Here is a 144,179-nt window from a genome sequence, read left to right as displayed (position 1 = left end):
ATCAGCCCATGGAACCTTCTCCAAAAGAGATCACATCCTGGTACACAAAGAAAGCACCAGCAAATTCAAAACATGTAATATAATTCCTTGCATCTTTTCAGACTATAATGGAATTAAAGTAGAAATCAACAACAGGAAACTCAAAAGAAACTATGCAAATACGTGGAGACTGAATGATACAGTATTGAATGATGAATGGATAAGAGCAGAAATTAGGGAAGAAATAAAGAAATTTTTGGAAATAAATGAAAACAGAGACACAACTTACCAAAATCTCTGGGACACAATGAAGGCAGTATTAAGAGGAAAGTTTATTGCATTGAGTGCCCACATAAGAAGGACTCAGAATCACCAAGTTCAGACACTATTGGCACAACTCAAGGACCTGGAAAGACTGCAACAGTCCAACCCCAAAGCCAGCAGAAGACATGAAATTATTAAAATTTGAGCAGAAATAAATGAAATAGAGAACAAAAAAACAATTCAAAGAATCAACAAAACAAAAAGCTGGTTCTTTGAAAAGGTTAATAGAATTGATAAACCCCTGGCCAACCTAACCAAAAGAAAAAGAGAATCAATGCAAATTACTAAAATCAGAAATGAAAAAGGAGACATCACCACAGATAGTGAAGAAATTCAAAGGATTATCAGAAACTACTTTAAAAATTTATATTCCAACAGACAAGAAAACATGGAAGAAATTGATAGATTCCTAAACACAGTTAACCTACCTAAACTGAACCAAGAGGACATAGCAAGCCTAAACCAACCAATAGCAAACAATGAAATAGAAATGGCAATAAAAATTCTTCCATCAAAGAAAAGCCCAGGCCCAGATGGATTTCCAGCTGAATTCTACGAAGCCTTCAGTAAAGAACTAATACCAATACTTCATAACTTATTCCAGGAAATTGAAAGAGATGGAACTCTCCAAAATTCCTTCTATGAGGCCAGTATCACATTAATCCCCAAGCCAAATAAAGATACCTCAAGAAAGGAAAACTACAGACCAATATCTTTAATGAACATATATGCAAAAATTCTAAACAAAATACTAGCCATACGCATTCAAAACCATATCAAGAGAATAATACACCATGACCAAGTTGGTTTCATCCCGGAAAAACAAGGTTGGTTCAACATACGCAAATCAATACATGTCATCCACCACATAAATAGAATCAAGAATAAAAACCACACCATCATAGCAATAGATGCTGAAAAAGCCTTCGACAAAATCCAACGCCCATTCATGTTAAAAGCACTACAGAAAATTGGAATAAAAGGAACATACCTCAACATCATTAAGGCAATATACAACAAACCCAGCCAACATTATACTGAATGGGGAAAAACTGCAAGAATTTCCCCTAAAATCAGGAACAAGACAAGGATGTCCACTATCACCACTCCTCTTCAATATAGTTCTTGAAACTCTTGCCACAGCAATAACACAAGAGAAGGAAATCAAAGGAATTCAAATAGGAAGAGAGGAATTAAAATTATCCTTATTTGCAGATGACATGATCCTTTACCTAGAAGACCCTAAGAACTCAACCAAAAGACTTCTGAAGTTAATTAACAAATTCAGCAAAGTTGCAGGATACAAAATCAACCTAAAGAAATCAGAGGCTTTTCTTTATACCAACAATGAATCCACAATGAAAGAAATAAAACAATCAATTCCATTCACTATAACTTCAAAACCATTAAAATACCTAGGAATAAACCTAACCCAAGATGTAAAAGACCTCTACAACAAAAACTATAAAACATTAAAGAAAGAAATGGAAGAAGAACTTGGAAGATGGAAAGACCTCCCGTGCTCATGGATAGGCAGAATAAATATCATCAAAATGGCCATTCTGCCAAAACTGATCTATAGATTCAATGAAATTCCCATTAAAATACCAACTACATTCTTCACAGACCTAGAAAAAGCAATCATGAACTTTATATGGAGAAAGAAAAGACCCAGAATAGCCAAAGCAATTCTCAGCAACAAGAATCACGCAGGAGGCATTACAATCCCAGACTTCAAACTATACTATAGATCAATAGTAGTAAAAACAGCATGGTACTGGCACAATAACACATACACTGACCAGTGAAACAGAATAGAAGATACAGAAACAAATTCACACACCTACAGTCAATTAATCTTTGACAAAGGGGTCAAATTCATATGCTGGAGAAAAGACAGCCTTTTCAACAAATGGTGCTGGGAGAACTGGCTATCCATTTGTAGAAAGATGGAACTAAACCCCTATATCTCACCATGCACAGGAATCGACTCAAGATGGATCAAAGACTTAGAAATTAGACCTGAGACTGTGAAATTAGTAGAGGAGAGCATAGGTTCAACACTACAACATATTGGCACAGGCAGTAACTTTCTCAACAAAACCTCCAAAGCTCAGTAAATTAAAGCAAGAATCAACAACTGGGATAGCATCAAACTAAAAAGTTTCTTCTCGTCAAAGGAAACCATCAAGAACCTAAAGAGGAAGCCTACAGAATGGGAGAAGATCTTTACTAGTCACCATTCCGATAGGGGGCTAATATCCAGAATATACAAATAGCTCAAAAGACTCTACACTAGCAAAACAAACAACCCAATCAAGAAATGGTCAACTGAAATAAATAGACACTTTACAAAAGAAGAGATACAAATGGCCAATAGATTAATGAAAAGATGTTCTTCATCACTAGCCATCAGGGAGATGCAAATCAAAACTACACTGAGATTCCCCAGTCAGATTGGCAAGCATAAAGAAATCAAACCATAATAAATGCTGGCGAGGATGTGGGGAAAGAGGAACTCTTTTACATTGTTCGTGGGAGTGCAAACTAGTTCAGCCACTATGGAGATCTGTGTGGAAATTCCTTAGAAAACTGGGAATAGATCCGCCATACGATCCAGCTTTACCACTCCTGGGTATTTTTCCAAAGGGGTTGAAAACAGAGAACTACAACAACATATGCATACCTATGTTCATAGCAGCACAATTTGTAATAGCCAAAATTTGGAAACAACCTAGGCCCCCATCAACAGATGAATGGTTTACAAAGTTATGGGAAATACACACAATGGAATTCTATTCAGCTATAAAGAAGAACAAAATCATGTCATTTGTAAGAAGATGGAAAGGGCTGGAAAGCATTATGTTAAGTGAGATCAGCCAAATACAGAAAGAGAAAGGACATATGTTTCCTCTAATATGACCAAACGAGTGAGCATTGGGGATACCAGAGGGACTCCAGATAATCGAAGGGAAATCTCAGCAAAGTTTGAATGGAAAACTAAGAGCTTGATTGACTAAGAACTTGATTGATGAGCGGCTATTTCCAAATAGGTGTAAAAGTACGAATATAGCAAGGTTAGCCTGGGTATTAAGTATCGGGAGGGGGGAAGAGAAACGAGGGGGGAAGAGAGCACCAAATACAGATTAAATGTATAACATTTACTTTCAATAAAAAATAAATTAAAAAAAATAAATGAATAATTCAGATTATTATAGGGATAGAAAACTACAATGCATTTCTTTTTTCCTTTCCAGTTCCTGTGAGGAACTATAAATGGACCACTAATAGAAACTCTGACTCAGAGATTCATACTATTTAAACAGAGAGATCCACCCAAGAAAATAAATATATATTATTGAATCTAAAGTACTATTGATTTTGAGACATTCCATTATATTATATGCCACCAAGAACAAAAATTGCTGCTAATTTAATAACATCATCAATCATAAGGCTGTAATATCAGAAATGCTTTCCACATTTTAGTGGAAAAAAGTATATTGACAATCAGAGGAATACAGTAGCTAAGAATTACCATTATCGCCATTTTGCTATTTTATTTCCACCGGAAAAACAAGTTTCTAGCTTTTCACTTATTCTTCTGTCTAAAACATTTGAGAGATGAGAAACTATTAGAAAAAAATTGTTCTATTTTCCTTGGTTATGTGCTCATATGGAGTGACCATTTTTACTGTGGACATTTAAAAATTATTGTTTCAAGAGTTCATGGACATTTATGGATAAAGTTTTCATAAGTACAGTAATTGTGTAAGGTATAGAATATACTTGCAAGATAACTAACTTGTAAGATAACATACTATCCTGGGGTGGGACAGACAATAAAAAAAAAAGGCACCTGTAGCAATAGCCATTATGATACTAGTGCATGAATAGAAAGACAGATACTGGAAAAGAAGAGAATGTACAAACAGTCTAGTTATACCTTGTGCATAATAAAAGAGGATTTCAAAGCAGTTGGGAAAGCAGTCTTTTTTAATTTTTGTTTTTGTGGCACTAGAAATTAAACCCAGAGATATTCTACCTCTAAGCTAAACCCCCCAGCCCGATTTTATTTCTTATTTGGAAACAGGGTCTCACTGAGCTGTGAGAGCCTCACTATGTAGCTGAGGCTGGCTTGGAACCCGCGATCCTCCTGTCGCAGCCTCCCGAGCGCTGAGATTACAAGCGTGCACCACCACACCTGGCTGGGAAAGGAGTCTTAATGTAGACTCTTAGCCAAGAGCAAAGAAGATGTGATTTACCTTTTATCATATGTACTTAAGGTAGACCTAAAATTATGGACATCAAAGGTCTAAGCTATCTGCTCTATGAGCTTGAATCCATGCCTTCACTATTGATAAGATCAGTTCGATTCTCCCTACTTTGCAAGTAAAAATGGAAGAAAAGAAGCGAGGAAGGGAGGGAGGGAGAGGAGAGTAAAGAAGGACAAGACTGGATGAAATGTCACTCAGGATTAATACACCCTGCTCTGTTCATATGAAAATCTTTTTTTTTTCCTTGCAGTACTCAAGATTAAACCCAGGGCCTCACATATGCCAGACAAGCACTCTCCCACTGAGCTATATCCCTAGCCACTTTTAACTTACTTATTTTTATTTATTTATTTATTCATTATTTTGAATCAGAATCTCATGTTTCAGCCTCACAAGTACTGGGATTACAGGCATGTGCCACCATGCCTGGCTCCTTTTTCAATTTTTTTTTTTTTTTTTTTTGTGGTATTGGGGTTGGAGCCCAGGGGCTTTTCTACCTCCGGGCTATCTTCCCCAGACCTATTTTCTATTTTATTTGAAAACAGGGCCTCACTAAGTTGCTGAGCCTCATTAAGTAGCTGAGGCTGGCTTTGAACCTGTACGATCCTCCTGTCTCCGTCTCCCAAGCACTGGGATTACAAGTGTGTGTCACCACGCCTGACTCAATTTTATTTTGAGATGGTCTCACTAAATTGCCCAGGCTATTCTCAAACTTACTATCCTCTGGCCTCAGTTTCCCAAGTTGTTGGGTGTTTAGGTGTGTACCACCGTGCTTGGCTATATAGTTGATTTTGAATGTCCTGTTCTTTAATTTTGACTCCCCAAAGGAAAAACGGAGAAAATGGAGAGAGGGAGAAAAAGGCATTGGCTGGCTTGTTTGCTTTCTTTCTTTCTTTCTTTCTTTCTTTCTTTCTTTCTTTCTTTCTTTCTTTCTTTCTTTCTTGGCACTGGGAATTAAACCTGGGGGCATTCTACTTCCAAGCTACACTCCCAGCCTTATTTATTTATTTATTTATTTATTTATTTATTTATTTATTTATTTATCTATCTATCTATCTATTTACTTACTTACTTACTTACTTACTTACTTACTTACTTACTTACTTATTTATTGACACTGGGGACTGAACCCATAGGCAGCTTACCTCTGAGCTACACTCTCAGCTGATTTTTTATTTCTTGTTTGGAAACAGGGCCTCATTAAGTAGCTGAGGCTGGCAGCGAATCTGCAATCCTGCTGTCTCAGCTTCCCAGTTTTGGGATTACAAGTGTGTATTACCATGCCTGGCTCCCCAGCCTTATTTTATTTTTATTTTGAAACATTGTTTTGCTAGGCTAATCAGTCTCACTATTTACTGAAGGTGTCCTTGAACCGGCAATCCTCCTGTCTCAACCTCCAAAGTACCAGGATTACAGGTATGTGCCAACATGCCCAGCTGGCACTGGCTCTTAAAATCTGGAAATTTCTTTGGTTGGAAGATTGCAGTAATGCATTGTTATACAACAATGGCTCTTTGCCTTTTTCTGTACCTCCTTGATGAGAAGCAATAATCAGAGATTAGAGAACCAATCTGCGATGTCTGAGGGACAGGGTGTTTTTTTGTTTGTTTTTATTTTTGTTTTTGGTGGTACTGGGGTTCCTGGAAACCCTTCTACCTCCAGGCTACACTCCCAGACCTATTTTTATATATATTTTTTTTTACTTGGAAAAAGGATCTCTTAAACCAGCGAGGCTGGCTTCGAACCTGCGAGATCCTCCTGTCTCCGCCTCTCAAGCATGGGGATTACAAGGGTGCACCACCACGCCCAGTCAGGGTGTTTTTTTGTTTGTTTGTTTGTTTGTTTGTTTTGCCTATTGCAGCAAGCCATTTGCAAGCTGCCCCAGAAACATCTGCACTCCTACTAGCCATGAGCCTGAGGCAGGGGATGAGTACTTACTCCTTTGCAAAGAGCTGAAATTCGCTAAAATTAACTCCAATTTACCATGAAAGTTTTCTTTTGCAATTTGCAGGCCTTCAAAAGACTACAGACTTCCAAAATAGTTACGCCTGACAGGTTCTGCCAATGTAACTGTTGTCTGGATGGGGAAATAGATCTCTGCTGCTTCCTGGCTTATCCTCTTCCAGAAACATCTTTCTTATTTTACCCTCTTCCAGATTTATTAAGGAGATAGCCACCTATACCTTTTTTGGAAGTCCATGCTATAGTTTTTGTGTACGTGTGGGTCTGGGAATAGAACCCAGGGGCATTCGCCCTCCGAGCTACACCCCTTGCCCTATATTTTATTCTTTATTTTTTGAAACAGAATCTCACTAAGTTGTAGAGGGCCTCACTAAGTAGCTGAGGCTGTCCACAAACCGCGATCCTCCGGTCTCAGCCTCCCAAATGCTGGGATTACAAGTGTGCGCCACCACGCCGGCTCAGGCTATAATATTTTTAATTAAATAATATTATTTGGTTATTTCTCATTATTCATGGGAATATGGTTTATAGTGTAAGAGTGAACACTGAATCCATGAATACTAACACACAGATTCCTGCAAGTCTCTGGTTAGTGTTTTCATCAGTCAGTCAATACATAAACTTGATTATATATATATATATATATATATGGAACTCTGTTTAGAGCAGTGGTGCACACATGTAATTCCTTGTACTCAGGAGGCTGAGGCAGGAAGATTGTGAATTCAAGACCAATGAGGGCAATGTAGGAAGAGCCTGTGTCAAAAAAAAGAAAGAACAAACCAGGTATGGTATAGCATGATTCTGATCATAGTTCTTGAGAGGCAGAGACAGGAGGATTGCAGGTTTGAGGGCAGCCTCAACAACTTAACAAGAGTCTCAGCAATTTAGTAAAACCCTGTTTCAAAGGTAAAAAGCTGGGTGTGGTGGCACATGCCTGTAATCCCGGTACTTGGGAGGCTGAGACAACAGGATCATAGGTCCAGGATAGCCTCAGCAGCACACCTAGACTCTCAGTAACCTATAAAGACGCTGTTTCAAAACCCAAAATAAAAAGGATGAGTAAAGAAATAATATAAAGAACTAATGGCATAGCTCAGAGCTAGAACAGCCCTGGGTTCAATCCCTAATACCACAAGTGGTGATATTATCAGCCTGTTTTGTCCCACTGTACATCCAAGGAACTTAGCATATGTGTAAGAGAGCAGTTTCTACAGATAACACTAGTTTGCTCTAAGTTCGTGTGTGTGTGTGTGTGTGTGTGTGTGTGAGAGAGAGAGAGAGAGAGAGAGAGAGAGAGAGAGAGAGAGAGAGAGAGAGAGAGAGAGAGAGAGAGAGAGAGAGAGAGAGAGAGAGAGAGAGAGGGAGAGAGAGATCTTCAAGATAGTAAGATAACAGTCCCCTTGACTTGACTTGTTCTTAATAATTGAAAGGAGCATTCAAGGACATCGTACTTTATTGTCCTCATTTCTGTTTTTGTTTTTACTTTCTTCATAGAAGACCCAGAGGTGGTCTACCTCCAAGCTATATTGAAACCAGAGGCATTCTACCTCCAAGCTATATGCCCAGCCCATTTAAAACTTTTTATTTTATTTCTTTATTTCTTTATTTGTTTGTTTGTTTGTTTCGGTGGTACTCGGGTTCCTGGAAGCCCTTCTACCTCTGGGCTACACTCCCAGACCTCTTTTATAGTTTTATTTGGAAACAGGGTCTCTTAAGCCAGCGAGGCTGGCTTCCAACCTGCGTGATCCTCCTGTCTCTGTCTCTCAAGCGCGGGGATTACAAGTGTGCGCCACCTCACCCGGCTTAATTTTGTTTTTTAAACAGTGTCTTGCTAGGTTGCTGAGGTTGGTCTCAAACTTGTTGTAATCACCCTGTCTCAGCCTCTCAAGAACTGGGATTAGTCGGGCGTGGTGGCCCACGCTTGTAATCCCAATACTTGGGAGGCTGAGACCGGAGGATTACGGTTTGTGGACAGCCTCAGCTACTAGTGAGGCCCTCTGCAACTCAATGAGACCCGGTTTCAAAATTCAAAATAAAGAATAAAAAATAGGGCAGGGGGTGTAGCTTGGAGGTCAAATGCCCCTGCGTTCCATTTCCAGACCCGCAAAAAAAAAAAAAAAAAAAAAAAAAAAAAGAAAAGAAAAGAAAAAAGAAAAAGAAAAAGAAAAAACCTGGGATTACAGGTGTGCACACCATTCCTGGCCATATATAAGTTTTCACAAATAATTGGCTCACCTGCTTCTGATCTTAATGTAAGCCTTCTGTACAATGCTTCTATTACTCACTTTGTTTTCCCTCAATATGATTGTGAGAATTTTCCAGTGATGCATTTTACTCTAGAAAATATGTTCTTGTTATATACTATATAATATGTGTGTGCATTATTTAGCCACTCTCCTGCTATTGAACTTTTATATTTGTTTCTGTTTTGCTCTATCTGGCAAAGATACAATTCTGCAAAAGTGTTTGTTAATGTCTCCGTGTGTAAGTGTGATTATTTTCTAGAATACATATAATAAGGAATGAAATTGCTGAATATAAGAAACATATTTTTCAACTTTACAAGATATTCTTAAATTGTTCTGCAGTATATTTACCATCATATTAATGAAATAAAAGAGTTATTATAGCCGGGCACGGTGGGGCACACCTTTATTTTCAGGACTTGGGAGGCTAAATCAGAAGGCTCAGAGGTTTAAGGCCAGTATGCAATACCTTAATGAGATTCTGTTTCAAAATTTAAAAAATAATAATAAAATAGGGGTGGTGATGTAACTTAGAGGTAGAACCCCCTTGGGTCCAATCCCCAGTACAAAAATAAATAAATATATAAAAAAAACCAAAACACAAAAAGAGTTCTTTGTGTGTATGTGTGAGTGTGGTACTGGGGATCAAACACAGAGGCATTTTACATCTGAGTTACACCCTGGACCTTATTTTATTTTTATTTTGAAACAAAGTCTTACTAAGTTGTTGAGGGCCTTGCTAAATTACTGAGACTGGCCTCAAACCTGCGATCCTCCTGTTTCAGCGTCCCGAGTACTGGGATTACAGGTGTGTGCCGCCATGCCTGGCACCAAAAAAAAAAAAAAAAAAGAGTTCTTGTTTTTCCTGTTCTCACCTCACTATAGCTTGCTATGGTTAAATAGAAATTCTGTCGCTAATCTGAAGCCTGTGCAAAAATATCTCACTGTAGTTACTGCTTTGGATTTCGGTGATTACTAGTGAGGTTGAGCATTTTTATTGTTCACTTATTGGCTGTTTGATTTTCTGCTTCTGTTGAATTGTCTTAGCAAAATCCCTTGCCTTTCCTCCTCCTCCTCCTCCTCCTCCTCCTCCTCCTCCTCCTCCTCCTCCTCCTCCTCTTCCTCCTTCTTGCGGGTCTGGGGGTGGAACCCAGGGGCATTCGACCTTCGAGCAACACCCCCTGCCCTATTTTTTTTTTTATTCCTTATTTTGAGACCGGGGCTCACTAAGTTTGAAACAGGACCTCACTATGTAGCTGAGGCTGTCCATGAATCATGATCCTCTGGTCTCAGCCTCACAAATGCTGGTATTACAAGTGTGCACCACCACGCCTGTTTGCCTTTTTTCTTCTTAGTGGATTTTTCCTTCTTCCCTTGAAGGAAATTCAAGCGAATTTGTTAGTATACTCTGGATAGTAATCCTCTGTCCACTATATAAAATGTAAATATCCGCTACATGTAGTCTTTCGGGGACTCAGGCTGGGGTTCTGTTGCTTGAATTTGTGTTTCCTATGACGAGTCTGGTGGTCACCATTACAGTGAGTCCTTAAGGAAAATGGCATGACGTATCGTGACTGAAATGCTTGTGCTCTATGTGTGTGAGCAGCACACATTACTTCCACTTATATTCCACTATAGAGAAAATTTTCTTATGCCCACACCCAACTACAAGGGAGTTTGGGAGATAGTATCTGGTTTTGTGCTTACAAAAAGGATGGAACATTTTTGCTGAATAGTTAGCAATGTAACAGCTTTTAAATTCCTTTTTTTGTGCTGGTTTTAGCATCAGATTTATATTATCTTCATAAAATACTTGTGAATTATTGCCTTGCTCTCTATCTTCTGGAACAGTTTGTTTAAGGCAGGGATTATTTGTTCTTTGATTGGTGGCACTCTCATGAATCTTTCTGTTCTCAGTGGACAGTGTTTTGGAGGAAGGAACATTTTAATCTGATGATTCAGTTTATTTCAGTAGTTATGTTCAGGTTTTTGTTTGTGTTTGGCAAACCATTTTTTCTATAAAAAGTAGATATGCCTAAATTTTAAAAATTTCTTAGGGCAGTATTGCTTAAAAAGATTCACATTTTATCTACTTTTTTCCCCCTGAATTTTCCTGTTTGTTTCTTTACTAATTTAGTAGCATTCCACATGTTTGTTAAGTAGTCTTAAAATGATAATTTTAATAAATAACCTGCTAGTTTTTATGTTATATTTACTTCTGATCCTCAGTTCATTTAGAAATTACAAGCCAGGTGTGGTGGCACATGCTTGTAATGCCAGTACTTGGGAGGCTGAGACAGAAAAATTGTAGGTTCGAGGACAGCTTCAGCAAGTACTGAGACTCTCATCAATTTAGCAAGACCCTTTTTAAAAAATAAAAATAAAATAGGGCAGGGGATATAGCTTGAAGGGAGAATTCCTCTGAGTTCAATCCCCAGGAACGAACACACACACACACACACACACACACACACACACCCCATATTATGTGTCTCAAAATGTTTAAGCTGGGTCTAAATAAGCTTAAGACCTCAACTCTGTTTGATAGAAAATATAAAGGGCAGAGGAAAGAATAAAAACAATATCAAAAGGAAAATTTGGGCGATCTAGAAGCAGAATGTTCTACAGATGTCTTCAGGATTTTAATGACATATTTTTTAAAGTGATGAAAGTACTTTATTGAAATTAAAGAGACAAAAGAATCAAAGACAATGTAATGATGTGCCTGTGGTTTTGATTAGAAACCAGTTGCAAAAGACAGGCTGGAAACAACTGGGAAAATTTTGATACTGATAGAGTATTACATATTATAAAATTGTCGTACGCAGTGACGACTCTTACACGATCTTCCTCAAGCAGTTTTATTACCCCAGGTTCTTATACAGTTCCCGTAGATCTTCTCCATCTTCTCCCCCATCACTCCACCAACCCTCTTAGCTCCCGCCCGCTAGGGCATGCGTGCTTTTTAACCTTCTCCTGGGCGGGCAGGTGGTAGCACGAGGCGCTGCGTCACTAATCATCCGTAAGGCGCCTGATAGGGCTCACTGCGCAGGCTCAGGGCACCGCCAGCCTCGTGAGCCTCGTGACTTGGCTGCAAGCCCAGGCGCCATCTTGAGTCCATGCTGGCAACAAGCCTGGGTGCCACCTCGGTCCTGCCGAGTGGGCCCCGACATATCTCCCTTTTTGTTTTATTAAAATAAGGCTCGTGATCGTGCCTGTCTTAGGTTGCCAACCCTCAAGGACCATTCTTACCCGTCATTGGGAGAACAATAGCATGATTGTTTCCCTGTCTTAGGTTGAAAGGTCCCGGGGACGATCTTACCCGTCACTGACTACCGATCCAGCATACTGAGCCGTACATGGGGAGATAAGCCAGCTTCAAGGGCTGCCAGAGCTTGCACCAATGTGCGCTGTTGTTGCAGTGTGCGTTGTCGAGTTCGCCTGATATATCCAACCATGAAACATCATGCTACCACCAGCAAGAATGCCCAGAACGCCATGCCACCCCAGTCTTTTAAAAAACCCAATGTTCCGTGTATTAAGTCCATTCATTGTTGTACTGCGGCGACTTCCACGTGGGTAGAATTAATTGCAGCGATGGACGCTCGTAGCTCAATCATGGTGTGTTCAAATTCATGGCTCCAAGTCCCCAGAAGCATCTTGCTTAATTGACAAGACAAATTGCCTGTATGGGAGAAATTTACTGCACATACGTTATATATATATAGTCCAGATAATTGAGCTTACTGAGCCATGCCAGCAGCCACATGTGAGGATAGAGCATTCATAGTGGCTGCAATAACTGCCACGGCCACAGAGGCCACAATTACAGCAATAAGAGCAGAAATTCCAAAGTCTCCAAGGGTGCATAGAAGCATAGCAGAAAGTCAGAAAACAGGTATCAATAAAACAACCTAAACTATCATTAACCAAGGTAAAGGAAGAGGGAAAGTAGAAATAGTTCCCCAAAGATCTTAAAGAAAACAACTCATCTCTACGGTACCGAGCAGCAGTTTCTTCCTTAGGAAACTTAACACAGAGCATATCTTCTAACATATATGCAAAAAACAAAAAACTTATTTTTGACCCATTGTATATTTTTACAACTCTTACGTTAGGAACTAATCTTCTGACCTATCCTTTATTACTATTTACACATTAGGCGCCTTCATTTTCTATCTTAGTTTCTTTCTTCATTTTCTAAGTTTTTTTCCAGCTAACCTCAGGTGTCTTCCATCTATGGTGGCGGATTAGGAGAGGGAGGGGGAGGAGCGGAAGGTTTAGGGCGTTTCATTTTTTCTATGAATTCTAACAGAGCTTCTTCCTTCTTAGAAATCTCTTTCGCTTTCAAATTTTCTAAAATGGCTGCTTTCACTTTAGCAACCTTAGACCTTTTCGTCGCAATACCTGCGAACCTTCACAGCGCTGTCCCTCGCTTATCCGCGAGCCTCGCTTATCCGCGAGCCTTATTTACTCCTATCTTGTCGAATCAGGACCAGCCCGATTCTCTAACTTGCTTACACTAAAAAATATCCTCCTTAATGGATCCCCCTTTGATCGGGGTAACTTGCTTACACTAAAAAATATCCTCCTTAATGGAGCCCCCTTTGATCGGGGTAACTTGCTTACACTAAAAAATATCCTCCTTAATGGAGCCCCCTTTGATCGGGGAAAATAACCCTCCGTAAACGGAGTCTCCTCCTCCTTTTTCGGAGTCAAAGGAGTACTTACCAGCCAGCTGCCCTCCTTAATGGAGCCCCCTTTGATCGGGGAAAATAACCCTCCGTAAACGGAGCCTCCTCCTCCCTTTTCGGAGTCAAAGGAGTACTTACCAGCCAGCTGCCCTGGACTGCCGAGGTTCTGATCAAAGACACGATCTTCCTCAAGCAGTTTTATTACCCCAGGTTCTTGTACAGTTACCAGCCAGCTGCCCTGGACTGCCGAGGTTCTGATCAAAGCGAAGTTCCCCGTACGGGCCACCATTTGTCGTACGCAGTGACGACTCTTACACGATCTTCCTCAAGCAGTTTTATTACCCCAGGTTCTTATACAGTTCCCGTAGATCTTCTCCATCTTCTCCCCCATCACTCCACCAACCCTCTTAGCTCCCGCCCGCTAGGGCATGCGCGCTTTTTAACCTTCTCCTGGGCGGGCAGGTGGTAGCACGAGGCGCTGCGTCACTAATCATCCGTAAGGCGCCTGATAGGGCTCACTGCGCAGGCTCAGGGCACCGCCAGCCTCGTGAGCCTCGTGACTTGGCTGCAAGCCCAGGCGCCATCTTGAGTCCATGCTGGCAACAAGCCTGGGTGCCACCTCGGTCCTGCCGAGTGGGCCCCGACATAAAATAATTGCTATTAACTAAATGTGAATAAGAATTGTATTATGTGTATGCCTGAAGAGTATCTGAAGTGAGACATTACCTTGTTGCTATATTTTTTCCTGCAAAATGCCCTTCTCTATCTTCCTCATATAACTATTAAATTCCATACCCACATGTGTGTGCACACTTGTATACATGTACTCATGCTAATAGTACTACACAGTATTAGGTATTAGTGGTGACAGGAAGTGGTCACAATAAATGCATAAAATGAAACTGGAGGGAAATATATCCGTCATGGAGTTAAGTGGTTGGTAAACTATGAAATGTTTGTTAAATGCTAAAATTGTAGCACATACTACTCAACAAAACAAAAATTTCAAAGAACTGTTTCTTCTACTTTCTTTTTTGAGCATAACCAAGGTTTCAGAATCCTTAACTCTAATTTCCCTCGACTCATTTGTTTTTCAATATTTTAATTCTCTCTAAATAAGTTTTTTTTTTTTTTCCTACTGGGGATGGAACCCAAGGGCATTCTACCTCTGAACTACACCTCCAGCCCTATTTTTTTATTCCTTATTTTGAAACAAGGTCTCACTTAGTTGCAGAGGGCCTCACTAAGTAGCTGAAGCTGTCTGAGAACAGCAATCCTCCTGTCTCAGCCTCCCTAATGCTGGGATTACAAATGTGCGCCACCACGCCCAGCCCTAGCAGTTGTTATTATTTGGCTCTAAATTCACATTTTTATTATTTTGATTTTATATTTATATGGTCAGTGTTTGCTTATATTTATCCATGAACTTATGATCATCCTGCCTCACCCTCTTGAGTCTGAGTGGCTAGGACTGCAGGCCTGCGCCATGGTGCCCAGTGTATTCTTTTTTTTTTTTTTTTTTTTTTTTTTTTTTTTGAGGGTCTGGGGATGGAACCCAGGGCCATTCGACCTCCAAGCTACACCCTCTGTACTATTCTTTATTTTATATTTTTGAAACAGGGTCACACTAAGTTGCAGAGGGCCTAACTAAGTAGCTGAGGCTGTCCGTGAACCGCGATCCTCTGGTCTCAGTCTCAGCCTCCCAAATGCTGGGATTATAAGCGTGTGCCACCACACCCGGCCCCAGTGTATTCTTATTCTTTAATAGTAGTATAGTTGTGCGCAGAATTCCTAGTGTAATTATTTTCTCTTAGTACTTTGATAGTATTATTATCTTCTGGTTTCAATCATTATTAAGAAATCTATTAATGCTTTAATTATGAGTAATTATTCTCTATAGATAATTATTTTATCTTTTCCCTCTGGTTTCATACAAGATTGTTTTTATTTTCATGTAATTATTCTTCAGGTTTTATTTCGGCATATGTTTAAATTACTCTAGCCAGGTATGGTGGTGCATGCTTGTAATCCCAATGCTTGGGAGGCTGAGACAGGAGGATCACACAGGTTCAAAGCCAGCCTCAGCTACTTAGTGAGGCTCTCAGCAACTTAGTGAGACCCTATTTCCAAATAAAGTATAAAAACAGTATAGCCCAGAGGTAGAAAGCCCCTGGGTTCTACCCCTAGTAACACAAACACACACACACACACACACACACACACACTAAATTACTCTAGATACATTTTTATTTTATTTATCCTTTTACATTCTTATTATATGTCTTGCATATAAACATTTATGTATCTTTTATTAATTCTTAAAAGTTCTGCCCAGCATGGTGATGCACACTTGTAATTCCAGCATTTGGGAGGCTTAGATAGGAGGGTCACGGTTCAAGACAGCCTCAGCTACTTAGTGAGGCTGTTTGCAACTCAGTGAGACCCTGTTTCAAAATAAAAAATAAAATATATTGCTGGGGGTGTTTCAAAATAAAGAATAAAAAATAGGGCTGGGAGTGTAGCTTGGAGGTAGTATGGCTCTGGGTTCCATCACTATAACCACACAAAAAAAGTTCTGAATATTATTATTTATTTATTTATTTTGGCATTGAGGATTGAACCCAGGAGCATTCTACTTTCAAGCTACTTCCTGAGATTTAAAAAAAAATTTTTTTTTGCAGTACTTGGGATTGAACCCAAAGGGATTCTACCTCCAAGCTATATCCCCAGCCCATTTTTTTTTTCTTCTTTTGTTTGAGACAGAGTCTCACTAAGTTACAGAGGGCCTCACTAAGCAGCTGAGGCTAGCATTGAAGCTGGGATCCTCCAGTCTCAGCCTCTCAAGTACTGGGATTACAAGTATGCGCCATCATAATGGCTGAGACCTTTTTATTTAGAAACAGGGTTTCACTAAGCTTTTGAGGTTGACCTTGAATCTGCGATCCTCCTGTGTCAGCCTCCCAGGTATTCTGATTACAGGTGTGTGTCAAAGTGCCTGGCTGCCATTATTATTTAAAAATTGTCCCTCCAAGGTCAGGTGTGCTGTCTGCAGGCTTGTAATCCCAGCATTCAGGAGGTGGAGACTTGAGGATGGTGGTTCATGGACAGCCTCAGCTTCTTAGTAAGGACCTTCACAACTCAGTGAGACCCTGTTTCGAAATAAAAAGACTAGCTGGGCGTGTTGGCGCATACTTGTAAAAACCTGTGCTTGGGAGGCTGAGACAGGAGGATTGCACAGGTTCGAAGCCAGCCTCAGCTAGCTTAAGATACCCTGTTTCCAAATAAAATATAAAACAGTTCTGGGAGTGTTGTCTGGAGGTAGAAGGCCCCTGGATTCCATCCCCAGTACCACCAAAAAAATAAATTAAATAAATAAAATAAAAAATAAAAAGACTAAAAAATAGGGCTGAGGGGTGCAGCTCAGAGGTACAATGCCCCTGGGTTCCAACCTCAGTACCGCAAAAAAAAAAAAAAAAAAAAATTGTCCCTCCATTCTCTCTCTTTGTGCTCCAGTTTATGAATGCCTACTAGCTTTATGTAGGGACTTGTTATTGTATCCCTTAAGTCTCTTATCTGTTCTTTTATTTTGCATCTATATGTCTTTGTGTTGCATTCTAATTTTCTCAGACCTATAGTCAACTTGCTTATTCTCTATTCAGTTGTGTTTAATACAGTGATTAACTCTTGAGGGCTTTAAAATTTAATCACTTAATAGAGTAATGAACCACTCACATGGTACCTGCTAGTTTGGACATTATTCCTAACTAAGAGAAGACAATACTAACAGAACCAAAACAATAATCAGACAAGTCTATTTTATTTCTATGATTAGAACAAGACAGAAAAAACAATCTGAAGCCACAAAAATATATAAACATACACTTGACCAATGGGTTTGACTATTATTTCTTCATCAATGATGGTAAAGTTTTTTTTTTTTAACCAGTGATAACTAATATCCCTGTTTCTTAGATGAGGATTATCAGGATATTCAAGCGCCAAATTTCCTCCACTTCTTGGCAAGACAGAATCCACAACTGACCAGCTGCTTTTAAACTCCCACTTATAACTGTTTCTTCAAGCCAGGCGTGGTGGCACACACTTGTAATCCCAGCATTGGGGAGCCTGAGACCAAGAGGATCATGGTTTGTGGACAGCCTCAGCTACATAGTGAGGCCCTCGGCAACTTAGTGAGACCCTGTTTCAAAATAAAGAATAAAAAATAGGGCTGAGGGTGTAGCTTGGAGGTAGAATGCCCCTGGGTTCCATCCCTAGACCTGAAAAAAAAAAAAAGACCTGTCTTGTTCAATCAGCATCCTGCAGTCAACTTGTCCCATATTTCCTCTGGTTTTTTTTTTTTTTTTTTTTTTTTTGGTGGTACTGGGGGATGGAACCCTTCTACCTCCGGGCTACACTCCCATACCTATTTTTTTATTATTATTTTTAGAAACAGGGTTTCTTAAGCCAGCAAGGCTGGTTTCAAACCTGCGTGATCCTCCTGTCTCCGATTCCCAAGCTAGGGGATTACAAGCGTGCACTGCCACTCTCGGCTGTTTTTTCTTTTACTACAGTAAACTAATGAAACTAACCTTTTTTGACTATAGGCATGTTCGTCATCTTTGGATAATACTTTTTCTTTTTTTTTTTTTTTTCGGTACTCGAGATGGAACCCAGGGGCATTCTACCTCTGAGCTATACCCTCAGCCCAACTTTTTATTCTTTATTTTTAAAACAGGCTCACTGAGTTGCAAAGGGCCTCACTAAGTAGCTGAGGCTGTCCCTGAACCCAGATCCTTCTGTCTCAGCCTTCCGAATGCTGGAATTACAAATGTGTGCCACCATGCCCAGCTCTTGTTTTGTTTTTTTAGTACTGAAGGTTGAAACCAGTGGCATTCTACTTTTGAGTCACACCCCAGCCTTATTTTTTTTTTTTTTCTGAAATAGAGTTTCTGAAGCTGGCCTAGAACCTGTGGTCCTCTTTTCTTAGCCTCACAAGTACTGGAATTACAGGCTTGAACCACTATTCCTGGCTGGAAATGGGTTTTAACACACTATTTTTAATTTCTAGATATTCTTTTAGTTTGTAATTCTATTTTGTTTTTAATTCTGTGAATTTTTCTATATTTCCTATTTTTCTTTTATAGCTCTTATTTTAAATATACTTAATATTCTCCAACCCATTGTTATCTACCACTCTTTAATTAATTACTTTGTTTATTTTTGTGATACTAGGGATTGAACCCAGGGATGTCCTAACTTTGAGTTATATCCCAGCCTTTTTCTTATTTTTTATTCTGAAACAGAGTCTTGATAAGTTAATGCACACTGGCCTGGCCCTGTGATCCTCCTGTCTCAGCCTCCCAACAACTGGTATTACAGGCATGGACCATTATGCCTGTCTTATCCAGTACTGTTATAACCTGAAGTTGTAAGTGTACCAGTATTGGGAATGGCTTGGGAAGATTTGAGAAAACTCTCATTATTAATAGATATATTTCAAAAATAATTGTGTCAAAATGGCAGACCTGGGGAAAGGAAGACTTGGTCTTGGTTTCAGTCAGGAAGCAAACAGCTATTGGAACTTAGATTGACTTAGCTAAAAGTAATTAGCAAGTCCATAGGAGAGGAGAGCTAGGACTTCCTCTTTCTAAAGACAGATCTACATAATAATCTAGCTAGGATGGAGGAGGGGTCACGGGTAGAAAAGGTCTGGTCCACATGTTGTATCTTTGGTGGGGCATTCACTCAAAACTCCCCCCCCCCCATGCCATGCCATTCAAAAATGGCATGGGGCTGTAACTATCTTCTGTATTTCTACCTTTTTTAATAAACTTCTTTAAATCTTCATCAAGAGTCTGGGCTAATGTGTATTTACCCTTAGCTCAGGACAAGAACCCACATTTTTTCTGTTTTTCTGTTTTTTAGGTTTTGTTGTGGTTTGAGGGAAATTGTGTCCGGGACCCTAACAGGGGTCCCCGGGGACAGTTTCCCCAAAACCATAACATTCCCAAACCGTAACAGTAAGGGTAATCCTGCACTTTATTGTTTGCTAACTTTTATTCAGAATTAATTCTTTCTTCATGTATTTTATAATTTTCAGTTACAATCCTATCTCTATTTTGAGACCATGTCTTTTCAGAATGAATTTTTACTTCTACCTGTGAAGTATACCAGTGACATTACCATTTAAGAACTAACAATTTTTTCATTGGCTTGTTTTTCATTATATTTTATATAGCATGCCATTCACCCTTTTAAAGTATGTTTAATGAGATTTGACAAATGTGTACTTTTTTTTTTTTTTTTTGGTGGTACTGGGGGTGGAACCAAGAGGTTTTCTACCTCTGACCTACACTCCCAGACCTATTTTATATTTTATTTGAAACAGGATCTCACTAAGTTGCTGAGAGCGTCACTCAGTGGCTGAGGCTGGCTTTGAACTTGTCTGATCCTTCTGTCTCAGCCACCCAAATGTGGGGATTACAAGTGTGCACCAACATTCCCAGATACAACTGTGTACATTTGTGCGACCAAGATGTGGCATATTTCCATCACCAAGAGAAATTTTTATCTAGGTTAGTTTTTAATACAGAATGTCATCTCAGAGATCTCTGGTCCACAAAGGTAATGTGAAGTATATATCCAATCCCCCCTAAACTCCATAGAGCTTAAGTCTAGATTATGACTTTTCCAAACAGACTTAAAAAAGTAAACTTTGAATCCGGTCTAAGACAAGAAAGCTTCTTTGTTGTCTGTTTGCAAGTGGGAAGACTTTACTCCCAAGTTCAACCTTTGCGTGTGAATGTGACTTTATAATGGTTCTGGTATTTTGTGTGTATCTTAGTTACATCTTCCTTCCTGGTTTGGCCCCAAGGACTCACGTCTGTCCTTTATGAACATTCAACTCCATATTTAATAAAACCCACAATGCTGTGGTTTCACTTGTCAAGCTTACAACTTTGGCTTTTAGTTCCTCTTCTACCCGCAAAAAAAATTTTTTTTCCTCAGTACTAAGGATTGAGCCCAAGGACATTCTACCATTGGGTTACATTCAGGCTTTTTATTTTTATTTTTTATATTTTGTTTGGAGACACGGTCTTACAAAATTGCCCAGGCTGGCCTTGACTGTGTGGTCCTCCTGTTTTAGTCTCCTCAGTCTTTCCCCATTTTATATTCTTACATATTATTGAAGTATAGCACACCAAGAAAACAGTCCATGCATCACAAGTATACCTATAACTCGATGCCATTTCCTGAATGAGCATACCAGGTAACAAGTTCCTAAATACACAGAACACTACTGGAAATCTCCTAGCATCCCTTTCAGTCATTACACTCTTCCAAGGAGAAGCATTATTCTGACTTCTCACATCATAGATGATTACATGTAAATGCAATCACAGAGCACATACTCTCTGTTGCCTGGTCCGTTGCTTATCTCATGTGTGGCCCACTGATCGCCGGCTTCACATAAATGTAGTTTGTGCATTCTGCTTGCTGCATACGATTCCATTCACTGTGTGACTCTAACAGGATTTGTGCTGTAGGTGCTCATTTGGGTTTTGCTTTCTTCTTTTGCTCATGGAGCCTTGAGTTTTCCTTTACGTTTTTTTAATTTTTAAATTAAAAAAATTTTTTTAGCTCTTCCGGTTCGTGAATAGGATTTATTATTTTTTTTTTCAAGAATTGGGGGTTTAGCTCCTATTTAGCATGGCACTGGGATTCATCCCCAGTACCACCAACAAAACTAAGTAATCAATTAAAATGCACCTATTCTACCTCTCCAAATACACAATAAAGCCCAGTCCAGAATTAAAGAGGTCCTGAGAGCCGTTGGCTGGATGGCATCCCGTATTTTGCCTTTTGAGAAGGTTCTCCCCTCTCTTTACCACCTGGCACTCTGTTCTACACCTCTTTGCTGCCCGTGGCTTTGCTACCCTGTAGCTACCACCCCTTCCTTAGTGAGCTCTGCCAGTGGGCACAGGTCATGGCCTTTGAGTCTGCAGAGCAGCCTTCTCTTTTCCCAAATTAGGGTAGCCCAGGGAAGAGCCTTAAACTCGCCCTCCCCCAAGAGCCACAGTGGGGGGGCCTCCAGAGCTCTCTGGAAGGGAGTCCCCCAAGTTTCAGGGTGGGGAGAAGAGGCGCTGACTGCAGAGCCTCCCAGAAGCTAGGTGCCCTGTTGAGTGCTGGTTTCTCTGGCCTCATTGGACTGGAGAGAGATGGAGGGGAGAGAAAGCAAACTTTGAGTGGAGAAAGATGGACAATTCAAAGGACACGCAGAAGGCAAACCTGGTGGCACACTCAGATCTCTGGGGATGCAGAAATCCTATGTACTGTGTACCTGAAGACCCTGAGAAGGTCTGGGAGGGTCGCTCTTTCCTGGGGTTCATGGTGCACCACGGCTGCCACTACTGCAGAAGACCTGTTGAATAAGGTGTGAGCTCTGCTTTCCAGACACAGCTCTGGACGGGTCAGCATCTTCAGCTACCACTGTTTTTCTCTCTTGGCAGTACATAGTCCAGGGTCAGCTTCAGTCAGCTGCCGCTCGTCAGACGCTGCTGCTAGTAGGACGCTGCCGCTCCTCAGAGCTCGCTGCTCGTCAGAGCACGATGCCACTGCCACCGCCGCCGTTCCACTCACTTCCGTTCCATCTCTATGGGTTCAGATGGGGCGCTCGAGTACTGAACTTCGGTTCTGGGGCTCTCTGTTCCGCTCACTTCACGCTCTTCCAAGGAGAAGCATTATATGACTTCTCACATCATAGAAGATTACATGTAAATGCAGTCACACAGCACATACTCTTTGTTGCCTGGTCCTTTGCTTATCACATGTGTGTGTGACCCACTGATTGCCGGCTTCACATAAACTCCTTTGTGCATTCTGCTGGCTGCATATGATTCCCTTCACTGTGTGACTCTAACAGGATTTGTGCTGTAGGTGCTCATTTGGGTTTTGCTTTCTTCTTTTGCTCATGGAGCCTTGGGGTTTCCTTTACTTTTTTTTTAATTCTTAATTTTTTTTAGCTCCTCCGGGTCGTAAATAGGATTTTTTTTTTCAAGGATTGGGGGTTTAGCTCCTATTTAGCATGGCACTGGGATTCATCCCCAGTACCACCAACAAAACTAAATAATCACTTAAAATGCACCTTTGCTACCTCTCCAAGTCCACAATAAAGCCCAGTCCGGTATTAAAGAGGTCCTGAGAGTTGTTGGCTGGATGGCATCCCATATTTTGCCGTTTGAGAAGGCTCTCCCCTCTCTTTACCAGCTGGCACTCTGTTCTACAACCTCTTTGCTGCCCGTGGCTTTGCTGTCCCTGTAGCTACCACCCCTTCCTTAGTGAGCTCTGCCAGTGGGCACAGGTCATGGCCTTTGAGTCTGCAGAGCAGCCTTCTCTTTTGCCACATTAGGGTAGCCCAGGGAAGAGTCTTAAAATCCCCCCCCCCGAGAGCCACAGTCGGGGGCCTCCAGAGCTCTCAGGAAAGGAGTCCCCCGAGTTTCACGGTGGGGAGAAGAAGCGCTGACTGCAGAGCCTCCCAGAAGCTAGGTGCCCTGTTGAGTGCTGGTTTCTCTGGCCTCACTGGACTGGAGAGAGATAAAGGGGAGAGAAAGCAAACTTTGAGTGGAGAAAGATGGACAATTCACAGGACATGCAAAAGGTAAACCTGATGGCACACTATGATCTCTGTGTACTCTGTACCTGGAAGAGCTTGAGAAGGTCTGGGAGGGTTGCTATGTCCTGGGGCTCATGGTGCAACAGAGCTGCCACTACTGCAGAAGACCTGTTGAATAAGGTGCTAGCTCTGCTTTCTAGACACAGCTCTGGACAGGTCAGCATCCTCAGCTACCACTGCCTGGCCTCTCTCAGTTGTATGTAGTCCAGGGTCAGCTTCAGTCAGCTGCCTCTCGTCAGACGTGGCCGCTGGTAGGACGCTGCAGTTCTTCAGAGCTTGCTGCTCGTCACAGCAGGGCAATGCTACTGCTGCCGCCGCCATTCCACTCACTTTTGTTCCTTCCCTATGGGTTCTGATGGGGCGCTCGAGTACTGAACTTTGGTTCCAGGGATTCTGTTCCCCTCACTTAGGTTCCTTCTCTGTGGGTTCCAATGGGGCGCTTGAGTACTGAGCTTTGGTTCCAGAGCTTTTGTTCCACTCACTTCTGTTCCTTCTCTATGGGTTCCAATGGGGCACTAGATAACTGAACTTTGGTTCCGGAGCTTTTGTTCTGCTCAGTTCTGTTCCTTCTCTATGGGTTCCGATGGGGCCCTCGAGTACTGAACTTTGGTTCCGGGTCTCTCTGTTCCGCTCACTTCACGCTCTTTCAAAGAGAAGCATTATTATGACTTCTCACATCATAGATGTTTACATGTAAATGCAATCACAGAGCACATACTCTCTGTTGCCTGGTCCTTTGCTTATCTCATATGTGTGTGGCCCACTGATCTCCGGCTTCACATAAATGTAGTTTTTGCATTCTGCTTGCTGCATACGATTCCATTCACTGTGCGACTCTAACAGGATTTGTGCTGTAGGTGCTCATTTGTGTTTTGCTTTCTTTTTTTGCTCCTGGAGCCTTGGGGTTTCCTTTATTTGTTTTTCTTAAATTTTTAAATATTTTTAGCTCTTCCGGGTTGTGAATAGGATTTATTTTTTCAACGATTGGGGGTTTAGCTCCTATTTAGCGTAGCACTGGGATTCATCCCCAGTACCACCAAACTAAGTAATCACCTTTGCTACCTCTCCAAGTCCACAATAAAGCCCAGTCCGGTATTAAAGAGGTACTGAGAGTCGTTGGCTGGATGGCATCCCGTATTTTGCCCTTTGAGAAGGTTCTTCCCTCTCTTCACCAGCTGGCACTCTGTTCTACACCTCTTTGCTGCCCGTGGCTTTGCTGCCCCTGAGGCTACCACCCCTTCCTTAAGTCATGGCCTTTGAGTCTGCAGAGCAGCCTTCTCTTTTCCCAAATTAGGGTACCCCAGGAAAGAGCCCTACACTGTGCCCCTGAGAGCCACAGTGGGGAGACTCCAGAGCTCTCAGGAAAGGAGGCCCCCAAGTTTCACAGTGGGGAGAAGAGGTGCTGACTGCAGAGCCTCCCAGAAGCTAGGTGCCCTGTTGAGTGCTGGTTTCTCTGGCCTCATTGGACTGGAGAGAGATGGAGGGGAGAGAAAGCAAACTTTGAGTGGAGAAAGATGGACAATTCAAAGGACATGCAGAAGGCAAACCTGATGGCACACTATGATCTCTGGGGATGCAGAAATCCTGTGTACTGTTTACCTGGAAGAGCCTGAGAAGATCTGGGAGGGTCACTATTTCCTGGGGCTCATGGTGCACCAGGGCTGCCACTACTGCAGAAGACCTGTTGAATAAGGTGCTACCTCTGCTTTCTAGACCCAGCTCTGGACGGGTCAGCATCCTCAGCTACCACTGCCTCGCCTCTCTCAGTCGTGCGTAGTCCAGCGTCAGCTTCAGTCAGCTGCCTCTCATCAGACACGGCCGCTATTAGGACGCTGCCGTTCTTCAGAGCTCGCTGCTCGTCACAGCACGACAATGTCACCGCTGCCGCCGCCATTCCACTCACTTTTGTTCCTTCCCTATGGGTTCTGATGGGGCGCTCGAGTACTGAACTTTGGTTCCAGGGATTCTGTTCCCCTCACTTAGGTTCCTTATCTATGGGTCCCGATGGGGCCCTCGAGTACTGAACTTTGGTTCCGGGCTCTCTGTTCTGCTCACTTCACGCTCTTTCAAAGAGAAGCATTATTCTGACTTCTCACATCATAGATGATTACATGTAAATGCAATCACAGAGCACATACTCTCTGTTGCCTGGTCTTTTGCTTATCTCATATGTGTGTGGCCCACTGATCTCCGGCTTCACATAAATGTAGTTTGTGCATTCTGCTTGCTGCATACGGTTCCATTCACTGTGTGACTCTAACAGGATTTGTGCTGTAGGTGCTCATTTGGGTTTTGCTTTCTTCTTTTGCTCATGGAGCCTTGGGGTTTCCTTTACTTTTTTTTTTAACTTTTAAATATTTTTTAGCTCTTCCGGATCATGAATAGGATTTCCTTTTCTTTCACGGATTGGGGGTTTAGCTCCTATTTAGCATGGCACTGGGATTCATCCCCAGTACCACCAACAAAACTAAGTAATCACTTAAAATGCACCTTTGCTACCTCTCCAAGTCCACAATAAAGCCCAGCCTGGTGTTAAAGAGGTCCTGAGAGCCGTTGGCTGGATGGCATCCTGTATTTTGCCCTTTGAGAAGGATCTCCCCTCTCTTCACTAGCTGGCACTCTGTTCTACACCTCTTTGCTACCCATGACTTTGCTGCCCCTGTAGCTACACCCCTTCCTTAGTGAGCTCTGCCAATGGGCACAGGTCATGGACTTTGAGTCTGCAGAGCAGCCTTTTTTTTTCCAAATTAGGGTACCCCAGGGAAGAGTCTTAAACTCTGTCCCCATGAGCCAAAGTAGGGGCCTCCAGAGCTCTCAGGAAATTAGTCCCTTGAGTTTCACGGTGGGAAGAAGAGACGCTGACTGCAGAGCTTCCCAGATGCTAGGCGCCCTGTTGAGTCCTGGTTTCTCTGGCCTCATTGGACTGGAGAGAGATAAAGGGGAGAGAAAGCAAACTTTGAGTGGAGAAACATGGACAATTCAAAGGACATGCAAACCTGGTGGCACAGTACAATCTCTGGGTAAGCAGAAATCCTGTGTACTGTGTACCTGCAAGACCTTGAGATGGTCTGGACTGGTCAGCATTTCCTGGGGCTCATGGTGCACCAGGGCTGCCACAACTGCAGAAGACCTGTTGAATAAGGTGCTAGCTCTTTATCCAGACACAGCTCTGGACGGGTCAGCATCTTCAGCTACCACCACTGCCTTTTCTCTCTCGGCAGTATGTAGGCCAGGGTCAGCTTCAGTGAGGTGCCGCTTGTCGGACACGGCCGCTAGTAGGACGCTGCCGCTCTTCAGAGCTCGCTGCTCGTCACAGCACGACAATGCCACTGGCCCCGCCGCCATTCCGCTCACTTCCGTTCCTTCTCTATGGGTTCCGATGGGGCACTCAAGTACTGAACTTTGGTTCCAGGGATTCTGTTCCCCTCACTTCTGTTCCTTCTCTATGGGTTCCGATGAGGCCCTTGAGTACTCAACTTTGGTTCTGGGGCTCTCTGTTCCGCTCACTTCACGCTCTTTCAAAGAGAAGCATTATATTTTGACTTCTCACATCATAGATGTTTACATGTAAATGCAATCACAGAGCACATACTCTCTGTTGCATGGTCCTTTGCTTATCTCATATGTGTGTGGCCCACTGATCTCCAACCTCCCATTAATGTAGTTTTTGCATTCTGCTTGCTGCATACAGTTCCATTCACTGTGTGACTCTAACAGGATTTGTGCTGTAGGTGCTCATTTGGGTTTTGCTTTCTTCTTTTGCTCCTGGAACCTTGGGTTTTCCTTTACTTTTTTTTAATGTTGAAATTTTTTTTTTAGCTCTTCTGGGTCATGAATAGGATTTATTTATTTTTTTCAACGATTGGGGGTTTAGCTCCTATTTAGCATGGCACCGGGATTCATCCAGAGTACCACCAACAAAACTAAGTAATCAATTAAAATGCACCTTTGCTACCTCTCTAAGTCCACAATAAAGCCCAGTCCGGTATTAAAGTGGTCCTGAGAGCTGATGGCTGGATGGCATCCTGTATTTTGCCCTTTGAGAAGGTTCTCCCCTCTCTTCACCAGCTGGCACTCTGTTCTACACCTCTTTGCTGCCCGTGGCTTTGCTGCCCCTGAGGCTGCCACCCCCCTTCCTTAGTGAGCTTTGCCAGTGGGAATGGGTCATGGCCTTTGAGTCTGCAGAGCAGCCTTCTCTTTTGGCAAATTAGAGTACCCCAGGGAAGAACCTTAAACTCTCTCCCTGAGAGCTACAGTGGGGGGCCTCCAGAGCTCTCAGGAAATGAGTCCCCTGAGTTTCAGGGTGGGAAGAAGGGGCACTGACTGCCAAGCCTCCCAGAAGCTAGGTGCCCTGTTGAGTCCTGGTTTCTCTGGCCTCATTGTACTGGAGAGAGATGAAGGGGAGAGAAAGTAGACTTTGAGTGGAGAAAGATGGACAATTCACAGGACATGTAGAAGGCGAACATTGGTAGCATACTATGATCTCTGGGGATGCAGAAATCCTGTGTACTGTTTACCTGGAAGACCCTGAGTGAAGAAAGACGGACAATTCAAAGCACATGCAGATGGCAAACCTGGTGGCACACTATGATCTCTGGGGAAGCAGAAATCTTGTGTACCGTGTACCTGGAAGACCCTGAGAAGGTCTGGGAGTGTCGCTATTCCCTGGGGCTCATGGTGCACCAGACTGCCACTACTGCAGAAGACCTGTTGAATAAGGTGCTAGCTCTTTATCCAGACACAGCTTTGGACAGGTCAGCATCTTCAGCTACCACTGCCTTTCCTCTCTCGGCTGTACGTAGTCAAGGGTCAGCTTCAGTCAGCTGCCACTCGTCGGGCATGGCAGCTAGTTGGAAGCTGCTGCTCCTCAGAGCTCACTACTCGTCACAGCAGGAAGCTACCGCTGCTGCTGTTCCTCTCACTTCCGTTCCTTCTCTATGGGTTACGATGAGGCGCTTTAGTACTGAACTTTGGTTCCGCGCCTTTCTGTTCTGGTCACTTTCATTCCTTTTTCTTTGCAGTACGGGGGACATATCCCAGGAACATTCTACCTCTGAGCGACACGCCCTCCCCTTATTTTGTGTGTGTGTGTGTTTGTGTGTGTTACTAGGGGTAGAGCCCAGGGGCCTTGTACCTCCAGGATATACTCTCAGACCTACTTTATATTTTATTTGGAAACATGTACCACCACACCCGACATTGTTCTTTATTTTTGAAACAGGTCTCACTGAGCTGCAAGGGGTCTAAGTAGTTGAGGGTTCACAAGCCTGCACCACCACCCCCGGCTCCTGGGATTTCTTGGTTGTTGGGTTTTTGGGGCTTTTTTCTGTGAAGTTTTATTTTGATCTAAGGATTTTCCTTCACACCAAATGTTATTATAGAAACAATAGCAAAAGTGAACTTTTAGCTGTAAATATTACTCAGGCAGCAAGCTAGTTGGGCAGTATTGTTTTTGAAAATAGATCCCAGAGATCTGGCCTGTCATCCCTGTCCTTGGCAGGCTGAAACACAGGTTCACATCCAGCCCCAGTAACTTAGAGAGGCCTTCACCAACTCAGTGAGACCATTTCAAAATAAAAAATTAGCCGGGAGTGGTGGCACACAACTGTAATCCCAGTACTCGGAGGCGGAGACAGAAGGATCGCAGATTCACAGCCAACCTCAGCTATTTAGTGAGGCCCTCTACAAATTATAGTGAGTCCCTGATTCAAAATAATAAGAAATAGGACTGTGGATGTAGCTTGGAGGTAGAATGTCCCTAGGTTCCAACCACCAGTACCTGAAATCCACCGTGGTGTGCTGTGTGTCTCAAGGAATACACGTTCCAATGAGCAATAGGGCCAGAGGAACCTGGACACAGCAGCACCCAAGGCCTCTCTCTCCTGCCTGGAGGGCAGAAAGCCAGGTCCTGCCCTAGGGCAGGGCTGCAGGAGCTTTCAGACCCAAGGAGGTTCAGCAGGGCAGGTCTCCACAGCTACGGTCAGGTCCCCAAAGGCACACGAGGAACTGGGAAGGTGTTGGGTGAGGTAGCCGATGCCTGGCCTGCAGAGCCCACCTGCAGGAGCCCAGGTCTCTGCGAAAAGCCATGAATAGGATTTAAAAAGCATTTTCTGGTCAGCAATTCTAGACGGACTGCAGCAGGACAAGTTTTAGGTCTACCATGCTGCCAAATCTCCAGACACCTACGTCACGTGCTTCAGCCCCCCCCAATTCTTACTTGATTCTAATTTCCTTTTGCTTAGTACTTAATTTTCTAAACTGTCATCTACAAAAATGATGGCAATTCCTCTGAACCAATAATGAGTGAACAAAAACAGAATAGAGATGAGATGTGTAATTATTTATATATTTATTTATTTTGTGGCACTGGAGATTAAACCCAGGGTAATTCTACCTCTGAAGAATACCCCCAGCCCTTTTTAAGCCAGGCATGGTGGCGCACGCTTGTAATCCTAGCATTCGGGAGGCTGAGACTGGAGGATCCTAGCTACTTAGTGAGGCCCTCTGCAACTCAGTGAGACCCGGTTTCAATATAAAGAATAAAAGATAGGGCAGGGGGTGTAGCTCGGAGGTCGAATGCCCCTGGGTTCTATCCCCAGACCCACAAAAAAAAAAAAAAAAAAAAAAAAAAAAGAAGAAATATAACCCCAGCCCTTTTTTTTTTTTTTTTTTTTTTTTTTTTTTGGTGGTACTGGGGTTCCTGGAAGCCCTTCTACCTCCAGGCTACTCTCCCAGACCTATTTTATATTTTTGAAACAGGGTCTCTTACGCCAGCGCGGCTGGCCTTGAACCTGCGTGATACTCCTGTCTCTGCCTCCCAAGCGCAGGGATTACAAGCGTGCGCCACCACGCCCGGCCACCCAGCCCTTTTTAAAGTTTTTATTTTGAGACAGGGTCTTGCTACGTTGATGAGGGTCTCATTATTTGATGAGGCTGTTCTCGAACCTGCAATCCTCCTGTCTCAGCTTCCTAAGTGTTGGGATTATAAGTGTGTGCCACCATGTCGGGCTGAGTGTGTAATTAATCTGTTGGGGGGAGGGGGCTACTTGGGATTGAACCCACAGGCATTTTATTTTTGAGCTCTACCCCCAGCCCTTTTTATTATTTTATTTTGAAACAGACCCTTCCTAATTTGCTAAAACTGGCCTCAAACCTGCAATTCTGTCTCAGCCTCCCAAGAACTGGGATAACAAACATATATTACCATGTCCAGCTTGTAATTAATCTTATAGTTATGATCTCTTCTTGGGGTGAGATGTTTCATGTTAATTTAACATTAAGAAATATCAAGTATTGAGAAGGCATGTAAAATAGGGTGAAGCCTGGCACGGTGGCACGCTCTTATAATCTTAGCATTTGAGAGGATGAGACTGGAGGATCGCGGTTCGAGGATAGCCTCGGCTACTTAGTGAGGCCCTCCACAATTTAGTGAGACCTTCTTTCAAAATAAGAATAGTGCTGGGCGTGGGGGCCCACGCTTGTAATCCCAGCATTCGGGAGGCTGAGACCAGGCTGAGAATGGAGGATCTTGGTTCGTGGGCAGCCTCAGCTATTTAGTGAGGCCCTCTGAAACTCAGTGAGACCCGGTTTCAAAATAAAGAATAAAAAATTAGGGCAAGGGGTGTAGCTCGGAGGTCGAATGCCCCTGGGTTCCATCCCCAGACCGGCAAAAAAAAAAAAAAAAAAAAAAGAATAAGCCAGGCATGGTGGCGCATGCTTGTAATCCCAGCGCTTAGGAGGCTGAGACAGGAGGATCACACAGGTTCGAAGCCAGCCTCAGCTACTTAGTGAGGCTCTCAGCAACCTCGTGAGACCCTGTTTCCAAATAAAGTATAAAATAGGTCTGGGAGTATAGCCCGGAAGTAGAAAAGCCCCTGGGCTCCACCCCAGTACCACACACACACACACACACACACACACACACACAAATATTTCCAATGTCAAGAAGCCTTTTGCTAGACCTAAGGACTAGACATAGACTCTAAACCAGACACCCAGAGATGTATTTATTTCATTTATTTATTTTGGTACTGGGGAATGAATCCAGGGGCATTCTATCTCCAAGTTACACTCCAGCCCTTTTGATGTTCTATTTTGAAACAGGGTCTTGCTAAGTTGCTGAGGCTGGCCTCAAACCTCCAATCTTCCTGCCTCAGTCTTCTGAATACTAAGAATATAGAGTTGCACCACACTATCCAGCTTAGAAGTGTATTTATTTATTTATTTGTGGTACTGTAGATTCAACCTGGGGCATTCTACCTCTGAGCTACACCTCCAGCCCTGTTTTATTTTTATTTTGAAACAGGGGTTCATTAGGTTGATGAGAGTCTCATTACTTACTAAGGCTATCCTTGAACCTGTGATCCTCCCTTCTCAGTCTCCCAAATACTGGGATTACAAGTGTGTGCCACCATGCCTGGTTTCAGAGGCATATTTATTTATTTATTTATTTATTGTTGTGGTACTAGCGATTGAACCCAGGGGCATTCTACCTCTGACCTACTTCCCCAGGTGTTTTTATTTTTTGTTTTGAAACAGGGTCTCCTTAGGTTGCTGAGAGTCGTACTACTTGCCGAGACTGTCCTTGAACCTGTGATCTTCCTCTCTCAGCCTCCCAAGCATGTGCCACTATGCCCAGCTTCAGAGGCATCTTTAAATAAACAGCATCAACTAACTTTCAAAAAATGATTGGAGAAGGGCTAAAGGAGTGATGTGTGCATGTATGCCATTAAGATGTATTACTTCCAGGCATGGTGGCACACGCTTTTAATCTCTGTGTTTTGGAGGCAGAGACAAGAGGACCGTGCAGGTTCAAAGCCAGCCAAGCTGGCTTACGAGACCCTGCTTCCAAATAAAAATATAAAATAGGTCTGGGAGTGTAGCCCGGAGGTACAAGGGTTTCCAGGAACCCCAGTACCACCAAAGAAAAATAAATAAATACAAGTATTACTACTAAAATAACTTTTTAAAAAATTAAAAAATGATCGCCCCATAGGGGTTCATTCTATGTTTTCATCTAAACTCTCATGCTCTATGGACAGCCAGCTCATATTGAGCTCACTAAAAACTAACAGTGGGTCCTCAAACCACCAATCCCATTTAGACTTTAAAGAAAATCATTTGAATCTGAGCTTAATGTAACTAATTCTAATACAACAATTTATTTATGACCATAAAAATTAAACAACACATTTCACCTCTTAAAAAATGTTTTTTTTATTTTGCTATCAAAAACTCTGAAGTTTTAAGGCCAGGGTGAATCTGGTACAAAAATGGCCTTAAAGAAACAGGTTCTGATTTGCCTTCCAATTAGACTACAAGGTTTCCTTTTCTTTTTTTTTTCATGTATCCTTGCTGTTCATATTCAGGGCAAAGCTCCATTTTATTATTTCTCCAATGGAAGTGATTGTCTAAATTTGCCGCCCTTTCCTCTAGGCAGTGCATAACCTCCATTCTTCTGATTCACTTCCCCTAGAAAGCAGAGGAGTATTTATAATGATATTATTGGTTTTGTAACTGGGGTTTCCATTGTAATACTATTACAGAAGCAGTGTTGTGATAAATGGCCTGTTTATAAGGGGAATCACTTTTATAAGAAGTAGAAAATTAGACACGCTTCTGCTTTGCAATAACAATAAAAACCACAGTGAAAAAACCATATTCTCCAATTTATTCCCATCAGTATCAGCAGGGAAGCTTTAGAAGATGGCTTTTCCTCTAAAGTCTTCCAAACACGATTATTGCCTACAAGCACCATGTCAAAATGCAGATTTCCTCCAAATTTCCCATTGAAGACCAATCCGTTCTTAAACTTACCATGACGTGGGCCCTTTAAGAAAGCAGGCGCTTTAAGCTCCACCCCTGTGCTGTCTTGAAGCCGCCTGGCAGCCTTTCCAAAGCATTTGGTTTAGTGATAAAGTTAAGGGAGAGCTAATTTGCCCCTGTTCTGCCCGGGAGAAATGCCCTTGTTGCAATAAGCTCTAACACTGGAAGCCTTAAGATAGTGTGGGGAGGGAACTATAGAAACTTGTGAGGTATGGAAGCCAGACCCAGTCTTAGATTCCACCCCAGTGCTGAATAAAGTGGAAAGAATGCTCTGGGTTCTCCCTCTGGTGCGATTCCCTGCAAGCCTCACCCTTCCATTTCACCTCGCAACTGAGTTTCCCAGAAACTCTTTCCAATTGAACAATCTGACTGTCTCTTGTCACAGAAGAGGAAAAGTCAGGGAGAGAAGTATTAGTGAAAATCAAATTGGACCACTGGTACCAGAATTATTTAGGTTGGCTATCTGTTTTCTGAAGAACCAAGCCAAGTGCTTTTTTACTCTTCTCCTGCTACACCAACAGTGACCCAGTTCACAACTCCTCTAGCACTAAGCTTAAAAAGACCCAGGAGAAATTTAGGGTTTCATTGCGGTTGGCATTTCTGAGCTGTTTGGTAGAAGCAGCCATCTTGGCAAAAGATGACATCATTTGGAACGCTTGGCCTGTTAAATTTATTCCAGGGTACCAGTTTCCATTAACCATGGAATAACAGTTTGATTGTCAGATCAAATTTAGGCTTAAAGATAAAGAGGGCGTGGTTATAAAAATCATTAAAGCCATCTCTTTATTCTTGCTAATGCTTTTTAGACCTTCACAATAGTTCAAAACAATAGAAAACTTTTCACTCCCCCCCTTCTATTTTTATTTGTTTCCATGTGTTTGTTCTTCCGTTGACTAAACTTGGATAATAAAACTAGTCTGGTCAGTTTCACTTTCCAATTTTTATACCCAAGTGAAAGCTGTTTTGTGTCAACAGGGTAAAGTGTTTAGAATCATCTCACCTGCTGGGCCAATTTCCTGTAAGCCTTTCTGGGTTGGGGGGGGGAGGAAGAGGAATTGAAGTATTTGATTTTGATACGCTTCAAAGCTGGAACTCTAATTTATACCATATTACAGCAACCAATGTTTTATTTTTATCTGCTGGAATTTTCTAGGAGTGAGCAGACAGCACAGAGGGGCAATAGCTATGTTCGCCTACTTCATCACGTTATTTGTATAGCACGGTCTATCTGCAGTTACTTTGGAGAATTGGCACTGGAGATGTGTTTCCACCCTTCCACAAAGTGTTTCTCTCCTCTCTCCGACTAGACAAATGTTAGTGTCTTAATCCTAAGGCGTGACGCGTGCTGGAAATGTTTGCAAAAAGTGCAAAGAGGAAAAAACGTGGGGAAGAGGGGTGGGGGGGAGAGAATAAAGTTGCAAACCGTTTAAACAACTGGGCGCTCTGTGCTTTATGATATTATTAAAGGGTGGTGTGTCTCTGGCAAATTCTTTCCTAACGAGATTAACCTGTGGCTGCCGCTTCGCCCCGCGGCTCGGGCCCAGGGCAGGGAATTTTCTGTGCTCTCAAGCTCTATCTACAGCGGCTCAGTCCAGCACTCGGCTCACGCAGAAGGCAAAGCTGCGAGTCTGTGCGCAGCAGACAGAGGGAGACAGGCGCACGCACCGCGGCGCGAGCCGGGGCTGGACGCCGGGCCCGCTGACCTCTCCACGTGTCCCGGGCACCTGCGGGCGGGCGGGCCGGGCATTAGGTTGCTTTTTTTTTTCCAGCTCCCGGAGCGGGTGCGAGCCCGGAAGAGGCGGGCGGCGGCGGCGGGGCGGCCCGGCCCACGTGGGCAGCCGCAGCGCCGAGCCGGCCTAGCGAGCCGTGCAGTACTGCCCGAGCCCGGGCGGGGTCCCTGTTCTCCGGCGGAGGCGGTCCCTCGGCAGCGGGAAGCTCCCTCTCTTTCTCTCGCCGCCGCTCGGAGTCTGCGCCCTGGTGCCAGGCGCCCCGCTCGGCGCGTCCCGGAGCTCGCCGGCGCCCACTCCTCCGCGGCCGGCCGCGCCCGCCAGCCCGCCGCCGCGCCTCCTCCCCAGCCCGCCGCGGCCATGGCGGACAGCGCCAGCGAGAGCGACACGGACGGCGCGGGCGGCCACGGCGGCCCGGCCGCCATGCAGTCGTCCTGCTCGGCGACCTCGGGCGGCGGCGGCGGCGGCGGCGGCGGCGGCGGCGGGGGGAAGTCGGGGGGCATTGTCATCTCGCCGTTCCGCCTGGAGGAGCTCACCAACCGCCTGGCCTCGCTGCAGCAGGAGAACAAGGTGCTGAAGATCGAGCTGGAGACCTACAAACTCAAGTGCAAGGCGCTGCAGGAGGAGAACCGCGACCTGCGCAAAGCCAGCGTGACCATCGTGAGTGCCCCCGGGGGCCCGGGCCGCGGCCCCCCGGCCTCGGGGGAGGGGAGGCGCGGGGGGAGGCGACCTGGCGACACCCACTGCCCCCTTTCGCCTCCGGGAGCAGGCCCCTCCCGGGCACCGCCGGAGGCTGGCGGCATGGCGTGGGGGGGGGGTGGGACTTTTCCCATCTTCGTGTGCTTGAGAGGTGCTTCCAGAATCTAGGGAGCCCCGGTCTGGGGGGACGGAGCGAGTCGGGGTCTGCTCCCCGGGCCTGGCGTGGAGCGTGGGTGTGGGGGTGCGCGGCTGGGCTGGGCACCCGCCTGGCATCAGGGCCGCGCTAGCTGGATCGCCGGGGGAGGGGGCGGGAGAGTGTGGCCGGGAATCCGGGAAGTGGAGTTTTCTGGCCAGAAAGGAGAGGGAAGGGCGGGTACCCGAGCTCACGCTCCCACCTCGGCGGAGGCGCCTTCCTTCTGGCTGGGAAGGTGGGCGGTCTGCAACGGGGGCGGGGGGGGGCAGCATCTCCCCCTTACCCCGTCTGGGACTGGGTTGGGGCCGACCCAGGGTGGAGGGTAGCTCGCCACTGTGGCTCCCAGGCTGAGCAAGGTGTCCGTGCTTCTTCGGAGGTGGAGTAGTTAGGAGTCTCTGATATTTGACGGAGAACAGGCCATCTGTTTCTGTTTCTACCTGGTCCCTGGAGGCCCAGAAGCGGGTAAGATCAGGTCTTGTAGGGTCGGTAACGCCTTGCAGGTGTTCAGCAGGGCCCAGATAGCGGTGATGAGGCGAAACGTAACTAGAAAAAGTACACTGTGTTCTCACCTCACGTCCTTACCAGCTCCATCATTAACATGCAGAATCCCCGCACAGACAACCCTATTCAGATCAAAACAGTCTCCCCGGCCAAAAGCAGAGAAGAAAATGTCAAGAAATCAAGGGGATTAATTGTCAGAGCTGCTTGTACAATGGCTGATCAGACCGAGGCTTCAGATGGAGAGAGAGGAAGATGAATGTGGGGATGAGTTGGGAATCGCACCCCGGAAATGAAATGGGACAAATTTAAGATGCTCCTGTGCCAGGAAGAACGGCTTCAGTAGCGGAGTGAGCGTGCTTTCCCAAGTGCTGGCTCACAGGAGGCTAGATGGAATTCTTGATTTATGGGGAGCCTGGGTTTCCACCGGAGTTTGAGTGTGATCAGCAACCTAAATAGCTACTGATAGTAGAAAGGCACTTTGCACACTCAAATCCAGGAGTGGTGAGTGGAATCGGCCCAACATTCATGCTTTCCCAGATGGTAAAGTTCTTGAAGTGCCCTTTTGGTAGAAAAGGAGAGGAATTTGCAGAGACAGCCACTTCAAGCCTCCAGCTTTCTTGGCAAAGAGAGATGACTCTGCTGAGTGGGGTTTCAGAAGAGGTTGGTGAAGCCATTTATTTAAGGTTTGATGTAGTAAACCTGGTTTCTTGGAGATAGTGAACTGTGGCAAGTAGTAAAACATGAAGCAGAGTCTCTCCAGCCTCTTGCAACAGGGGAGCGAATTCAGGCCGTTTTTTTTGTTTCTTTGGGAGGGAGAGCCTGAAGGGTAGAAAGACTCTGTGAAAGGGTTATCCGTTTGACACTTTGACCATAAGTAGGTCTGTACATTGTACACAAACATGTTGGCTTTGCAGGGACAAACATGTTTATTCCTGGTATGTCAGATCAGAGGCCATCTGGATGCTTGGGGCAGAGAATGTGCACTGTGGGGACTTCATTTCTTAGCACTTAACCCTCAACTAGAACTGACATCCAATCAAGATATGCTTGGGGGAAGTGTTCTCGTGAGGCCTTACTGAGTAAAGTTTCAGCATTGTTGTAGATGACAGCCTGTAAGTACCCGAAGCTTCCCAGTTCTTCTTTATTCTGTGAAGCTTCTCAGTTCTTTATTCTGTAATATATTCAGGGAGAGGAATAAAAGTGCCTTGTTCACCTGGGTCTGCAGGACCTGGCAGGTGTGACGGAGGAGCTAATTGACAGGTGAGAGAGAGAGGTTCAATCTAGCTTTGGAGCATTCTGTTAAGTGACCCAGGCCCCAGATTGTGTCTGGAGTGGATTTGGCCTCTCAGGTGTGTAATTTTGGAGGAGAAAAGAATGTGGCTTCATAAATGGGCTTGTACAATTTCTGCCAAGTCTGATGGCTTAGATGTTGCTTGTGCTGGTAGCTGCCTGGAATATTTATCACAAGACCCAGATAATTCAGACTTTTACATTATTTCTGTTAATTTGAAGGGGAGATGGCACCACAGTCCTATTAACTTGCCTTCCTGGCTTTTATTAGTTCTTCTAATTATGGTTTTAACTTTCAGGGTGATGAGCTCTAAAGGTACTTCTGGCTGTCTTTCCTTTTTCTTGAGCATGTTTAGGAAGGCATCTTGCCTTTGAGCCATGCCCCGGAGAAGAAAGAGCTCCTCTTTTTCCCCTTTTAAATTTTTTTAGAGCAGGTTCAGGTTCACAGTAAAATTGAGCATAAGGTACCAACATTTCCCCCGATACTCTCTCTTCCCACACAGGCACAAACTCACCCACTACCAGCCTCCTGGCACCAGAGGGGTGCATTTGTTACAGTTAATGAAGCTACACATTGACACATCCTCATCACCCAAGTCAGTAGTTTACATTCGGCCCGCTGTTGGGATTGTATATTCCATGGGTTTGGATGGATGTATAATGATAGGTATCTACCATTGTAGTGTCACACAGAATAGTATCACTGCCTAATAATCCTCTGTGCTCTGACTGTTCGTTCCTCCCTCCCCCCAATACCAGGCAACCACTGATCTTCTTAACTTTTTCTATAGTTTTGTCTTTCCCAGAATTCCATATAGTTGGAATCATCTAATATACAGACATTATAGATGGGCTTCTGTCACTTTGTAATATACATTTAAGGTTCCTTTTTTTTGCCATATCTTTATCACTTCTTTTTAGTGCTGATATTTAATCATTTGAAGTAACTAAACATTACTCTTGGTTGCTATTAAGTTTTACTAATTTCTTTTTCTTTTTGGAGGGGGAAACGGCATCTTGCTGTGTTGCCTAGGCTGGTTTTGAACTCATGGTCCTGCTTCAGGCTCTCTGAATATCTGGGATTATAGATATCTGGCAGTTTGGGCACTTTTGAATAAAGCTGTGGTAAACAGGTATGTGCAGTTTTTTTGTCTGGACAAGATTTCAGCTTATTCAGGTAAATACCTAGAAGCATGGCTGCCGGTTAGATGATGAGTTATGTTCTGTAAGAAGTAGCCAAAGTGGCTGGACCATTTTGCATTCCCATCAGCAATGAATGAGAGTTGCTGTTGCTTCATATCCTCATCGACAATTGGGTTTGTTCTAGAGTAGTTCAAGATTTAAAGTATTCTAGGTATGACTTATTATCTCCTTGTGCCCTGTAGTTTTAGGCAGATCCAAAGGCCAGTAGAAGCTCTAGCCAGTGGGCTCTTCTGATATAAAAATACTGCTTCCGATTAAGCTTCCCATTTCATAAAGGGTTGGTTCATGGGCCTGGGCTCTCAACATCTGTGTAATAGAGGTGTAAACAGTGTCTGTGGGGAAGAATTGGCTGCCTCTGCTCCACGTCCATAGGTGCCTGGTGCATCTGGAGCTAGAGCTTGCCTCCAGCACATTTTATTTGGGGCTTAGAGATAGAATTGAATGTTTTGAGCGATTATCCAATTTTATCCATTAAATTAGCAGTGGAACCAGGCTACTGATTATAGATCACAATCTCTTTTCTTGGAGTGGGGGAAATAAACAAAACACAGATGTTTAGTCATCCTTTGGAGTCACTTTTATCTTTTAGGCTTCATCTGTCTGGTGTAGGCTGTGAGTGAGAACATGATCCTGGATTACCTGATTGCACGCAGTTGAGGGTGGTGGTCTCTGCAGAGGTGTGGAAAAACACCCACGGGTAGTAATTGAATGGCTCCAAAGTTCTCAACTGGTTGCTGGTGTTCTTAGCTTGTAAGCAGGGCTCGGCTGGTTCCCTAGGGTGTGTACCTTCTAGACAGGCCCAGACTTCAGCATGTGTTTGGTTTTGAAATAAAGGTCTATAATAAATCACTAGCATTTATATGTCTTTCTACATAGAAAATTCATTATAGAAGTTTAGGGAAATACAGAAAAAGTGTTTTAAAGTGATAATAGAAAAACATGTTGGTATGGCATGATTAAAAACCTGACTATTTTAAACATCAACAGTGTAATGGTTTCTTTAACCAGTAGAAGACATTAGTGTTATATATTTCAGATTATTTATTCTGGAAGCCCAATATGCTATTTTCCATTTTTAAGACTTCATTTTGGCAGACTCTCTGAAGCTGTCAGATTGACATGGCCCTTGTAAAGTGGTGTGTCTTTTTTTCTTTCCTATGTAGAGAAAAACTTTCTTAGATTTTTTTTTTTTTTTTTTTGCAACACCCACCTTGAGACACAGCTTTGGGGAAAATATGATCTCACATTTAGGTCTGACTGTATACAAGTCTTCTTAAAGAGACTGGCCTTGTGTATTTCTTCGGCTCTTAAAGTTATGTACCTTTTGTGTGTCTCATATAATTCATTTGAACTTAATTTAAAAAGGAAAGAAGCCTAAAACCTTAAAGCAATCTGTGATGGACTTTTACAGCACTCCCCTTTTATCTCTGTGGGAAGTGGGGGCTAGAGAATCTATACTATGAGTCTCTGGTTCATGGTGTTGACGATGTTCAAGACCAGCTAAACTGGTCTATAGCAAAAACAAGAACCAGAATTTGAAGGAGTCATTGTTTGCTTAGAAACTTTCTAACTTTTTCTGGAATCAGGTAAATATTCTGGGTTTTTTTTTTTACCAGGCTCTGTATGATTGGTCCCTGCTTGCTTCACAGCCATATCCCTCTTGTGTATGCAGCCCTGAACATGCTCACAGTTGTCTAAACTCCAGAATTTCAATAGCTTTCTCTGGCTCCTCACTCCTGCCCTTAAATGCTTTTTCCCACTCCTCCCCTCCCTGTTACCTTGAAATTCAAGTGGGCTGTGTCATCACCTCTGCAGACCCCTCCCCAGTGTGCCCCGGCTCTGCCCCTTTGCTGCACACCTGCTTTCTCAGATGTTTCCCCAGAACCCATCTGTCACTTGCCCTCCCCCCACGCATCTTCCTCAGTGGGGAAATTCTTAAGGAACAGAAATTGCATTTCTCATTGCATCCCTCAGTGCCTGCCATGTGGGGGACACTGGGAGGGTGTCAGGTTGGCTTCAGAGGCATTGGGTGTGCGTGTGTATGTATATGTATGTGTGTGTGTGTGTGTGTGTGTGCATGCACACGAGTGCAGGCTCATGCTTTTTGTATGTATATGTGTGTGTGTGTGCGCATGCACACGAGTGCAGGCTCATGCTTTTGTTCTAGGATGATGGTGTGAATATTGTCACCTGTACCTTGTCTTCCGAGCCACTCTTGCACCATAACAAACACCATGGTCATCATGGATGGTTAAGCTGACTGGACAGACCCATGGATACACCACATAGTTAGAGGGGGGGCAACTGCAGTCTGTGTGTGTGTCCCGAGCCCTTGCCTTCTGGCCAGGGGTCATGTGGTAGGCTACCTTGTAGCATACACCTGTAAGTTCCTGATACATTTCGTCTGGAAGGGGACACAGTTTTCTTCAAAGGGTTTCTGGAGCAAGGCTTAGAGAAGAAAGTAGCCCTGGTGAAGTTCAGATCTGCAGATCTGTTGTTTGGTTTTGGTGATGGTGACATCCTTCCAGGTGTTTCTATAACTTAATATTCAAATGCCCCGTAGCCACCTTTGGGAAACAACTATGACCATCCCCGGTGGATACGCGCATGCAGGTACAGGTGACCAGAGTCTGACTGGGAAAGTGTCCGAGAACAGGATGTGGAGAACAAGTCCTCGGACATGTCCAGGTGCTACTTGCAGTATGGATTCAAAGTGTTGATTCAGTTGTGTTCTTGTGTTCTGTGTAGGCGTACCCAATCCCCACCCCCCCCCAAGTCATGGTTTGCAGATATAATTGAGTTTACACCTAGAAATGCTAATCCTTGCTTTTAAGCTGCAGCAAGGCAGAACAAGAAGTAACAGTAATCTTTCTTGTCCCCTCTGTGTAATTTTTTCCTCAGTGGGTAGGTGTTGCTTTTTGTTTTCAGTCACAGTGTGGTTGCTTTTAGATTTATTGAATTATTGTCAAAGCCAGCAAAGTAAATGTGAACAGGTTCAGTATGTTCCTGCTTGGTGGTGGTTGCAATCTTCTTGACAGAGAAACTAATGCTCTGGAAAACATTTCTAATCATCAGGATCTCAAAATAGTGTTACCTTGCAGACTCTACTTCCCCAAGACTGTCTTATGTCAAATGTTATCTTCTATGGCTGTCAGATCCACAGCTGTGAAGTTTATACCAACCCTCCTACCAGTAGGTTGCAAACATTACCAAGTGTAAGTTCTGTCAGGATTTAGAATGCTAATCAAGGAGAGGGGGCTAAGTGTGATTATTAACAATTAACCCTAGCCGGGCTTGGTGGTGCAGGCTTGTAATCCCAGCATTTGGGAGGCTGAGACAGGAGCATCATGATTTGCAGACGGCCTCAGCTACTTAGGCCCTTTGCAACTCAGTGAGACTCTGTTTCAAAATGGGGCTTGTGGTGTAGCTTGGAGGTAGAATGTCCATGGGTTCAATCCCCAGTACATGGGAGGGGGGATTAACCCTTCCCTTCCCTTCTCTTTAGATCTGATGTACAAAGTACAATATAGTGATTGAAATTCATTATATTCATTTGTGTAATACTGGGAAATTTTCTGATCCCTCCCCCCACCTACACCTTTGCTTCCTTAGTTAAAAAAAAAAAAAAACAGCATGCAATAAATATAGCCTAAAAAGTGCAGGATTCAGCTTTCAAGTATGTATGCATGACCTACTGCGTGCCAGATACTCAGAAATATCCGAAGGCATACAAGGGCTTCTGAGGCAGCCCAGCAAGGCTGCATCCAGCTTGGCTCTGGCCACAGCCATACCTGCGCAAGCTAGAAAGGAAGGTGTGGGCCAACTCCTGTAGGGTTTATGAGGGAGGCACTCCCACCTTGTGGCCTTGGGAAATGAAGCTCATATATCTCAGAGTCCCTTTAAGGGAAACTGTGTGCCACACTCACTCAGTTTAATCAGCCTGTAGTTTATTTTGTAAGACAGACATAGGGAGAGCTGTTGCTCCATTTATGCTGAAGTGGCATAGGGAGGCTTTTAAAAATTTTTCCTTATTATTGAAATGTCCCTGTTTTAATTTCATAACCTGAAATTTTCTAGGTGTGTTTTCCTCTCTTCTTGTTTTACTTCTGCGGCCCACCGGGTTCTTCTCATGGAATACTGTTGGGGGACCGAACTTCCCACGTTTTTAATACAAAGCTGGCTGTCTGAAAGCAAAGGCTTCTTACAGTAAGATTAGAGATACTATTTTGTGGGCAGCGTCGAATTCCAGCTTGTTAAAACAGTGTTGATTGATGGGCTAATCTTCCACGCATCTGTTCCAGATCAAGCCGGCCTTCGTGGGTGCCAGGTGTGTCCAGAGTGATCTTAATACCCACCAGGGCATCTCAGGGCACCGAGGCTCAAACCAGGCCACTGGGTGCTGAGCAGCCAAGGTGGGATGATCAACCAGACACAGGTCACAACTCAGAGTTGTTGTTTTTTTTTTTCTTTTTCTGCAGAAGGAAAGAGGAAATGAAAAAATGAAGGTGGTATGGGTTATGGATGAGCTAAATAAAGTTCTTCGAAATTTACCTACCTGACGATGCACTTCATGCATTGCTTTCTTAAGAGAACAACTTAAAAGCCCAGCGTGGTGGCACATGCCTGTAATCCCGGTACTTGGGAGGCAGAGACAGGAGGAGTGCAGTGCTATCTACCTCGTGAGAGTGAATGGAGTCAAATGAATGGATTGAGAGAATAATTATACTTGGCGATTAATAGAGACGACTCTAACTCATGGAACTCTTTTCATGTCATTGGTGATTTAAAAAAGATTATCCTGATAAACCAAGTCAAATGATAACATTGTGGGTGTGTGGCATTGCGGATTGAGCCCAGAGACATTCTAACTTTGAGCTACACCCCCAATCCTATTGTTTTTTATTTGGAAATAGGGTCTTAATAAGTTGTAGAGGGCTTCACTACGTTGCTGAGACTGGCTATGGACCTGTGATCCTCCTCAGTCTTCCCAAGTACTGGGATTACAGGCATGCACCACTGCACCAAGCCATAACGTTTTAATCTTATTGAGAGGTGGTTTTTTTTTTTTTTTTTGGTTTTTTTTGAGGAGGGTGATGGTGGTTTGGCAGGCTTTAATTTACCCAAACAAAGATTTTTTCTGAGTCAAAACATTGTGTCTCAGTGTCACGATTTAGGTCAGAGAGAGTCAACTTTAAGGAAAAATACAGTGCTACATGATTTTGATGTCTTTGTTACCCAAAGAGTACAATTTAAAATATCTACTCCACAGAGTACAGTTGAACTTCTTCAGGTTCAGATCACTGCCTGGTGAGCGGTTGTGTCTATGGGAATGTATGTTAACCATTTCACACCATTGTGAACCTTCAATGCAGGGTGCTTATTATGGAGAAATAACCATAGGTACCCAGAGAAGAGACCCAGTGACCTTTATTTCTTTGTAATTTTTTTATTGTAGTAAAATATACATAATATAATTACTATTTTAACCATTTTTAAGTGTATAATTCAATGGCATTAAGTCTATTCATACTGCTTAGCAACCATCACTGTTCATTTCCACAATTTTTTTTTTCTGGGTCTGCAGATGAAAGCCAGGAGAATTCAACCTCTGATCTACACCCCCCTGTCCTATTTTTTATTCTTTATTTTGAAACACTAAGTTGCAGAGGGCCTCACTAAGTAGCTAAGGCTGTCGGCGAACCACGATCCTCAGTTCTCAGTCTCCCGAATGCTGGGATAACAAGTGTGCGCCACCATGCCCAGCCATTTCCAGAATTTTTAAATACTAAACAGAACTTTGTGCAAGTTTAATAATCACTTCTCACTTCCCCTTCTCTTGGTAGCATGTATTCCTACTGATTTTTAAAATATTTTTAAAGTAAATCTTAAATGATTTTTTACTTACTTTGGTCTACAAAAGCAGCTGTTTCTTATTGTACTGGTATCAAAGTTATTAAATGGGACATAAAGTATTTTAGTGCAGATGCTATTGATCACTTGCTCCGACTTGAGTTTTTATTGCCTGTTGACTTATTTTGCATCTGGTTCTTATGTCATGTGACAAAATGTAGTTTCTGATGCCTTAATTGGTACCTGGGGCCTTGATTTGTTTTGTGTGTAGACACCCAGATGTGGACAGTGCTGTATAAGGACTAATCCACAGTGATGGCTCATCCTTCAGGAGGAAGGACTTTGCCCTAACACCCCGTAAATGACTGTTGCTTTTTTTTTTAAATGAAAATATGTTGTAAGCATTAATTTTCTTGAGAGCATTTTGAGTAAACCATAATTTAAGAAAGTTTGAAGGACAGAAAAGCTTGAGAGATTTTTATCCACTAGCATTACCCCACTTCCACCTCTCGTGTTGCCATGGTAACAGCTAATGTGTGCCCAGTGTACAGTGTGGGACAGGCACTGTTGGAAGAAGCTTATGGACATCCTTTCGTGTGATTGGGACTACTCTTACCTATAGCTAGAAACCTGAAGTTTAGGCCTAGAGAGGTTGCACAATTTGTCTGAGGTCATCAGGTGAAGCTGGGGTTTGAGTCTAAGGTCTGGCATTGGAGCTTAAGGCCGAGCAGGGGTATACATTCATTTAGGGTCAATTTTACCTTCATCTGGTCGGTGGCATTTTTCTGGTGATGGTTTCTGCAGTTTTGTTCTTTAGTTAGGGTACCCGGGGCTGCCCCATGCTACAGCAAATTCCCAGGATGCTGGACCCAAGGGAGTGTTGCCAGGGCAGCGACTCCTTGTCTTGGAAAAGCAGCAGGGAGAGAGTGTGGCAGACATTCTGCCACTTTCTGGCTCTGCTGTTCTCCAGCACTGGGTTGTGGTTACTCCTCTTTGGCATACCCCAGTACATTTACACCTCTTTTCATATTGTAGCCATCGGCCTCTCCCCAAGTCCCAACAAGAGTCATTTTCTTCCGATGTTTATGCTACATTTTTATGGAGCACCTGCTGTATGCCAGGACATGCATAATAACTGCGCTGAGATTGTACTGAGTGAGGGGGAGAGGCTTGAACTCAACCCAGGAGTAGGGGCTGTAGTCAGAGGGCTGGCTCTGGAAGGAAGGCGTTTTTAGCCAGGACCTGAAGACTAAGTGGAAGTTAATTCAGAATGAAGTGGAGGACAGGTGTGGCTGGAGAAGGTGTTCTTCCCTCGCCCGGGCAGAACCTAGATGTCTGAGGAAAGAGCGGGGCCTGGTGGACCTGGCTGGCTGGGGCTGCCTGCTTGCTCGCTCCCTGAGCTGGGGGCGGCAGGAGCTTCTCTGTCTCTTAGAGATCCACTCTGGCTGTGTAGTGCAGACATTTGTTTTCCCTCAGAGACAGGCATTTTGTCATTTATCTTGTATAGGATGATCCGTCTTATTCCATGGTAACAGTAGATGCATATTGCAATTTTACTGTCTTGTATGCCAGGTGTAGTTCTCAACGTTTTATGTTTAGGAACTGATTTAATCCTCACAACAATCCTTCATGATCTCCATGTCACAGATGAAGAAATGAGGTGCAGGGAGTCCCAGCAGCCCCCCCCCCGCCCCCAAGAGCACAGTCAGTGGCCAAACGGGCTTGCACGTGGGTGTTGTGCTGGGCCTCACCTAGCGACTGGCACATAAAGACCGCTGTTCGATAGACTATTGTGTTTGCCTGTAGTTGTTTAGTAAAGTTTATGCAATTCATTGTGTGACGACTACTCTTTGCAAACTCCTGGATGGAGCCTAATACACTGTAAAGTGCACAGACTATTATTTTCTTTTGGTACTGGAGATAGAAGCCATGGACGCTCTACCACAGAGCTGTGACCCCTCCCCTTTTAATACTTCTATCAGTCCATTGTAATTCTACGTTATAATGAGGAATAGAGTGATAGGAATGTACGCGCACGCAACACCAGGTGTGCTTCCCTCTGACCTCACTCCACTCCCCTTCCCCACACATGTCATTGAGATTGGTATTGATAATTTCACACATTTACATAGCATTACTTAAACCATTACCTTCATTATATCCCTATCCCCTCTTCTCCCTCCTCTGAGCCCCTCCATTGCTCCATTGGAGTCTCTGTTCCTTTATCTGAAGTCTCCTGTTTCTCTCTAGCTTCCACATATGAGAGAAAACACAACTCTTTGCTTTCTGAGACTAGTTAATCTCAGCATAATATTCTCGAGTCCCATCCATCTTCCTACAATGACATAATTTTGTTTTTCTTTATGGCTGAGTAAAATTCCATTGTGTGTATACACCAGTTTTGTGATTCATTCATCTGTTGTTGGACACCTAGGCCGGTCCCATAACTCAGCTATTGTGAATTGTGCTGCTATTGCCAAGTTGCCTGGGCTGATCTGGAACTACCATTCCTGGCATGTGTACAAACTTTGACTAGATTTTAAAATGAAGCTGGGTGGTGGTGCACACCTAAAATCCCAGTACTGGGGAGGCTGAGACAGGAGGATTGAAGCCGAGACAGGAGAATCACAGTCTCTTAGCGGGGCCCTCTACGACTCTGTGAGACCCTGTTTCAAAATAAAAAATAAGACTGGGAGTGTAGCTTAGAAGTAGAATGCCCCTGAGCCCTGAGTTCAATACCCCTACACACACAAAAAAAAAAAGAAAACAAAATTCACTGGTGTCACCACCATGTAGCTCATGACACATGTTCGCATGCTCATTCACGCACTCTTTATATGTATAATTTTTTTTAGAGTGCATGCAGCACTCTTAAAACCTCCATGTACTCTCTTCTAGTCAGTACTCTTCACAAGGTTACTCTGTTCTGGCTTCTTTCAATATAAATTGATTTGTGTTTGAACTTTATGTAATTGGAATTATACAGAGTGTTTTGTGTGCCTGGCTTCTTTGATTTATCCTACTTTACTGGTATTGAATAGCATCGACATTGTTGTAATGGTAATGGTGGTAGGGTTTTTTTTTGGAGGGAGGTGGTACTGGGGATTGAATTTAGAGGTGTTCTACCTGTGAGCTCCATCCCTATTTTTTTTTTTTTTTTTTGAAACAGGGTCTCACTAAGTTGTTGCAGCTGGTCTGGAATCTGCAGTCCTCCTGTCCTAGCCTCTTAATTCCTGGGATGGAACACAGGTATATGCTGCCATGCCCAGCAATGGTAGTTGCTTTTTTTTTTTTTTTTTTTTTTTTGCTGTGTAGTATTCTACTGCATGAGTATCTGTGAAATTTTTCCTTTTAGTGTCTGGCCCTAGGTGGCCCCATCCCTTGCCCATCTTTTGGTCACTGGACAATGGTATGAAAGGAGAATAGCATGAAAGGAGAATATAAACTCTAGAGCTGGGTGTGATGCTGCACGCTTGTAATCCTAGTACTTGGGCAGCTGAGATAGGAGGATCCAGGTTTGTGGCCAGCTTCAGCAACTTGTGAGGCCCTTCATAACTTCATGAGACCCTCTTTCAAAATAAAGAATACAATAGGGTTGGGGGTATAGCTCAGAGGTAGAATGCCCCAGGGTTCCATCCCCAGGAACACAAAAACAAAAGCCCTGTAGTCCTTGGGTTCTAATCATTTGAAGTTGTAGCTACCTTAATATTTTATTCCGAGTGTTTGGTCTTGGTTTAAAGCAGCAGTTTATGGGATTGGTACCTATCTTGCTTCTACCCCAAGTAAGCTGATAAACATGAAGGTGTTTTGTTAATTTGTGAATTAGTCTTGTAGAAGATATTAAAGATTACTGGGACGCACACTCTGTATTGTCCAAAATACATTTCAGTATCAGTCCTGTTCTAGATAATCCTATAAGAAGATGGTAGAAACATAATCTCTTGAAAGTTGGGAGGGGAGGGTTGGGGCAGCACCGAGATGTCTGTAGACCTCAGGCTACGCAGTTCCGCAGCCTGGCTTCTTAGGGTCTGCATTTCTCTGTCACTTTGGGGATGCCCAGGAACTCGGCAGATTCCTAAAGTTTGGTGAGCCAGTGTTAAACGTATCTTGTTAAGGAAGCACCTGCAGGAGGCAAAAGTTCCCCAAACATCTTTTGTTTTTTGTTTGTAGGTTGATTATAGGGCTCTTTCCATTACTTCTTGAAAAACGAGCCAACATGTACCTTTCTCCCATTTTTCTGACGTTAGCTCTGGGGATAGACAGAAGACTGTCACAGCCGGCTTCTTTGAAGTTTGACTTTTGACCCTGTTTTGTGAGGGTATGGATTCCAGAAGGTGGACTTTGATGGGCGACGCCCTAGTGCAACTTCTGCTTAGCGGCTGGTTTGAAGAACAGAAACCAACACGTGAATATCTTTGACACTGACTGACTTTGCAGGCTTGCAATACCCAAATAATATGAAGACAAGCCCAGGTTACTAGCCCAGGGTGGGTCCACGAAGGCAGTAGTTTTTCTCTGTTTGCAAGGAACTCTTCAGATGACCTGTTTGCTTTCTGTTGTCTCTGGATGTTTCCCAGTAGTGTCAGTAGCCTGGGGACTTTTTCAGATTGAGAAACATGCTTTCCACCAGGACAGGAATTTGATTTTATTGGCTTTGGGGATGGTGAGAAAGGGCAACGGACATGTTTTGTGGGACTCAGGGACCCAGCTTGCACAGGCAGTAAAGGAGGCACAGTAAGCATTAGGGACCCAGGAATGCCCTTGCCTTTTTTGCTGTTTGGTATTCACTAAGAATGTGGGGCCCTAGTGGAGACAGTTGGGAGTATTTTAGTTTCTGTCTCCCTCCCTCCCAGGCTACTTGTCTGAACGCCTTCCCGCTGAACTCTTTTTTCAGGTAAGGAAGATTAGCACTAATGACAGTAATCCTTATTTGGTTGGCTCTTTCTTGGCCAAGAGCCTTGCAGCAGTGGGTCACTACTGCTGCCTGCCGGCTGATGGCTGAAGTGAAGAGGGAACTGGAATTTACTTGTTTGCACACCAAGAAAGTCAGTTGGCTTCAGTGCTCCCTGTACGCGGAGGGTGCTCCTTCTCCAGGTCTCAGTCCTCCATAAGCGCCAGTGCTTTTGTTTTTTATGCTTTTGATTCTAATGTGTTACCAATTCGCATCTTCTGCTACGCCACCAGTGTGAATTATCCTTCCCAATTTTTTATTCATTAACTCTTTTCTGATTTTCCACCCTAGATTTCTTTCGAGGAGATGTTGGTATAATAGGACAAGACTTGGAAATCAGGTAGGGTTGCCACAGTCAGCAAATAAAAACAGGATGCATAGACTACATTTGCATTTTAGAAAATCAATTTTCTAGTGTATATATGCCCCAAATGTGGCATGGAGCGTAGACTCACTAAATTATTTTTCTGAACATGAAATTTAATTGGGCATTTGGCATCTTCAGCCCCAAACCCTGGGGGACCTGAGTTACATGTGTCAGTATGGCTCCTCCCTAGCTGATCCTGGGGCAACTTACTTGACCTCTAAGCCACCTTGCCTTTCTAATCTAAAACTGGGTCATGGTATCTTAGCCCTCCTATTTTTTTGTGTGTGTGGATAAGTCACATGACTTATGAAAGCCCTCAGGATGGAACTTCTTTCTTCCTCTTTATCTGATGATTATGGGTTTGCTTCTTGATTATCTTCCTTTTCCTCTCCCATAGACTTGTGACCAGAACCCAGCATCCTTTCCTAGCGGTCTCTGAGTCTTGGCAGAGTGGCTCTCAGTGTGTGCTAACTTTCTTCCCTTTCACTACCAACTTCCTTATTTCTCCCTGTCTGGAGTCTGTGGCTGGAGGTGGCAGGTGGCTCCCTTCACTTGGCCACCGGTACCATCCCCCTCCTTTCCTTTCTCCTGTACACCTGAGTTTCAGGGGCTGACTGGCCTTTTGGCATCTCACTGTCTATGGGACCAGGCATCCGTCATGTATCCTCTTGGGACTTCATTTTCTCCTCTCTGCACTGAGAAGGTTTGGTAGAATTTGGAGTTTGTACCTGGCAGCCTGTGTGTGGTTGGAGGGTGAGTGATCTGGCCCCAGAGTCCGGGAAAGTCCTTTGCAAAGGAATGTCTTGGGAAGGGCGGGCAGTTCTGCTTTATCTGCTGCTTGGACCTGCCAGCTTCACACACTGATTTACTTGCTGCTCTGATGGCAGTTGAGTCTGAGACCCCTGGAGCATGCTGTAGATCAGGACTAATGAAGCCAGGGTGCCTAACGTGATTGACCCTTGAAACAAAACCGTGTGGCACAGTTACTGCAGTTTTACAGGTAAAGAGAACCAAGGTGCAGAGACATTAACTGGCCAGGGTCTTTTAGCCAGTAGGTGGTGAGGCCAGGATCTGTCAGCTTGTCTTTGGAGCCTCTGTTTTTACTACACTGTAAGGCTCTATGAATTCCTTGTAGGAGTTTACCAAAAATCAGTGTCTCTTTTTGAAAATAATACAGTTTCTCGCCCTGTCGTTTGGGTGGTTGCTCTAATTTTGGGATGGTGAATTCCTGTCAATTTTCTTCAGAGAAATTCCGTCCCTTCGACCTGTTTTCAGAAGGGTTCTCTTCCTGTGGCTGCCACCTTTAACTTTTATAGATTAGGAAGTGCCTCTGTCTTCATTTAACTTAACAGCTTTTAGATAACTATCAAGTGTCTATTATGAGCTTGAGACACCCTTCGAGGAACAAGGCAGGTATGGGTTGTGAGTAACCAAGTGCCTCCCCGTCCAAAGCCCTGTTGCAGAGACAGGTGGCCCAGCATTGACCACACCTGGTAAAGAAGAAAGTCAGCTTATCATTCAGGATTCACAGGGGACTCAGAAACTACACCGAGTGAGAGGGAAGGATGGAACCCAGGGCACTGCTTATCCCAGTGCCGAGATGCTGATGAAGTCGGGAAGGGACAGTGAACAGCCCAGGAGTTGAGGCGGGACACCAGTCCCATGATGCCTCTGCAGGATGAAGGGAGGTGGTGATGTTGTTGGAGCCCATGAGCTGGAGTTACCCAGAGAAAGCTGGGGAACCATAGTTGGTCTTGAGAGAGGGAACCTGTCCTAGGTGGAGAAGGGAGAGACAGTGACTCCCAGGGTTCCCTGTCCACCTTCCCCTCTCTTCCTGAGCCTGTTATTGGCTTAGTCCAGTTGTAGGTTGGCTGACTTCAGCCGAACTCAGAGCTGAGTTCATGAAAGGTAGAGGTCACTCCTACCTTACATACCAGGGAGAAGGCAATACAGTCAGGACCAACTTAGGATAAATGGAAATAGATCAGCTGCCTTTGGCTTGGGCAGCTATTGAACACTTTGCAGCTGTCAGAATGTTGGAGGACTGGCAGGTTTCTCTGCTCTGGAAGATGGAGGTAAAGGGCATATCAGGGAGAAGGAACAGCATGGACCAAGGCATGGCAGCTTGAAAGAGCAGATTCCACATAGAGCATCCATGCAGCTCTGAATGGCTGCATTGATACGTGGTATCCTTCCTTGTCCCTCTTTCTCTCGCAGAAGCCCCTCTGATAGAATGCTTTCTGACACATTTCTGTTGTCAATTATGGCTGCTGATTCATGCAGGGGATACCCAGTGGAAAGCTCTGCACCTGAATGTCTTCCAGGCCAGCTGCTTCTGACATGGAGGATGTGCCCTTTAACAGTGATGGGGGGCCTGGGATACCTCAACAACACTGGAGAGGAGTTAGTGGCTGAGGGCAGTTGCATTAATAATGAGTGCGCATGGTGCCTGGATTCTGCGATGCTCCAGAGCCTCAACTCTGCTGAGGATGCTGATGCACTGGCGGAAGTGGCAGCCCAATTTGGTGACTTTGAGGCCTGTCTCCTGGCCCCGATGGCTTGTCTCACACTCTGTCAGACTATTTAGACTCTTCAGATATGTTTCTCATAGTGAAAATTTGTTTTTCTCATGATAATGGATTTTATATTCACTTCTTATTTTGTTGTTGTTTTTGCTTTTTGCAGTAAGGATGGAACCCAAGGGCATTCTCCTTCTGAGCTACACCTCAGCCCTGTTTTTATTCTTTATTTTGAAACAGGGTCTCTCTAATTTGTGGAGAGCCTCTGTAGATGAGGCTGGTCATGAACCTGCAATCCTCCTGTCTCAACCTCCCAAGTACTGAGATTACAAGAGTGTGCCAGCATGCCTGACTATACTTAGCTTTAGTTAGAGAATTTTTCAAACATACTCAAAAGTAGAATGACTCTGCAAACTCCCACCTTCCCCCAGTTATTGCCACACGGTCAATCTTGAAATAGTTTAACCCATAAATAGTCTACTTTGATTAGGACTTTAATACCATACCATTATTGTGACTAAATTAAAATGGCAGTATTTCCCTCATAATTTTTTTTAGTCTTTTTTTTTTTCTTATTTTCTGAAACAGGGTCTTGCTGAGTTGCAAAGGGCCTCGCTAAGTAGCTGAGGCTGTCTGCGAACTGCAATCCTCTGGTCTATGCCTCCTTATTGCTGGGATTACAAGCGTGCGCCACTACGCCTTGCCTCCCCTCATAAATTTGTATTATGGTGACACCTGGAATCCCAAGTTGGGTATGGTGACACCTGGAATCCCAGCTACTCAGGAGGCTGAAGCTGGAGGATGGTGAATTCCAGGCCAGTCCAAGCAATTTAGGGATACCCTATCTCAAAATAAAGAGTGCTGGGGATGTAGCTCAGTGGTAGAATACCCCTGGGTTCAATGTCCAGTGCAAAAGAGAGAGAAAATGGGCTCAGGTGTATTATCCTTGCTCCTGTCTTCTGACTTATCTCTGTGCCCTGAGGCTTCGGGCCTGAGCTCCAGGTTTCCTTCCCCCCTGGAGCTGTTGACAACAAGCTTTGGAACCTTTAACCTGCTGCCCTCTTTGCTAGTAGCAATCCCCCAAGCACTTGAGCCACTGCTGGCTTCATACTCAGTTGGGTGGCCCAGCCCCCGTGGCACAGGACAGTATGTATTTCTGGTTGCCACTTTACATGTGGAGCAGCAGACCCGGCTATTGTGGCTCCACTTCAAGGAAATTTGAAATGAATCATCTTTAGCAGTCTTTCCCTGAGGTTTTTAGATGAGAAAAGTCTGACAAGCATCGTTGGGCAGTCAGACCCTGGGAAGTAGACTGATATCTATGGCTTCCAGAAAGTCTGGCCTGGTGGTGTGAAACCACAGAGGTGCTGGAGAGAAGCAAACAAGACACTGTGGCCTGTGTGTGTAGACAGAGGTCTGGGCAGGTAAAAACAAAAACCAACAACAAGCAGTCTGCTCAGAATCTCCAGCTCTGAATTCTGCAGCATGTTGGCATCTAGAGAGGGATTTTAACTGTCTTTCAGTTTGGGTTTACAGCAAATCTACTGGGACAGGCAGGAGAGCCTCTTGGTCGAAACAAAGAACCTGGAGCTCAGGGGAGATGTTATGGAATTACCAGCCATGGAATCACTAGCCGGGGGACAGGGCTGGTAAATGGGACTGGGGATTTCAAGGGCAGGGTCCTTGCGTCCAGGTGCTTTTCATTCTGTCAGCAACCTGTCAGAGAAGGAAAGAAGGGGTCTGGTAGTTGAGCACTTACGAACAAAGAGGATTGATTTCCTCAATTAATAAACAATTCCCAAATTGCTTTTGCCCCAACAATAAAATTTGGAAGCCACTATATACAGTTGTGAATTTTTATTTTTAGTTTATTTTACTCTTTTTTTTTGGCGATCGAACCCAGGGACATTCTACCTTCAAGCTATACCCCCAGCTCTTTTTATTTTTTTCTTTTGAAATGGGGTTTTGCTAGGTTGCTGAGAGTCTCACTGTGTTGCTGAGCCTATTCTTGAACCTATAATTTTCCCGATTCACACTCCCAAATACTGGAGTTACAGGTGTGTGCCACCATGCCTGGCCAGTGGTTAATATTAATATCAATAGGCTGCCCTTTCAACATATTCTTTCATTTATTTCTGGTTGTGGTGCTGGAGATCAAGCCTAAGGCTTTGGGTTCAAGCTACTGAGCTATACCCCCAGCCCTCTTATTTTTTTTTTTTAGTTGATTTAAATAAAATTAAATTGGTGCATAATAATTATATAATGGTGGGATTTATTGTTACATATCTGTAGATATACATAATCTAATTTGGTCAATTTAATTCTCCAGTACACCTCCTCTATACCTCTTAGTTGAATTTTTTGAATAGAAAAGACATCACAGTATTCTCTCCCCTTTCCTGTAACACAAATGGTAGAGTATACAATACTTTGGCAATTTAGGGAGATCCTATCTTAAATAGGGAGACCCTGCCCTAAATTGAGTATATAATTTAATTATATTTTGGAGATTTTTTTTCCCATCTTGGTATGTTCATTGCTTCCTGCTTCCTCCTTTTTACAATTGCATGGGTGTCCATTGTATTCTCTTATTGTTGGGCTTTTGTTTTTAGTTTTCGGCTTCTCAATATTACACTAATTTTGAGCACAGGTCATTTTGTACAGTTGTGTTCGACTATATCTGAAAGGAAGCCCCTTAGCACAGATGTGCCAGCCATTCTCGTAACCCATTGCCTTATACAGTCTTGACTCACCTCATCCTCATGTCTGTCCTCCAAAGAACTGAGTATTGTGGTCTCCATTTTATAGACGAGAAAACTGAGGCTTAGTGAGGAAAATGTGATTTAACCAACGTCACAGCCCAGAGACTGGCAGAGCCAGAATTCATACCTAGGCAAGCTAGGACTCCGGAGGAATTCCTTTCCTTTGTCATACATCTTTTCTGGGTAAATTCCCCAGAAGTGACATTGGTGTTTCAAGTTCCCTATATAAGTGTGTGCTTAGAATAAGTTCTGCCAAAACACCCTTGGCAGAGATTGTTCATTCACACTTCCATTAGCAGGAAGCGAGGAGAGGACTCTGCCCCCTCCTGTGCTGCCAGAGGGTTTTATTGAACTTTGACTCTGCCAGTCTGGTAAATGAAAGATGGCATCTTGGTGTAGTCTTTGCATTTTTCAAGGGAGTGGATGTGCCTTCAAGAGCCTTTTGCATTTCTTCCTGTAAATACAACGTCATCTATTTTTAATGTTGGACCTTGGTTTTTCTCTTACCCACTTCTCTTAGTACGCTATATATTTTAGTGTTATGCTTTTTTTTTTCCCCACAATTTTGAGTTACAAGAAATTGTCCACTGGTCATGGCTTTTCTTTTATGCTTTCTTAGTGTTGTGTGTAACCTACAAGAACGATTACTAGGATATTATTTCTAAACTTTACCGTGTTCACATTTTGGAAGAAAAATGTAGGACAAGCTACTATTGTGTTTTTGTTGTGTATAACCTACAACAAACATTATGAAGATATTATAGTAAAACCTTATGGTGTTCAGTTTTTGGGCGAAAAAAGTAGGACAAACTACTTTTGTTTTTGTTGTAGATAGCCTTCAAGAAATATTACAAAGATATTATGGTAAAACATTACTGTGTTCATATTTTTTAAGAAAAGTGAGGCAAACTACTATTATGTTCTTTAAATGACATACAGTACACAAGAGATTGAGAAGAAAGCATAAAAGTAATCATGCTAGATTTTGGGGGGGTTCTGGGGATTGAACCCACAGGTGTTATACCTCTGAGCTATACTCCCAGCCCTATTTTTTAATTTTATTTTGAAACAGGTTCTCACTAGGTTGCTAAGAGTCTCGCTAAGTTTCTGAGGCTGGTCTTGAACCTGTGATACACTCATCTCCCAAGTCCTCCTGTATCTCAAGTACTGTGATTATAGGCATGTGCTGCTATGCTCAGCTTACATATTCTTTTAAATTGCATTGAACTACTTGAACTTACGGCTGAACATGGGGCACATTTCCTGGTCTTTATTTTCCCTTCATCTTTCTCTATAGTAATTGATATTTCATGTAAAATCTTTTTTTATTGGTGCATTGTAGTCATACATCTCAATGGGATAAAAATCTTACTTAGATATACATGCACACATCACCCAATCAGCCCCTACCCAATCTCTAACCCCTTCCCTCCCCCTCCCTCCTACCCATGCTTGGCTTCTTGATTGACTTTGATATGTTTAAGAACATCATGTGCTTTAAAGAGTTTCCCTCATCCTCCATCTTGTCCCCTCAGATATGTCACCTTCATTGCTCCTCTATAGGGTCCCTTCTCCATCTAGAGTTCCTCCTGTTAACCATTTCTTCCTAATATTTTGCACATTAAGAAAAGCATCTGATTTCTTATTTTTTTTATGACATTTCACTGTAAAGGCCATAATTTTGTTCTCCCTTATGGCTGGGCAAAATTCCATTGTGTACATATCCCATAGTTTTGAAATCCACTCATTCATTGAAGGACATCTTGGCTGGTTCCACAGTTTGGCAGTGATGAACTGTGCAGCTATGAACATGGTTGTTCATGCATTGGTTTTTATTCTTTTTGGTAGATACCCAGAGGTGGTATTCCTGGATCATATGGTAAGTTCGTTTTCCTTCTTCTGAGGATCTTCTATACTGTCCTCCTAAGTGGTTGCACCAATTTGCAATCCCACCAACAATGTATTAGAGCTTCTGTTTCTCCACACTTATTCCCAATTACTGAAAACCTGAAAGCCAGAAGGTGAGTAACTGACAAGATGGTCCACTCACAACCAAATATTTTTTTAAATAGAGGTCACTTGGATCTGGAAATCTGCTGAGGGATTAGGTGAGGCAGCGACAGCTTCTGTTGCTTCCTGGCCACACAGTTGAAGAAACTCGCTGTCCCTTTACTGTGGAGCAGGCCCCAGTTCCAGGCCTGTCACACAACTGGCTCTGGGCCCAACCTCTCTGGCTCCAGACCGGGCCTTGTTGTGTGGCAGGCTCTGGACCCGGCCCGCTGGCTCCAGAACCAGCCTCGCCGCCCAGCAGGCTCTGGTTCCTATCACTGTGGGCATGACGTTTACAGAGGTTCCTATCCTCCCACACACACATACATACATATGTACACACATACACACACATATATATTTTAGTAGGAGAAAATAGCACGTCATTTGCAGAAGCTGAGAGCCCAACACCCTAGCCACAATGGATTTTATCTCCCCACTGAAAATGGAGGCTCACAGCCTCACCATGGAGAGCAAAATCCACTACTCTGATCCCCAGCACAGTGCAGAGGAGCACAGCGGCCATGAACTGAGGTCTCCCAGGACACCCGGCGCAGCGAATTGGCTCAGCAATACAGGCAGGGCTCCCTCTGACTTGCCCTGGACATTTTTCTTACATAGTGTGTTGTCTAGAATTCCTTCACATGTGTGGCAGGAGCAGTCTACTTTTGGGGAGATTTTAAAAAATTCAAGGTGGATTGGATTGGATCTGTCTGCCTCTCCCAAATACTAGCCGCTGCCACTACCGCCATTTTGGTCTGTCTGCAAAACGTTTTCTTACATAGAATGTTGTCCAAAGTTCCTGAGCATGTGGGGCAGGTACAGTCTACTTTCAGGGAGATTTTCTCAAAAGTTCAGGGTGGGTTAGAATGAATCTACTTACCTCTCCCTGATACTGGCTGCCACCACCACTGCCATCTTGGCCCTCCTCCTGAACATTTTTCTTTCATGGTATGTTGTCCAGAATTCCTGAACATGTGAGGCAGGAGCAGTCTTTTTTAGGGGAGTTTTCTCCAACAGTTCAAGGTGGGTTGGATTGGTTTTATTTACCCCTCCGAATACTGGCTGCTGCCGCCGCCACTGTGTCCACCATCTTGGTTGGTCTCTTCTTTCTTATATTTTAGTTAGGAAGTTATGACTATAAATGTCTCTATATATTGTCCCGATCAGATATTAAACCAGAATCTGATGTCTGGGGTTTCTCAGAGGAATACCTCTGAGAAATAGCGGCCCTATTTGGCCGCTGCCAGCTATTGTTGCTGCAGTTGCCACTCCGACCATGGCCGCCACCATCTTAGCCCCTCATCCTCTCCATGAAAAACCTTAAATTAGGATAAATCTCTTGTGACTAGTTGATCAATTACAGAGTTGTTTGTGTTTCAGATACTATTATTGTAACCTTTTTCTCCCTCAAGAGATTTTTTAAAAGGGGTCAAGTTTAATTGGCATTTATTTCTCCATCCTGGCCAGTTTCAGGCTCTGTGTATTTGGTGGTTTTATTTTACTCTGCGGTGTTTTCTCTTTCCTCTGCCTAAAGATAAGTTTAACACTGTGGAACTTAAACCCAGCCTTCTTCCACCTTGGCTGGTCTTTGTTCATCTCACAAGTATTGCTGAGGCTCTTTTGTGTGTCAAGTATTAGGACTGAGGAACTGTCCCTTTTCTTTAGAACTTAGTTCAGGCAGGAAAAGATAGACATCAGACAATTGATTTTACAGTTTCAGAATTAAAGTCCAAAAGTTGTGCATGTGTTTCTCAGAGGAGGATGTGGCAACGCAACTGAACTAATTTGGGGCTGCCGGGGAGAGCTTCCCCGAAGTGACATGTGACTGCCATTGTGTGTATATAGTTTAAACAGAGTCGTCATCACACAGAGGACAGGTAAGGGTACACTTCCAAGGGAACAGGCTGTGCAAAAATCTCCAAAGTGACAGAAACGTGTCAGGTTTGAAGAACAGAAAGATGAGTGGTCAGAGTGCAATTGGGATGTGGCCTGAGGAAGGCTTTGGAAGTAGGCGGGGCAGGTCTGAATATTGAATTAGACCCAATAATTCAAGGAGCAAGGCTGGCGGCTGCATATGTGCCTTTTAAATTAGGAACACTTTTTTTTTTTCTTCTGTTTTTCATTCCAGGGACTCTGCCAATCTAGAACTTTCTTCACTTAGATATATTTAGCCTGAAAAAAATGGCACTTAATAGGACATATTTTTGCTATTAGTCTTCATGCTTTAAAATCCAGATGTGTCAGAGCAATTCACTGCTTGTTAAGCAAGCTTCCAGGCTTGGCTTGGACAGGGAAGGTAGCGCTTGTAATCCCCGCGCTTGGGAGGTGGAGACAGGAGGATCGCGCAGGTTCGATGCCAGCCGCGCTGGCTTAAGAGACCCTGTTTCCAAAATATAAAATAGGTCTGGTAGTGTAGCCCGGGGTAGAAGGGCTTCCAGGAACCCCAGTACCACCAAAAAAAAAAAAAAAAAAAAAAAAAAAGCAAGGGCTGCTGTGTGGATGTAGGTCACTATCAACACGATTCATATTATGTTGTGAAGGATAAATCTCTTAGCCTTGACCCTAGTTTGTCTTCAAACAGAAGTAACCACTATTTCTGGTTTCTTTTCATTCTTTTAAAGTGTTCTAGATAAATCTTATGCAAATACAGGTGGGTGGCTGTATTGTCCTTTTAAAATATACCCAGAAATGCTAGCACATTGTACTTTTTGTTCTGTTCCTTGCCTTTTCTGTTGTTGTTGTCTAAAAACACATTTTGTAGTTGGATGTGGTTTGTACCTGTAATCCTACTGCACAGGAGGCCGAGACAGGAGGATTACAGGCTCCAGGCCAGCCGCAGCAATTTAACAAGACCCTGTTTAAAATAAGTAAGCTGGGCGGGGTGGTGCATGCTTGTAATCCCAGCAGTTTGGAGGCTGAGACAGGAAGATTCACATTATCGGACAGCCTCAGCTACTACTTAGTAAGGCCCTTTGCAACTCAGTGAGACCCTGTTTCAAAATAAAGAATAAAAAATAGGGCTGGAGGCGTCACATGCTCAGAAGTAGAATGTCCCTGGGTTCCATCCCCAGTAACACACACACACACACACACACACACACACACACACACACAGTAAAATAAAGGGACTGGCAGGCAATGTAGCTTGGAGGTAGAATACTTCTGGATTCAATCCCCAATGCCAAATAGGGGGGGGGGCACACTTTTTTTTTCTTTTCTTTTTTTTTTTTTCCCTCGGTACTTGGGATAGAACCTAGGGCATTCAACCTCTGAGCTACACCCCCAACCTGATTTTTTATTCTTTATTTTGAAACAGAGTTTCACTGAGTTGCAAAGGGCCTCACTAAGTAGCTCAGGCTGCCCTGAACCATGATCCTCATGCCTCAGCTTCCCAAATGCTGGGATTACAAGTGTGGGCCACCACACCCAGTGACCAAAAACACATTTTATGGGTTCATCTCTATCAGTGGGCGTGATACTGCCCTGTTCTTTTCATGGGTGCACTGTATTTATTGTATGTTTATTGACTGCTTTCAGTCTCTTGCTTGCTACTAATAAAATAATCATTCCTTTAAAAATTTTTATGTAATTCTTACTGATGTGTTTATCTGTTAGATCTAGGAGTGGCATTACTGACAAAATGTGTACCTTTAAATTTTTCTTATATTTCTTGTGCAATATGAAGTTATCTTATTGTCTCTGCTTTCTTAACCTGAAATACTTTTTTCTTTAGCACTTTTGTTTTTTGTTTATCCTGTAGGAGGAAACATTTGAAATTTATTGTACTTTCTTAGTACTCAAAACTCCTCTTTTGCATAAATAACTTAGAAGTGAGAGGACAAAGATAATACTCCTCTAGTAAAGACTTGCAAATTGATAGATATTGGGACTTCAAGCCTATTTTTGAAGCCCTATGAAAAAGATGTCTTTGGTTAGGATAGACCACTTTCGTGAGTTACATGAGAAAAGAATGCTCTTTATAAACACGAGGAAATTTGTGTAAAGTTTGGGGCTCTCTGTTAAAAGCAAGGGTCTTAAACTCTGACAAAACATTAGACTTTATCTGGTGTGGACTGTGTACAGAGTTCTTAAAACAGGCTCCGCCCTGATCACCCTCAGAACATGTGATAGGAATCTTAACCCTCTGTTCTCAAATATTTTAAGAGTTTAGAGCAAAATGGGTTTGTTCCTTATCTATATAATCAATTGAGTTCACTCCTATATATGTAAGTCAAACCACTCAAGGAATATATACTTTTAAAAATTACTCAGAGAGGATTTATAATGTGAGTATCCTTGGCAATAAAACTTTCCAACTCATTAGTTCCCCCCTCCCATCATTAATCCATGCTTACTAGGTTCAGTTGATAGAACTGGAAAAAGGAAAGAAGCAAAAGTTAAGTCTGGATTTCTGAATCCAGACCCATGGGAGGAAGGTGAACAAAGGTATTGACACTGCTTCTAGCACCGTTTGTGAGAGTTGGCTCATGTGGTGTGTTGGAGTATATTGTAGTTTGTGACTCTTCTATCCTTGGCAAGATTATTAATGGTATCACTTTACTTGGAAATCATGAAAGGGAGAATTTATTTCCCTTTTTGTTCCCTGATCCCTGGTTTCCAGCGCCACATCTCATTTGTTGCAGTAGCTTGGCCTCTTGCATACTGATAGGCTGTGTGCTTGTTGCAAAGGCACATGTGTTTATTAACTCAAGAGACTAAGAATCAGAAGTCACCGAGCCTGGAGCCACCACCCAACTGGGAGCCATGCACCCACCCAGCTGATTAGGTAACTTGGTGAGACCCTAGTCTGGGTCCTTGTGACTCATTGTGTTTTGGGATTGGAAGATAGCTCTTCTTTTATCTACTGAAACAAAAAGCTGTATCAGTTAAAACATAGATCAGTACAGTGAAGACTCCTAAGTTTACCTATGTTAGCACCAGACCACTCCTGCATGAGTACCTCTGCCTGCCTCCTTCCTTTCTGTTCCCTTCTGCCCAGTCTTGTGAAAGTAGGTCTCAGCTATCAAGTCACCTAATTCCTGCATATTCAGTGTGCATCTTCCAGGCACAGCGCCGGGAAGTGAGGATATTTTTGAGGCTGCCATCATCCCTGGCACACAGCGTCCCGTATATGGAGACTCATAGAAGAAGAATTATTTCCTTAGGTCTTACTACCAAGTAAAGCTCTTCAGGTTCTGAGGCAACGGAAAGTGCCCGGCAGTTGGGACACTCTGAACTTAATTTTCAAACTGCACCTGACTTGTTGATTAGCACCTGTTTAACTTTAACTTGTGGCTTCTTTTGGCTGTTGGACTTCTTTCCCCCTCGCTGACCATCTGTGCCCTTTTCATTTTTTTATTTTTTATCTTTTTATTTTTTTGTGGCACTGGAGATGGAACCCAGGGGCATTCTACCTCCGAGCTACACCCCCAGCCCTATTTCTTTATTCTTTATTTTGAAACAGGGTCTCACTAAGTTGCAGCGAGCCTCACAAAGTAGCTGAAGCTGGCCGCGATCCTTCTGTCTCAGCCTCCCAAATGTTGGGATTAAGAGCGTGTGCCACCACGCCTGGCTCCTCCTCTTTTTAAGTTGTATACATTTATGCAAAGAACCTTAGAGGATTTTAGAATGCATTGGTGTATAAAACCTAGCTCAAAATATACCTGAGAAGCTGAAACAGGATGATCACCGGTTTGAGGCCAGTGTGTGCTTACTTGGTGAGACCCTGTTTCAAAGAAAACAATAAAGTAGGCTGAGGAATATAGCTCAGAGGTAGTACCCACTGGGTTCATTCTGTAGTAACACACACACACACACACACACACACACACACACACACACGCTCAAAATAAATTGTAGTAGGCCTTTGGCTGACCCTTAAGAGAAGAAAGAGTCATAATTCTTTCACCTCTTTTTGTTGCTCTGGGGACACCAACGAAGGTGGAATTTCCTCCGGGTACTTTCTTTTCTCTTGAATATGCTGCCTTGGCATTTGGTGTCTTACTGTTCTTTGGACTTAAGGGCAGTCACTGTCTTCTCAGGAGGGTCCTGGGCCTCACGTTCCCTCAGCAGCAGCCCTGCCTGCTCTGGCCTGCCTGCTCTGGCCTTCCAGCATGGGGTGGTGGAAGGTGTTCTGAGAACACAGTGAACAGTGGTAGGTATTGGCTAAATGCTACAGAGGGCAGTCCCTGCCAGAGCTCAGAAGGGCTTTGGGGATGTGGAAGATGGGGGCCTGGCCAGGAGGGAGGTGCAGTTGGAGGAGCCCGGTGAGACCTGCTGGACAGGATTGGAGGCACCAGGCTGAGGCAGGCAAGGGAAGGGGGCACAGCAGGGTCAGTCAGATGTCCATCTGCTCTGGGCCAGGTTACAGGAAGGAAGCCACTCTTCTTACGTCAAAGCTGACCGTTCCTGCCTGAGTTGCGTAGAGGAGACACTGGGCAGAGGCCGCGTGGCAGGACGTGCCGGTGGTTGAATCACGGTGTAGTGTGCACCAGGCGATGAACAAGGCATACCTGGGGTGGCTCTCCACAGGACTCCATCAATAGCACTTATCCCGAATCACAGATGGAGAGGTTAAAGGATCTGCCTGAAGAGTAGACCTGTACTACCTCAAGGTTAAGCTGAGACTCCCAGAAGAACTTTACTTCTGTTACTCTGTCCCTTCAAGAGAGACTTTTCCTTTTTTTCTTTTTTCTTTTTGTACTAAAGATTGAACCCAGAGATGTTTTACCTCTGAGTTACAACCCCAGCCCTTTTTATTTTTTTATTTTGAAACAGGGTCTTGCTAAGTTGCTAAGGGTCTCCCTAAGTTGCTGAGGCTTTGCTGGAACCTACAATCCTTCTGTTTCAGCCTCCCAACTAGGGGGATTAGAGGTGTGCACTACTGCAATTAGCTTTTAAAAGACTCCTGTTGTATAACACAAATGATGAGCGTACAACTTGATGAATGTTCACAGGTGGAATCCCTTGTGCAATTTGTACCCAGATCAATACACAGAGTGGGACCAACACCTGGGCGTGGCCCCTCCAAGTCCATATGCTCTTAGGGGAGCCACATGCACGAGTTTGAACTCTTAACTGAATTATACAGGGTACAGTCTCCGTCCTTTAACATCTATCTCCTAACCTTAAGTCTGTGAAATTCATTCATTTTATGGGATCTTTTAAGATTGGGTCTTAGGACTCAGAGTGTGCAGAAAAACCATTTAAAGTCTAAGGCTATAAAATCTCCTTAATGTACAGTTAGTTTTCTCAAAACTAATAAATGTGGAAAATGTGGTCAGTTAGGTGTTAGCATAGTTTGCCATGCTTCAAAGAGAAAACTATCTGCATCTTAGCGTACAGCCTTCTGGAGGTACTAAAAGGGAAATTCATAGTGTACAGCCTTCTTGAGGTACTGAAAGGGAAATGTCTCATGTTATTTTTAAGAGAATAGAGTATATAAATTTTGATGCATTTAGTCTCTGCCAAAGTCATTCTGTTTTATAGATATAACATGCTTCTATGCAATAAGCAGGATCCTGAAAGTTCACTTGTAAATGAAGTTAAATTTGGCCTTTTTCAAAATGTAAGGGGATATGGGACATATTCTAACATTTTTCTAACGGCAAGCATTTAACCTCAATGTGGTCATTTGTGAAATGAATCATTTGTGCCTTTCACCCAGAGACCACTAGGAATGTACCTGCTGTTGAACAAGTTTGGTTTATTGCTCCTGGTAGGAGGTGAGGACACATCACAGGAAGAAAGTGGTGGGAAGAACCTATTAGGATTTGGGGCTTGTAATCTAGGGAAGAGTCCATGGAAGCATGGGTTCTCTGTGTCTGTTTTTGGAAAGTGGGGATAAATTCTATGATTGGGTGTCTCAATAAATTTTACCTGTAGGGAGGGAGATGAGAGCCAACTTGAAGGTGGGTTTGGTAAAGAAGCAGCATTCTTTCATTTTATCTGAGGGGATGTTTGTTGTCCCGCGGGTTCGCTGTGATCCTGTTTTAACCCTCTTTGTCATGGTCCCAGACCTTGTTTGATGTAGATGTTTTATGAGATTGTTTATGTCCTCCAGGAGAACAATGTGACTTAGATTGTGTCAGAACCGTTTGTAGTAATTTGGAGGTCTGGCTGTGAGCACAAGATCAGATGATGGGTACCCGGGCTGCTCTTTGTTTTTTCAAAGAAAATTTATAGGTTTTTGTTTCTCATACATCTGTACTTTGAATGGTCTTAAAATAGGATAGACCTTCAATAGCTACTTATTCCTTAAGATCCTAAGTGAGTATTCTGTTCGGAAAGTATATTTAAAACATAACCCTCTGAATGCTTGTTCTGGCTTCTTAAGTGGCAGAGATGACATTGCATAGACTGTTTTTTGTGGTTTTAGATTATCCTTAGGAAGCCACACGGGCCTTTGGCCTTTGCTTAATCACACTTGACCCTTTTCTCCTTACCAGATGAGTGAAGGTAACTATAACATTGACCCAACTTTCGTAATGGCTCCTTTTGATATAATTGTTAGGTCTCACAATGAGATTATATCTGCAAATTTATAATGTACCTACTTCCGAGAAGGATTCGGGGTAGCCAAGTAGACAAGCCTTCCCTCAGAGGACCCCACCGCATCCTTGCCTTTTTCTTTCCCCTGGACGTGGCTTAAATGAATAGTCACTGTTGTTAAATAACTTCTCCACAATGAAAGCATTTTCTGGAAGGGGGCTCTTGATCAAAGCAAAGCTCCTTGGGAAGCTCCATGGAGGCACTGAAGTGACTCACGGTTGCTGTGAAGCAGGGTTGGATCTGGTGTGTGAGGTTTGGGGAGCCCAGTGTTCTGGTTGGTAATGAAGAATCAGGAACCTGGGTGTCACATTCTGGGTCCCTGTAACTCCTGACCCTCTTCACATGGTCTGAGAATTGGAATTAACCAGCTCGTGCTCTTCCCATGTTTTTTCCTAACAGCAAGCATTTAACCTTTTGATTTCTGGTGCCTTATTTTTGCTGCATGACTGCTTGCCATGCCTTATCTGTGAACTACGGCCGTGCATGTCTTCTCCTTCAGTTTCAGGTAACAGATGTGAAACTGGTATGTGAGAATGGTGAGGTTTACCCTGTAGCATGTAGCTGAACAGTACTCAAGGAAGAGAAGGGAATCCATCAATTCAAAGCTCAAACCAGTGCAGGTGGCTAAAATAAGGGGAGGGGCTGGACATGTACATGTGCTTGCTGTGAAAGTAACACTTCTTGTATATCTTCTGAGATACTAATTTTGTCAAAATATACATCTGATTCAAGTATGGTGGCACATGCCTGTCATTGTAGCACTTGGGAGGTTGAGACAGGAGGATTATATGTTTGTGACCAGCCTCAGTACCTTAGTGAAACCCTCTGTAACTTATTGAGACCCTGTTTCAAAAAATAAAAAATAAGCCAGGCGTGGTGGCGCACGCTTGTAATCCCAGCATTTGGGAGGCTAAGACTGGAGGATCGCGGTTTGCGGATGGCCTCAGCTACTAAGTGAGGCCCTCTGCAACTCAGTGAGACCCGGTTTCAAAAAAAAAAAATAAATAAAAACCAGGGCAGGGGGTGTAGCTCGGAGGTCAAATGCCCCTGGGTTCCATCCCCAGACCTGCAAAATAAATAAATAAATAAAAATAAATAAAATTAAAAATAAATTAGGGGCTGGGAGTGTAGCTCAAAGGCAGAATGCTCCTGGATACAGTCCCCAGTACCCCTCACCCCTCTCACATATACAGATGTGCGTGTGTGTGTGTGTGGGGGGGGGGTTGGGCTATAGCTCAGAGGTAGAGAGCACTTTCTTAGTTTGCATCTGGGTTTAATTGCCAGCAAAGCAACAACAGCAAAGTGTGTTTATCCTTTTAAAATGCTTTGAAATGACATCTCATTTCTGTAAATACCCACTTATGGATATTCTTTAGTGTGGACACTCTGATTCTTTAGTCACTATACTAATAGCTATTTTGATTTTTTAACCATGTAGCAGGCTTTGATATACCACACCACAAGTTCTAACATGTTCCCCCCCCAAAAAAAAAATTGTCTTGAGTCATGTGACTTCCTCCCTACATATAAATCCTTTAAATTCTGTGGGGATTTAAGTTGGGGATGATTTATTTCTCTAAAAGCTCTACTTTAGTAGAGCTGGGTGTATGTTGCATGCCTATAATACCAAGAGTGGGAGGCAGCGACAGGAGAATATTGAGTTTGAGGCCAGTCTCAGCAACCTGGCGAGACTCTTGGCAACCTAATGAACCCTGTTTCCAAACCAAAAGTAAATAAAAAAGGGCTAGGGGGTATAGCTTGGCGGTAGAATGCCCACCTGGGTTTAATCCCTAGTACCACCAAAAAAAAAAAAAAAACAAAAACCTGACCTTGGAACCCAACCATAACATAAGAAGCACTTCCAACGTGTTTCCTTTCTGTTTATTGCATTAGCTAGTACATTCTGTAATGAATGATGTTGACAATGGTAGGTATCCTTTTCTTGTTCCAAGCATTCATGGGAGTGTTTCATTCAATTGTCTGGCAAAAGCTTTTGGTAGATGCTTGAATGTAGGAAATTTGCTTTGTTTTTTGCTGTTGTGATTAAGTAGAATTTTGTCAAGGGTTTTGCATTTCTTGAGGTGTTTATTTAAAAAAACTCAATGTAATGAAATACAACAAAAGATCATAGAATGTCGAACTATCTACTTATTTCAGATAAACTCTAAGTTATAATTCTTCATTTTAATATATCACTATTACATGTGTATGTATGTGGGATGCTGGACATCACAACTGGAATCTTATACATGCTAGGCAAGTGTTCTACCAAAGACCTACACCCCCAGCTCTACTTTGCTAATTCAAGATATTTTTGTATATGTTACCTAAAAAAAGCCTTTTGGCTTTTTTGTTATACAGTTTCAAAGCAGGAGTAATTTTGGAAAAATTCCCCTTTTTATTAATATAGTTTGTGTGACAAGGTTATCTTTATCTTGAATTTTGTGGAACTTGCCTGTAAAAATACACCTCAGATCTAGTATCTTTTTTTTTTTTTTTTTCAGTACTGGGGATGGAACCCAGGGGTGTTCTACTTCCGAGCTACACCCCCACCCCTATATTCTAGTCCTTTTTATGTTTGAAACAGGGTCTCACTGAATTGTGAAGGGCCTCACTAAGTAGTAGCTGAGGCTCTCCGCGAATCTCAATCCTCCCAAATGCTGGGATTACGAGTATGAGCCACTATGCCCCGCGATTCTTTCTAGGTTGAGAAGGTTTTCCAAACTGTTAGAAACTTGGGTGGGAGAATAGCATTTAGCTGGGTTTGGAAGGCATCAGTGGTGAATTTTAAATGGCACGTGTGTATATATATATACATGTCTATGTGCATGCACGTTGCTCATTCACATGCTTGGGGTTGTGAAATTTATTGCTCCTCAAGATTGTTTAGCAATCATGTTTTCAGAATTGCAGAATTTATTTTAGTATTTTGGTAGGGGTGTATAGTCCAAAGTTATGTTGAAAGAGCAGTGTCCTTTGCATAATTTAAAACACATGCAAAATGCCCTGCTTCAGGCTTGGGATGAGCAGAGTTTTGGGTTTAGTTAATTTTGGTTAGGTTGGTACCTAAATTGGTTAAGTTTCTGACCTAACATGATCTGTTGTTCTTGGTCAAGTATATTCTCCAAAATCACACAAAGTATCGGCTTGAGGTAATGACAGGTTTGGGGCAGACCACTTACTCAACTACTCAGCTAGAAGTTTTAACTAGAGAACAGTTTTGGGTTCCTTGGGAGATGCAGTTTGGACTTGTAGAGTAGTTTTCAACAGGTAAGAAATTTTAACATGCAATGCCAATGCTTGGAATACCTGCTGTGGCCAGGAACTTGGCCTTCAAAGATAGAAAGGTAAAACAGGGTCTTTGCCTTGAAGCTCACCTGGACAAGGATCCTTGAACTTAAATGTTCTTTTGCCTGACCCACTCCTGCCCTTGGCATGTTCTTCTCATCCTAAGGAAGAGTTTGACCTGGATCTTAGTCCTGGCTCAGTGACTGAGGAGCCTGTATGGCTATTCGAGATAAGCAGAATCTCAAAATCTCTACCAGAACTTAAATATCTTTTCTCGCATGATAATTATTTATTACAGGAATTTTGAAATGTAGTTTCACTAAACAAAGACTTGATCACTGGCGCCATTCCTCAGAACTACCATTAGTCATTTCCACAGCATCCGAGGGTTGATGTGACTCTTTTGAACAAGCAAGGCTATGATCATGTTGTTCTCAGCCTTCTTTTATCCTACTGAATGCAGACCATGACAGTTTTCACTTATTCCCAATTATGGCAGCATTTTATTCCATTGCTAGGATAAACTATTATTTATCAGTACTTGTATTAGTTTCCTGTTGCTGTTATGGCAAATTAACACAAATTGATTGGCCTAAAAGGACACAAGTTTATTATAAAGTTTTGTAGGTTACAGTCCAACATGGCGTCACTTGGCGAAAGCCAAAGTGTGGCAGGGCTGAATTCCTTTTTGGAGGCTCTGGAGGAGAATCTTGCCTTGTCTAATGCCTAGGGGCTGTCTTCATTGCTTGGCTCTGGCCCCTTCATCTCGAAGTCAGCAATGGCAGTTCTTCTCATATAGAGTCTCTCAGACCTCATCTCTGCCTCCATTTTTCATTTTAAAGACCCTCTATTGTCACACGAGGTCTACCCAGAATAATTTCCCTAGATAGCAGGACATGGTGGAACGTGCCTGTAATCCTTGTACTTAGAAGACTGAGATAAGATGATCTCAGGTTGGTGGCCAACTTCAGCAATTTGGACCCTCAGCAACTGAGTGAGACCATGTTTCAAAATTAAAAAATAAGGGTTGGGGTTGTAGTTTAGACATAGAATGAACTCTTCTGAGTTCACCCCCCAGTACCTCCACCCACAAGTCAGTAGATTAGCAACCTTAATTCCATCAGTTCCTTAATTACCCTTTGCAATGTAAGTGATGTTTTCACAGGTTCTGGGGATCAGGTGAGCATCTTGGTATGGGGAGGCATGATTCTTTTATTGTTGGTGCATTGGTTGTTGGAATTTGAGCAGGTGACATTCTTATGAACACCCGTATGTCCATTTCTGGATAACCCTGAGGCCACCTTTCTATAAATGAAGTCTTTTAAAGTCATTTTAATGTGCTTGTGAAAAATGTCCAAAGTACTGAAATCCCAGTCTTGGCTGGGTAAGAGAACAGAAGGCAAGTTTAGTGGCAAAGAGAAGTTTTAGAGGTGGGAGGACACTTAATTTGTTCTTTTGTTGCATTCCTGATAAAAATGTGAAGTCCTGTCTACATTTCCTGTGCTTCTTGGTATGTAATTGCTAGGTAAATGTGTAAGGAAATGGATGTTTATTATGCACATGCTTTGCTGTTTGCCACCTTCTTTCACTGTATTTCCTTTTCAGTATTAGTTATCAATAGCTATTCTGTCTGAATTACTAACTGGATAATTCTGCAGTATTTTGGATGTTGACATCTGTTTTGCCTCCATAGATAATACTGCCTCAACATCATTGATTGGGGGACATTCATTCTTCTGTAAAGCACATTTAAGATATACTTGGATGGTTTTAACCATTTTATCTTGCTTATTTTATTTTATTATTATTATTATTATTTTGTTGTTGTTGTACTGGGGATTGAATCCAGGGGCTTTTCTACCTCCAGGCTATACTCCCAGACCTATTTTATATTTTATTTGGAAACAGGGTCTCACTAAGTTGCGGAGAGCCTCACTAAGTAGCTGAGGCTGGCTTCAAACCTGTGCGATCCTCCTGTCTCATCCTCCCAAGCGCTGAGATTACAAGCATGCGCCACCATGCTTGGCTTTCTTTTGCTAATTTTAAAGGCTAAATATGTTCTGTATTCTTCTCACCCCTTTTAAATTTTCATAGATTAGATGTCATTGCCAGAAATTTTATTTTTTATTTTTTTGTGGTACAGGGAATTGACCCTAAGGGCACACTAACACTGAGCTACACCCCCTTCCCCGATCTCCCTTTTGAAATAGGGTCTCAGTAAGTTGCTGCATGCTGGCTTTGAACCTGCAATCTTTCTCTCTTGGCCTTTTCCAAGTACTAGGATTTCAGCTGCATACCCCTGTACTATGTAATGTTACCATCTCCCTCAATCTGGAAAGTTCTCCATTTTGGCCAAATATATACATTCAACCCTGGTATCAAGGTGATAACAAAGTTTGATCACTGAACCCTCATGTCCAACCAGGGCATGGTGGCACACGCTTGTAATCACAATACTTTGGGAAGCTGAGACAGGAGGATCTCAGGTTCATGGCCAGCCTCAGCAACCTAGTGCGGCCCTCTGCAACTTCAAAATAAAAAATAAAATAGGCCTGGGGGGGTGTAGCTCAGAGGTAGAATGGCCCTCAGTTCAATCTCCAGTATCACAAACAAGCAAAAAAATAAAACTTTATGCTGGAAAGTTAACCCCCTCGCAAGAAGTCTTTCGTCTCTGCTCCCTTACTGAACATCAAAAAATCTCCATAAGTCAGCAACCCCCAAACCACAAAGCCCGCCTTCTAGTTAAGCCACAGCGAGGAGCCAGCCTTTCATCTCCTGGGAGGGGGTGGCTTCCATAGAAGTAAGGGTGGAAGGAAGGATCAGCTCCAAGATGCCTTGAGCAAGCCAGCAGAGGCTGAGCCTGAGGCTGAGCCTGAACTGGCCGCTGCCTTCACCTGTGGTTGCACAGCAAACAGACACAGCTTAAAAGGAGCTGCAAATTTTGGAAGCAATTTGCTTAAACCCCCGTATCTTATTGAATACCAAAACTCAGGTTTTGGGAATCCGCTGGAAGGAGCAGTCAGCTAGTACAGTGTCAGACATTGTTCCAGCATGTTCATTAGAACAATTCTGGCAGAAACATAAGGAAAGACCAGAATGTGAGGCAGTAGGGGCGTTTTAAGCACACCAGTGAGATAGGATATTTTCAATGTCAAAAGTTGGAGGAATATTTAATTACAGAGAATACTTGCAGTGTAATTGGGGTAAAGGGATATAGTGTGCATATGATATGGACTGGTTTTATAAGATGTAAAAGCATAGAGTTTACAAGTGATGGGTAATGTTAGCACAATAGCCTATACTTGAGAATTTCTAAGTTTTTGCAAGCTATTCTTCTTAATCTCCCTTCTCCAAGTCCATCAATCTAGGGGTGTTTCCTTTGTGGGGAGAATTTGTATCCTTGTATTTGCTAAGTGTGGTCCTCTTTTTTTCATCAGTTAGTAGCTGGCTGTGAGAAGATGTCTCTAGGGGATGCTGTATAAAGCAGCATAGATCCCCTTCCTCTCAAGCAGGGTAGACCACTCTGGGGAGAATGCTAAGTGGGTAATGCGGTGTTTAGGTTCTAGTTCCCGCTTTCCTGTAGACTGGCCCTCTTCTTTGTCTATATTACATGAGTGCATTTTATTTTATTTATTTATATATATATTTTTTGCGGGTCTGGGGATGGAACTCAGGGGCATTTGACCTCCGAGCTACACCCCCTTCCCAATTTTTTATTCTTCGTTTTGAAACAGGGTCTCACTGAGTTGCAGAGGGCCTCACAAATAGCTGAGGCTGTCCGCGAACCGCGATCCTCCGGTCTCAACCTCCCAAATGCAAGCGTGCGCCACCACGCCCGGCTTCATGAGTGCATTTTATTTATATAGCTTTATTAAATGGAGCTTTACTCGTGAGTATGTCTACTGTTTAGTGTTTTGCTTTTCTAGCTTACTCCGTTTTGGGGGAGTTTTTTCTAAACTTTGAGCTACGCCTCTCTTCATTTAATAAGTTTTCACTTCAGGAACCACATGAATTATGGTAGAGGCTGCACTGCTGAAGGGAGGTTCCAGAATACAGTGGCTCAGAGTTTAACCTGTCACTTAACAGTCCAGGGCTGGTGGGCAACCTCCTCCCTGAATAGGGCATTCTTACCTCGTTGCCCCACCTTTTGGAGGGATTTTGACCTTGCCTTTGTGGAGAGTGGATAATAAAGGCTTCCTTTGAAAGGATGTGTCTCCAAAGTCCTGAGCCACTTTGGTTTGCCTCCTGTTTGTTAGAAATCAATTGCAAGTCCAGCGTGGTGGCACACGCTTGTAATCCCAGCATTTGGGAGGCTGAGACCAGAGGATTGTGACTCGTGGCCAGCTTCAGCTACTTAGTGAGGCTCTCTGCAACTTAGTGAGACCCTGTTTCAAAATAATAAAAAATAAGGCTGGGGTATATAGCTCGGAGGTAGAATGTCCCTGGGGTTCCATTCCTAGTACAGGAAAAAGAAAATCAATAGCATAACTTCCCAGGGAGCCTGGGATCAGTGGTCTAGCTGGGCGGTCCCATGTCCAACTGGAAAGGAAAGCCAGAGGACCTGTTATCACAAGGAGGAAGAAAGTTAACATTGGTGGGTCGTCTACCTTCTGCTTCTGCGCAGTACATCTCCAACAGCGGTGGTGAGACGGAAGTTGGAGCTGCCAAGTGCAGGCTAATGTTGGTATAGAAATGAAAGTGCATGCGGGGACATGAAAAGCCACGGTGGAGCTGGGATTTGCCAGATTGGCAGCTCCTCCAGGAGCCGTGAAAATGCCTTATTTTTCTGTCACGAGTACTTGACCCAGTGCATTGAACTTCAGCTAGTTGGTAGAGGAAATTGGGGAGAAGAAGTCCAGAGACAAAGAGAAGGCTTTTCCCACATCTTCGTGAGTGCCAGCTTTCTGACCAGTATTGGCTTGCTTGCTACGTGCGGGGCATGGTTGTGGACCTTGAAGCTGTTACGGTCACTAGCATACGTGGCATTCTCATAGGCCTGCATTCTGGTAGAAGAGACAGAGGTGAAGAGTAAAAAGATAATAAATCCCGGTGGACATGGATACATTGCCAGAAAGGAAGCAGGAATGTCCTGCTGAGTGGCCAAGGTCTCACTTGAGGTTTGCGGGTGGGCGGATTCTTTGGGGAGATCTGAAATGACAGGTAGGCAGCCAGGGTGCTGTGTGTCTGCGTCTACCTAGTACCCAGTTCCCACAGCAGGAACTGTGAGGCTGGCCTGTGTGGGGCCAGCTGTGCTGGTGTGTCTGGGTGTCAGGAGCTTGGGTGGGAGTGGCTGGCGGTGGCTCAGTCCTCGATGGAATGGTAGGTCATAGGAAGTACGCATTCTGAACATGATAGGAAGCTCATTGGAAGGTTTGAGCAGGGCGATTAAGTGATCCTTTTTCCTTCTATAAAAGCACTGGATTCAGAGTGGAGCACAGATGGTCCAAGAGCAAGAGCGGAGGAATCAAGGGGCCAGTTAGGCAGCTGTCAGATGTGTAGGAAGAGATGGGAGTGGATGGACCATAGGCAATGGAAAGTCTGGAAAGAGACATTCTCAGTCTGTCCTGTTAGATACAGAACCTTCTGGTAGTCCCGTGAACACAGGGCATCCAGGGACAGAAAACCCAAGGCTGGCTTCTGGCTTTTTGCTTGAGCAACTGGGTGCCTAGATCTTGGGGAGGATGGGAAGGAATTGGGGGATGTATTTGTGGCTGGTTATGTTTGAGGTGCCTATAGATCTCTAGCAGTTGACTGAAAGTCTGGAGATCTGGGAGCTTTTTCAGCTAAGCCGTCTCATGTCCCTTTTAGTCAAGTTGTACTTGACTGTAAAGCTTTGAGTTATAGCTCATACCAATGCTTTGAGGTCACTGGGGCATGACAGGTGGGAAGTGTGCTTTTTCCTGTGGCTTCCCTTGCCTTTCCAAAGATAGAATGAAAGACATTCTTTTCAGACTTGGGGAGTGTCAGGGGTCCCCAGCACCACTCCCAGACTCGATGATTTGCAAAGAGGACTGAAGACTCAGTATCTAGTCACACTCATGGCTAAGATTTATTAGAGCAAAGGCTCCACAGCAAAATCGGCAAATGCAACAGGTGCATGGGATGAAGTCCAGAGGAAACCCAGCACACGCTTCAGAGTCGGCCCAGTAAGTCACAGGATGTACCGATTGTTCCAGCATTGAATCGTGACCGTTTCTGTGCTGTCTACGAGAAGCTTCTTTGAGACCCAGAGCCCAGGGCTCTTTACTGGGGGCTGGTTGTGTAGCCTTGCTCTCTGCCTAGCACACATAAAAATTCTACATCCTCAGAGGAAAACAGGCTTTCATTGTGCACACTATGGCTTGGAGAGTTTAGGTGCAGTGAGCCACTTTTATCCTTATAGGAGGGATGCTCCCCAAATCTAAGCTCCCACGTGAAGCCCATGTATGCAGTAGCAGAACTCTCAGAACACACCAGTCAGGCCTGCTGTGTTAACTCTTTTCTGTGCCTAGGAACCCTTCTGTTTCTCATCCTGCATATTCTTTGTGGATTTGAAGCCATATCTTCACTGGCTTGCTTGTGGTAGACCTGCCCTGGTGGCCTCTTTGACGGGTCTTCTCTTCCCCTGTGCATCTGCCTCTATTCACCATCAGAAAAGGATTGAAAGTGGGCATGGTGGCACACACGTTTATAATCCCAGTACTTGAGACTGCAAGGTTAAGGCCAGCATCAGCAACTTAGTGGGAAAAAGTAGGGCTGGAGGTATAGCTCTGAGATTGGAATGCCCACACACAGAGATTGAGAAATTTCTGGAGTAAGCTAAATGTCCAAAGCTTGCAGTCAACCCACAGGACACTATACTGAGCTACTATGCTATCAGAAAATATGTATTCTCCTGTTGGAAGTAGTGGTAGCAATAGCAGAAAGTGGCTCTTTTGCAGTCCTTAAAGATTACCTGTCAGTCACCCAACATTTACTTAACCCGCAGTTTGGGAAAGAAAATTACAGGGTCTCTTTATAAAGATGAGTTGCTCTGTGCAACAGCACAAATAATGTTGGCTTTAATTGCAAGCTAGTGGCTTTAGGCTTCTGGAACATCGTGCTGCAACCTTGGACCAGGGGCAGGCACTGTTACTCGGTTGTTGAGGTTAGGCCACGAAGAATTAGGAGATCTGGAGCCAGTCCAGGATTTGAGTTTGAATTGTAGACCTCATGCTTAGTAGCATGAATCCTTGGGCAAGTTGCTTGACCTCTCTGAGCCCATTTCTCTACATATACTACTGTGAGGTTGAATGTGATGTCGTTGTGAATTCAGTGATGATGTATTAGGTTTAATTGGCCTTTGTCTTTTACTATAGTGAATACTTAGCTTTTTCTTCTGTGCAACTGTATCTCAGTTTATTTTTATTTCTATTTTGGTACTAGGGCTTGAACCCAAGGGCATTCTACCTCTGGGCTACACTCCCAGTCCTATTTTATTTTTATTTTGAAATAGGGTCTCGCTAAGTTGCAGAGGGCCTCACTAAGTAACTGAAGCTGGCTGTGAACCTGCAATCCTCCTGTCTCAGCTTCCCAAGTGCTGGTGTTACAAATGTGCATTACCACCATGCCTGGCAACTGTATTCCATTTAAAATTTTTGTTCTTCTGGCTGTGTATGTAGCTGGGTTAAGATCATCCTATGGCTAGTTGCTAAATGTATGAATTAATGATGTTGGTACTCATTAATTGCTAGGATTATGCATCCCTTCAGGGCATTAACAATGTCTATGGTAGTCACTGTCATATCCACACAATGCTTGTAGTTATAAAAGATGCTCTGTCAAATATGTGTAATAAATTTTGAAAATCTGTGGACTGTGGCCTCTTTTTGTACTTGGTAGAAAAAGAGATGGTTAGAAACTAATTATTGAGAGCGCAGAAGGGGACTACTTTTGGGGATTAGTGTTAAGGTTCTCTCTTCTTGTGCCAAAAGGAGTGGGAACATAATTAGAAATACAGATTTCTGCCAGGCATGGTTGTGCACGCTTGCAATTTTAATACTTTGGAGACTGAGACAGGAGGATTGCAGGTTTGAGGGCAGCCTCAGCAAGTAATGAGACTCTTATCAACCTAGTGAGACCCTGTTTCAAAATGAAAAAAAATAGGGCTGAGAGTGTAGCTCAGAGGTAGAGGTTGTCAGAGGTAGAGTAACCCTGGGTACAATCCCCATTACTACAAAAAAAAGAATTTCTGGTGTAGGGGAACTTTGCGTTAGGTATGTGGGGAGTGGTGTGCAGACACTATTTGATTTGAAATAATGGTCATTTGCAGTCAATCTATAATCCAACCATCTCTGAGGTGAGATTGACAGCCAGGAAGTTATATTCTCTGTTCAATCCTTTGTTGTTTTTATTTCCTTTAAGATTCATTCCTCTGTCTTTGGGAATGAGCCTAGGTTGAAAGAAGTTGGATTCTGTGTTGTCGTCGTTGTGTTTTGGTCCACAATTGGTTGTTCCCGAGGTCCCCTTATCACAGAGCTCCCCCTATTGATTCTTGCTTGAAGGAGGTGCTTGACGGACTCGTCCTCAGGGGCATGCCTATGCCAAGCACACTGAGCTATAGAAATGTCATGTTTTGCAGGTCTCTGGCATTGGCCCACTGCCAGGTTGGAAACCTCAGGTGTGGGGTAGGTACAGGTGCAGAGCGTGTGGCATTAGTGGTTTTCCTGTCAACAACAGCAGCAACAAATAAAACTGTAGAGGCTTCCTTTTAAATACTTATCTCCCAGGAGTAGGGCGTAATACCTTCCCCCAGCAGCTTCTGAGCCAAGGCAGGCTTTGGAGGTAGTAATTTCATCAACTTGAAGACCATGTGTTTTAGTCAGTGATATGGACCGCAAACATAGGACACTGATGTGGGCGTCTCTCTTTGTGTATGTCTAGCTTATGATACTCATTCTTACAAATGTGTGTGGTTTGAGACCTTGTTAGGCACAGCTCGATTTTTTGTGATCTTTTTCTATGGTGCGTATACATCTACAGGGCTTCTCTTTTTAGGAGATGGAGTCTGTTTCCCATCCCTTCATCTTGGCTTTGATCTTGAGTCTCTAGCTCAGTTAAACCTGCTGCTAATGCAGCCACGTAAGTGAACCCAGTAAAACTAGTTAAGGAAGCACACGTCAACCCACAGTGTGTGGCAACTAGTGTGTTGTTGCTAGGCCTGGAGTTCAGGGGTGGTTTGTTATGTAGCAATAGACGATGGTGAGCATGTTCTGAGAAAATACTTGGACAAGGATCCTAGTATGCTTTTATTCCTCCTCAAAATAGTCATTGAGGTTAGGGAAAAATCTTTCACATTTTAGTGCATTTGGACCAACCTGATTGGTTTCATCTCAGTTGCCAGTGGGGAAAAGATTGCTTGGGTGGTACCCCATACTAGGGTTGAGAGTTTGAGTATACCACATATGTGGTAAGCACAGCAGTAGGCAATAAGGAATTCCGAGAGGAAAAATGAGAAAATACCAAGGAAATGCAAGCATTGTGCCTTAAACTGGCTTGGTATTTAAAGAGAGGGTAACGTTCCCTTTCTCCAACTTTTATAGATTCTCTTTGCCTTTGGAACCCAGGATCAGGCTACTTCTTTTCATAGCACAGTTATACCATACCATGAATGAGGTTTTGAAAGCTGGCCCTGGGAACTGAATCACAATTTATGCTGTTGAAATAGAAAATGTTTATTCTAACCTGGTTATAAATTAGAACATTTATGACTTTTAGAGCTTTCGTAAGTTGAAGTTTGCTAATAAACTTAGTTGACATAATATTTGAAGCATGAGTTACCTATTTTTCTAAATATAACAAAAATATTGGACATAGTGACAAAGTTAAAACTTTCACATTTTATTATATAGTTCTGTTAAGTCTACATCTCTTTTGTATTTGTCTAAGGCTAGTTACCATTTTTATATTTCACACATATTAGAGGTAATTAGAGGTATATAATAACATTTACCACAAAATTTAATGTCCTAAAGAGTACAAGGATTTTTAGCGTATTTGCAGTTTTGTAATACCTACTATAATCTCATTTTAGAACACTTTTGTTATCCTAAAGAGAATTTTGTACCCACTGGGAGTCAGTCCATATTCCTTTTTCTTGTAGCCTCAACCTTCCCTGCTCAGCCCTACCCAACCACAAATCTGTAAATTTGCCCATTTTGGACACTTCCTATAATGAATTTATATAATACATGGTCTCTTTTGTCTGGTGTATTCCAGGCACTACTGTACTATTTTTCAAAGTTTATCCATATTGTAACGTGTCAACACTAAGAGTGTTGATAAAAAGATTTCTCCACTGTGAAAAAGAACCATTGTTTAATATTTAATATGTCATATAATGAATCATAAAACAAATCAAGTTACAAAAGCCAGACAAGATGAACACCTAGATTCTTACCACTTAGATGAAGAGTAAGAATGGTGCTGTTACCATTGCATTTACCTATGAATTTTTTATTTTTTCAGTTTAAAAAATTTATTTTTTGCCGCTGTTTTATTTTTCATAAAAACTGATTCTTAGATTCATTCATACTGTGTTTACCTCTATCTCTTTTGATTTCACTGCTTTATTTTCTGTGAATGTACTGTTTCTCTTCTGAATAGGTTATTTGGGATATTTTACTTAGCAAAAATGCAATGGGTGTTTTTGAATTGTTTGCTTATCCATATGAAAGCACATGTGATTAAATAGAATTGGTACATAGTAGAGTATAAGAATGTTTAGCTTTTCAAACACTTGTAGCATTTCACACTCCCAACTATATAAAATGAAAATGCCTATGGCCACATTCTTATAAAAATGTGATCTTATCAAATTGTCTTGTTAGTCTAGGGTATCATAAATGGTGGCTTAAGTTTTCATTTTCTTGATTTCTTGTGAGGATGAATATGAATATTTTAAATTCACCATTAAAATATCTTTCTAAAGTAGCTGCTTGTGTCATTTTTGTGCCAGAGGCTTTATTAATTTACAGTTATTCTTCCTATGTTCTGGGTACTAGACATGTGTTACATATTTGCAAATACCTTCCGGTTTCAGGGTTCCCTTTTCACTGGATCCTTTCTCTAGCTGCCATCAATATTTTCTGTCATTGGGTTTTAGTACTTTGGTTATGATTATTAGGGCATGTGTCATTTTTGTTGTTGTTTAGTATTTTCCCTGGTTGATATTCTGAGTCCTGTGGATCTGTGGTTCTCTTACTAATTTTGGGAAATTCTTTGCCATATCTTTTCAAGTTATTCCTCCAATAGCAGGGATTACAGGTGTGGCCTGGTTTTGTGATAAACCCTTTGTGAAATAATTTCAGTTTGTCTTCACTACGAACTCAGAGGGAGGTAACAGAATAATTCATACTTTCCTAAGGAGAAAACTACCTGGAGTGATCAAATGCCTCCCCCACCAGGGGCCACACCCCTGGAGATGGGTACAGGTATCTCGCAAACCAGGCAGTGGACTCCAGAGTGTGACACTGGATGTGAAACTCCTCCAAAATGTGGCCTGTCTGTTACTGTTCCAAGAGAGAGAAATTGATATGTTCAGTGTAAACATTTAGCAACTTTGGCAGAAATTTCTCATTGCTGTAGATCCAAGCATGTGATCAGTGAACTCATCTTGAACCAGGCATGGACCGATTTGGGTGTTGGTGAATTCACAGGGTGAGATGTGCAATAAACAGTACAGGAACATGCTAGGCCTCTGCAGATGGTGTTGGTGGTAGAGCTAACTGGCCTTTCTCTGAAGAGGTGGTCTCAGAGGCACCACAGGAGGTGAAATTTGGCAACTATTAGGGCTTCAGGCTCTGAGTTCTTTTTATTCAGGAAGTTACCGTTCAGTGTTATTGTATATCATACCTTCCAGTCCTGGGAAGATAGCCTGGGCATAGAATCTGAGGCACAATAGCACAGTGGCCAGGGCTTATCATGATTCTACTGGCTCCTGTGTATGTGTTAGTGACTTGCTGTCCTTTCTGGAATAGAATAAGAGTGCTTTAACTTATCAGTTGCTTTTACTGTGAGCTACCGTACAGTGCCTGCAGGCACTAGCCTGGGACTTCTGCAAACTACATGGGCAATGGTAATTCTCAGGTATGCAATTGGAATCCTTTTCTTGACTCTCCTGCCATACTGGCACTTAAACAGGACATTTGTGTTGATAAACCTATTGATGTGACTGGTATTTGAGCCAATCCTGTACGAGTCACCAGCCACAAGTCATGAGGGGTTCTGTCAGACTGAGCATCTCTTAAGCAATTGATATGTGCAGCAGTACACCTTGTAATTGACGGTTTAGAAGAAAGAGCATGGTTTTATTCAGTTGCTTGGCTGTTGGGTGGTTCCCTACTCTAACAACACAGTTTCAGAGGCTGTTTCAAATTAAAATGTTAGGATCATTAAAATTTATGTTGTAAGTGACAAGGATAGCACAATAGCCAATTTACATAATTAGAATAAAATATTCAAATATATGCGTAAATTTAAATAGCTAAAAAATAATAGATGAATCTTGCTTGGATTTTTTTTTTTTTTTTTTTTTTTTTTTGGGTGGTACTGGTACTGGGGGTGGAACCCAGAGGCTTTCTACTTCCGGGCAATACTTCCAGACTTTTTTTTAATATTTTATTTGGAAACAGGGTCTCGCTAAGTTGCCGAGAGCCTCACTAAATAGCTGAGGCTGGCTTCAAACCTGTGCGATCCTCCTGTCTCAGCCTCCCAAGCGCGAGGATTACAAGCGTGCACCACCACGCCCGGCTTTGGATTCTTAATCATTAAAATTTCAATATATCTTAGTTGAACTGGAAGTGGTGGCACATGCTTGTAATCTCAAGACTACAAGGAGTCTGAAAAAGGAAGATCACAGATTCATGGTCAGCCTTGACAACTTACCAAGACCTATTTCAAAATTAAAAATAGGGCACTGGGCGTGGTGGTGCACGTTGTAATCCCCGCATTTGGGAGACGAGACAGGAGGATTGCGCTGGTTCGAAGCCAGCCTTGCTAGCTTAAGAGACCCTGTTTCCAAATAAAAAAATATATCAAATAGGTCTGGGAGTGTAGCCCGGAGGTAGAAGGGTTTCCAGGAACCCCAGTACCACAAAAAATAAAAAATAAAAATAAAAATAGGGCTGGGGCTTAGCTTGAGGTAGAATACCTCTGGGTATAATTGTCAGTACTACAAAAAATAAGGATATCTTAGTTGTATAATTTTTTATTAAAAGTCATGAACCAACTTAAAAGTAATTTTTTAAGCCAGTGCAAATGTCTTCTCTTGGTAGACACTTGACCTTTGTCCTGATTATATTCTTTCCCTCCACCTGACATCAAAAAGATGTTTGCCTGTAATTTCTTGCTTTGGAAAACCATTCTTTATCGCATGCTTGACAGATGATGAGTTACATCATCCTATGTGATTTTGGCATGTGGGTTTTCTCATCAGCACTGGGTGCTATCGTGACGAGTTTTGGAATTCTTTTTCTGCTAACCCTCCAAATGCCACTGATAACAAAATGGAGATGCTAAACAGTTGGTGGGGGGGGCTTCTAAGGGATTCATTCCTCATCTCAGTGCTTGGCTGCTGTGACAAGAGAATTTCAGCATGTGCCAGTTAGACAAAGGCAGATGTTAGTTTAATGTCAGAAATAAATTCCTATGGCCGTTTGTAAGAAAAGGTACATATTTGAAAGCAGCTTGGCAAGGAGAATTTTACTTTTCTGGGATCCTGCCACCAGTAAGCCAGGCATGCAGGAGCAGCAAGGTGGAAAACTGCTGGGTGTTTTATTTATTTCCAGTGTGGGGGCTTCTGTGCTGTACTCCTATTGGTGGGAACCTAGCCTCACAATCTTTAAGCTATTGGCTGAAGGGGATTCTGGGGGAGGGGTCAGCACCCACAGTTTCCAGGAAATGCTCTCTTTACAAAAATACAGACATACATAATGTTTCACAATGGCAGGTTTGCAAAATGGAGCCTAAGTCAAGCAAAGCAATTCCTTTGGTAGAAAGTAGGGGATACACGTTCAAGGGAGAACACAGGCCACCTGGAGAGGGAGGGAGCATCTTTGTGCTCTCCTACCCCGTGAGGGTGTGGGTTAGGGGCACTCAGCAAGAGTGCGGAGGTCGGACTTCTCCATCCTCAGATCAGTAGGTGGTGGCTTGGTGGCACGGAGATTGACCTTCCTTATGGATCCTTTCTTTACCAAGCAGCTCAGGAGTCCCAGGTTGGGAGAGGGGTGTGGGCCACTCAGGATTTTTGCCTAAGAAAGAAGCAGACCTTGAAGAGTGCCGATAAAGATTTTGAAGTGTCTAGATTTTAAAACTATAATTCCTGCTTTCATTCTGGTTTGTCTTCTTTTTTACCTTTTATTTATTCTTCCCATCCTCCCTACTCCTATCAAATTTGTGCCCAGGTCATGGTAACAGTGGGTCAGAGCAAACTGTTTTGCTTATCCACAGAAAAATATGCTCGTGTAGAGTACGGTCATTTACAAACTTAGTAACTCAGGAGAAAATATTTTCTAAGAATTGTTTTGTCTCTGTGCCTCCTAGCCCGCCACCCCTGCCAGAACTTGATAAATTTCTCCTCCCCTCCTTCTTTATTTCCCATCTGCTATGTCAGATTTTAGGTAGGATCTGGAAAGAATGATAGTTTATGGTCTGGTCTCCACATTAATAGGAATTGAGTGACTATTGCTGCGTGGAGAGCAGTTGTTTAATAGCAGACACTAACACATGAATAAGATTATGCTCTTGACTCCTTTTCTATACAGAGCACTAAGAACCATATTAAACATGAAAATAGAATCACAGATTTTTGTCATTTTCCCTCTAAATTTCCCCAATCTTTTAACTATACAAACATACACAAAAAAGATTGCTTCTTTCAAAGAGTTCCTGATATTTTTGTTCACATTTTTATTGGAGAGTTTATAGATTTAGAGGTAAAGCTTGATTCATTTATTTAACTTTTAAGATATGGCTTTGATCTTGAGTTTTAATGTGCCTAGGCAAGCTGAGATTTTCAGGCGCTTCAGATATAAGGGGAAATATACAGATAAAATGGTGAGGATGAGATTTCTCATGGAGCCTTTTTCATCTTGCCTCCGTCCACCTGTTTGGCCGACTCTTGTCTTCCATGGCATGCCCAGGGTTTGTTCTTAGGTCTTGGACTGCCATCTACTTGGCTCCTTCTGGATTCTCTTGGGGGAGTACATTAGAAAGGTAATTTGTTTCACCATTTAAATAAAAAAGGCTTCCTTTAGGATTAGGAAAAATCAAACCAAGATCAAGATTAATACTGCCCATAGGATGTAGAGGAACCCTACAGGAGAAATGATCACTTAATGTTTTGTTTTGTTTTTTTGGTGCGCACGCGCGTGCGTGTGTGTGTGTAGATTGAACCTGGGGCTTTTCTACCTCCAAACTATACCCCTAGCCCTTTCGTGTTTTTTTAAACAGGGTGTGACTAAGTTGCAGAGTGCCCTGCTAAATTGCTGAGGCTGGCCATAAACTTGGAATCCCCTTGTCTTAGCTTCCCAAGGACTGGGATTACAGGTGTGCACCACCACACCTGGCTTACTTAGTGCTTTTTATGATGCGTAGTTCTCTGATAATCAAGCTTACCCATATTGCCAGTATCTTATGACTTGTTTTCTACTAAAATTTTTCTCTGGGGCTGTTTTGAAAACAATATTTTGTCTTTTGTCTTCACGTTTGTGTTCATCCCTAAAATAATCTCTACCCATTGGAACATCACCACCTACTCCTCCATTAGTACTTAGAAATGGTGGCAAAAACTTAGCTAAAGGTCATGTTAGCCCTTCGTTAAGCACCTTTAACTGGCCTCAACTGGACAATTCCTTATGCTTATTCCAGGGGTCCTGAGAGTGGCATTTTCTATTAATGGGATTTAATTAGAAATAAGTGGCTATTCTAACATGGTGAATAAGTTTGCCAAAGCCTGGACTTCCCTAGACCCCTGTCTTGTCACTTTAAAAGTAACCTTAGAACAGGCCTATATCTCTTCATTTCCCTGTTCACATCGTCATAAAATTTTGCTATTCTTCCTGGAAAGAACTCTCAAGGAAATTGGGCTCTTGTGAAACACAGGCCCCGCTAATTATGAGAGTCCCTTTTTCTCAAATCAGGAGACAGTTTACAAATCATAAGTGTACAGTTTAGTTTCTAGTGTACTTAAAATGTTTTGTAAACTGTTCACACTAATTCCAGGACATTTTCATCGCCTGCAAAAGAGGCCCTGTGCTCATGAGCAGTCATATCCCAAACTTGTTTTCTCAAAGTTCATTTTATATCACGATGATATCTATTGTTCCCAGAAGTTAATGGTTACCTGTGGGGAGAGACCTATACAAATAAAACTCCATGGGTCTGTTTTCTGCTTCACAGAGATAACTCTTAGCATCTTATTTTTGGTTTATTAAATTCCAGATCCCCAAATAAAGAGGAAGGTGGTCTGCAGAGCCTTTGAACCTGGTCCCCTTGATTGCTTATGATTCAATTTACTGATCTTCTACAATATTAAGTGTGTGACAGTGTGCACGTAGTTGAATCTGGCCTGGTAATGAAATTAATTTGTGGCAATTTTTTTGTGTGATACTAGGGATTGAACCAAGGAGCATTCTACCTCTTAGCTACATCCCCGGGCCCTTTTATTTTTTATTTTGAAACTGGTGCTCACTAAGTTGCTGAGGGTATAACTAAATTCCTGAGACTGGCCTTGAATCCTCATCTCTCTACCTGGGATGTGCCAGTATTGCCAGCATGTGCCACTACTACGCCCAAGTGCAAACATCCTTTCAAATCCTAAGTCAGACTCACCAGCAAAAGTATTACCATTTCCTCTCTACCTTTCTTTTCTGTAACTTTTTTTTTTCTTTTAGAATAATTAGAATTCAAATCATATAGGGATTTTCCAGTCAAAACTAGAAAAATGGGTAGCTTGGAAAGATTGTGGACTTGGATATATGTTGCAGATATGCCTTAAGTAAATGACTTGGATTCCTGCCCATACACTGATGATCTTGAAGTTGGTGAGTTTAGAAGAGGCATGGGGATTGATTTTTTTTTTCTTTTTTCTTTTTTCTTTTTTCTTTTTTTTTTTTTTTTTGTGGGTCTGGGGATGGAACCCAGGGACATTCGGCCTGAGCTGAACCTCTTGCCCTATATTTTATTCTATTTATTTATTTATTTATTTATTTATTTATTTATTGACGGTACTGGGGTTCCTGGAAGCCCTTCTATCTCTGGGCTACACTCCCAGACCTATTTTATATTTTTTATTTGGAAACAGGGTCTCTTAAGCCAGCGCTGCTGGCTCCAAACCAGGGGGATCCTCCTTGCTCTGCCTCCCAAGCGTAGGGATTACAAGCGTGCGCCACCACACCCGTTTATTCTCTTTATTTTGAAACAGGGTCTCACTAAGTTGCAGAGGACCTCACCAAGAGCTGAGGCTGTCTGCGAACCTGGATCCTACTGTCGCCCTGCATGGGGATTGATTTTAAAGGGCGGGGAAGTCCCAGTTCTTGGCAGTCTCCCTTGACCCTTAGTGGAGAGGATAAGGCACCGAGGAGAACTAGTGAAATGGGAGGCTTGGTGGGAGCTCCTGGGGGACGAGGGGACTGCTCGCTGGGCGCCCTCTTCTGGTCAGAGGAACTTATTAGCTGATGGTTAACTGTTACTGAAAGCTCCTGACTATTCCAGAAGGGCTGATTTAGGAACTTGAGTGCTGGAGTTTTTTCCAAAGATCCCAGCTTTTGTGTTACTTTGTTTTTCAGTCTTAGTAGTATGTGTGGCTCACTTTTGTAGACTTGTTTGGCAAGGAGACCTAGGGCCACTCTGCTGGGAAACCGGGGCTAACCATCAGTATTAGGGTGCAGGTACCATAGAAACTATCAGTATTCAGGTGCAGGTGTTGGGAAAGTTGGCAGATAGGTACCAGGTAAGCCACCAGAGCTGGCAGTTATTGTTGCCCTTTTAATGGCACAAGGAGGTAATTGTTTAACATGGGTATCCTTTTTTGTGTGATACTGGGGATGGAACCCAGGGGGCATTTTACCTCCAAGCTACATCCCCAACCCTATTTCTTATTCTTTATTTTGAAACAGGTCTCACTGAGTTGCAAAGGTCCTCACTAAGTAGCTGAGGCTGTCCACGAACCACGATCCTCCTGTCTCAGCCTCCCAAATTATGGGGTTTTGAGCATGCGCCCCCACACCCAGCTCATGGGTGGCCTTTGAGCCCTCTCCTCTGGCTCTCTTGTATTTTAAGTAGTAGGTGCTGGACGTTTGCAATTCATGTAACTCTCTCTCCCTCAACTTGTCAGATAAAACAGAAGTACGTTATTATAAATGCACCAAAATGTTGTGGTTTAAAAAGTGCCTTGAATTAGTTGGGTCCATTTCTTTCTGAAAAGATCAGTTTTCTTCAAGAATGGTTAGATTTTTCTTTTTAGACAACTAATGCCTTTTGGGTAGGCTGTGTGGAAGAGTACTGCAACCCGTATTGAATTATGTGTGACACTCTTTGTTTCTGTACTTTTCATATATTTTAATTAATTAATGCCTCTTCTTGCTCCTCCCTTGCCCCAAATTCCCAATAGGGAAATAAGGTCAAAACAAAACAACAAACTCTCATCTGTCTCTTTGCTCCTTAGGGTCCCACTATCTTATTATAACTACTTTTTAGCCCTTTGGCATATTGCCTTCTAGTAATTATTCCATATCAGTGTGTCTATGTGTATCTTTGTTGCTTTCTTCTTTTTAATGGTATATCCAAGCCCTTTTGCTAATGTCCTAAGGAAATGGTAATGCTTTTGCTTTTAAGAGATTTGAACTTCTCTGTTCCAGTAAAAAAGGAAAAAAAAAAAGTTGCCTAGGTGTTTTAATTATGAGCCTATGAGAGGCAGTGGCTTGCTGAGAGATGTCACAGATCAGAAGACTCTTGGTCTTCTGGCTGTTGGTTGAGGAGTACTTCATAAAAACCACAGTACAGTCTTTTCTAATTTGACATACTGCTTTGAGGACAGTGCATAAAACAAGGAGGCCCTGGGGTACTAGCAATATTTGCTTTTATGACCACTGCTGAGTCCTTCTGACTTGTGCTTCTTGGGGTGTGTTGGTCACAGTTAAAAATAGAGCTCTAATTAAAATAGGCACCCTCTCTGGAAACATGCACTGTATTACAATTAGTAAATTTCCTGTTTCCTTAACATGTGTTTTTGTTTTGCTTATTTTTTTTAAAACAGCAAGCCAGGGCTGAACAGGAAGAAGAATTCATCAGCAACACTTTATTCAAGAAAATTCAGGCTTTGCAGAAGGAGAAAGAAACCCTTGCTGTAAATTACGAGAAGGAAGAAGAGTTCCTCACTAACGAGCTCTCCAGAAAACTGATGCAGGTGAATCATCTTTGCTACCCTCTCATCTTCCTTGCCAATTTTTTGCTGTGGGGGGAAAAATGACTTTGATGGAGCACTTTGCTTGAAACATTCGCTGATGAGGTTATAGCTGAAGTTCTTGGGAGATTAAAAACACCATTTTAAACATGACACCCATGAGATACCTACCCAGGACTGTGGTTTGGGAGTTCACCTGCATAGGAAAGGTAGGAGTCTTTGTATCCTGAGCAATTAAAAAAAATGGCTTATGAGCATAAGGCCATATGTGATATTGTAGGTAGCATTTTGGAAATAAAGGGGTTAACACCAAATGCAAGATTTCTTTCTCCCATTTCTATTGAATCTGTAATGAATACATAAACTCTTTTGATATTGCAAGTGTGCTTTTGCACCAAAATATTAGAATATAAAGTAAACTGTCTTTAGGAAAAAAGATATTCATGATCATTAAAATTACAAACAGCTATGTTCAAATGGATGAGCAATGTTACTAAGCAGATATCAGATACTATTAAAACTTCAAATTAATCACTAATAATACATAGACACCAAACATAGTTACGAGCTCATTCCCCTCCCTACTTTTTAAAAAAAAATTAAGTTTAATAATAAAGTATAAGTAAAAAAAAAAAAAAAAAAATTTAAGCCGGGTGTGGTGGCGCACGCTTGTAATCCCAGTATTCGGGAGGCTGAGACCCGAGGATCACAGTTCGCGGACAGCCTCAGCTACTTAGTGAGGCCCTCTGCAACTCAGTGAGACCCGGTTCCAAAACAAAGAATAAAAAATAGAGCAGGGGGTGTAGCTTGGAGGTCGAATGCCCCTGGGTTCCATCCCCAGACCTGCAAAAAAAAAAAAAAAAAATTTTTTTTCAAAGGAAATATTTTGTGCGTGACTCAGTATGAACTTAAGAATAAATAGGCTATTGGATTGTCATTATTTAATGCAGCATGTCCAAAATAACAAACAGGCATAAAATTATCACAAGAGGAACACCACTACCAATTTGTTCTTAGATGTCTTTAAAAGAGATACCCCCTTGCATTTCCTATGTACCAGCATCACTATCAAGTTCATTTATTAATCAGGTTGAAATATATATTTTAGAAAAGTTGTAATAAGACATTTGAAGCTTTAAAGAAAGTACGCCAATTTTTACCTCCTCGGGGTACTGCAAGCTTTGTTATGTAGAAACTTTAGTGTTAAGACCATATAGCAGTCCAGGAAATTTTAATCTTTCTTTTCTCACCTTTATTTCTGATTGCTGATTAAAGCCACTGCTGCAGTCTTAGCAGAATGTGATTTATATGGTAGCTGTTGAAATGTGAAGAATCAAGGTATTAAGACATTAATCATCTAGCAGAAATTCATGGCAAAATTTTTCTGTTGAATTTTTTTTTGTTTATGCATCTGCATTGCCATTTAGAGAAAAATGAAGGGAAAAGGTAAATTTGACTTCTGATATATCTCACTTGGCAACATTAGACAGCTTATGTGCGTGGTGCATCTAGAACTTTAGGGATGCAATTATAGTTTTTTCCCCCCAAGTTTAGTGTGTAATCGGGCATCCTGATTGATACTGCAAGAAACATTTTTTTCCTCCTAAACTTAACATTGTTTTTAGTATTTGGGGTCTTTGATCAGAGTAGTTATAAAGCATTGAGAACCTAGCCAGATTCTGTTTCTGTTCTCTTGAAAGCTTTATCTCCAGTGTGAGTGGCTATTGTCAGGTACGGTAGCACATGCTTGTAATCCAGGTACTTGGAAGGATGAGACAGGAGGAGCACAGGTTTGTGGCCAGCCTCAGCAATTTGTGAGGTCCTTCCCAACTTAGTGAGACCCTGTTTCAAAGTCAAGAATCAAATTGGTCTGGAGGTGTAGGTGGTAGGTAAGATGTCCATAGTTACCATTTCCAATACCACAAGAAGTATTAAAAAATTAAAAAATAAGATAGTGATAAGCTAGTTAAAACAATATCCTAGGCATAAGAAATTTTAAATTTAAAATTTAAGCTCTGAGCATACTATAAACTATGCTATAACCTGAAGAATTGTAGTCATTGTTTTTTTTATTTTTTGGTACTGGAGGTGGAACCCATAGGCTTTCTACCTCCAGGCTATACTCTCAGACCTATGTTATATTTTATTTGGAAACAGGGTCTCACTAAGTTGCTGAGCGCCTCACTAAGTAGCTGTGGCTGGCTTCGAACCTGTGCGATCCTCCTGTCTCAGCCCCCCAAGTGTGGGGATTACAAGTGTGCGCTACCATGCCCGGCTGTGATTGTTTTTTATAATTCTCATATCTAAAAATTTGTTGTCTTAGGAGAAAAAATATATTAGAAACCTAGATCTACTCCCCTCATATTTCTAGAGATTGAATAGTGCATAAACTGAACATAGTACTTGTGCCCAAAGTACTATGTAATGTGTAGCCCTAAGACTTCCTGTAGCTATTTCTTATGTTCACCCTCAATCAAGACAGTATAATTTGAGGTGACTGTGACGATATTGGGGGATCTCAAGATGAGTCTACATCTTATTGATGATTCAACTCACACAATTTGGACCAGTGAATAATTTGCATGTTCCTGAGACAATTTCTCATGAATCCCACCTTGATTTTTAAGCTTCCTTTTGTTGCTGTTTAAATATGGTGGTTAAAATATATACGGCATAAGCCGGGTATGGTGGCCCATGCTTGAAATCCCCAAGCTTGGGAGGTTGAGACAGGAGGATCGCACGGGTTCGAAGCTAGACTCAGCTGGCTTAAGAGACCCTGTTTCCAAATAAAATATAAAATAGGTCTTGGAGTGTAGCCCGGAGGTAGAAGGCCCTTGGGTTCCATCCTCTAGTACCCACCCCACAATATATATATATATATATATATATATGGCATAAATTTACCATTTCAATCATTTTCGAGGGTACAATTCAGTGCCATTAAATATATTCACATTGCGTGGAGCTGTTACCACCGCCTACCTCCAGAAGATTTTCAAACCTAAACTACTAAACAATAAGCCCCATTCTCTTCTTCTGGTTCTTAGGGTTTTGAAAGGAGATAAGTAGCAGGTAGCTTAAAGTTGAGGTTTGTGGGCGAGCTTCTGAGTTAAGCCCATTCTGTGGCAAGATCAGTAATCTGTCACCGTAGACACCAGGTATCAAAACATTTTGTAATAACCTAAGAACGTGCCCTTTATTGTTAGCCAGTTGGAGAGGGACCTCATAGCTGCAGGAGGGAAGGGTTGTCTGGCTTTTGATAATAATCCCTGAGGCTCCCAGCACATATTTCCCTAATGGTTTCAACTAGTCCTTTGTTGAATACCCGCATTTTCTGTCACCCGGCATGGAAGTACTGCTCTCCATCTGGAAGATTTTTAGAGTAATTGATACCAATAGACTTTTCCAACTGTGTAATTACTTTAATATGATTTTCTGGGATGTTTGCTTCTGGGTAGGACTTCTTTTTAAATGAAAAGCCTGCAAAGAGAAACCATACTGCAAGTGTCACCATAGACAAATGGATGAATTGACCTGTTCACCATGAAAGTATTTAGCATTTTCCACCCAGAGGCCACTGAGAGGCTATTTATAGAACAGTTTTGGTTTGTCAGCGTGCTTTGTCTATTTTCTCTGATAGTAATTGAACATTGCTTTTATGTGCGTTTCAAAGGGATTCTTTGATCCCAAGAACAAAAATGAGAGTATTGCTATAGAGATGTGTCTCTTCTTATCTCCTGTGGCCTGACTTGTATACCTTTAAAAATTAGAATCAAGGCTACTTAAGTATAGTGAGATAGAGGAGATCCCTGCTCTGCAAAAGGTCAAGTTTGGGTGAGAGCTTAACACCCCCAACATGCTGATCCTCACCAAAACAAGCAGAGAGAGAGAGAGGGAGAAAATGAGAGAACGTGGCGGCTTTTCTTCCTGATTTTTGTTTGTTTGCTTGTTTGTTTTTTTTTTTCCCTTTGGTGGTACTAGGGATTAGGTCCAGGGGCATTCTATCTCTGAGGTATATTTTTATTTTGAACAGGGTTTTGCTAGGTTGATGAGAGTCTCATTACTTGCTGAGGCTGTCCTCAAACCTGCAATCCTGTCTCAGCCTCCTGAGTACTCGGTTTATGGACAGGTGCCACCATGCCCGGCCTCCCTTGATATTTGTGTCTATCTGTTATGTTTCCATTTTGTGAAAACTCCTGTCTGAGAAATCTGCATATTTCTGAGCCCATGTTATGGGATTGACTACTTGATTGATGAGAATTTGTCCTAAAAAGAACGTTCTAGCAGGTCCAGCACAAACCGGCTTCACAGCTAAATTCTGCTTGGAATGCCTTGAAGAAAAGTCATAATTTAATCATTATTTGTAATTAAAGCTCATAAGAAATATTTTTATGAGCAAAACTACCAGAATTTGCTATATAACATGCACATTAGCAAAAGTCTGAAAGACTATTCTCTAAGATGTTAGCACTTGTGTATTGTGTTTCTGGTTATGTTATTTTTTTGTGACTTTTTCCTTCTAATTTTGTAAAAAGTAACGTATTTGTAACTAGAAAATATTGTGTTCCTTTAGAAAGGAAATTAAGGAAATTAATTAATTAATTTATTTATTTATTGGTACTGGAGATTGAACCCAGGAGTGCTCAACCACTGAGATACATCCCCAGCTATTTTAATTTTTTATTTTGAAACAGGGTCTTGCTAAGTTGCCCAGGCTGACCTGCAACTTGCTCTCCTCTTGCTTTAACCTTCCAGAGTTGCAGGGATCACAGGTGTGTGCCACCATACCTCCTTAAAAAGGGAACTTTAAAATTGTGTTCCCTAGTTGTCCTTGGCATTGGAAACTTCCCTCTGGGTGTCTGTCTTTGAGAGCTCGGGGTCTTGCTCTCGTAATTGCATGCCTTTCTTTGAGTGCAGTCCACATAAACACCTGCAGAGCCGGGCCTATTCGTGGGTGACAGAGGATCCTGGACAGCCCATATCATTCAGAGTTAGTATAATCAGAATGCTCAGATCATTAGTTTAACTCTGGACCATCTTTATGTGATTTGCTCCACTACCTGTATCATAAAAAAAAAAATCCTGATTTCCCTAACTTAACTACCAATCACCAATGCTACTTGGAAGACCTGTCACTTCTGAGACATTGAAATTGCCCTAGCAGTTGTAAATTTCCCCACTTTTCTGCAAGCCTGATGTATCAGGTTCACTTCAATCTTTTGAGAGCTTTATGCCAGGCTGGACTATTGCTTATACTTTTCACAGCAAATATAATTGCTAAAAGTTAATGAATATCTTAAAAAAAGAAACTAGAACAAGACCGGGACAAGAAGAGTACTGGATGTTACATATATCTCGATCTTTACAATCTAACTACTGTGCATGGTGGCACAGGCCTATAATCCCAGGTTCTTGGGCTGCTGAAGCAGGAGGTTTGCAAGTTCAAGGCCAGCCTCAGCAACCTATGGAGACCCTATCTTAAAATAAAAAATGTCAAGGTCTGGGGATTGTTTGATTGATAGCACTAGGGATTGAACCTAGGGGCATTCTATCTCTGAGCTACACCCTCAGGCCCTGTTTCAGTTTTACGTTGAAGCCAGGTGTCACTACTTTGAGCGTCTCACTACTTGCTCAGGCTGTCCTCAAACCTGTACTCCTCTTGTCTGAGCCTCCCAAATACTAGGATTATAGGCATGTGCCACCGTGCCTGGCTAAGGGCTGAGGATTTAGATCAGTGGTAGAGTATCTGTGTGTTCAATTCCAAGTATTTAAAATTTCTTTTTTTCAGACCTTAAAATAACAAATAAGGTTTATAGTATTTTACTTCCGATTCACATTTGAAAGGATCTGGCCCTCAGAAAATGTCACTATAGCTATAATAGAAATTCTATATCTTAAGCGGGGGAGACATTAATTGATGGGAAGTGCTAAGGAGGAAAAGTTTTCTGTATTTTCTGTAAAGTGTCATGACTTGTTCTTATTATTGACTTTTAAGTTAGAATGCTTCCTATAATTATAGTTGAAATTTTCCTAGCATCTGTAAAAAGATATGATAAATAGTAGAAAGGAAATTATATATAGAACTACCGATTGAGCTATCACTACTAAAAGATGGGTAGCTGAACAGTTTAGAAAGATGTCATGCGATGGCATTATCCTTTTATGTTTTTATTATTCATTTATTTATTTTTGTGGATCTGGGGATGGAACACAGGGGCATTCGAGCTCTGAGCTTCGCTCCCCTGCCCTATTTTTTATTCTTTATTTTGAAGCCGGGTCTCACTGAGTTGTAGAGTGCCTCACTAAGTAGCTGAGGCTGTCTGCAAACCGCGATCCTCGGATCTCAGCCTCCCAAATGCTGGGACTACAAGTGTGCACCATCACACCCAGCTTCCTTCTATGTTTTTTATAGAAGAGTAAAACAAGGAGAAAGAACTTCAGTAGCTCCCCAGTTCTGCCTGTTCACCTGGACAGAAGGTTTCCCCTTCATTTGCCTTCTGCCTTTCTTCCCTGAAAAAGATACTTCTTCCAATACCATCGAACAGATTTGTGTTCTATCTGGAGCTCATGCTTTTCTAACTCCATAGCAGTTGTATCTGAGTGTGACGTGTCTGTAGGCTTCAGAAAGGAGTCCCGGCTCTCGGTTCCTTCTTTCCAAATATGTATACCAGAATCAAAGGCTGTTACCTACCCCTCCAGTCACCAAGATAGTAATGAAACTATTTTGTTTGTGCAGGCAGTGAAATCACACGTCAGGGTAATAAATTATGTATGAAACTTTCATTAATTTCAAGGACACCAAGGCTAAGATTGCTATTTCAGAAGAAAACTTGGGTCTCCCTGTGGGAATGGAGAAGAGACCTTGAAATATGATCTTCATTAAGATGGCCAGACCTGTAGCCCTCTTGGCCTGTAGTTTTGTGGGGTTTTTTTTTGTTTGTTTGTTTTTCAGGGCTATTAATACTGATCAGCAAAATTTGCTGTCACATAACAGGTGTGGCAGATTTTTTTCCCTTATTTTCATTCCCAGTTATCTGAATCTCAGCTTTGTGTGATCTCATTTCTCTTCATGGAGCAAGGAGTTATACTTTGCAATCACAGTATATCTGCAAGGAGCTGCCAGGTTGTTGTAGCATTTTAAATGCTGCTGCAGCTACCAGTGGCCAAAGTATAAAGCATTTTTCCTGATGGTAGCCTGCCAGAAAGCTCCCACTATACAGTAATTTGCATTATTATTAGAAAATACAGTAAGTTTGAAGTAGTTCTTCATTTGTAAGAAATTGCTGAATTTCTTGGCAAGCGTGCACTTGTGTGTGCAAGTGTTTGCATGTGCGTACCCTTGCTAACACGATTGCTAGGTTGGAAATGTCAGCCTAGACTCCATACCAGAGTAAGGGCAAGAGGAAGTGCCTGGGAGCTTTCTAGGCTGACTTTGACATAAAATGTGACAAAAAGCAGTTTGCAGGAAAAATGAAGGTAAAAGGAAAATAAGAAGGTGAAGCTGGGATAAACGGTTTCTTTATTTACTGGAGTAGGTAGGAAGCATTGTTATTTTTTATTGGAAAGGTGAGTTTTGTCTGTTGAAGAATAGTTGACCCCACTGTAGATGAACTTTAGCCATCATGAGAAATAGTTTTATAGTTTTCAGATATTTTAAAAATTTCAGAGTTGTAAAAACTGTAGTAATTTACATGTCAATTTCAAAATAATTGACAATCAGTCCAATTAGTAATTGCCTTAAGATAAATTTATACCCTGCCACTATTTTCTTCTTCCTTTTTCAAGACTCTTTATGTACAAACTAGGTAAGACTAGAAAAGAAAGATGAGAATTTTACTTTAATTTCCAATAATGTCTCAACTTGGAATGAATTATTTGGTTAATTGGTTGACTTTTAATCTGAGGATATTTTAATTTACTCAAACAGGTGAGAAAGTGCAGCTTTTTACAAAGTGGGTGTTCAGTGTAGGAGGTTGACTCTAGAGCTTACTACAGGACTCTTTATTGATGAAGCATTATTTATTTTAAACTTTCTTCCTAACTATTTTTTTCAAAGGTATTTATGCTTTTTAGCAGGCCTCATGCTAACTGAAATCCAGGGAACTCCAGCTTAGCCCTTTAGGTATCCTGAGTAGGTGGGAAGCCTAGTATTATCCTGAAGCCACCTGCTCAGAAACAAGGTTATGACTCCAGTCCTTGGTGTGAAGAACACTGACAAAGAACCAATAAAAAACAACAACAAAAAAATGAAACAAAACAACCCAAAAACAAAAACAAAAGTTTCCTGGAATTATTTACCTATATTTTTCCTCTCAAATTTATATGTGGCTCTTAAGTCAGACCAACTTCATATAAAAAGCTCTTAGATATAAAAGCTAAGTAGAATTCTTTTAAATTTTTATTAAGCCGAGAGTGGTGGCGCATGCTTGTAATCCCAAGGCTAGGACCAGAGGATCACAAGTTCGAAGCCAGCTTTGGTAACTTAGTGAGGCCCTACACAACTTAGTCTCTGTTTCCAGATGAGAAATAAAATTGTGTTGGGGGTATAATTTGGAGGTAGAATCTTCTAGGTTCAATCCCTAGTATCACGAAAAAAATAATAATTTATTTTTTATTTTTTATTAAAAACATCAGAGAACTAACAGTTGTGAAAGAACTACTGGTTTGGGATCTGTAGGAGGAGATCAATCAGGAGACTCAAGCACCCGGGCTGCTTTTATTCCTAGGGCATTTGCCATTCACTCAAATAGCTGAGATTTGCTTTTGATAGTTGCTGGAGCTAGGTCCACAGAATTCAAAGCTTGGAGACAGTGACCCATCACCCTCCCACCTGAAGCTGGAGCCATGAAGAGCCATGTCCTCAAGGGTACAGAGTACCAGTCCTACACAAGCTGAGTGAATCAGACAAAGCTTTAATTCTGGTTAAAGATAAACCCAGACTCAGTGCCTAGACCAGGATAATGCCATCTGAGATCACAAGTTTGTTCTTCATAAATAAATTTTCAAATACAGTGTCTAGCCCACAAAGAGAACTAGGCACATGAAGATGTGAAATTCCACGAATGTCAATGAGCAGAAATACCAGAACACAAGTGGACCTTAAAGCTACTTCAGATAGAGGAATTATCAGGCCTAGACTACAAAGCCACCATGCTTACTGTGCTCAAAGAAATAAAAGCCAAGCTTTGTAATCTTTGGCAAGAAACCAGAAAAATGCCACTTTTCTTCCGGAAATTTTTTAATTTATTTTATTTTTATTTTTATTTTTTGGTGGTACTGGGGTTCCTGGAAGCCCTTCTACCTCCGGGCTACACTCCCAGACCTATTTTTACATTTTTATTTGGAAACAGGGTCTCCTAAGCCAGCGTGCGCGCTTCGAACCTGCATGATCCTCCTGTCTCTGCCTCCCAAGTGCGGGGATTACAAGCGTGCGCCACCACACCCGGCTTCTTCCAGAAATTTAAAAGGTTACTAAAAAACTTAGTAACTATCACAGTGCATTTAAAATTTAGGCTATATTAACAAATTCTTAGGAAAAAAATATCTACAACTGACTGAAAAAGAAGAAAACAGGAGAAATTGAATTCACAAGTCTTCATAGAAAATGAATTCTAGATTCAAATGGCTTCACGGAAAGGTCTACCGTATTTTATTAGCATAAAATCTACTTTTTCATGAACTCTAGAGAAAAATAGGTTCTTCAGTGTATTTTAAGGTTAGCATATAACCTTAATGCTCAGATTAATAAGTATCATTTTAGGCAATTATAGTGCAGTGTCAATCATGAGCAAAAATCCTACATAAAGTGAAACCAGATATAATATTTTAAAAATAATGCACCAGCTGGGCGTGGCAGTGCACGCTTGTAATCCCAGCATTTGGGAGGCTGAGACCTGAGGATCGTGGTTCGCGGACAGCCTCAGCTACTTAGTGAGGCCCTCTGCAACTCAGTGAGACCCTGTTTCAAAATAAAGAATAAAAATTGTGCAGGGGGTGTAGCTCGGAGGTCAAATGCCTCGGGGTTCCATCCCCAAACCCGCAAAAAAAAAAAAAAAAAAGGAGAAAAAGAATTAGATAAAAATAGCAATTTATGATAAAATCTTAGTGAAATAAGAACAGAAGGAAACTTAATCATGATAGTGTCTCTAAACAGCCTTCCCAAGCATTGTGTTTAAGTATGACAAGTTAACAACTTTCCCTTTAAAATCAAGAACAAAACAGGATGCTTGCTATATCCACCTGTATTTATTGTTGTAGATTCCTAACCAGTCTAAAAAGAAAAAGGTAAAAGAAAAGGATTGAAAGGAGGAAACGATTAACGATTGCTACTTACTTATGGTTGTATTAATGGAAAATCTCAATGTACAGGTAAATAATTTGAATTGAGAAGTTGTTCACATGAAAAATTGCATTTCTGTATACCAGCAATAGTAATTAAATGTAACAATAAAAAAAAAAGGTAGCATTGTACACCAAGAAAAGATCTTAAAGGCCATGGAGAAATACAGAACATGGCAAAGGATATGGGGCAGTTAACATTTTTTATAATGTTAAGTAACATAACATCATATTACTATATAAAATATAAGCAAACTCTTGGAGAAAAGGAAGCTGTTCGGCCATGAGGCTTTCTGAGGGAGGGACAAGTATCATAGCCAGAGGGAACAAGAAAGTGCTGAGGCCTTCAGGTGGCTTTGTACCTCCGGTGCAGGAAGGGCAGTGGAGAAGCCATGGTGGTTGGAGTGGGGTCCTGGGAGAGAGAACTAAGAGCATTAGGGTACTGGATCTGCAGGTTGATGGCCAGGAACCTTGGGAGCTGCTGTCAGGACTTGGCTTTCACTCTGCAATAATAAGCAGTGAAATCATTCTAGTTACTAAAATCATTTGGTTACTGTGCCACGAGGAGACTGTGGAGCAAAGAGACCTGCGAGAAGCTATTCTGCAATCCAGTCTAAGAGATGGAAAGCACTGTTGAAGATGGCAGCAGTATATAGATGGTGATCATAGAATCTCAGGTGTGTTTGGAAGCAACAGCTCATAGGATTTGTGGATAGATTAGAGGTGGGTGTAAAAAAAAAATCAAGGAAGACTTAGAAGTTGGCACTTCAGTGATGGGAGGGAATCCTTTAAGGAGGGAAAGATATAGCAAGTGGTATAGGTTGTGGTTGTGAGCTTAGACGTTCAGTTGATGTCTAGACTTCAAGTGGAGAAAACAGATGGGTAGTTGGGACCCAGGTTCTGGCTGTCAGAGAACTCTGGACTCAAGATAAAAACTTGGAAGTGTTGACATTAGAACTTATTTATTGCTCTGAGAATTAATGTAGTCACCCAGGACCAAAGATATCCTAGGAAATCATATAAGAAGAGTGGGAACACAAGCCACAGAGTGGAGGAGATATTTGCAACATATATAACTGGCACAGAATACAAATCAGTAAGAAAAACAGCCCTGAGGAAAAATGGTCAGACTTGTACAGGCTCTTCCCATAGTGGATGGCCAAGTGGTCAGTAAACAATGTATACAACCTCCTTAGTAATCAGGACAGATGAACTGAAGGACAGCAAGATACTAACAGATTCTCCTCTGTGGGTAGAGAATGAACATTGTTGCAACCCTTTGAGAACAATTTGCCATTACCTAATTCATTTGGAAATAATTCAATTCCTTATGACCCAGCATTTCCACTTCTGAGTGCATATATACTGTGTGTGTTTTTGCACCAGATGTATAGGTGTTCTTTGTGTCATTGATGATAACCAAAACCTGGAAATGACCCAGTGCCTGTTATGAATAGAAAGGATAAATTATGGCTGGGTGTGGTGGCGCACGCTTGTAATCCCTGCGCTTGGGAGGCAGAGACAGGAGGATCGCACAGGTTTGAAGCCAGCCTCAGCTACTTAGTGAGGCTCTCAGCAACTTAGTGAGACCCTGTTTCCAAATAAAAATATAAAAGGTCTGGGAGCATAGCCTCGAGGTAGAAAGCCCCTGGGTTCCACCCCTAGTACCACCAAAAAAAAAAAAAAGAAAGGATTTAATCTATCATGGGTTCATTTAGCAGAAATTAGATATTAAAACAAGCAAAAGTAATGTTTAGAAGTAACATTAAAAAATTAGAAGCTGGGCTAGGTGACACGTGCTTATAATCCAGTTACTTGGGAGGCTGAGATGGGAGGAATGTGGTTTGTGGACAGCCTTAGCTACTTAGGCCCTTGGCAACTCTGTGAGACCCAGTTTCAAAATAAAGAACAAAAAACAGGGCTGGGGTTGTAGCTCAGAGGTAGAATGCCCCTGGGTTCTATCCCCAGTGCCCCCCACACACAATTAGAAAAGATGCAGGGAAATGACTACCATCAAAATCAGGATGCGCTTTACCTTGCTCGGTTTGGAGGTCAGAGCACACGGGCTTTGGGGAACAGGTGTTAATATTTCTTGATTCAGGTGACAGTCATTTGAGGGGGCTGTAGTATATGGTACTTCTTGACAGTCTGTATTCTGCAGCCTCCTTAACAGAAGTTAAATCCTGGGTAATTTAACATCTACATCATAATGATCATATTCATTTGTTATTGATTCCAGTAGCTTCTTAATTGTATCTTTTGTGTCTACTAAGCTGTTCTTTTTGTTGTTGTTCATCCTAGGACAAACAGTCCACATTAGTTTAGCAAGGATGTTGTCGTTTGTCCTACTAGTATTTGCTTGCATAAAGGCATTTTCTAGGTACTCTTGTGTAGAATTAGGTAAGTCCAGGTCACCGCTCTTCATAAAGCTTGCAGGCCTTTGAGGGTGACTAGAGTGTGCCCTGGTGCTCCAAGGTGCTGCACACACCAGGGATGAGGGAAAAGGCTCTGAAGCAGGAGACCTCAGTTTGAGCCCTGGGTTGAGCACTTAACCTGTTCAATGTTGGGTAGGTCATCTACCCAAAGAAGTGTTTTCATTCTGTCCAAAATGTAACTACTGTGGAGTTACTGTGCTGAAGCTCATGGATGTATATAAAGTGTTCTGGGTGTGATAAGTTCCCTGAAGTGCTGGCTGCTTTAAGAAGTAGCTGATGAAAAAGATATGAAAAGGGCCATGAAACAGATACTAACCTGCACATGAACAACAGTGTGCTTGTCACAGCTGAAAGAAGGGGCGTGCACATCATGCCGAGGGCGCTGGGCAGGCTCTGTGCCAGGCTTTGGAGCCATCCCCTAGTCTCAGTCACTTGGGGGAGGGAAGGGGGCCCGTAGGCAGAGGCACAGCACAGGCAGAGTGCAGGATGGAACAAGTGTTGCAGTGTCTGTAAGAGTGGCCCTGTGCAACTAGCTGGCTTACAGACCCTTGGACCAGGCTGTTCTCTGTAAGTGGGGACTGCACAATGAGTTCAGGTTTATTTTATTTTAGGAAAGTCTTTGGCAAAAGACATGAGCTCTGCCTTGAATGCAGTTGTAACCGTTCACTTGCGTAGACCCCTTCATTCTTTGTTGGCTTGATGCCTGGACCCTGAAGGTAGCTTACATTTGCAAACTTTGGGGTTCACTTAGACTGCGAGAAAGAAAATACCACAGGGAGAAGTAGCGAGTTTGTGTAAGGACTGGATGGAGGAAGACTTGAATGTTATGCACAACTTGGACCCAACCTGTAAGAAGTAGGGAGCTCCTGCAGGGCTTGGAGCAGGGCGCAGAGCACTAGGGCTTGTCTGCTGGCATGCTCTATGGTGAGTCTGGGGAGTTCCATTTGGAGCCTTTGGTGTAGCCAGGTGAATAGGAATAAAAGGCTTAACTAGGCTGGGTCATGAGCCTTGAAAGGAGATGATGTGTTTGACAGCCATTATGGAGGCTGATTTAATATGATCTGATTACTGGAGAGTTGTGGTGTTGAGCAAGAACGGGGGTACCAGTAACAGCAGGGAGGAGGTGGGAATCAGAGTGGGCCCAAGAAACACTTGGTGGTGATTCACCCACCAAGCTTGAGGTGGGAGTCTTGAGTTTCTGCTCAGGCTGCTGCTTCATAGAACAGTTGAAGAATTAGTTTCTTAGAGATGCTTGATGTTCTGAGATATTTTTGAACATTTTTTTCAAAGCTTATGTTAATAACCTGATCACTGTGGTTTTTTTTTTTTTTTTTCCTTGACAATCCAGCGACTTAATGCAGTTATTGTCTTATGTCCTATGATAGCTTTTTATCCCCTTTCTTTTTGGCACTGGGAATTGAACCCAGGGACATTGTACCTCCAGGTTACACCCCTGCTCTTTTTATTTTTCATTTTGAAAGAGCATCTTGCTGAGTTGCTAAAGCTGGGCTTAAACCTGTGATCCTTCTGTCTGATCCTCCAAGTCCTGGGATTGCACACATGCACCACCCTGCAGAGCTCTCGCGGTTTCTGACTGGTCCCTTGTAGTAGCTCTAGTCTTGGGTAGTCGTCAGTAAACCAAGAATGTTGGTAGCAGAACAGTTGTAGTACACATAAGTATTAACATCGACTAGTTAAAGCAGAGGTGGGGGCATCTTCTATTTATTCCCACGTTGCTTTGGGAGAGCTGGGTCCTGGGGTGGTGGCCAGAAGGCTTGCCTAGTGTAATTAGGGTTTGATTGACGACAAGCCCAGACTCACAGACTTACACTTTGCTTGGCCTGGGACTTGGCAAGCTTCCTTTGTATATACCTGTGGAGGCTATGAGAAGTAGTTCTCCCAGGTGAGTAATTCCGACACCTCTGCCTGCTTAAGAGAATTCTGTTGCAAATAAAAGGTTATGTGGTACACTGTTCTTGTATCTCCTGTATAAGAGGCATGGTGCATTGAAGTGGCTCCAGAAAGCCTTTGTAAACTATGAAGAAAACAGCATTTAGCTTTAGAGATATGTAAGACAAACACAAGTTTGTTTCAAATATATCAGTAGAATTTGCATGATTGTTTCTTAATTTGAATTGTTCCTGTTCAGGTTCAGGATATCAGACCTTATTGGAAGATTTAAAATTGCTTATGTAAGACCTCCGATTAGGAGTTTAAAATTATGCCTTGAATGTTTTGTTTTTATTGAAGACGGGTAGCAGAGATGAGACTGGAGTTATTTCTGATAGTTATTTCTGATGGTCTTGGGTTACCCTGCAACAGGCTTCTCTGAAAGGTTATGTTTGTAGTGTCCTGAGCTATAGTTTCAAAATAGGTGGGTGGATTCAGAGTGTTGGTTGGAGCCCTTTGGGAACCACGATCCTTGAATTTACGTGGGTCATGTAGAATATTCCCTTTCTGAAATACTTAGGATCTGAAGTGTTTCAAATTTCAGATTGTTTTGAACTTTGGAATATTTGCCTATACCTGATGATTATCTTGAGTTCCAAGTCTAAACTTGAAACTCACTTAAGCTTCACATATATCTTCGACACAACCTGAAGGTAATTTTACACTGTATTTTTAGCACAACTGTGTTTTTACTCCAATCCACCCTGTGAGGTTGGGTGTGAAGCTTTCTACTTGTGGCAGATTTCAGTGCTCACATACTTTCAGATTTTGGGGAATTTTGGATTTTCAGATTAAGGATGCCCAGTGTGTATCCATTTTAAACAGATGATTTCTAAATTTTTCTTAGGCGAATTATTCTAGGCAAACTCTTTGCTTATTAATTCCTCATGGTCCCTGCCCTGTGTCTGCCTCATCTCATAACATTTGCAGTTTGAGGTATTTACGCATTTCCCTTTGAATCCTTTTTTTCTTAGTGGTTTCACTATCCCAGGGAAGACCATATTTTCTTCATTCAGAAACCCTGTCCCCTGCTCGTAAACTCTGTATCATCTAAGAGGTGCCAGGATGGAGCGGGGCAGAGCTGTCTGTTCCATTTCTCTTGGGAGTGATGAAAACTGAATTGTTAGCAGAGTTAGGTCTCAGGATGGCTTATGTTTTCCAAGTGGGTTCTTGAAACCTGGGGGGACCTAGTTTGAGTCCTGGTAAGAACAGCTAGTTTTCCCATCAGGTTTCCTTTGGGCATAGCTCTTGAGAATGAAAAAAGCCTCCTAAAACGGAGAGCTTTTATGGCCTCTGATACTAGTTAATTTTGTACTTTTAAAGGAAATACCCAACTAGATATTGATAGGATTCCGCCATCTGTCCAAATATGACTACCTTCCTGCAAGCCAATGAGAGCTGTACTATTCTCAAATCAACATTCTGTGACAAATGCTGCTTTGGGTAAGCAAGAGATTTTCCAGCATTAGATTGCATTCTTTATTGTTTTTGTTTACCTGAGGCAGAAGCATAATACTCCTTAAAAAAAAAAAAAGCAAAAAGCAGGCATGGTGGCCCATGCTTGTAATCCAGCCCTTGGGAGGCTGAGACAAGAGGATCACAGGTTCATGGCCAGCTCTAGTACCTTGGGAGGCCCTCCACAACTTGCTGAGACCCTCTTTCTTTCTTTCTTTCTTTCTTTCTTTCTTTCTTTCTTTCTTTCTTTCTTTCTTTCTTTCTTTCTTTCATTTGCAGTCCTGGGGACGGAACCCAGGGGCATTCTACCTCCGAGCTACACCCCCAGCCCTATTTTTTTATTCTTTATTTTGAAAGAGGGTCTTACTGAGTTGCAAAGGGCCTCACTAAGTAGCTGAGGCTGGCCAAGAACCCAGATCCTCCTGTCGCAGCCTCCCAAATGCTGGGATTACAAGTGTGCGCCACCACACCCGGCTGAGACCCTGTTTCAAAATAAAGAAATAGAGCTGGGGGTATAGCCTGGAGGTAGAATGCCTCTGCATTCAATTCCCAGTATAAAACACACACACACACACACACACACCTACCTATGGTAGAGTTCTCTCAAAATGTTCTCATCAGGGGAAGCACAAATTATTTATTTATTTATTTATTTATTTATTATTTATTTATTGGTGGTACTGGGGTTCCTGGAAGCCCTTCTACCTCCAGGCTACACTCCCAGACCTATTTTTTTTTTTAACTTTATGTGGAAACAGGGTCTCTTAAGCCAGTGAGGCTGGTTCCGAACCAGCGCGATCCTCCTGTCTCCACCTCCCAAGCGCGGGGATTACAAGCGTGCGCCATCACGCCCAGCTCAAATACTATATTTAAGAACACTTTTATGAACTATTTAAAGGTTTTAAGACTGAGGTTTATCATTTCTTTAAAATTTGTAGATATCATTTAAGCTTAGTGGTCATAAACAAAATAATTTAGGGCATGGATGATATCGTAACTGTAGATTTTTATCTATCACTGGCCAAGTACCTGCAAACAGAAGATGCAACAGCAAACTCGTTGAATAAGTGTTTGATGGGGATAATACGCTTGCTTTTTTCCCCTTGTAAACATTATTTGCTCCATTGGAGTCTTTTGTGTCTGTTAGGTGAGGAATCTTTTTGTATGTCCATCATTTGTAGTGCTTGTAATTGCTGCTTAGTCTTGCAGAACCTGAGTTTCAGAGAGCTAGCCTAAAGTGGACGTGTCACTGCAAGCTCTTCCTCACATCTGCTTTTTCCTTCCTGGGTTTCTGCGTTGTTGACATGCTAATTTTTGGAGTTGTACATCAAAAACAGAGATAAAGCAGCATATGTTTAGTCAATATTTCCTGTGTTAGAAGACTATATCAGATTTAAAGCTTTATTTTATTTATTTATTTATTTATTTATTTTTGGTGGTACTGGGGTTCCTGGAAGCCCTTCTACCTCCGGGCCACACTCCCAGACCTATTTTTACATTTTTATTTGGAAATAGGGTCTCCTAAGCCTGCGCGCGCGGCTGGCTTCGAACCTGCACGATCCTCCTTTCTCTGCCTCCCAAGCGCGGGGATTACAAGCGTGCGCCACCACGCCCGGCTAAAAGCTTTTTCTTTTATTTCTGAAAACTGATTCTTTGCTTTCAGAACAGTGAAAATCATGTCAACTGTGAGGTTGATCAGGCGCAGCTTCCCCTGGGTGAGCACAAAATAGCTTATTTTTTCCCCCTGCATTTAATCATTGGACTTTCCAAATGCCAAGGGTGCACCAGGCATTGATGGGTGGCAGAGGCCCAGGCTCTGCCACTTTCAAGCTCTGGCCACTCAGTCCAGTGACTTGTTTTGTCGAGTGTAAAATGGAGGTGCTCAACCTGTCTTAATGCGTTTGAAGAACCTGGTATCCAGTGTCATCCCAAAGAAATGGTTTCATATGTATGAATTTATTTTGCGGTCCTAGGGATTGAACCCAGAGGCATTCTACCTTCAAGCTACACCCTCAGCCCAATTTTAATTTTTATTTGGAAACAGGGCCTCAAAAGGTTGAGAGTCTCACTAATTGCTGAGGCTATCCTTGAATCTGTGATCCTCCTGTCTGAGCCTCCCAAGTACTGGGATTACAGGCATGTACCACCATGCCTGTCAAAGAAATGGGTTTGAAGATAAAATTAAACTCGGTGTATTTCGTTGCTTTTAGTATCTTTTACTTGGTTCTTCCTTGGTCTGAAACATAGGGCCAGCCCTAGTTATGGATCAACAAAACCTTGCAGTTAAGAGTGTTAGAAATAATGCATGGACAACTGGGCCTGTTGATGCATGCCTGTTATCCCAGTACTTGAGAGGCTGAGACATGGAGATCACAGGTTCAAGGCCAGCCTCAGCAACTTTGTTGAGAGCCTAAAAGGGACTGCGATGTAGTTCAGTGGCACAAAGCCTCTGGGTTTCATCTCCTGTATGAAACCCAGACACACACACACACACACACACACACACACACACACACACACACGTACTCGTGGTTATTATTAATGAGAACTTCAGGTTGTACGGTGTCCACTGGATTTCTTTTATTTTCTTTTGGATTTAAAGGTTGGGATATTTTTAAGAGATTTCCTGTTATAATGACACTGTAATCTTATCTTTTAATTGCATAAATAAGAATGGCTTTTAGGGAAGATGTAGGAGGTGTGATGTAGGATTCATTGTGCAAAGAAAAGTAATGGTACTGTTTATTGCCAAAGCATGTTTACCTGTACATTGGGAAATAGTGTAATAATTCTGAATAATTCACTTAAGTATATTTTGTGATTGTGACTTCTATTTTCTTTCCGTAGACATGATACCAATCTTAGTAAACTGCAGTTTATTTTTTTTAATCTGACAGTATGAAATTTTTATTTTTAAGATTTCTTAATTTTTATGCCAGTGGGCTAAAACACAAACCAGTACCAAGGGGAATGTGTAGAAAAGTAAGTTTCCTGGGTTCCTAATTCCTCCCTACAAAGGGAACCACTTGTTTCTTTTAACCTGGAAGTCTGTGTTGAATTCCAGTGATGCTCTGTGTGTTTGCTTGTGGTTTGTGGTTATAAGGACCAGTTAGGAGCACATCACTTACAGCTGCTTGCATCTACCAACAGACACAGGTCGGGTTGCATCGATGGCGAGGCCTCTTACACGTGGCCGTCAGCTTCTGGAGCCAGGGTTTGTGTGGCTTTCATGTTGCTTGATTTCTACGTCTGTGTTCTTTTGATTTTTCTAGCTGCAGCATGAGAAAGCGGAACTGGAGCAGCATCTGGAACAGGAGCAGGAGTTTCAGGTCAACAAACTGATGAAGAAAATTAAAAAGCTGGAGAATGATACCATTTCTAAGCAGCTTACATTAGAGCAGGTATGCTTCTGCCGCTCTCCGGGAACATTGCTTTCTTACAAACAGCTGATTCTTTCCTGCTTTAAAATGCCGTGAGGAGCCGGGCGTGGTGGAGCACACCTATAGTCATAGTGCCTGGGAGGCTGAGACAGGAGGATTGCAGGTTTGAGGACAGTCTCAGCAAGTAATAAGACATCAACCTAGTAAGACCCTGTTTCAAAATAAAATAGGGCTGGGAGTATAGCTCAGAGGTTAATGCCCCTGGCTTCAATCCTCAGTATTACCACCAAAAAAAAAAAGCCCTGAGGACTAGAAGTGAAAAATGTGTTTAGTTCCTTCTTCCTGACTCAGAGGCTTCACTTCTGAAATACGCGCTGGCAAGTGTGCATGGGCCCTGCTCTTTTTCTCTCACACTTTCTCCCTCTCTCTCTCTAACCACAGTTAACTTTCAGGAGATAAGTGGTGGTATTCTGATTTATAGCAGGAAATGTCAGGTTCCTTTTGCAAAGCAAAGGGGGAAGAGTGTTTTAAACCACAGTATTCGTTTCTGTGAAAGTTCCTAAGACAGTGCTTGTTGTTCCTCTGCAACCTAAAACATTTCTTTCCAGGGCTCTTCAGAACAAATAACGTCCATTTGTCTTCTGTCTGTATACGCTGTCTTCTTCCAGCTACACTTGTTGATACCAATACAGAGTGTCAGACTTGTAACTTCTCCTGGGTCAGCCATTGCCTGGTATGACCTTGAGGTAACGCCACTGACTTCTCTGAGACCAAGTTCTCCATCTGTAAACAGAGCAGGACAAGCTAAAATCCAGAATGGCAAGCTAGGAGGTCCGAAGGTGGAAAGCAGTAGCCCACAGTTCAGCCCGATGCTGGGGTTGATCACAGACGTGGCCTTGGAGTCTGTCCTTATTCGTCTATCACCCAGAGCTGTGCTCAGCCTTGGGCTGGTGCGTCACACTCAAGTCCCTGATATCACTGGCCTCATGCCTGCTGCCTTTTCCCAGTCAAATGTCCTGGAATTATATTTTCTCTAGATAAGTTCTAAGAGGCTATCCACAGTGTAAGGCTACCTGGGTTACCACGTAAGGTTCAGTGGCTGGATTAAGGCGTGCCAACTCATCTGTGTTGAAGGTCCCCACAGCCCTTATGGCAGTTCGGCTCAGCCTCTTGTGCAGAGTTGTCTGATTTGCTCTAGTTCCGGATCACGGCTCTGTATCTGAGCTGGTGCTGACTGGCCCATGCATCACTCTTGGAACTGTCTAGTTTAACATTTTACCTTTGAGTGGATTCATGATGGGGATAAGAGGCTCAAGGGGAGTTTGGAGTTTATTGTAAACCAGTATTGACTTCTTTATCATGCTTTTCTTGTATCTACCTGTATCAGAGATATCAAAGTGGGAAATGTATTTGTTACTGGGTTTTCAAGGACTGTGAAGGATGTTTATAAATAATATATATTAATTCCTTCCATGTAAAGGGAGAATAAAGGGCCAGGCCCAACCCAGTGGCATATGCCTGTAATACCCACAACTCAGGAGGCTGAGGCAAGAGGATCACAGGTTCTAGGCCAGTTGGGGCAACTTAGATCCTGTCTCAAAATTTATAAAAATAAAAAGGGCCAGAGATGTAGCTCTGTGGTAGGGCACTTGCCTAGCATGCATGCTGCCATGGTTCAATCCCCAGTATCACTCAAAGGGGGGGGAAGGGTAGTTTTCAAGTGTTAGCTATTTTATTTTATTTATTTATTTATTTATTTATTTTGGTGGTACTGGGGTTCCTGGAAACCCTTCTACCTCCGGGCTACACTCCCAGACACCTATTTTTTATATTTTTATTTGAAAACAGGGTCTCTTAAGCCAGTGAGGCTGGCTTCGAACCTGCGCGATCCTCCTGTCTCTGCCTCCCAAGCGCGGGGATTACAAGCATGCGCCACCACGCCTGGCGTGTTAGCTATTTTATATACATCCAGAGTAGTTTAGTAAACTATTCTTAACCTTTCACTTTTCAAATTTAGGTGCCCCTCTTCCATTTAAAAACATTTTTTTCCAGTGTTCACATTTTGTTCAGATGTTCACCTGTTTAATTCCCAGGGTAGAAAATAGCTCCTGGTCTCTTCAAGTTAAAGCTTTGAGGATTCTTGTTTGAGACCCTGACACACTAAATACTTGTTAATTAAGAGCTAAGCTGGTGGTCAAGTACAGTTATCATAGTAGTTGGAATTGTGATAACTTTGCTTGGCTATGGACTTCATCATGGTGGTTGTCAATATTTTAAACAGCTTCTCTCTCCTGTGGAGACTTGGGGAGCAGAGCTCACCCCATACCCTAACTATGATCACGAGGTGGCCACCACGCCTGGCAACCCTGAATCTTTTAAAACAAAGTCCAAGCCGGGCGTAGTGGTGCACGCTTGTAATCCCCATGCTTGGGAGGCGGAGACAAGAGGATCGCGCAGGTTCAAAGCCAGCCACGCTGGCTTAGGAGACCCTGTTTCCAAATAGAAATATAAAAAATAGGTGTCTGGAGTGTGACCCGGAGGTAGAAGGGTTTCCAGGAACCCCAATGCCACCAAAAACAAACAAACAAACAAAAACAAAGTCCAAGTCGTACATTCTTTATACAAGTTATGGCTTATTAAAGTTTTGGGTTTATTCCAGACCTCTGCAATAAAGAGTTATCACAGTGGAGTATTTGCACTGCAAAGCCTCATACTAGAAATCAATCTCAAGCTTATCAAACCCATTTTTGAGGGGTACCAAGGGATTGAATTCAGGGGCATTCTACTGCTGAGCTATACTCCAGCTTTCCCCTACTCCCCACTGCTTTTTTTGGAAACAAAAGTTACTAAGGCTGGCCTGAACCTGGGATCCTCCTCTTACAGCCTCCCAATTACAGGAGTTACAGGTTTGCACCACCACACTTGGCTCAAGCCCATATTTTAACTAAAGTAAAGAAATTCTACATTATCACACTCCCTCCCCTTTTTTGGGTATGTCCAGGATGATTAAAGTTTGGGATTTTACCTGTATTTTGTTTAATCACAAAGAGTTTAAATCAGTAATGAGGAATGTTTGGCATTTTCTCCAATAGAAATGTCTTCTCAGTTTCTATGTATTTTGTAATCTACTAGCTATTGTGGTCATTTCCAGGAATTACCATTTACATTATGTGATATGCTATATGTTGTCATACATATTATATTGTATAATATGTTATGTGCTCTATACCACGTATTACAGTCAGAGAAAAGGGACGTGCCGTGCTCTGCTTTATGATTCCTGGATCTCTGCCCTTGCTCCTCTGATGAGCTTTTTCTTAGGGCAACTGCCTTCAAATAGCTTATGCCTATCTCATGCCCCCTGTACATGATCTGCAGCTCGGTAGATAGTATGTGTTTAAAGGAGAGTGTTCAGGGCCTGGGCACTGACTCAAACTGACGTAGCCAGGTATGGTGGCATACACCTGTATCCAAGCATCTCAGGAGGCTAGGGCAAAGGGGATCACAAGTTCAAGGCCAGCCTGGGAAGCTTGGTGAGAATCTGTCTCAAAATAAAATTTTAAATAGGACTAAGGTTGTAGCTCAGTGTAGAGAGCTTACCTAACATGTGATGAGGGCCTTGGTTCAATCCAAGTACAAGGGAGGGAGGAAAGGACTATTTCCTCTGATTAATAATTTAGTCAGTTCTTTCTTTTTGTTCTTTTCCAGACCTGTTTTTTTTCTTTTTTTCTTTTTTTTTGGGGGGGGGGTGGTACTGGGGTTCCTGGAAGCCTTTCTACCTCCAGGCTACACTCCCAGACCTATTTTTACATTTTTATTTGGAAACAGGGTCTCCTAAGCCAGTATGCGCGGCTGGCTTTGAACCTGCACGATCCTCCTGTCTCTGCCTCCCAAGCACAGGGATTACAAGCGTGCGCCACCACGCCCGGCTGACCTGTTTTATTTTTTATTTGGAAATGGTCTCTAAGCTGCTTGAGGCTGGCTTTGAACCTGTGATCCTTCTGTCTCAGCCTTCCAAATACTGGGATTACAAGTTTGCGTCACCATGCCCAACTTCTTTTTGTTCTGTTGAAATATACATATTTCACCCATTTTAAATATACAATGCAGCTGAGAGCAGTGGTGCATGCTTGTAATTCCAGTACTTGAGAGGCTGAGACAGGAGGATCACAGTTTCAAAGACAGCTTCAGCAAGTAGTGGCACGCAGCAACCTAGGGAGAGAGACCCTGTATCAAAAATAAAAATGAAAAAAGGACTGGGGGTGTAGCTCAGTAGATGCCCCTGGATTCAATCCCCAGTGCCACAAAATATATAAGTGAAATAAAACGTATAATACAATGATTGTTGGCATATTGATAAAGCTGTGTAGTCATCACTGTAACTAATTTTAGGACATTTCTATGGCCTCAAAAAGCCTGTACCCTCCATCTGCCGCCCTTGTTCCCTTTAAGCAAGCATTGTTCTATTTGCCGTCCGTATGTTTGCTTTTCCTGACATTTTGTCTTAAATCGGAGCATATAACATGGTCTTTCTTGACTGACTTCCTTCATTGATCATAATGTTTTGGAATTAGTCCATATTTCTTTCCCTGTTTTTTGGTCAATTATTTCCCCATATCTTATTTATCTATTTGTTATTTGAGCATTTGGGTTATTTCTACCCTTTGATTATTATGAATATGCTGTTAGGCTTTTGTGAATAATTTGTGTACAATTTTCTCATGTAGACATGTTTTTCTGGTTTTTTTTTTTTTTGGACTATATCTAGAAGTGAAATTGCTGGATCACATGGTAACTGTTTAAAATTGTACAAAAAATAAGGGGACACAGTGGTGCACACTTGTAATCCCAATATTTGGGAGGCTGAGACAAGAGGATTTCAGGTTCAAGGCCAGTCTCAGCAACTTGCAAATTAGTGAGACCCTGCTTCAAAATAAAGAATAAAATAGGCTAAGGATATAGTTTGGAAGTAGAATGCCCCTGGGTTCCATTCCTAGTAAAATAAATAAATAATAAATGCAATTATACAATTTTTTTTAATTATTCATAATTTTCACTTAGTAGGTTGAACCTGCAGAAGAAGTATTGGAAAATCTGAGATATGTGTGGGCCACATAATCTGAAGGTGTAGCTTGGGTTTGGGATGATTTTAAAGTAGGTATATCCCTGTTCTCTATAAAGCCGATCTTAATTGGCCTAAAGACATACTCTTGGGCCCCTTCCTCAGTAGACCCCAGTTAACATGCCTGCAGGCACTTGCTGTCAGTCTCTCACTGAAAGCCTTCCGTAAGGCCTTCCGTATGGACGTGTTAATCAGTCAGCTAGTGTTTGTTCTGTTGGTATGTTGCACTGTGTGAACTCAGAGGTTTAGAGTTGGAAGGCCATGTTGTGGGCAAGATGACCTTTGTCCTCCGGCCCCATTGGGCAGCTGAGACAGTGGGAAAGTCATGAGGAAATCCAGGGGCCGGGGTATCAGCGTGGCTTCCAGATTTTGGGACAACAGCCACTTATTTTCATTTCCTTTCCCTCCGGAACTCGTTGCAGAGGAGGCGGCTTGATGGGCTTGCTTCTCGGTGATAGACTAGTGCAGCCTGTAAGCGGCCCAACCAGCACAGGCTCTTTCCTCAAAAATGGAAGCCCAGGGAGGGGTCATGGACAAAATCAAGTCACACGGTTGGCAGGTGGCAGACATGCGCCCTCATTCTTAGCTAGGTGTTCTGTGCCAGGACCGAGGAGAGTCCTGGCTTCTATGGAAATAGAGGCGGCGTTATCTTTTATACTTCAGGGAACTCTGCGGCTTTCCTGTTTGTACAGCCTGCATGAGTTCCTCATCACTTATTTTCTTTACTTCTAAATGTTAATGCCAAAAAACAAATTTGTAAATAGGTGTAAAAAAGCTTGTTGAGCCGGGCATGGTGGCGCACGCTTGTAATCCTAGTGCTTGGGAAGCTGAGACAGGATCGCACAGGTTTGAAGCCAAACTCAGCTACTTAATGAGGCTCTCAGCAACTTAGTGAGACCCTGTTTCCATGTAAAATAGGTCTGGGAGTATAGCCCAGAGGTAGAAAAGCCCCTGGTTTCTACCCTCAGTACCAAAAAAAAAAAAAAAAAAATCATGTTGAGAGCCTGGTGTGGTGGGAGCATGCCTATAATCACAGTACTTTAGAGGATGAGACAGAAGGAAAGTTGCCAGCCTCAGCAACTTAGTGAGACCCTGTTTCCAAGATTTAAAAAAAAAAAAAAATAGGACTGAGGGTGTAGTCCCGAGAGGTAGAAAGCCCCTGGGTTCCATCCTCAGTACACACAAAAAAAGCATGTTGAAGATAATACGAAATTGTAATTATGAGGTCTTTGCAGCACACAGTATTATCTAATAAATTCGTCTAGTCCACATGCCTCCAGTGTTATTCTGGGCATTTTAGGCCAAGCACTGATGAAAGGCCATTGCCTATGAACCTTTACTGGAGAATTTTGTTTAAATATGATCACTGTAAGTATCTTTTTGGTAGTTTTGTAGGTGATGGTAACAACCTTTAGAACTTGGAATTTTCTTTCCATGAAACAAAATCTTGATCCAAATAATGTTTTTCTGCCAGTGAGGGGAGATTTTCCTGACTTGTCTCATATTAAGAGGCACACATATTAGCTTATTTATTAAGTGATGTTCAGCTCAGCAGATTGTAAAGGCCTTCTGTGCACTTGGCTTAGAAAGCTACCTTATGGGGAAAAGGTAGTGCTTATAATCCCTGTACTTGGGAGCCTAAGACAGGAGAAGCCACGGGTTAAAGGCTAGCCTCAGCAACTTAGCAAGGCCCTATTTCAAAATAAAAAATAATAAAATAGGGCTGGGGATGTAGCTTAGAGATAGAATGTCCATGGGTTCAATCCCCAGTATGAGAGAGAGCGAGAGGGAGGGAGAGAGAGAGAGAGAGAGAGAGAGAGAGAGAGAGAGAGAGAGAGAGAGAGAGAGAGAGAGAGAGAGATAGATATGGATGGGACCTAGGGTGAAGTCATTAGGTCACTGGGAGACACTGTCCTCAGAGGGCTTAATGCTGGTTTCATGAGTGAGTTCTCAAGAGATCCATTTGGCAGAAAAGAGCAAGCCAGCCCTTAACTCTCTGTGCCTCCTGCCTCACCATGCACACTGCCATTTTGGGATGGGTCAGGGGATGGCAGGATGGGTAAACCAAGGAAAATTCAGGTTGTCTAGAAAAACCTTATTTCACAGGTGAAGGTGTTGAGGCTCACAATGGCAGGTCAGTGAGCTACTCAAAGCCACATGCCCAATAAGTTACACATGAATGAAGACAACTCTTTCTTGAATTTGCTTTTCAGAGTTACTAGTGCATACATGATTACATGAAAAGTACTTCATGTGGGTCATATTTCTCTACTAGATAACATATACAAAATAATGCCTTTTTGAATTTTCTTTGCCAACTACCTTCTGCAGTAGTTTTAGCTTTTAGTTTAATTCGTAAATAGTCTTCCAAAGGGGAAATGCCTTAGAATTGGCATTGCCTTGGAACCTTGGAATCACTAAAAAGTGATGATCACAGAGAGTCAGAGTTCACTGGGGGATCTGTGAGGTTTCTCAGCATTTGTCCTTGCCGGAGGCAGGACCTGTTGAGCAGTCTGGTGGGCATTTGCATGTTAGCTGGCTCCCAGCTTCGTGGCAGAACATGCCTTTGACTTATGCTGACTCTGTCTCCTCCCCATTTGTTGCCCTGGACCTACTTTTCAGAGTCGCATTCTACCACACATACAATATTTCAAAGCTCTGTTTTCAGTTTGCTATGTGATCTTGGCTCATTGACTCGTTCAAGAAGCCTCCAGTATTTGCTGATGGCCTGTAAGCTGCCAGATGTCGTAGACACCGAAGCTACACCATGACCAAAACAGACAAGAACAGAGGCCTCCTGGAGCTTAGGTTACAGAGCACTGGGATGGAGAACCATGACCATAGATGGTGATTTTCAAACCACAAGTGCTAGTGCTAAGTGCCAGTTACTGATGCACATGAATTAACTCAAGACTCACCATAACTCAGTGAGCTAAATGTTTTTTTCTTTTATTTTACAAAAGATGAAATTGTGTGTAGTAATTTTCCCAAAGTCTTCTCACTGGAAATTGATGGAACTGAGATTTTAACCCAGATATATTTGGCTCCGGGTCTATGATCATCTACTGCCTTTCAGAGAGGGAGAAGTGTACAGTTAAGCGTCTTTTCTAAGTATTGGTTGCTGCTTTGCAAACATACCTGAACTTATAGGAAATAACTTGGTCAAATGGCCAGATATTTCTTTTTTCAGTACTGGGGATGGAACCAGGGGCATTCTACCTCTGAGCTCCACCCCCAGTCCTATTTTTTATTCTTTATTTTGAAACAAGATCTCATTAAGTATCTGAGGCTGGCCCAAACCCACAGTCTTCCTGTCTCAGCCGCCGAAGTACAGGGCTTACAAGTGTGTGCCACCATGCCCAGCTGGTCCGTCATTTTTATAGCTATTGTACCCCAACATCTTTTGTTTTTTCATTTGTCTTTTCTTCATGCACACACGTATCCTTATTTCATTTACTATCTTGATCTCCACTAAAATGCAATTTTCTGAGGGCAAAAATTTCTGGCTCCTTGGATCACGGCTACAACCCTTTATTCCAGTGTCTACTGTTATTGTTAGTATCCTGTATTCTTAAATATTGATTAAATGAATTTTTCCCAAGTTTGTGTCAATTTATTTATAAGCAGCCAGTAATGTAGAGATTTTTCCAGGCCTTTAAAAGTTATTTATATAAATGGCAGTGTAACCTTTTTGATTTAATATTGATTATATGTAGCACTGAGGAACAAACCCAGAAAGGTCCTGGCACAGCTGGTAAACAGAACTCCCCAACCCCATCTAAGGAGCACTTGTCACGTGCAGAAACAAGAGATGCAATTCATATTCCAGACGACAGAGTGTTGTCATCAGAGAGGGAACCAATCTTGGTTTTCTCGAAGTTCAAGAACTACATGCACTTTATGTGTCTGTGCCATAAAATTGGCCGTGTCATAGCCGTTGTTTTTTGTTTTGTTTTGTTTTTTCCTAAATAAGGACATCCTGATAGCTCAATTAAGAATATCTAGCAAAGTCTCTGTGGCTTGCCATGCTTGGTAAAAACTTTTTTCTTTCCTTTAGTTGAGACGGGAAAAGATTGATCTCGAAAATACATTGGAGCAGGAGCAAGAAGCCCTAGTTAATCGTCTCTGGAAAAGGATGGACAAACTTGAAGCTGAAAAGCGGTTTGTTTAGTCTTGCTCTTGTGCGTGTGTGTGTCTGTGTGCGCGCGCGCGCACGTGTGCGCAGTACTGTTCTAGGTGTGTGTGTGTGGCAGATAACAATGGGACATTTTAATTTTTTGAGTGGCACACATCACTTTAACTTGGCAAAGAAAAAGATGATGATGCTTCTGAACTCTTCCCGTGTTGGTCACCTCTCTTTGCTTCGCCCGGTGACTTCGCTGGTAGAATTTCTTTTCATTTGGTGTACAAGGCAGTGGCAGAATTAACCGTGGTGCTATTGTTCACCTTCATGCTTATTCAAGAATGATGGTTATATTTCAACTTTTCACCTTACTGAACTGCTGTCCTCAGCTCCTTTCTAAAGTTTTAGAATATACTATGTTCTATTGATCATTATATATCTCTAGAAACATCTCAGTTCAGAAGTCTGAGATGTTAACAGAAAAATTACCATGTTAATGTGAAGATTCTTTATGTTTTGTTAAATGTACATACAACAAACATTTCTTAAATCCCTTTATGCAAGATGCTGCCTGGCCCTTATTTTAATCACTCTCCATGGGGGAGGGGCAGGGCTGTAGGAATGACAGGAGGGTTCTTTCTGTGGGTTGGTGTGTGTAGAGGTATAAACACTGAGTTTCTTGAAAATGTTCATCACATGACTGCACTAAAATCTTGTTTGCTGCTCAAAGCTCTTTTGCTTAAGTATTTGTTTGGGATGTACATTCATAAATTATTTTGAGTTCATCTCTAGGATTGTAAAATACAGACATACCACACAGCTTTAAGAAAAGTGAAAATTAGAGATATACCAAAAGAAATATTCTTGCTTATTTGAATCAGCTATATTTTCTAATATGAAGCAATACCAGTAAACCTAAGTATTAAAACTTGTGTTATAGCCGGGTGTGGTGGCGCACGCTTGCAATCCCTGTGCTTGGGAGGCGGAGACAGGAGGATCGCGCAGCTTCAAAGCCAGCAGTGCTGGCTTAAGAGACCCTGTTTCCAAAAATAAAAAAGTATAAAATAGGTCTGGGAGTGTAGCCCGGAGGTAGAAGGGCTTCCAGGAACCCCAGTACCACCATAAAAAAAAAAAAAAGTAAGACCATTACAGTATTTAACATGCTAGTTTTCTCAACAAGGCTAGACATAGAGGTTGTTCAGTTTGCACTTGGCCAAATGCAAAGACAAAAAAGTTTAGCCGGGCGTGGTGGCACACGCTTGTAATCCCTGCGTTTAGGAGGCTGAGACAGGAGGATCATAAAGGTTCGAAGCCAGCCTCAGCTACTTAGTGAGGCTTTCAGCAACTTCGACCGTTTCAAAATAATATAAAAAAGGTCTGGGAGTATAGCCTGGAGGTAGAAAGCCTCTGGGTTCTACTCCCAGTACCACCAAAAAAAGAAAAGTTTAAAATTTTAAAAAAGCATAAATACCAACAGCCCATAAAAGAGGATTACAGATATGTTGCAAGTAAGTCTTATTGTGCTAAATGCATCTGGAAGCTGTATATGCATTAGTATCAAGTTATTAAATTGAGTAATATAAAATGGCCATGTTATAGATCAAAAGTTGTTGAATGTCACCTAGTAATAACTGGTGGAGAATGTGGTACCACCCATTATCTTGGCTTGTAACTCTTTACCTCTGTTTGTTGCCAGACACAGAGAGCCCCTCAGTCCAGTTTGCCACGCCTCAGATGTTAGTTTCAAAAGAAGGCATCTTAGAAGCCAGGTTTCTAAGTTAAGTGACTTCATCCTCCAAAGAGATCCACAGTTCATAAGTTTGACCAAAGGCATCCAGAGTGGGATTCCTTTGCATCCCCACGCTTTAAAACCTACATGTAAAACCGTCAGCAGATAATTGAGTGCCTCCAGTACTCCAGACATAATAATCAGAACCAAGTGTTAAGAGATTTTTCATAATGCTTAATTACCAGTGGTTATTCAAAAGAAAAAGGAGATGAGATCCTTGAGCACTGCCCTTTGATCTGAGATGCCCAGTGAGGATGCCAGACATAGATATAATATGGACAGGGGAATTAGCAGCCCTGTGAATTCTAGTGATAACAGGAGCTTGCTGTTAAAACAAATTTGCCAGATGGGATATTGTTTTGTCTTTTAACGGCAAACTGTTTTTCATTGTTGGGATTTTTCTTTTCAATGAAGAATCCTGCAGGAAAAATTAGACCAGCCCGTCTCTGCACCGCCATCGCCGAGAGATATCTCCATGGAGATTGATTCTCCAGAAAATATGATGCGCCACATCAGGTTTTTAAAGAATGAAGTGGAGCGGCTGAAGAAGCAACTGAGAGCTGCCCAGTTACAGCGTATGTAGCCTCCAGGGTCACTGACTTGCTATCTGCTGAATTAATACATTTTCCTAATACATGGTATTACTTATAGTTAGTTACTGGTGAGTTGGCATTAATCAAATTCATACTCTTATTTTACTACTGGTAGATATTTACATAAATATATTTATCATCTTGGAATACATTTTTTAGACAAGCGTCACAATAGAGGAGGAAAACAATTTAGATACTTTCAGGAGATAATTCAGATAATTTTAGGAAGGCCCAGATTTACAGGTAATATTTTTGATCTTCTCCCCCACATTCATCTCTAGGATTGTCCTAACCAAAATAGTGCAGGAGATCTCAATGCACTTTGGGAATATTAAGGCAGAGAAAATAATGTTTTATCTTCCTTACTACTAAATTTAGTCTTAGCTGACATTTATTCATGGTATTTAAAGAATAAATACCTTTGAAATTTATACTTAATATTTTGGAAAAGGCCAAATATGGAGTTGGAAATTCAAGGGACTAGATTTCAGATTTCAGAATACTTGATTAGGGAGGTCCTTGGGTCTCTTCCCTTTTTTTTTTTTTTTTTTTTTTTTTTTCAGTACTGGGGATTGAAGCTAGGGGCATTCTACCTCTGAGCTCCACTCTCAGCCTGATTTTTTATTATTTTGAAACGGGGTCTCATTAAGGTGTGGAGGGCCTAAAAGGTTGCTGAAGCTGGCTGTGAAGCTGCATTCCTCCTGCCTCAGCCTTCCAGGTATTGGGATTGCAAGCATGCACCACAACGCTCAGCCAGAGCTATCTTTTCTGACCATATACAGTGAAAGGTACAGAGTGAAAAGATAATTCCATCCCTGATCCCAGATACACAGCTCCCACAGCTACACATTTTTCTATATTTTTCCACATAGATGTGTGTATAGAATTCTTTTGTATTAATAGCAGCATGATAAATATACTTTTTTGTACCTTTCTTGTAGTTGTTTTCCCAGCTAATACTTACAGAGCTGCCTTAGTCCCTTATTTATTTTTTCTTAGCCCCCCCCCCTTTTTCTTTTTGGTGGTACTGGGGATGGAACCCTTCTATCTCTGGGCTACACTCCCAGACCTATTTTATATTTTATTTGGAAACAGGGACTCTTAAGCCAGCAAGGCTGGCTTCGAACCTGTGCAGTCCTCCTGTCTCCACCTCCCAAGCGCAGGGATTACAAGCGTGCGCCACCATGCCCGGCTTAGTTCCTTTTTTTTTAAAGACTACATAGTGTTCAATTGGTGGACCCTTTTTGTTAAGGCAACACCTGCAGTAGACACTTCTGTAAACACATTTGGTACCTTCATCAGAGATCCTGCATGGATTTGTCGGGTCACATGGAATGTACGTTTGAGATTTCAGTGGTTCTTATCTTTATGTTGCTTCTCTGAAGTTCATTGCAGATCTTAGACATAGGATGCATCTGGGATGATGTGCCAAGATCCTCCCTGGAGTCTTTTTGCATGTGTATGGCAATAGGGATTGAATCCAGTGGTGTTCTACCTCTGATCTACACCCCCAGCCATTTGTATTTTTTATTGTGAAACAGGATCTAGCTAGGTTGCTGAGAGTCTTGGCTATTGCCAAAGCTGGTCATGAACCTTCAGTCTTGTCTCACCCTCCTGGGTACTGGGATTACAGGCCTGCACCACAGTGCCTGGCTCCCTGGAACCTTTAAAATGATATGTTGGTTTCCTGTTTCTTTCATAAAGAATTACTACAAACATAGCAGTTCAATACAGATTTATTATTTTATATCTCTGGAGGCCAGAGGTCTGACTTGAGTCTTACTAGACTATCATTAAATAATAATGTTTACTTTCCTTAAGACTAAATTTAGTCTTAGCTAACATTTAGTCTAAGCTGAACTAGGGCTCCAGATAAGAGTCCGAATCCTTTGTCTTGTCTTTTCCAGCATCTAGAGGCTGCCTGCATTCCTTGGCTGATGGCCCTTCCTTGCAGTGGCATCACCCCAACCTCTGCTTTCTTATCTCTTCTCTTCCCTCCCTTCCTCCTTTCCTTTCCCTTCTTTTTTTCTTCCTTCCTTCCCCCTACCTCCCATCCTTTTCCTTTCTTCAGATTGAACCCAGTGGCACTCTACCACTGAGCTACATCCTTAGCCCTTTTCAACTTTTATCTCAGTTTTATCTCAGGCTGGCCTCGAACTTGGCATCCTTCAGCCTCAGCCTCCCCAGTCACTGGGGTTCAGGCTTATACCACCAGGCCTGGCTCTCACCTCCCCTTTTAAGGGCCCTTGTGATCATGTTGGGCCCACCTTGATAATTCAGAGTAATCACTCCCATCTTGAAATCTCTAATATAATCACATCTTCAAGGCCTCTTTAGTCATGTAAAGTAGCAGCGTTTAGTGTTGGGGAATAGCCTGTGGACCATGGACCATCATTCTAATACTATAGGTTTCTGGGCTTATTCCAGAAGCGGCAATGTGATCTATTCTGATGTGTATCTTAGGTTGGGTTGCTAACTACCAAATATATTCCATGAAAATTGGTGAGATAAGGCAAGGAGTTCTCAAATACTATTTTAGTCTGGTTTTTTTTTTTTTTTTTTTTTTCTGTGTTGGCTGAGAAATATCTTTTAGCACCTTTCTGAATTATAGGACTGTCAATTGGCCCTATTTTTCCTGTTTTATACTTCTCTTATTAGGCTCCCTGCAAAATTCTTAGAAAAAAATTGGCAAGAATTTTTCATCCTCACCTTTTCCTCCCTGTTGGAAAATTTGTTCTCTGAAAAGATGACAGATATCAACAGTGGCATCCATAAGTGCTATTTTGATCTGGTAAGGACAGGAAAAGCTGAACCCAAGCAGCAGTAGCGCACTTAGCTGCCTGCAGTTGTTCTGATTGGGCTTGAAGGGTAAGTTGATTACTGTCTGCCTTGTCCCCTTAGATCAGATAACCCTGGCCTCCTTTGGCAGCAGCCTGGCAGTTGGCCCTTCACTGTCCCAGCCCTCCTGTGTGTAAACTTAAATCAATCAATCAATCAATCTCTTGCTCTCTCCCTATCCCTCCCCCTCCCTCTCACTTTTTCCCTTCCTCCCTTTCTCCCTCTCAGTAGCTCTCAGTTCTGGTTGAGCATCAGAATCTACTGGGGAGCTTTTAATGTAGCCGTGACTAGGTCTGGTTCCCATGGATTCTGATTGAATTGTCTTGGATGGGCACTGACATTTCCTATCCATAAACTTGGAATACAAAATGTGTTGGCCACCTTTGGATCCTTTGGGAACTACTCTTTTCAAGTGTGTCTGGAAGTCACCCTCAGTTGATGCCATCTTTGACTAAATTTGAGGAAGAGGCTGAAAATGGAGGAAATACAGGCTGTACCCACTAGGGACCAGAGAGTCTTCTGTGAGAGGAGGAGTGAAGGTAACTCATGGTAAGTCCAGCAGAGGGCACTAGAGGGGTGCCACGGTACCAGCATCCATGCAGGGGTCCTTGACACCCCAGGAGTTGGACCTGGGCCTTTCCTGTGCCTCTGGCAGGAAGTTTTCCAGTTTTTGATTCAGGTGACATTCTTAAGAGATTTATGTTTCAAGATTTCGCCTGCTAATGCCCCAGATGCTAAAGAATTGCCATTTTCTTTGAAAGACATGCTTCCTCTTAAATAATTGTTCTGGGAGCCCCGCGAATCTTCAGTTCTGGGAAGCTTTCCTATTCGTGGAAGAGAAAGGCATCTTGCGCTGACAGTCATCTTTCGAGTTCTAGAAACAGCAAACAGACCTAGGGGCCAGTTCTTCCTGTGAAAAATTCTGCACACTTGCATATTTGGGAAGAAACAATTTAAACCATTCATATTAAAAGTGCGCTCTGTAGATATTTTCCCAGCATGCCTTCAATTAAAGAGATTTTTGTATCTGGATTAGACAGCGGGGTTTCTGGCTATATTGAAAACAACTAAGGGATTTAGTGTTTAGTGTGCCCATAATAGTATTTAATAATTTTGGCATTTTTATTTGAATACCTAAAATAAGGATATTCAAAGCTTTTATGTATTCTGTGTTGGTGTATTGGAAATTATTGAACACTTGCCATCAAAAGTTATGTGCTAAAATGCTAGACCTTCATAGGGTTGCCTACAATAAACTCATTTGAGGGGCACTGGGAATTGAAGTGGGGCCAGATTGCAGAGAGAAAGGATCTACGTGACATTTGTCTCTTAATGTCAAACTGAGCTAATGATGGAGCGCAGCAGCCTGTAGGAAGCCCTCTTAGATGTGCCCTGGTTACTCTGAACTTTCAGGTATTTTTCAGAGGAGAGAAATATATGGAGATTTTGCTTTTCCTAAGTTCATTGACAAAGACAGGGAAAAGAGCAGAAACAAGAAGGTGTGTAGAACTGAGTTTTATATTAAGATTATTCTGGTTACTTGATGACAGATCTGAGGTTAACTAGGAAAGGAGGGCAACGTGTTTTGCCTTTTATTGGAAGAGTCTTGAAAAGAGCCACAGAAGCCTATGAAGTATGCTCTCAGAAGGCCAGGGAGCTTAGCAGAAGGAAATTCTGGAACCTCATAAGTAAGTTTCCAGCGGGGTGTGGTGGCACAGGCCTATAATCCCAGTACTTGGGAGGCTGAGACATGAGGATCACAGATTCAAGAAGAGCCTCAGCAAGGCAAGTAGTGAGACTTGCATCAACCTAGCGAGACCCTGTTTAAAAATAAAAATAAGGCTGGGGGGTGTAACGTGGAGGTAGAATGCCCCGGAGTTCAATCTTAAGTATCCCCCCAACACATGCGTGCACACATGCCTGGGAAAGAAAGCTAAGTAGCTCAGCCTGGGTTCATCACCTGGTCCGGTGGTATGCAGGTTCCACCTGTCCTCTGATTCATACTGTGTGTGAGTTGCACTGGCGTTGCACGCATCAGATTAGGCTTACTTGAACAATGAAAGTTTTCTTGTTTACTGTGTCATAGAAAAAAGAACGTTAGCTGTTTCCAAGCATGTTCTTTGGGTACAGTGCTTTTTGGTGTGAATGTGCTAATGAGTGTTCTGGGCCCCAGAGGTGACCCGTGGTGTCTGAGAGTGGAGAGGCAACCAAACTGGGGCCTAGAAGGAGAATCTGTTCCCCAGCTGAGCTCCCTCCCTCTCAGCTCCAGCAATGTAGACAAGAACTTGGTAACCACTGCATCCACACTCAGCTACAATTCCACTTTTCTCCTACACCTGAAGCCCCATGGAATACAAATGAACTGGAGTGAGGATGCCTAACTCCCCAGCACTGCCTTTTATGTTTTTTTTTTTTTCTAAATGTAAATCATCAGTAACCTTTGATGTTTGGGTTAACCTTCAGTTCGAACCTCATCTGCATGTGTGTGAGTGAGAGACCATCTTGCGGTAGTTCTATCTGCGGCATAGGAGCTGGACTGGAGAATCTTTTTTTAAAGATTTGGATAATGCCAGGCGTGGTGGCGCACGCTTGTAATCCCCACGCTTGGGAGGCAGAGACAGGAGGATCACGCAGATTCGAAACCAGCCTCGCTGGCTTAAGAGACCCTGTTTCCAAATAAAAATATAAAAAATAGGTGTCTGGGAGTGTAGCCCGGAGGTAGAAGGGTTTCCAGGAACCCCAGTACCAGCAAAAAAAAAAAAAAAAAAAAAAAAAGATTTGGATAATGATTGTGCAAAATGTGGTTTAATTGAGAACTTTGGCTTTTCAGATTCTGAAAAAATGGCCCAGTATCTGGAGGAGGAACGCCACATGAGGGAAGAGAACTTGAGGCTGCAGAGGAAGCTTCAGCGGGAAATGGAGAGACGAGAAGCACTCTGTCGACAGCTCTCCGAGAGCGAGTCCAGCTTAGAAATGGACGATGAGAGGTGCGCATGTGTCCAGTGAGCCTTGGGGGAAGGGGCACCACCCAGCCAGGCCCCACAACACCTGACTTCGCATCCTGGTCGATGTGGCAGGAGATGGCGTAGGCACATCACATTGACTGTGATAATGAATGCCAGCACGTGAAAGTCCAGGTTCCAAATGGGATCAGTGTAGAAGACTGAACTTTCCTTACACACAAAAAGGAGGAAGGAAAAAAAAAAATACCATTCTAAAATTATTTGGTGGGGGAAGAGATGGAAGCAGAGTCTGCATTTCTGGTTGACTTAGTCTAATTTTTTTGTTAAATCTATTTAAAGCATGGAAGTATCTTGATTTCTATATAAAGATAAGCAAGCCTGAGGAATGCAAGCATAGGTTGAAAAGCCAGCACGAGAGAGAGGTGGTTGAGATTACAAAGACTTCCCTTAAGACATTTGATAACTTTGAGCCCTTTTGCAGCTACTTTTAAATAATTAATGCATTTCATTCCTCTGCTGAAGCCCACACGTTGAACCTACTCATTGCATCACCGTGAATGGGCTGAAACCAGAGTCATCCATTGGTTAACTAGAGGATTTGTCCCTCTTCCTCCTTCTCTGAACTTGGAAGCAAAGTAGTTGTTATGTAAGACAAGCAATGAATCTAAATAGAAAAGAAACCCTGTTCATTTAGCAGAGGAACCCAGCAGGTAGGGAATCAGCCTTTCTCTGAATTAGATAATTTCTGCAAAGGTGTTCCCTAATGTGGGTCAGGGTGCCCTGGCTTTTCACAGACCATATCTCAGTGTGAGAACTAAGAGTGTTCTCAGGGGCCTCAGGAGAAGTAAAGCCGTCTGCTGATGCCAGACATGTCTGAAATCAGGCAATGTTAACATGTCAGCGCTCGTGTTTGTGTTTCTGTTATGAAATGGATCCAGGTGTCTGACAAAGCGTTTGATCAATTTGCTGTGGAGAGTTTCAAGGAAAATTATGAGATTTTCTAAGATAGAAGACTATAAATGAGAAAAAAAGTTTATGAAGACAGAACACCAAGATATCCTATTTAAAATGTCTGTATGCTTCCTCATTTGAAAAGAAAAACATTCTGTCTTTCCCAAAAGTTTGTATTATGAAATGTCATCTTTAATTCTAAATTTCACTGATCTATTTCTGACAGTTTCCCATTTTATCTAAAATCCTCTGAGAATCATCTGACTAAAAATGTCAGCTACAACCCTAAACAGCTTTTTGCCATTTTATTAACTGCCTTGAGACTCAGCACAGACCACACGTTGACCTGTGGCCCATCCTGTGTCTAGTTTGGATAAGATATACTCTAGGGACACTTTGTTCTGATTTTCTGACAATACTGAAGTTAATTCAGACTTCCAGTTAATAATTATTTTTTCCTCCAGAAGTGGTATTCACTCCAGAAGATGTGCTCTTACCTTTTGTTAGATTATCCAAGACAGAGTACAGCTGCCCAACAAATATTTTTCTGCCTGCTAGGAATGATAATACATTCTAGAGAAGAAAAATAGTCTCACGCTTAAGACCAGAGAGAGATGGTCTTGGCTGCCTGCCAGGGTATAGAAACAAGAGGTCCCACCTGGGGTCACAGTGGTGGGCTGTTCTAAAGAGAAGAGGAGGAATAAATGGCAGATAGCTAGTTGAAGTACTTGTGAAATTAAGGAGCCTGCTTTTGTTAAAGTCCTGTAAGCCTGTTGAGAAACGGCCATGCTGATTTCCACGTAAGCTAACCGAATGTCAGGGCTGAGATATTCGGGAAGAGGAGGCTGCATGCACATAGGCTCCAAAGCCCACAGAGGATGGTTTTATCAAAAAGGCTCTCAAGCAGAAATTTCTCCTCATCAGCACTCTGTGCTTGGTTCACAGAGTGAAAGCTAAGGTTACTGATGACCATACTTCAGCATTCTCCAGTCTGACATGACTCTTTTGAATCCAGGAAGAAGTCAGACTCAGCAAAGTGTGGCTGAGCATGACCAGCCAGAGGTGCTGGGTTCTCCTGTCTTCTGGTACATTCTCACATGTAGTCACTTTTTAAACAGGGCTTGCCTCGTAAACAGATGACATTCAGTTTGTGGGCATATATATCTTTTAATATCTTTTACACTTTAATGTAAATCTTAGAGGGCTGGCTTGATTTTGAGTTTCAAATAGCAATTCAAATATAGCCATTAAAACGTGGATGGCTTTGTAATTTCTGGGACAGTGGAGGCGAATAGCTGTATAGCTCTGGTGTGCTGGAGAGAAGGCTCTTGTTTGGCACATTTCTGTGGACCAGTCCTCTATCCTGGGTTAAGACACTTGAATCCTCTCTATCCGCACCTCTATGGAGTAAGCATTGCCTAACAGTGAAGCAGTTTGATACGTGGATGTGTGTTACACATGCCTTCTAGCTACAGCCTCACTCAGCAACAGGGGTTTTGAGCTCAAGATGTGAGCTCCAAACATTTTCTCAGAGGAGCTTTCTGCAGAACTACTTAATTGCAGGTAGCGCTGACCATTTCCTCCTCTCCCCTCTTAGGTATTTTAATGAGATGTCTGCACAAGGATTAAGACCTCGCACTGTGTCCAGCCCAATCCCTTACACACCTTCTCCGAGCTCTAGCAGGCCTATATCGCCTGGTGAGTATATGTCTTTGGCTACCTGAGTGACCAGTTTTCAGTGTGTTTAATAGACAGCCCCGATGATGTTCCCTTCTAGCCTTTAAAAGTGTTGTAAACAGAGGTATCAGCCCTGTGTTTTTCCAAAATATCAAAAACAAATTATTGTCAGGACTGAGTCGTACCTTGCACAAAAATTGTGGTGCCAGCTGCTTTCCATCCATCCATCTTTCCTTCCTTCCATCCTTCTTTCATTCCTTCTTTTCTTCCTTCTTTCTTTTTCCTTCCTTCCTTCCTCTTACTTACTTACCTTTCTTAAAGGAATTTGACTTTTTTTTGTGTGTGTGTGGTACTGGGTGTGGAACCCAGGGGCTTTCTACCTCCTGGCTATACTCCCAGACCTATTTTATACTTTATTTGGAAACAGGGTCTCACTAAGTTGCTGAGAGCCTCACTAAACAGCTGAGGCTGGCTTCAAACCTGTTGCGATCCTCCTGTTTCAGCCTCTCAAGAGCGGGAATTACAAGCATGCACCACCATGCCCATCTAGGAATTTGACTTTAAAACAACTTTTTAGAGCCGGGCGTGATGGTGCATGCTTGTAATCCCAGCATTCAGGAGGCTGAGACCAGAGGATCGCGGTTCACGGACAGCCTCAGCTACTTAGTGAGGCCCTTCATAGTTTAATGAGACCCTGTTTCAAAATAAAGAATAAAAAATGGGGCAGGGGGTGTAGCTTGAAGGTCAAATGCCCCAGGGTTCCATCCCCAGACCTGCAAAAAAAAAGCTTTTTAAAAAAAAGACTTGCTGGGTGTGGTGACACGTGCTTGTAATCCTAGTACTTGGGAGGCTGAGACAGGACGATCTCAGGTTCATGGCCAACCTCAGCCACTTAGGCCCTCTACAACTTAGATCCTGTTTCAAAATAAAGAATAAAAAATAGGGCTGGGGTGCAGCTCCGAGGTAGAATGCCCCTGGGTTAAATAGGGCTGGGGTGCAGCTCCGAGGTAGAATGCTCCTGGGTTAAATCTCCAGATATTGCAAAAAATAATAATGATAATAAATAAAGACTCTCATTAACTATGATGTGAAATCTTGGACAGAATCCCCAGGTAGATTTCCAAGATAGTACCCTATTTTTAAAGGGTTCTTTTATTATATTCAAAGTACAGATTCTCATTTTTTATCCTTAGAATAATTCATGGAGGTGTCATATTTCCTGTGTTAAAACTGGGGCCTTACTGATGAGGAGGCTCACCACCCAGTGTTCATACACAGGGAAGCCAGAAAGAGGCCCATTTGTTTCCACGGGCTGTGTTCTCAGCATGAGCTGTTTCCTGATGTTCCCAGTGCTCCTGGGGGTGGCGCTGGTAGGCTGGTCCATAGGTGAAGGGAGACCTTTGCTGGGCGGTCCACTTCTGCCTTTGCTCTCAGCAGCCTCTCTTGTCTCTTTCTGACCCTGAAAGCACTCTCTCCAGAGAGGCTGGCTCAGCACCAACACTGTGTGGGACTCTCAGGCCAGGAGGGCAAGTAAATGATCGAGCAAGGAAGAAAGGAAGCAGAGGAGGTGGGGGGAAGAGAAGGTCCAGCCAAAGGGTTGCATCTCGTGACCAAGACGAGACTGGTGTTCTTATGCTTGCTGATGAACAAACAGGTTTTAAACAGAGCAGGGAAAGAGTGTGTGGGGCTGGGGAGGGATTTGGTAGAGGAGTTTCACAACAGAATAGAGTGAGGTGACGGCCTCCGTGATTGGCAGTGTGCAGGTTTGTAAAGTAAAACAGCTTCCAGTTGGGACGACAGTACTTCATTTTGTCATAATTAAAGCAAGGGTCCCCCTTAAGGTCAGCCAAGGGGAAGTGGTGTTGTAATGCCACTGACCACTGACAGAGTGTGAGAAAGAAATGGTTTGGTCCTGTGATTTGGGAATCCAGCCCAGCACTGTGCAGCTATGACTTTCTCCCCCGTAACAGGGGAAAATCAGAAGATTAAAAAGGCTTAGCACAAAGAGTGGCGACTCATATGCTTCAGGTCCAGTGTGCCTCTGACGTCAGACTCGGAACAGAGAGACAATGGCCAAACGGACTCTCTGTGGTGGATCAATGGCAAGATCACTGCCCCTTATTCTTGCCAAAAAGATGTTCCCGAATCTGTTTCTCCTCCTCTCCAGTGGCCTTACGCCTCTGTCCAAACGCTTTTCTTCCTGTCTGCCTCTCTATTTTCTCAAAATAACTCTTGAGTTTCATTATCATGATAAAGGTCTTTTTTTCCCCTTCTGATTTATTGATGTAAGGGAAGGCATGAGTCAGGAAGAGGCAAAATAGAGGGTTATTTGGTAGTTGAATGTGATGCAGATTCCTCTTAAGTATAATTTAATATCCTGTTTGATTTATTTAAACCTGAAGAAAAGCCGGGCGTGGAACCCAGGGGCATTTGACCTCCGAGCTACACCCCTGCCCTATTTTTATTTTTATTCTTTATTTTGAAACCGGGTCTCACTGAGTTGCAGAGGGCCTCACTAAGTAGCTGAGGCTGTCCGCGAACCGCGATCCTCCAGGTCTCAGCCTCCCGAATGCTGGGATTACAAGCGTGCGCCACCACGCCCGGCTCAAGCCTTAGGTTTGAATATTACTTATAACAAGTATTCTGCAGGAAACGCTTATTCCATTTGCATAACTTTAACTTTCCCTGTACCTCTTCCCACGGTGGGACCTACACAGCAAGTGTGGGACTTGCTGGGATAGATTAGCTCTTTGGTTTTCCCTCAAACTATGTAATAATATGTAGTTTCTTTTTTTATTTCAGCTAGCCTAAATGAGAAAATTTTTATCCTACTTTAGGTTATGATACCATCAAAGTATATATATATTTTTTCTGGTACTGGGAATGGAACCCAGGGACATTCTGCCTCTGAGCTATACCCCCAGCCCTATTTTTATTCTTTATTTTGAAACAGAGTCTCACTGAGTTGCAAAGGGCCTCACTAGGTAGCTGAGGCTGGCTGTGAACCGCAATCCTCCTGTCTCAGCCTCCCAAATGCTGGGATTACAAGCATGTACCACCATGCCTGGCTTCCTATTTTTTATTCTTTATTTTGAAACAGGGTCTCACTAAGTTGCGGAGGGCCTCACTAAGTAGCTGAGGATGGCCGCGAACCTGCGATCCTCTGTCTCAGCCTCCCCAGAAATGGGATTATAAGTGTGCGCCACCACTCCTGGCTGTCAAAGTAGATTTTATCTCCTACTTGGCAGCAGAATTACTCCATTCTAATCTGCTATATTGTAGTGCAACACATAGACTAGCAGCAAAGCCTGAATATTTCTAATTTTCTTTTCACTTCAGTCTTTACTGGAAGAATTTGTGTTTCATGGTGTTAAAAATCACTTTATTAGTAGAAATATGCTGTTTATATACTTTTTATTTCCATTTTTTAACATTTGGATTTTCTTCCTCTTTTCCCATTTATGACTAACATTGGAACTCTGCATTTTCACAAACTTTTTGAAGTGTTTTGAATCCTCTTTTACAATTTGATTACAAAATGCATATCTTAACAATTTATGAAACCCGTTTTCTGGAACTCTGCATTTGCACGAACTTTTTGAAGTGTTTTGCATCCTCTTTTACAATTTGATTACAAAATACATATCTTAATTTATGAAGCCCCTTTTCTTGATTACATGTAGATTTATATATGCAAACTATATATAGAAGGGTGTTACTTTTCAATAATTGTTTTCCAAGTTGTCCGTTATTTTATGCAGCCTAAGAAGAGACTATTCCTAATTAGCATGTTTTGATGTGTCTAAATCAGGAATGTAGAGTAATGAGGTCTAACACTAGATCTGCACCAGGAACAGTGAGCATACCCACCACATAGGTCTTAATTTCTCATTCCAAAGTGAAAAGAATGTGTGCTACTTGGAGACATGGATGTTTCTAGTAGGTTTGGAGCATCTTTATAGTATAATGAAATATGGAAATATTCAGAAAAACATAAAATGATGGGGGTATGTCAGATGAATACAGAATTCCCAGATACCAAATTTTAAAAAATTGAGCAATGAAAGAAATATAGTCAGGCCAGGCGTGGTGGCGCACGCTTGTAATCCCAGCATTCAAGGGGCAGAGACCAGAGGATTGCACTTCTCGGGACAGCCTCAGCTATTTAGTGAGGCCCCTTGCAACTCAGACCCTGTTTCAAAATTAAGAATAAAAAATTAGGGCTGGGGGTGTTGCTCAAAGGTAGAATGCCCCCGGGTCCCATCCCCAGTACCCCCACCCCCCAAATAGTCTTGAGCTAGGTGTGGTGGTGCACACCTATAAAACCCAGTGCTTGGGAGGCTGAAAGAGAAGGATTACAGATTTCTGGTCTGCCTCAGCTACTTAGTGAGATCTTGTTTTAAAATAAAAAATAAAATACATACTGGGTTCAATCTCCTGTACCCTGCCTCTCACCCCCCCCCCCAACACACACAAGAAAAAATAAGAAAAAGAAAATATATAGACCAGGGCATGGTGACAGACACACCTGTAATCCCAGACTATGGAAGGTTGAGACAGGAGGAACAGATTCAAGGCCATCCTCATCAATGTAGTCAAATCCTCAACAATTTAGCAAGACCCTATTTCAAAATAAAGTGGGCTGGGGCTATAGTTCAGAGATAGAGTGTCCCTGGGTTCAATTCTTAGTACCACCAAAAACAAAAAACAGGTGCAGAATATAATGGTGTTTGTATCAATAATGGACCACATATGTGACGGTATTGGTTGGTGACAATATGCCTGTTTTAATTTATAAACGCATGTTCTATAATGTTCGCCCAAAAATGAAATTGCCTAAGGACACATATCTGAATGTATCCCACTGTTAAGCTATGCCTGACTGTATTTAATGAGCTAGTGTTTGTGGTTTGGCAGTTTAGACCTGGGATGATTTATTTGCTTTTTTTTTTTTTCTTATTAAATTACTCAGCAAGTGGGTGAGATACTTACTAGAATTTAAAGGAAAACAAAAACGAGTAACACATGGCCCCTGGCTTCTAAGAGCCTATGATTGACAATAAGACCTAGGGAGATAAATAACAGAATACATGTGATGATGATTTATTTCATTTTTACAAGAGTTTCATGAGGTAGCTACAGTAGTCTCACTTGCCAGATGAGGAATCTACAACACAGCAAACTTATGTAACTTCTCCACTGTTGCTCAGCGCCACGTGACAGAGCTGAAGTCCAAGGTACCGGGCTCTGGAATCCAGGCTCAGCGGGATGAGAGAGGTGCTGACCTTATGGTTGAGGGAAGGAAGAGGTACCGACAGAGAAGACGTCCCAGGAAGGGGCCTGGATGAACATACAGATATGGATGCGGGATGTTAAGATTACTGTGGTTCTTGTTGGGCTACCTTGGGGCCCCCTGAGATTTTTATTCATTTTGGGGTGGGGGTAAGGTGAGCAGGGCTCTTGATACTCATGTAGAGAACACTGACCTAGGGCACTGGAAGAAAGTTAAGAGCCAAGACAGTAGTCCTTTATAGAATCCTCCCCAAGGTAGATATACAGTAAGTAGCCTTTGAGGATTCTTAGTTACTAGCTTAATATTACTTATAATGACTCTTCAGAAAAAAATAACCTAGTAATCCTAGAAAATGGGTTGGAGATCATACACACACACACACACACACACACACACACACACACACACACACACACACATACTCATATACATACATCTCTTTTTGAACTCTTTGGGGATAAGGATCCACTTTTACAACTTTTCTTTTAAATTTATCAGTTTTATAAGACATAGAATTAGAATTTTATTTCCCTGAGTTACTTAAAGAGAAACATCTTAAATGACCACTTAGCTCCAAAAGATGTATGCTTTATCCCAGACTTCCATTTTGTAATTGTGAATCAAAAATTCACAGTAGGAAATGGAATTGTTAAAGCATCATTAATTGATAATCAAATCAAGATAAAACAATAGAGTTTCTGTGTTGAGAGCACAGGACAGTCCTATGATAAGACAACTGAAGGAAGAGGCTTGGTGGCTGAATGTCATCATGGAAGCAAAAAGTGTGGAAAAGCTCCCTTAACAGCCTCTGGTCTTCATGAGATTCAGAAAAGCAGTAAGTAGCAGTTATTGATTTGGCCTCTGCTAGTCAGTCACGGCTACAAAATGATTGATAATAGGTGGTTTCTTTACAGACTTCCACTTGCTCCTTGGTTTCTGTTTTCACTTCTTTCATGTGGAGTGTGCACTGTACTAGCTTTTCTAGTAGATGCTGGGAACTCAAGAGATGAAAGACGGGGATTCCTGCAGTGATGAGTGATACCTCAGGCCAGCAGAGCCTCCAGCACTGACTCTCTAGAGACCAGGGGACCAGGGCTTCTTAGGTTGAATGTGGATAAAGATCACATGGGGAACATTTTCAAAATACAGCTCTCTGGGTTGGGAATGTTTCTTAGGGCTACTGCATGCACAAGGCCCTGGGTTCAATCCCTATTAACACACACTCCAAAAAACAAACAAAAAATCTCTTTAGACCCCAAACACAGACCTAACTATAGTAGTAAAGAGAGTCTGGAAATTTGGGTACTTGTAAAACACTTTGGAGAGGATTTGGGAATCCTAGATGAAGAGTATGTGAAGTATTACAGAGGTCTGTGGATTGTTTTTCTCTAAAATACCACCCTCTTTCAGGTAACATTGGCATATGAAGGGCTTTTGTTCCCTGTATTGAATATTTTCAGATCGCAAAGTTCTCAGTACTTTGGTTTGCTGTTATGCCTGCTGTACCTCTCTCTCTCTCTCTCTCTCTCTCTCTCTCTCTCTCTCTCTCTCTCTCTCTCTCTCTCTCTCTCTCTCACACACACACACACACACACACACACACGTCTGATCTGATCACGGTTGGTATATCTTTTGACATTTCCTCTTTCCTTGCTTCTGATTTTTCAAAACCCTTAACTATTTTTTCCACCTAGTTTCTGTTCTCAGTTGAATGCCTAGCAGGGTTCAATTCTTTTTTATTGTGGTAAGAACATGTAACGTGAACTGTCCTCTTAAATGTTTGTACAATACGGTATTGTTACTGCATGCACACTTTTACCTCAACTCTCTAGAACTTATTAAGCCTGTTGAATGGCAGTTTTCCCTTTTCTCCTCTTTATCCCTCATTCCTAGCAACCACCATTTTACTCTGTGTCTATGAATTTGACTGTTTTAGATTCCACATATAAGCAAGCCATTGCAATATCCTTCTGTGAACCTAGAGGACACAGCCACGTTACCACATATAACAGGATTTCCTTCTTTTAAAATGATTAATATTCTGTTGTTTGCATGTATCACATTTTTCTTTACTCATCCATAGACAGGTTGTTATCACACCTTGGCCTTTTGTGAACATGCTACAGTAAACGCTAGGGTGCAGTTGTCTCTTGAGATCCCGATTTCCATTCTTTTGGATGAATACAACTGGGATTCCTGGCTTCTATGGGAATTCTCTTTTATTTGGGAGACATTATTTCCATATTGTTCTCTATAGGTGCAGCTCCATTTACATTCCTACTAACAGTACAAAGGTCCAGTTTCTTCATAGTCTTGCCAACACTTGTTTTTTATGCCCGCCATCCTAATAGGTGTGGAATGATGTCTCATTGTGGTTTTGATTTGCATTTCCCTGCTAATTAGTAATGTTAAACAACTTTTCACATATCTCAGCTATCTGTATATCTTTTAAAATGACTATTCTGCCAGGCGTGGTGGTGCACGCTTATAATTCCCGCGCTTGGGAGTCTGAGACAGGAGGATCATGCAGGTTTGAAGCCAGCCTCAGCTGGCTTAAGAGACCCTGTCTCCAAATAAAATATAAAATAGGTCTGGGAGTGTAGCCCAGAGGTAGAGGGCCCCTGGGTTCCATCCCCAGTACCACCAAAAAAAAAAAAAAGTTCAAAAAATAAAATAAAATAAAAATGCCTATTTTAAGTCTTTTTGCCTTTTGGAGGGGGGTTGGTGATAGTGTTGGGGATCAAACTGAGAGCCTCGCACATGCTAGGCAAGTGCTCTATCATTGAGCTACATTCCCAGCCTCTGCTTATTTTTCTTTTCTTTTTTTTTTTTAAAGAAGTTTATTAGAAAGATAAAAATACAGAGGATAGGTACAGCTCCATACCAGACTGGCATGGAGGGTGACTCGAATGAATACACCCTTATTTTTCTTTTTTAAAAAATTTTTTTATTGGTGAATTGTAGTCATACATCTTAATGGGGTAAAAGATGGGTAAAGGCTTACATGCACACATCACTCAAGTGATTTGCCTTTGTGAGTTTGTTTTGCTATTGAGTTGTAGAAAGTATGTTTTAAATAACCCCTTATCCGATAGAGTTTGTAAGTATTTTCTCACATTCTATAAGTTCCTTTCTTACTCTATTGTTTCCTTCTAGGACTCTTACAGTTTTCTGTGCTAAATTTAAGTCCTTAATTTATTTTGAGTTGATTTTCATGTATGATGTCACATGAAGGGTCCAGTTTCATTCTTTAATATGTGAATATCCAATTTTCTCAACACCATTTGTTGAAGAGGCTGTCCTTTTCCCATCGCGTGATCTTGGTGTCCTTGTCAAAGAGCAGCTGATGATGCATGTGTGGGTTTGTCTCTGGACTTTCTGTTCCAGGGTTTGACTTATATCCCCCACTATCCAGCATGCCATTCAGCGAGCCCACGGCTCTTGTCTGCTTTTATTTTTGTGGTTGATCTGAGACCTTTTGCAATTTAAAACCTCCTAGATGGTCAAGGACACTGGATAACTGGGCTAGAAATGACACTTAATTTGTTGTTGTATTTCAGGTCTATCATATGCAAGTCATACAGTTGGTTTTACACCACCAACCTCGTTGACTAGAGCTGGAATGTCTTACTACAATTCCCCGGGTCTTCACGTGCAGCACATGGGCACGTCCCATGGAATCACAGTAAGTGTCACCGCTAGGAAGCAGCACATGACTACTGATGGTGGTACCTGCTGGGTCTCTTGGGGAGACAAGGACTGATACCCTTGGACATTTACCTTTCTTCCCATCTTCCCTTATCAGCTCACCTTAAAACTGCAGACACTTCCCAGTAGTGCGACACAAAGTTCTACCGTGGAAACTAAATTTCTTCCCAAGAAGCACAACTTCAACTTTGCTTCCTGTGAAAAATTGCCCTTTGTGAACTGTAACTTGAAGTCTGGCCAATGCTGCCAATGAACTCTGGCTAGGTCCCAGCCATAAAGAATTAGTGTTGGTTGCCATAATGCTTGAAAATACTTACTGTCCACACCTTCATGGTTCACTAACCCTTGATATTCTTCCTGAAGTTCACCTTGCTTCTGGTTTTTACTCAGAACTTTCTCTCCTGGAATTAGAAGGAAGCATAAGTGCATAAGTGCCTGAACTTCACTCAAGGGAGTTTTTGTTTTTTTTTTTCTTTCTGTAGACTTGGCTATATAGCAGACTAATAAAGCAGTTAGAAATGTTAATTGGGCTAGGTGCAGTGGTGCACACCTGAAATCCCAGCTGAGGCAGGAAGATGGCAGGTTCGAGACCAGCAAAGGGAAAAAGAAAGATAGCCAAAGAGATGAGAGAATTGAAGAGTATTTCCAGTAAGAGAATATTTTTAAAGAACCCTGCTCTGTGAAATTGTGTAAGGTATTTGTGAACTCCTTTTGCCAGTTTGATGGACATTATGTAAAAGGATGAACTTTTTGTTGACCTGTAGCCTTCACTTATGGGATACTTGTTTGAGACACGCGGTGGAGAGGACTGAGGGTCTGCACAAGTGACAGCAAAGATTTCGCCCCTTAAATCCTGGCGGCCGCTTTTAGTTTCACAGCCGTGTCACTGAAGGACTCAAGCCCAGTAGTTTGGTTAGTGCACGTGTTACAGTAGTTCTGCCGAGCTTTTTCACAGGTGTCGATAGAAATACCACCTTAGCCTCAGGCCCCAGCCAAAATGAGCTGCCGCCCCAGCTGACCTGCTGTTCTGTCCTCCCCACAGAGGCCTTCACCGCGGAGAAGCAACAGCCCTGACAAATTCAAACGGCCCACACCGCCTCCGTCTCCCAACACACAGACCCCGGTCCAGCCGCCACCGCCGCCACCCCCACCCCCCATGCAGCCCTCCGGGTCCTCTGCCGGCGCCCCCCAGCCCGCGCCCTCGCAACATCCGGTGCAGCCCTCCCCCCAGCCTTAATGCATGTGTTTAGTCTGAATTTCAAGTTGGGACTTGTCCATTGGAGCCGTCTACTCAACGCCAAAGGCTTCTTTCCCCGGCATCTTTGAATCGGAGCTGACTTGCACTGAGGTTTTCTGGGCGTCGCCCTCCCTTGTGTTATACATGTTTGTCGGGAAACGCAGCCAGTGTTGTGGGTCTACAACACTAACCAGACGACTTTCCATCAGTGTTTTACTTGAATCTTCATGTATGTCCATTCCCTGGCTGGGACATTTGCTATCTGGTATTTGGTAACACAGCAGCAGTGTGCAATTTTTGCTTGGCCCCAGAGCTTCATTTTTCTTGGCTTTTAGGTTTGTAAAATAAAAAGGGATATCTTTTTTTATATTTTTTTTCCATGAATTTGCAGGAAATTACTGAGATGTATTTACCATCCCTCTTCTCTAATTATAATGGTGTTTACCAAACCTCCCAAGAATTCAGCACTACAGTTCAGACCTTTGAAAACCTAGCTTCAGTTAATACGTATATACATATATAATAATAATTATATATATGCTAACTTCAGTGTTAATATATATATAAAACATATGTATATGTTTAACGGAGCAGAGCTTTGTACAGATACACTTTGTACAGGTTATTTTCAACCTAAATTGACATCCGTGTTTCTTGTAAAACAGATAGGCCCAGGAATGAATCACATGGCTGTATCTCTTCCTCATACATGGGATGGATTATTCCTGCATAATAAGATATTCTTTTCTATTTCCTTAATGTTATTCTACCTGTACCAGCCCCTTCTAACATGAATCCGTAAGCATCCTACCCACCGGTGGTTTCAGTGGCTAATGGGAATGTGCTGTTTGATTTTCTGCTGCAGAGGGCGATGTGATTGTAAGAGAGCCAGTGTGGTGTCCCCTGCCATTCTTTGTTTTCTTCTGAGATAAGAGTTTGAACAAATATTTTAAAGGTGCAAATTACTATTAGAAAATACTGTTTGAAATGGACGTTATAGGAATATCTTGGCATAATGGCCACACGATACTGAATTGCTTGGCCGAAAAGAAGCGTAGAAGAAAGTAGTGCATTAGTGCTGAGGACTGCTTATTTTGCCCAGTAGAAGCGAGTACAGTGTACAAAGAAGCATATTCTGAATACATCATTTCCATTCATTTAGCACAAATAAATCATTTGGTTTCACTTTGAAGTGGAACACTGTGAGTCACTCTTAATACTTGCAGCATCTTTATTTTTGTTTTTCAGCAGTTACTGTTTTGTACTTTAGTAGTAAAGTGATTTTTACCACCTGTGTTTGCATATTTATATATGCTGTGGATGAAAATAACTTACTAGAGAATGTATATTTTATGATGAGAACCTGTATCTGGATATAATCAGAGAACTGAAAATTAATTTATCAGTAATTTTTAAGAGTTCATGTTTTGTGACAACCATCTTTAATAGCTAACTCCTTATTGAACACACTCCTAAAAATAAGGAACCATGACATTGTAGATATTTAATATTGTACAGTATAGAAATCTCCATTTTTGCCTTCAGATGCATATTTAAGAGTTAGCAGAATGGGAAACAAAAAAAGCATATTGGATAATAGTGTTTGACTAGCATTTTGCGAACTTGAGAGTAAAAGCAACAATGGTTTTCCACCTCTTCCTGCTTTCATCCCCTCAAACTGAGAACATCATTCCCAATTGTTACGAAGAAATTAGTCAGTCTTGAAAGTTTTATTTATAATGTGTACGTGATATACATAATCATAGTGCAGTTCTCAAACATGGGAAAGACGTTTGGCATTTATTATTGAGGCTTTAGGTTGTTAATCTGATCCGGCTGACTGGGCCATGTCAAACCTGAGGATTTATCCAACAGCTCACTGACCTTCCTGGTACATTGCCATTCCAAGGAATTCTGAGACTAGGCAAACCAATTTTGCCTTCACGGTACAGTTCTTGGTTTTTCTTATATGAGAAATATATGGTATATGTTTACAAGAATCATTAATGAGATTGTAGATTTCGAAGCTGTTGGGTAGTGTCTTGTACTCAGACAAGAAAAGTCCGTAATGTAATACTCTTCCCTCAGTTTCCCGTGAGTTCAGTTACCTCTTGAAAGCACAAAAGTTAAAACATTGTCGTGCGGTGAATGAAAAAGCACTTGGAGTGAGCAGACAGTTCCTGATAAATGCCTTTTAGAGATGGGTTTCTGATATTCAGACCTCTGCAGAAACTTACTGCTGGTTCCCCCAGTGTCATTTCACTTCCAAATAGAACCAAGTTCCTTCAGACAGCACTTTTTCGACATAAATCCAGTTGCCTCTCCTGCGGACATTCAGAGCTGATAGAACAAACACTACAATTTTGAATTTATGATGTTTCGTGTTACTTTAGTGTTTTACAACCCAGGGGGAGCCTGTCATGGTTGAGCAGTACCTGCTAGGATGATTTCTTGGCAGTTGGTTAGTTACCAGGGAGATTCAGACCCTGAACCCAGAGAGGCAGGAGCCACATCACCTGTGGCAAACTGGCTTACCTCGGCTGGGCACTTCTCCTGGGGGCTGAACATGGTTCCTGCCATTCTGATGCCCAGTCACCCAGGCTTAGCCTGGGTTGATTCCAGGTGTCTTTATAAAACCTGTAGCCATCCTGCAGGCGGGGGAAGCGATATTAGCTTCAGCAGCTTGTTTCCCATCTTGCTGACAGAGACCCTTGGTTACCACTGTGCTGCTATGTAGGATAAATACTCTTGCCGGATGACCATGCCTTTTATACAAAACCAAATTAACTTACCTGATTCCTGACACCTCTGGGCTCTGAACTGCTTTCTCTCATCAAGCACGCTGGCATTCTACGCAGAATTCTGGGCATTTCGGCAGATGGTGGAAATATTTAAGGTTTAATTTAACTTACTCCTTTGTTGATTGGAAGGAGTTTTCGGTTCTGAGCTCCTGAGATACTGACTAGCGACCATGGGATGAATGTGTGACCAGAATGTGGCTTTGACACCAAGTGCTGCTGTGCCTTGCGATTGGCTTCTCACTGATTTGACTCAAAATTACTGATAACGTGAATTTTTGTTAATTGTTGAATTGTAGAAACTGCCCCTCGTTAGATTTGAACTTCTCCCTTCACAAAGCCTTGCTTTTAGAGGATGCCCAAAAGGCAAGAGAAAGCATAATCACCTGTGCTTTGAGAGCTTACTATTTCTATCAGTACAGAAGAAGTATCTGTGTAACTTGATCTTCTGTCTAGTACTTGTCTTATAGGTAACCAACACGGGAAAGTTTGTAGTGATGACTACCAAAGAAACGCATAGTAAAGCAAACTTTTATTTCCAAATTACTAAAGAGCCAGCCATTGACGCTGCTACATAGTTCCATGCTCAAGAGCCATTGTAAGAGAAATTAAGGGGTTTTTAGTTTATTTTTTTAGTTTTATTTTTTCTCCTCTTGTGTGTGTGCATGTGTGTGTGTGTGTGTGTGTGTGTGTGTGTTTGATAACATGTTAACATAATGTTGGGGTGCATTTTCCAGGATGCTCAGCAGTTGTGATTAACTGCCATGCCCAAGTTGCCTCTCACCAGGCAGTTGAAGGAAGCCTGTGTTCACGATAGCACAGGTGCTGTGTGTGTGTGTGCGTGTGCGTGTGTGTGTGTGCGTGCATTCATGCCTTAACTCGGATTACTGCTCCACTTTAGTTTTTGACTTAGTCTGCACCGTCATCTAGATTGTATCATACATCTCGGTCTGAACTTCATCTGGCAAAAACAAAGTTGCAGGTGCAACAGGTTAAAAATGCATTCCTCTGGAAGAGTGTCTGGTCAGATTGACCCCGAGTCTTCTTTGGACTTCATTTGGAACTTAGCCTGGAAAGCAAAAGTGGACTGTCAGGTGGAAAGAGGTCACCAGGAAAGAAGAGCGCCAAATGCTAGCATGCCTTTGCCTCTGCGTACCCATGCACACTGTATGTTGTCATGATAGCTTGTCTACAACCTGACTATGTCGGAGTTCTGGTAATAGTGACGATCTTGACATTCTCGGTCGGAGTTTAGAGAGATGTAAGACTTCCAATTAATGTCTTATTTACTTTGTGTTTATTAGTCTTTGATACATGTGCTGAATCAGAAACCTAAATAAAGATAATTTTTTAAAATGTACCTCTTGAGCCTTGAGCCCTCCTTTTTTAGGTCTTTGAGTTATAAAACATGTTATTTCCCTGATCTTGATAGATGTCCGAATCAGACTATTAAACTCTTAAGGCCGCCTTAGAAAGTAACCTTGAGGAAAATAGCAGGAAAGGGGCTGGTGAGGTTATGTCTGTTCATCAGAATGCTGGCTGGGTGTGAGTTTTGAAAATTCACCAGACTGTGCACTAAATCTGATTTGTGCGGTTTGCTTGTCTTTTTAAAACAGTAAGCCTAAGAGATGAAACGGAAAAGTCACAATCCCAAAGTATTAAATTCAAGCACACACATGCAGTCATTTGCCACATAGCATCTCAGTCCCTGTGGCCTGCCTACAGAACGCTGGTCCGATAAGACTGATGGAGCTGGAGAGTTCCTGTCGACTAGTGACTTTGTACCTGCTATAGGTAGTGCGAGAAGTTACTCACAGATGTGGTGATGCCAGTGTAAATAAGCCTATGCTACCATTTGTTACACAGAGCATGCACAGTTATGTACAGTACACAACACCTGGTCAATAGCTATGTTGGTTTATCCGTTTACTACTTGAGTGTACCCCTACTTATGGAAATGTGTCCTAAACAATATGCTCTGCTGCATGGGCAGCAGCCTCATTCGTCCTGTATTTACCAAGCCTCTGGATTGTCTCAGGTGGCAATGAACGAGTGACCTAGAACTCACTCAGCGCCGTGATGTTTAAACAAAATTGCTTACCAATGTCTCAAAATGTCATATTCTTGTCATTAAGCAAAACACAACTACGTACTTAGGCTACGTGTCACAATTAAAGAAAAAGAGAGACAGAGAAATATAAGGTTCAGTTTACAGGTTACTTTTTTTTTTTTTTTTTTTTTTGGTGGTGGTACTGGGGTTCCTGGAAGCCCTTCTACCTCCAGGCTACACTCCAGATCTTTTTTATATTTTTATTTGGAAACAGGGTCTCTTAAGCCAGCATGGCTGGCTTTGAACCTGCGCGATCCTCCTGTCTCTGCCTCCCAAGTGCAGGGATTACAAGCGTGCGCCAGCATACCCGGCATACATTTTTATTTTATGTTATTTTATTTTGAGGTACTAGGGATAGAACCCGGGGCATTCTGCCTCTGAGCTATACCCCCAGCCCTATTTTATACTCTTTATTTTGAAACAGGGTCTCACTGAGTTGCAAAGGGCCTCACTAAGTAGCTGAAGCTGTCCGTGAACTACGATCTTCCTGACTCAGCCTCCCAAATGCTGGGATTACAAGTGTGCGCCACCACACCCAGCTTCCAGGTACTTTTAAATTGTTGGCCTTTCTCTTGACTGGGTGCTCATGTCCTGTTGTGGATGCCTTTCAGTGTATACAATGGGTTGTGCCCCAAGTCAGTGGGTCAGCCCTTTGGTGGTGTGGCTCCAGAGTAGACTCAGGGAGCTCTTCACCACTGTCAGACAATTGTAGCAGCTTCTAATGTCTTATCTCTAGTACTGGGTCTCACTAGTCCTGTACATAAGAAGAACAGTATAAAAGCATTTATAACTGGCCACATTGGTGTTAGCAGCACATTTCTGATACTCCGGGCTCCATCTCTGAAGGGATCATCACACCCTCAGTCTTGGCTGTTAAACCAAATGGTTTCATAGAATAAAAGTAGAGAGATAAAGGTATGGGAAACCTCTAGTCCTCTCTGCTCTTTTCCCCTAACTTCTCCACAAGGGTAGAATTTGTTAATCTTATTAGTCTAGATTTAAAACAAGGGTTCCTTCAGATTCTCCTGGTATCCAGATTTGCAGCCACTTTCTGAAATCAAGAA

General features: G+C 42.5%; 1 protein-coding gene across 1 annotated transcript; it reads left to right on the top strand.

The window, feature by feature from the left end:
• Positions 1-35,070: 35,070 nt before the first annotated feature.
• Positions 35,071-138,207, top strand: CCDC6 (coiled-coil domain containing 6; the record flags this gene model as incomplete). The annotated part of the gene is made up of 9 exons (XM_080694222.1): positions 35,071-35,370; positions 88,209-88,358; positions 107,806-107,934; positions 117,093-117,196; positions 119,362-119,522; positions 125,209-125,365; positions 127,890-127,990; positions 136,823-136,947; positions 138,013-138,207. 9 exons carry the CDS (start codon positions 35,071-35,073, stop codon positions 138,205-138,207), a joined length of 1,422 nt encoding a protein of 473 aa, XP_080550348.1.
• Positions 138,208-144,179: the final 5,972 nt, after the last annotated feature.

The sequence above is a fragment of the Muscardinus avellanarius genome (assembly GCF_963383645.1).
Source record: "Muscardinus avellanarius genome assembly, chromosome: 4".
Lineage (NCBI taxonomy): Eukaryota > Metazoa > Chordata > Mammalia > Rodentia > Gliridae > Muscardinus > Muscardinus avellanarius.
Note: the sequence above shows the minus strand (reverse complement) of the source record. Positions and strands in the feature narration are given on the sequence as shown.